Genomic DNA, 144179 nt, shown 5'->3' with positions numbered 1-144179 from the left:
CGCATAGTTGTGAAGAAGCAAGATTGCAACAAGTATCATAGCGGGCCCATGTTACCCAATAGGAAGATGGTGATGTGGCATCTAGTTGGTCAGAGGTGGCGATGCCAGTGAATAAGGATATGACATGTGGTAGTAAAGGATGGAGAAGATGACATCATCAAAAGACACATGGAGAAATCTCACTAACTCACAAGCTGGGGCTATCAGAGATGAGATGTGGCAAGATGTTGCCATGTGACAGGGGCACCTTGATGGATTTGATTGAGGTGGAGCATTGACTGGGCATTGGGGGCCAATCAAAGAGTGCCATGTGGTGTTGATGTAGTGACCCATCTGGAGGTGGTGACTAGATGGTAATGTGGTAGATGACGAGGATTGGAGCAACAAATAGTGTGTTGCCACATGTTAGGCTAGTCAACCAAGTTTGACCCAAAATTGGAAAAAGAGGGAAAATTTTGAAGTGTTTATAATTTTTTATGTTCTTCTCATGAATGGACATGCAAGGTAGTTTTTAAATAAAATGGGTTATACCATAAAGTTGAAACTTTATAACAAGGTGAAATATTTGCAAAATAATAAGGACATGTTTATCTCTTTGGTACACAACTTCAAACTAATGTCTAGGGCACATTTTTTACTCAAAGGTAGGAATATTATATATCATTGGAAAGCTATTGGAGTCTACTTTTCATATTTTCTATCATTTTTTGCATAGGTATCAGTGTGTACTAGATTTATCTGAGGTGCTTTATTTTCAACTGCATTCTTGTATGGGTAGTTCAGATTCAACTTGTGGCCAAATGGGGAAGTAGGTATTTGCCAAACTTGGAAAGGATCCTATTGTTGATGTTATTTTTCCTCCAAGTTAGCTTGGTGAAACTTTTAGCAGAGTTTTTGGTGGTAGATAGATATTTTATCAAGAAGGGTATTCTCATCATTCGTAGAGATATTTTCATAGTTGGTTATGCACAATGATGGGATTTGATGCAATTTTTAGTTGAAGAGAGAAGAGAGGCTTGGCTTTAATAGATGGAAGGATTTCAAGTGGACAAATGGCATCATCAAATCAGATCTAGGAATTCTTCCTCTTCTACTTATTCTCTTATTTTTCCTTTCTCTAAGGTTGGATGTTTTTGGGTCCAAACTATTGAGCAAAGCTCTAGTCATGTTTCTACCATTCTCCTCAATATTTCCTCTTTGTATGAACAACATTAATGGAGTTTTAGTGTATAGTTCTAGTCTATTGTGTGTTTTATGAGTCTTTTCATACATCTTGAACATACTTATTTCAAAGGAATAAATACAAAGAGTAATAAGTTACTTACTTTGATTCTGATTCTTGTCTCCTATCTCCATTGTTTGCAATATTTTGTGCTTTATGGGCAAAGAACATAGATCCAGTTGCATCTCATTTTGTGTTGTATGTCTTGATGTGTTTTTCTTTTGATTCAAAGAATCATGTAAGTGCATGATATATCTTGGTAGAGTTGCATATTTCACAAGAAGGATAGTATGAGTATGAGAATTAGTTTGAACATAGATGTCTCATTTACAAAGTGAATGGATAGATCTTATAACTAATGTATGATGTGATTTATGGAATACCCAATGGATAGGGCACTAATCAATCATAGGATCTACAAGTATATTGTTGTTTTATATGTGGATTTTGTTGATATCAATCAATTAATCAAATTATTTTCCCTTTCATGTTGTAGAGCTAAAAAGGATACCCACTCTTAGCTTGTGAATTTCATAGATAATGTTAGTAGCTATTTCATGTCTTTGTCATTGCATGAGCATAGAAGGTTTTGGGGTTTTCATCTTCTTAATATAGATTCAGATTTACATTTTAGGAACCGGTACCTTATAGATGAATCTAAGGTCTACCCACCTAGGTTTTGCAGAGCCTAAAGTGAAGAAGGAGTTCAACCTTATTGTTGGCCTAGGTTCTAGACAAATTTTGTCCATCATAGGAGATAGTTTCCCTTAGATGCAATTTTTCCTTGGCTATCTAGTAGTTGAAACCCATGTTAAATCAAGAGCTAATAAAGTGTTTGTGAGCTTTTGTACATTAGATATCCTTTCTTCAAGTCTAGTTGCCATTAGACTTTTTTCTTCCTTAACAACAACCTTGTCTTCCTCAGCTTTCTTCTTTTGCTTAGTTACTTCACATAGTGTTATTGATTGAACCTCATGTTCCTTTTTTAGTCCTTTGACTTATTCCTTCAATATTTTGTTCTTATCTAGTACTTCTACAAATGTGTCATTTGAATTTACTATTTCAAACAATCCTTCAGTATCAACTTCTTCATAATGAAGTTGTTTGTCCTAAATAGCCAATTCCTTTCTCCTTTTTAGGGATTTATTCAGTTCTTGTCTTGTTGTCTCAAGTTGTTGTAGTATGAGCTAGATGTCAATCACCTTCTTGTAAATAACTTTGTCCAATTTAAAATCCTTGTGAAACTGGGTGGATACTTTTTCTTGGATCTTTTAATTTTTTTTGTAATGGGTTTTGTGTCCCCTCAAAACCTATTTTTACCTTACTCAAAAATTATTACCTTAATCTAAAACTTTGGCCAATTTAAAAGCCTCCATCTCCAAGATCTAAACTCTAAGTTGTTAAAATTTCTCCAAGAGAACTATGCTCTAATACCAATTATTGGAAGTATAATATTGAGAGGGGGGAGGGTGAATTAGGATTTGTAACATCTTAATTTTATCACAATACTAATGTATTCACCATATTTACCATCTCATATCCAATTTCTTATGCATGCATAACTTATAAAATCAAACTATAATAACATATAGTTCTAATCTATCAATCACATGCATGAAAATTAATCACATGACACAATGATTTTGGTTAAACAAAAACACTTCAAGGTGAAGGTAAAATTGGGGTAGGGATGACACCCACAAATCTTCATTATTGCAGTAATAAAGTAAACCTATTAGGGTTACAATGTTTGACCATATCCAATGATCTACCCTATGAGGGGTCTGATCTGTTAAAATCTTTTGAGACTATGAGATCTCACCCTATTAGAGGATTTCACACTTATAAAAAGAATAAGGACTCTATTAGGAGATTTACAAAGATCTATTAAGACCACTCTATTAAGATATTTACCCTCACTCAATCTGTTAAAACTAATTCAATACCTAATCCTCAATTTTCTCTAATAAGTTATTCTTAGATCTCATCTTTCCAATTTGATCTTTTTGGTCTGATATGGCTTTTCTACCCTTCACTACTTTGACTAGGTTCCTTGCTCTATTATGGAATAACAAAACTTTTTTTCCTTCTCTACAATGTTCACACATTAACACTTGAATTGCATGAATTACTTGTTCTCTCCTTCTCCTTTACTCTATCTCCCAAACTAAAATAGGTCTAGATCATCTCTATTTAAATATTTCATTAAAAAAATTCTAGATGCTTCCTTTTTTTGCCTCTCCATCTAATTTGTTCATCACAGAACATAGGGATCTATGATCCACATCAAATAACATGTAATGTTCTTTGTAACAAACTCTATAAGTATTAAATATCTTGTCTATGTCAGGATGAAACAATTTACCTCAAAGTTTGTATCATTCCTAACTTGAATGTTAATTTTGCGTTCCTTGACACTTATTGTCTCTGACACTTGACATTTACTATAAATGTTGTTGACGCTCAGTCTATACCATGCTCAGCACCTCTGTGTAACTCGATAACAATATACTCAAATCACTCGGTAAACATTAAACTCGGCTTACATTGAAAATACTCAGAGACCAAAGACTTACTTCTCTCCCATAGAGCTCGGTATAAACATGTTTATATACAAGTCTATCTCATGAATCAACCTATTTAGAGTAGGTCAGTCACAATGATCACTGTATGACTCTGCCTAGTATATGACTAAGTGTTTGACACTAATAGACAACAATACTTAGAGATATCAACAATCTTTCCCATTGACATTAGTAGAGAAAACACTTTGTCATGATTACATTGTTACAATGATAATATGAGTAGTCCCCCTAAGCCTATGACTTAGTTCATATCGAACTACAAAACTTTGGCTTATGCTAGATTAAAAAAATAATGAACAATATATACACATGACTTAAGTAATCAGATTGTTTTAGAGTCATACCATGTTTTCCTTCTTCACCTGAACTCTGACTCTTCTGATCATTCCCTTGTTGATCTTTTCTTCTATTCTCCATTAAAAATATGTAATCATTATTACAATTCCCCCTTATTTTTGTCACTTATGTCTATTGTTGGGGTTTAATGGGTGGAATCAAACCATATTTTTTAATAAAAATTTTGTGAACTTCATTGATCATAGCAATTGCATGACCCCAAGTGGTTCTTGCTGATTCCAAAATGTGGTTTTGCAAGTGTGACCTAGCTGCCAAATCAATCAAACTCTCAACCATTGAAAGATTATGATCTTTATTGATAAGATCCTATGTTGATTTTATTTAACTCTACGTATCCTCCAACTGGGGTATTATCATGGACTGGATGGAGATCAACTTTGATCTCATGTTTTTGGATTGCTTCATATCAACTTGAATCTGATTGATGTCTTCCTAAAGATCACAAGTGAATCTTGGCACATCACACAAACTATTGTACAAATTTTGTACTTTCTAAATTAGTTTTGTTGTGTCGTGTACACATTCCTATAATTAAAATTTGTACTTGACAATGATTGTTGATACTTCGTCCACAATCTTATTCTCAAATTTCTTTGTTGACTAATCCATCAATTTTTCATTGGATTCTATATCTCCAGCATTTATTTGTTCAACAATATTTACAAGCTAGGAAATGATTGGGGCTTTCCCATCAAAATTTTGTATATCAAACGCCTCACCAAAAATATCTTTAACATCATGCAATACCTACTTCTGTTGATGTTCTCTTCTTAGCCAAAATCTCTTGCAAAAAAATTGTTTTCTTAAGAGTGAGATTTTCCAAAAGAAATTATGACATCTCAATAACTTCATCTAGACTAATTTCAATATTTGGTGAGCTATCTTTTATTGATTTCCTTGTGCGAGGATTTGTTTTTTCTCGGCACTACTTTGGGAGATGGTGTGGGGTTATCACCAATCAGTCTTGCTTGTACATTAATGCTAGAGACAATAATAGTAGCACTCAACATAGTTTTATTTTCCTCTTTATTCTCCTCAATATGAGGTGCTGAAACATTTAGTCCTTCTTGACCTATGAAATAAATTTCTACACTTGTGTCCATATCATTTTCTTCTACCTCCTACTCCTCCTTGTCCGCATTTAAGGACTTCTCTAGAATTTTAGGGGCATCAGCACAAATTGGTGACATGTTTCCTTATAGACTTGACAAACCTAAACTTATTTCACCACTTTCATCATCTTGAATGGTTATAGTCTCAATATCCTTCTCTTCTTTTTTATGAGACCAAAAATGGTTTTCCAAAGTAACTCATTCTACTAAATTACAACTTTAGTCTTATTCTGCAACATCGTAAAGATTCTCAATTTAGGAACAAATCTATTTCTGTATCTCTCAAAAAATGTATCCTTATGTTCTTGTGATAGATCAAGCATGACCTTGGCTAATGTGTCAATTCTAATGTTTTTCTCTTCTTTTGTTGCATGTTTCCACCTTCTAACAAGTCTATTGTACACATATATAGGTATTATTTTCTCTACTTCATTTGGATCTAACTTTTAATTAGCCATCATATTTATCTTGGCCTCCTCAACATTTGTTCTATCAATATTATCCAATGTGTCACATTCACAAATCTAAAACTGGATAAGCCTGAAGATTTTCTTACATTAGCACATACCTCATCAATAGCTTGTATTCTCCTTGTAGGTGGTCCTTTAAGAAATCTTCTTCTCTTTAGTTTTGATCCACTAGACTTAGTAGTCTCCACTGCTCTTTGTGTTGAAGTTTTCTTGGCACTAGTTGTTGCCCTTGTCCTTGATTTTGTAGGTGGTGGAGGAGAGAGGACTGTTAGTATTGGCTTCTTTGTAGTTCCTTTAACCTTCTTTCTATGTGGTTTGACAACAATTGGGCTTTACCCTTGACTCCTTCTTCCTCTTGTTCATCACTACTATCATTTTCTTCATCTTCTTCTAGACCTTTTGTAATCTATACAAGTTCATTTCTCTTGCCTTGGGTGCATATCTTTGCCTCTAGGTTTTCTTACACATAACAAGTGATCCAAACTTACACACTGAGTTCTTTTCCTTCTTGATGGATATCAAGTTTTCTACTAATTGTAGTATTTGCAACTTGACAAGATCATATTCATGATCTTTCATGACTATCTTCCATGCTTGATCCACTACCATACATGGTACATTGTTCAATCTACTAGATTGATAGAATTTGTGAGCAATAATTCTCACTACAAATTCAATCAATGGATTAGGAATGTTTGTGATGGATAACCCTCATCCATTCCTCTTGGCTCCTCTATTGGCTTCAAATTCTTCTCAACTCAAACTTTACATGGTTTTCTTCTTGTATAGTGTGGAATAATTAGTAACCTTATGAATCATCTTCTTGGTTATTTCAACTGGTCCATTATGTAGCCAAAACTTCATGTCGTGGATCCTTCTCAACACAGCCTTGATCCATTCAATTTTAAGATTATGTCAAAATTCTAGGGCGTAAGCTAACTATTTCCTATCAACAATTTTGAATTCCTCCTTCAAAACTCCTTCATTACATCATTTCTCATAAGCTTCCCAAATCTCATAATCACCTACTTCTCCAATTTTACACATGTAGCAACTTTGCACATTGTGTATCATGATTACCTTGGGTGGTATCAAGGATAACGCACCCATTGAGTCACATTTCATTGTGATTTTAGGAATAGCATGAAATTTAGGTGTAGGACAAGTGCCACTCCTCACCAGTTGAAGATTTCTAACCTCTACTTCTTGACTCTTCCCTGCAAATGATGAAGCTGCATTTTTTCTCTGTCAGACTTCATAAGCTTCTTCTATTTGGATAACTTGGCACCACTTCAATTTTCACTCGATCAATCTTCTTGTCTCATATTTTCTCTTAAATCACCTTAGGATCTCTTTTTTGCTCAAATTTCTCTATGCTCTCAAATTCTATATGCAAGGTATGAAATAATGTCTTCAAATTTTGATATATACTTTATTTTTATTGATTTAGGGTCTCCATTAATGTTGTGTACTCAGGTAGGTGGAAGCCAGCTGTCTCGATTGACATTGTGCTTTTGAACTAGGTTTTAACTATATAGCTCAATCTCTTACATCTAACTCATCCTAAGCACCAGTTTAGCTTCTAAGGTACTCATTCTATATTGCAATTCTCAGTCAATATAGATAATATCATTGATGTTTGACACTAACTATGTACAGATTATTTTGCACTAGTCCTTTAATAAATCTATTCTTATGCATCTTTACTTATGCAAATATGAACTTTAGCACATTTTATGTTAGGAACTAATGTAAGATGTATCTTTAAATATATAGTTCCTTACATACCTTTCTTACTTAGTTTGAGATGATACGATCACCTTGTCCATTGGATTGGGTGATGTAATGCCCCACCAGGGAACCCAGAAGAAAATAACTTAAAGTTTCACTAAGTTTTCCAAACTTTTTTTTTAAAAGATAATAACAAAAAGAGATAATATAGCAAAATCAATGACTCACATGCATACAACCATCATAAACATATTACATCTCTCAAGGGTACCATGATGTTGAATCACATATTTAAATAAGTTTTATTAATATTAAATCTAACGTACAACCAAAACCACATCAAAGAATTATTATAAGTATAGTTCCAATTCAATAGTATATAATTACATAAGAGGCCACTTGGAAAAATCAAAATGTATAATCATCCACTATACAAGTCACAGTGTATGAAAAGCTCAAAGAATATACATCATCAATAAAATACATCATCTCATAAGATCTCTAAAAATCAAATAGAGTACCATAGGATATAACCATACAATGGAAATACAAGATCAAAAAGAAAGAAACAACTACACACGTACATCTAGCAACAACATCCAATTGTCAAATCTCAATGGTATAAGAAAATGCACTACCATCTGACCTTGTAGAACCTAAATGGCCTACTCCCACCATACTAAGGAGATGATCTCATGTTCCAAACATATATCAATCCACAAGTCATATCCAACATCTAAGTCAAGGAAAACCTAATAGCAATCCATCTCAAAGGTACCAAGACACAAGTAAGATCTAAACCCAGAGGTAACAAAGATATGTAGGATATCTACCATGTAAGTGGACAAGTGTCATTACATGAGCTAACTCTAAAATTACCCTAGCAGCCTCTCTGGACTTTGCCCCCCTAGTGTCTCTATGTGGCACCGGTATCCTTTCATACAAACAAGGCATACTAATGAAGCAAGGTTGCAACAAAGCATCCTCTCTCCTCCCATCCTAGATTGTACTAGAACTCAAGGCATGGGTGAGGAAATTCAATGACTCTTATTAATTCATTATACTCTCATTTAACCAAATTCACCAATTCTATATCCAAAAAAATACACATTTCTTTGGCTTAGCTTCCATCTTGGTTCTATTTTTCAAAATCTATATGTGAAAATGCATCACAACCAAAGGTTATGAGAAAAGAATAACTCACTTTTTTATCAATACATACTTCCTTTAGAATACCATGGCTGAAAGGAGTAGAGGGACCTCTATTAATCAAATATGTAGTACTATTGATAGCCTCCACCCATATATTCAAGGCCAGCCTAGTAGGAAACCTCATGCTTCGTGCATGCTCCATTATTGTCTTGTTCAAGCGTTTAGCCACTCCATTTTCTTATGGAGTCCTTGGAATAGTTTTATGTCTATGAATACCATTAGTGAAGCAATAATCTTCAAATTCATTGCTGCAATACTCACCACCATTATCAAATCTGAGACATTTTAATTTTTTATCAGTCTCATTATCAACCAAGCATTTTCATTTCTTAAAATTTAAAAATACATCATATTTCTATCTAAGGAAATAAACCCATACTTTTATGGTTACATCATCAATAAATGTAACATAATAATGAGAGATACCAAGGGAAGATACCTGAGCTAGTCCCTATACATCTATATGCACAAGCTCTAATTTCTCATTTTTCTTTTCATTCCCACTCTTCACAAAACTCACTCTCTTTTATTTTCCATACACACAACTTTCACAAAAATTCATATTGCCATGTTTCAGACCTGGTAAAACTTTCTTTGAATTAAGTAATTTCATACCTTTCTCACTCGTGTTCCCAAGTCTATTATGCCATAACATTGTATCTGGATCTACAACAACTATTTGTTCTCCCTTCTCAACTGCAGTAATTATTCCTAAACAATCATTTTTCTCTGAAATAATTAAAGCAGAAGGAACAATATGACCTGCACAAAGATGTAAGGTGCCTACTTTCATGCCTTCTACTACTACAAGGGAACCTTTGAAACCTTCCAATTTTTGTCATTAAAATTAATTGTGCAACGCTCATCACCTAGTTGCCCTACTGAAATTAAATTCCTATTCAGCCTTGGAACATGTCTTACCACTTAAAGTAGTCAATGATTCCCATTCTGCAACTTAATCTTAGTTTTTCCCTTTCCAACAATCTAACAGGGTTCATTATCCCCCAAATAAAAAATTCCAAAATCCCCTTGGACATAATATAGGAAATAACCTCTATGGGGAGTAGCATGAAATGAAGCCCCAAAATCTAAAACACACGAATCATCAACACTTTCTAAGAAAGAAGTAAAGCACCCTCTTTAGATTTATTACTGACCATATTTGCCTCCTATTTCTCTTTTGGGTTATCTCCTTCATTGTTCTTTTGAGTCCAAAAATCTTTCTTCTTATGTCCCAGTTTCTCACAATAGTAGCAATCTCTTGGTCCTTTGGATTGAGACCTCTTCCCCTTTGATTTTCCTCTTGATTTCCCACGATTTCTAGAATTACTTCCTCTCTCACTCATTCTACCTCTACTTTGTGCATTCAAAGAAATTATTTATGTAGATCCACCTGAGGTTTTTTTATGAGTTTCCTCACTTAGAATAACACCTATCACATCATCAAATTTTAGGGCATTAGATTTTACTCATGGCCATGACCAAGTCATTCCAGCTTTCCAACAAAGAACATAAAATCAAGAGAGCGTCATGAAAATTAATATTTACAGAAGATAATTGAGTAGTAACTATGCTAAACTCATTTAAGTGATCTACAATAGATCCACCTTTTGCCATCTTCATATTAAATAAATGTTTCATGAGAAATACCTTATTTGAAGTAGAGGGCTATTCATACTGGTTCTCTAGGGTTTCCATCAATTCTTTCATTGTCTTCACTTTTGTAATGTTAAATATCACCGATTGTGTGAGACATAATCAAATACATCCAAGTGTCTTTCTATCTAGAATATCTCACTCCTCATATGTCAAATTTCCTTGTTTCTTGGCTTTTTCTTTTAATGGCCACCATAAATCCCTCTAACAAAGATAGTCATCCATTTGCAATTTCCATAAAAAATAGTTCTTCCCTTTAAAATTCTCAACCTTTAGCTTACCCTTGTCTTCCATTAATCCCACTCAACTTTGAGACTCCCACTCAACCGTGAGACCTTCTTACAAAGGATAGCTAAAAATAATAGTGATGACATTCTGGCTCTAATATCACTTGTTAGGATTAACCACAGACACAAATAAAAATTACATGCAAATATAACCAATATCATAAAATAATAAATCGCACATAAGAGAACACAAGACACAAGGATTTAACATGGTTCACCTAGTCCCTGGGCTACATCAACCAACAGCAAGTCCAGTATTATTATTATCCAGTGATTACAATCTACAATCTCTTACAACTCAATACTATTTTAAGAAGCTACAATTTCATCATGCATTGTGAAATCCCTAACCCTAAGACATTTTATGCATTTTTTTTCTACTTACAAGTTTTTGCGCTACCCCTTGACCTCATCTTGGGGGTGCTACCCCCAAACCCCTGTAGAAATAATATGGGGGGAAACCATAGCGAATAAACCTTTGAGTCTAATTAGGCTCCATGTCACAACAACAAATGGCATTAGAGTCTTAGTCCTATGAAGATATAAACTTAAAAACTTGAGGAAAAGATCAAAACTATGAAAAGATAAGCACAGAAGTTTTCTAAAGAAAACTATGTCCTATAGTGTGTAAAAATGAAGCTACATCTTATAACCTTGGTAGATTTATATTGGAAGCATGTAGAGACCAAATATGTCCATCATACAATACCACTTAATGCAAAACAATTAAAGGAGAAATAAATTTTGTTTCTAATATGAATGCCCTTGTCAATACTCTCGCTTATGTTGAATATGTTCATGTAGAAAGTCTTGACACCTCATATGAAATTTTTAAAAATCTCAATATTTCCTATGGTGGAGAAAAACATGTCTTGAAAGAAAAAGCCAATAGCTTGATAGGAAAGTATGATGAATTGAATATGCAAGAGGGAGAGAACATTGAGTAGTATAGTAAGAGGATAAAAGATGTGGTGCTAGGCATACAAGGGGTTAGAGTAAAACTAGAGGAATATGATGTGGTAAGATAGATATTAAGGATGTTGCAGCCACAATATTCCATAAGCATATTAGCTATTCTAAAACTTGGATCATTGGAGATTACTAAGGCTTCTCTTGATGCCCTGATAGGGAATCTAACAACCTTTGAGATGAGAAACTATGAAAATAACCTTTCTAAGGGAGAATCAACATTCAAAGCATCTTCCACACATAATGAACCTATAAAAGGAAGAGAAATGGAGAGCACTTCTAGAGTCTTTAGAGACCTCGAGAGCCTTGTGCCTGAAAAAGATGAATAGGAAGAGATAGAGGCACTACTAGCAAGAAGATTGACTCAAGGTAAAAGTAAGTAAAAATGTAAACTTCATTTAAAATGTTTCAATTATAGTAAGATAGGACATATGGCTTCAAAATTCCCTGATTCTTCTAGGAAAAAGAAGAAAAAGAGGCAAAAAAATAGCAAAGACAAAGGAAAGAAGCATTTCCATCTTGCAGAAGAAGGTGTGATTGATGAAGAGTCAACCTATTCAGATGGTGATGAAGGGATAGACTTCTTTACAATAAAGGAAGAATGGATAGAAAGATCTTTTTTGATAAGCACAAGACACAATGAAAGCTAGATCATTGATAGTGCCTTCTCTCATCATATGATTGTAGACTAGAGAAAATTTCTCAAAATGGAGGAATGTGATGGAGGACCAATCAAATTTGACAATGATTCTCTCTCTGTTGTAAGAGGTAAGGGTTCTATATACCTAAATTATTCTACCAATTATGATGATGCCTATTGGGTGTAAAGACAAAACTATACCTTGTTGAGTGAAGCTCAACTTAGTAACAAAGGTTATAAAGTTGAATTTGATAGAAGGTCTTGCAAGAGAGTAGGCAAGACAAGTAACTTGTTAGAAATAGTTGAGAACCTATTTTACCTTAACTATACTATAAATAGTTGCTTAATAGCCAAATCTAAAAGTATATGGCTTCATGATAAAATAATATGCCATGTAAATTTTGATAACATTGTAAAGGTAGGTAGAAAGAAATGTATGAGAGCCTTTCCTCTAATCACTAAACCTAATAGTGCTATGTACAAATATTATCAACTAGGTAAGGTAGTGAGCTTAAGTTTCTCTAGTAAATAATTTTATTCTAAACACATTTTGGAGATAGTGCACTATGATCTGTGTGGTCCAATGAGGACTATGAGTGTAACTGGTGATAGATCTTTTATGTTATTCATAGATGAATTCTTTAGAATGATATGGGTTGTCTACTTGACATAAAAATATGAGGCATTCCACATATTCAAAGTTTTGAAGGCCAAAGTGGATAGAGAAACAAGAAAATATTTGAAGTGTGTGAGATTAAACAAGGTAGATGAGTTCACCTTGCAATATTTTTTAAGCTACTATGAAGATCATGACATCAAAAGGGATATTTCTTCCCCTAGAATACCTTAGTAAAATGTTGTTATTTAAAGAAGAAATCATATAATTATAGATTTTGGAAAAACTCTCATGATATAGAAGAATGTTGCACAAGTATACTAGAGATAAGTAGTGGGCACATCAATGTATACCCTAAATAGGGTATAGGTAAAGAAAGGTACACGCAAAAATCCATATGAACTATAATTTGGACACTCGCCATTGGTGATTTATTTTAATGTTTTTGGAACTAATTTATACATCAAAAGTGATGAGTACCATGGAAAATTTTAACCTAAGAGTGATGAGGGAATCTTCTTAGGATACTCCACAAAGAGAAAACCTTATTGATGCTTGAACATCAAATCAAAAAAAATAGTGGAGTCTACAAATGTAAAATAAGATGATTTCTCTGAGAAAAATGATGAAGAGAAAACAAAGAACCAAAATAATACAAGAAATTAGTATACACACTGTGTCTTACACCTATAATAGAAGAACCCATAGAAGCTACATATAATAACAAGTACAAGTAGACGTAGTTCGTCCTAAAGAATTAGTGAATGAAGCACCAAGAGAAGAAATAATGTGAGAAAAATATGTAAGGAGATACCACTCAAGTGATCAAATTAATAAATATGTTGGGTTGATGATAAGGATAAAGGAAAAAAAGAGTACCTATCTACTCTCACAAGTTGAGAAAGAGAAGCCTTGAAGGATGAAGACTTAAATGTCATGGAGGAATAAATCGAGAAGTTAGAGAAAAATGAGACTTTGACCTTAATTCCATAACCAAAGAACAAAATTCCATTGTTGAAAATGGGTATATAAAAACAAAATAAATGAGGATGGGGAAGTGCTAAGGAACAAGGCCAAACTTAGTTGCAAGGGATATGCACAAGGAGAAGGAATTGATTATGGAGAAACCTTTACACCAGTAGCTAGAGTAGGAATCAAAATACTTCTAGCATTTTTGACATACAAGAAATTCAATATATATCAAAAGGATGTAATGTCTACTTTCGTGAATGGAGTCCTAGAAGAAGAGGTATGCATAGATCAACCTGTGGGGTTTGTAATACAAGATGGAAAGGACTATTGGACTATTAGGAAATGTATGAATCTAAGATAAGGGGAAAGGAGGGAGTGAATTGGTATCCTCAAAAAAAATTCTCTTAAAACAAAGTTAGTGTTCTCCATGATTCCTCTATCACTAGGTAATCACTAAACATTAAACATATTGCTTGTAAATGAAAGTAACACAACTAGTTCAACATTCATCAACCATAAAATCATAAAGATTAAAACATAATACATAACATATTCATTTGGTCAAACAAAAATTCTTGTTCAGAGGGAAAACTACAGTGAGGATGGTACCCAAAAATCCATCACTACTACAACAAGAAGGTTCCTTGTTAAGGCTATAGTATTTTTTCACTTCTAGTGACTTACTATGTTAGGAGTTTACAATTAGATCTTCTAGGATCTACTTTTCTCAAGGATTTTACAACACTCCTCTAAGTGTGTACTTGATTAAGAGATTTATATAAAAGACCATTAGGTCCACTTTTTTCAAATATTTAGAGCTACCATAGTGATTAGATAGTAGCAGCAAATGATCTTTGTAATATCAACTTACTTTTCTTGATTAGATCCCTCATTTTCTCACTAATATATTACCTTTTGTGATTGATTATGCAATTCCTTCTCAATTTTTTCTGAATATATGATCTCTAACCTCTAATATCCTTGATACTTTACTCTATCCTCTAATCTCCTTTCTTGATTTAATACTTCTCTCAGTGGTAGTAACAACAATAACCTTTAAATTGTTTCTTATAGGTCCTTTTATAGTTTCCTTTTTTCTTTTTGATATGTGACCTAATGAGGGTTTAGGAACATTCCTTAATCCATCATTGATCAAAATCAACGATCTAGAACAATCCATCATTTCATTCCTTTTCCATTATTCATTTTGATTGGTCTTTCCTGCCTTGAAATCATGAAATAAGAAATTCAAATTCTTCAAGAAATCTTTGCAAATCTTGAAATTAATTAGTGTAAACCATTTTTCCACTCGGCATGATCATGTCTCATCAAATTTTGTGCCAATTCAAACTTGTATGTACCCTTTGTGTTACTCAATAAATACTTTGTTCCTTGTGTAATCTTTCAATGTAACCAATGCTCAATTATAACTATGTAGCTTGGTGGAATCTTTACTCAGTCTACTCTTTCTATTTTGGTGAGGTCTTCTACTTAGTATATATAGAATAGCTCGGTGAGTATTGAGCTCGATGTAGACTATACACTTATTCATGTCCTCCTTCATTGCTCAGTCAATATAGTAATTCGGTTACTATGATCTCTTTCACTTAGATTTTTGACACTAATTGGAAATATGATTATATATGGGAATAAAATTCTCCCCCTTTGACATTAGTGGCAAAAATATTATGTAAAAAAATAAATACAACTCCCCCTATACATATACTTCCTCAGAAGAAATTATTTTTCAAAATCTTTTTCGATATTGTTTTGCTTGTATTATATCAACCCCTTATAAATCCATATATAAACATAATACAAAAAAACATATAGAAAAAAATATAATTCCCCTCCTTTTTTGACATGATGTCAAAATAATTGTAAACATGAAAATAATTACCTTGGGTGCAATCCAAAGGATCAAGAAAATACTTGTGATTCTTCTGTAATATTTCCAATGTGTTATCCCAATAGGACTTGATGAGCTGAATGATCTATTTTTCTATCCTTAGCCTTGCTGCGAGATATGTCATGTGATTAGCAATTGATAATCCCATAGCACCTCTATGAGATCCTTTGCCTCTTTAATATGATCTTACATAACCTCAAGATGAGGTAATGGAGATGCTTTAATTTTTTTGATCTCTTCTCTTAAATTACTTTCTTCTTTTAACTGGGAAACATCACATAATTTGTGAAACAATAATAAAACATTCTTCATAATATTCTCCAATTCAAAAAGTAAATTGCAATATAGCAATTTCACTTGCAATTTTATCCAATACTTGTATTTCAATTTTCTTCTTTACTTGATCTATAAGCTTTGGTTGTGTATCTATTTTTGGTGCATTGATCTTGTCCACAACTTGTAGTATTTGATCTTAAATTGGTGTCTTGTCATTCAATACAATATTTAGAACAACATCTAGAAAAAATTTCCTAGGCATCATGTAGCACTTGTTTCTACTTGTGCTCCTTTCTTAATCTAGCTTGCTCCTTTTTTTCTTTCATAGAGCTCAGTATATATTGCCATTCTTTCTTTTTCCAATGTATTTGGATCCCATTTCGGTATAACAATCACTTCATCTAATGTCACTAGGTTAGATTTGATTGCTAGAGCTTATTTCTTCTTTTTCTTCATCTTCTTTCATTTTGAATCAATATGGCTTGTGCTCGGAGAAAATTATAATGTCAATAGAGCTATGGACTCATGATGTGTCTCTTTGGGTTCCTCACTTTGTTTTGCTTCTCATCATTTTTCTCCTTTTTTTGTTCACCTTGTGCAATACTTTATTGCTCATCTTCCTTCATTTTCTTTTCTTGTGAAATTTCACCCTGATGCTTGGTATCAGGTTATGTATAAGTTGAGAGCTAATAAATAGTATATCAGTTAAATTGGGATAATGAGAAATATTCTAGATTATTGATATTTTTAGAATCTAATTAGCCTTTCCCAATAATTCCCTCACTCAAAGGTCTGTGGGTTGGTGCTTCTTCACTTGTAGTAGAATTATCTTCTTTTTTCTTTGTGGAGTCTCCTCTAGTTTGAGCATGTTATTTATCAATATTTATGTTTCCTTGTTCAAAATTTTTATTTTTAGACGTTTCTCCCCCTTGTTCCCTTGCATCCCTTGAGCTTATTGCTTGGTGTCTATATCTTTTTGTTCTTCACTGGTAATCATTGGAATAGTATCATCAAGTTTATGCAATGACCAAATAGATATATCATTCTTATCCTATGGTTTCTCCTTTTTTTCAAATGTAGGATATGGTTTGGTTCTTTTAAAAACTGGTGCATATATTGGTATATGTGAAAATGGTGACTTGGTATATACAGGACCTTCATCCTTCTTCTCAATTCTAGTCATTACATATTCATCTTTCTTCAAGTTTCCATCTGGATCTTTATCTAAGCATCTTCAATTTTTATAGCTCTTCCAATTAATAGAATCTTCCCAGTCTTGTAGTGAAATATTAAAAAATTCTCCGTCTTTGTTATCAAGCTCAATATTTTTCTCAGGCTCGATGTTATCCACTTGGATTACTTCTTCAGGATCCTTGATATTATATACTTCTTTCCAAATCATCTCTGAGTCCTCATTGACTAATTGTAGGTTACCAGTCAAAATATGAATAGCTCTATCTTTATAGTGCTCCAAAAGCTTCACTTATATCCTCAAGACCGAGATTAAGCATAAGAGTAGCTACTGTCCTTCCTTGCATTTCCTTCTTGGTTCTTAGGCCTTACTTCCATTAATTGTTAATTCTTTGATATAGGTCATTAGGAATTTGATTACCAATTTCTAAAGGTGTATGTTTAATTCTAGTCATCATGACATCGCAACATCTTCAAAAAATTTCTTGTCATCTTCACTCATAGACTCATAATTGAAGTATTTGAAAGTAGAAAAAACTCTTCCATTTTTTATGCTCTCAGTTATTTCGTCTATAGTTTCAGGTCTCTTATTTACAAAAACTCTAAATTGTACTCTTTCATCTGATTCAATTCTCTCACTGTCCTCTCCCTCTTCATTATCATCTTTCAGAATTAGTCTTCTTCTCCTTTGAGCGGGCTTCTTAAAAGATTTTCTTGTTGACTCGGGAGCCTCCTTTTTATTTTGATAAGTCTTTACTTGTTATTGATAGGGCTTGGTGATTCTCACTATACCCTTTTTCAATGGTGTTGTCATTTACTATGGAGCTTAGGTTCTTGCTCTTGTATTCTTTGGACTTATTAGTGTTGTCAACAGTCTTTTCTTTCCTTTCTTTGCTTGTGGTTCAAAAACAATGATAGATTTACTTGTAACTCTTCTTTATCGATATCTTCACCCTTGCCTTTGGTGAACATCAGGGGTTGATTAACTTCTCTTACACCAAGTTTACTCTCCAAATAAACAATCATCTTCTTAGTTTTCTTGAATACCTTTTGAGAAATAATATCCAGATCCTGATGTTTTCTTTTGATTATTTATATGTCCTAAATGGGCATTCTTATCAACTAGATTGTTCAATAGAGCTTCAATGGCCCTGGTGGCTTGATGTATATTGATCTCATAATCCATAGGTGCAAGTCATGCAACCCGAGGATTCACTGCTTTCACTAGTGCGTTATCAGTATCAACCAAAAAGCATATATCATCATGATATTTCTCCACTAACTATGAGGGAATCCTAAACCTTTGACCCATCCTTTCCTTAAAGTTACCAAAATGCTTAGTCGTTAGACTATTAAAATTGTATCCTAGTGTCTGAATAAATTCATTGATTTGGTATATGGTGGGAGTGTGTGTTCTCCAATTTTCTTGACCAATGAAGGGAAAATAATATTGCAAATAAAAGAAATGCATACCACTAATGAGATAAATTTTCAAGTATTGAACCTTACAACCTAAGTAGTCTTCATGTTCTATGTGAATTGCCTCAATTGTAGCTCGACAATGTCATACTTACGACACTTCTTCACAATTTATAGCCTAGGTCAAATGTCATGCAAGGCACACTATTGGGTCTGCTGGGTTGAATCTTTTTGTATGCCACCACATAGAATCCAAATTTCAATTCAAATTCTTCAATTGGAGCAACCTTCAATCCTCAATTATCTCGGTAATATTTTGTGTACGCTTCAATATTATTCTTGGAAGTCGTTTAGAATTCTTTGGCTTTCTCTGTTATGGGATACCCAGTAACCATATGAATTACACCTTATGCAATCTGAATAAGTTCATCCAACCACATTTTCATGTCATGAACTTGGCTCAAAATAATGTGAATCTAGTCACCTTTGAGTTACTTTGGGAAATGGAGGGCGTGTGTGAGACCATTGGTCTCCAAGTGTTTATACTCATCTTTTAATTTCTCATCCTCACACAATTCTCCATACACTTTGGAGCTCAAAATTATGAATTCCTCCAATTTTGTGGTGATAGAATGAAAAAATATCATTCACCAACAATACCCTAGGTGGAATAGAAGACAATGCACCCACCTTTTCAGTTTGCATAGCAACTTTTAGGTATAATTTATACTTTGGTTCCTCACATGTCTCATTGTGGATCAATTTCATTGAATTTTCCTTCACATTTCTCTTCATAGTTGCAAAACTTGAAGCTATTTTCCTACGTTAAGGTTTCAGCAAATAAAACACTTCACACTTTACTTGGTTCACACTAGTTTCGTCTTTTCTCTTTGATTCTCAAGAAAATGTGCACTCACATACTTCTAAATTTGTTAGCTCTCACAAATGGCACAAATTCTCTCTATGCTTTTGGAATGCAAGGTAAACAATGAATTACATTATCCCATAAAATATGCAAAATTTTCATTTAAATATGCATTTGGGCATATTAATGCTTCGTACCCCATGTTCTATTATCATTAATGAACTCAATTACCACTTGATTTCTCAGTCATACTCCATTTCCATAACTTACTTGGTTAGAACAGTAGAATTGTCTTACTCTCATGTAACTCACCATTTCTCCTTACAACATTACTTTCCTAGTCAATGCTACAACTTTTAGTTACCGACCATCTTGGTGTGACTTGCCAACTTTGAAAAATTTCCAAACTTCATGAGTTGTCCTTATGCATCATATAATATGCAGATATGGACTTCCTTCCATTTCATTTTAGGAACTAATGTAAGATATATCAATAGTAGTACATTTCTTACCTTCTTTTAAGGCTTAGTTAGAAGTGGAGGTTTCATCTAATCCATTGGATGAGGTATCACCACCAATTACATTCGATGTTTCATTCTCTTCTAACTTCTTCCTCCATATCTTATTCATTTGTTCGTAAATTTCATCCACATTAACTTTTCCTTTTCCTTTTGGATTTTCCTATCTAGGTGCAGACACTTGGTATCTGCAATTCTTGCTTAAATGACTAACCTTGTGGAAATGACAACATGCTATACCAGATTTCCTCTAATTACCAAATCTACCTCCATAGTGGAATCTCATGCAATTTGTAGCAATATGAGCATATTTCTCACATGTAGTGCAAGAATACCATGTATTGTAATCCTAATTGATTGCATTACCTTTCTTTCTCAGTATTCAATTAGACTTCATCTATGATCTACATTCTTGTGACTTGTGAGTTTTAAAATTAAAAAACTAACGCTTTTATTTATATATCACTAAGTTTAGTTAACTCTTGGTAGAATAAAATCTTATTAAATCTTTATAATGCAAGTGTAGTTGCAAGTTAATAGATATTTAATTATTTTTCAGTTGTATTCTAAGTGAGTTATAGTGAAGTTAACTAATATATTGAGTGAAAATATATTTAATTATATTATATATTTAATTATATTTATAATTCAAGTTGAGTTATTTATAACAGAACTACGAGTTCAATAGAAATTAAATATTATTATTGAACTTATATGGAAGTTAAAGTAATACTCTAAGAATGTTATTGATATTAATATTTAATATAAAGATTTATAATATTAACTAAGTTATTTAAAATCTAAGATCATTTAAATTAATAATAGAAAGATAATATGAAATAGTTAAATTTGACAAAATATTAATATTTAATCAAAAGATAAATTTTGAGTTGAATATTAAATTATTCAATAAATTATAGGAAATATCATTATAATATTGATTAATCACAATGATTTAATATATATGAAGAATCTATTTACACTTAAATACTATAGGAATTCATGCATGTTTTTTAACATAAACCTTTATAGCCAAATTGAACTTTAGAATATAAATTAATTTTGTTGCAAAGCTAAACTTGTATTATCATTGTGATTTCTTTGTATGTGGCTTTGTTGTGTTTTCTTTTATGATGTTTTGGGGTTTATGTAGTTGACCAATTAGTATTGAACACTAGAGGCATCTCCCTACTATTCTCCCTAAACAAACCATACAAATTTCTCGTAGGGTGCCCCTACTATTATAAGGGTAAGGGGAAGGGGAAGGGGCCCCTTCTATATTAATAAAGGGCTAGGCGCCATCTACCCCATATGTGATTGTATTTTCTAAGTGGAATGATATAACCATTTTTATGTCTCAATTAGTCCATGTATGGTTTGGACTATAATTGTGAGTAATCCTTCTTATTTCAATCATTATGTCTTTTAACCAAAGGGGTGACGACCATTATTTTGTTAATTTCAATTTATCTGGTCACCTTATGTTATCATTTATGTTGACATATGGTCTTGATGGTTACATTGTGGATTATGTAACTTTATGATTTAATCTATAATTTGAATGGTTATCTTATGTGTGATGTACTCTATGATGGAGATGGATGTTATTGATATTGGTTTATTGTTCTCATGATTATGAGACTTTATGGATTATTACTATGATTATTGGATATCCATTATGGGATGGATGATTCTTTGAGATGTTATATTGATATGGATAATGAATCCTGGTGTGGATGTGATATTCTTTCCTATTCTCCATTATTTTACTTTGGTGACTTTCATGACTGTGGTCTATAAGAATGTTTTGGTATTGTTTGGATTATTTTTAATGGAGTATTAGGGTAGGTTATCTAGGTGTACAATGGGAAGTGGCTTGCAATGGGGGTCAGGGCCCTAAATGGTTGCTAGGGTAACTCATTGCAAGTAACTTAATTAAATGATAATACTATGCATTAAATGAGGGTTTTAAAATGAATCAAACAAATTAAGTGTTCCTCGCTCATTCCTTGAGTGCTAGTACATGCTAGGATGGGAGTGGGAGAAGATGCTTGATTGTGATCTTGCATAGTTAGTTTCCTTGTTTATATGAAAGGATAATTACTTATGCCACATAGAGTCACTAGGGGGGGCAGAGTCTAGAGAGACTACTGGGGTAACCATAGAGTTGACTCATGTGATGGCACTTCCCCGTATGCATCTTAGATTTCCTATTTATATTTATATTTATGATTTTTTTGGGTTTCCTTTGGGGTCATCTTTTCATATGATTAGTACCACTTGTGTTAGAAATATTTTAGGATTCTTACCTAGGATTTGTATTGTAGATTTTGTGGTTTGATTACTTGTGTGTTTATCATACATTATCTCCCCTGCATAGTGGGAGTGGGAGCCTGATTAGGTGACCACATGGTTAGAAGTTAGTGACTTCTTACCATTTGGTTACCCCTCAATTTTGAAGTATTGGATGTTCGTTGATGCAGTTATGCCATTATCATTCTTATTCTTATCTTGGAGACTTTCTAATGAGATGTTGTATCCATGTATTCATGTATTTTATATATTGAGATCTTACAAGATGATGTATTATATTTTGGATGTACTTGTATTTATTACTACATGTGTAGTGGATGTTATTTCGGTGTACTTCATTGTATCAATTGTACTTGTGTGTATTCTTATGAGATTTTGTATCTATTATTCATGTATGATTATGAAAATTGTGCTTAAGATTAAAATTAATTAATAAAACTTTCTTAAATGTGACTCAATGTGAAGGGAGCCTTGAGGAATGGAAACTATAAATTTTTAATTCCTTATGTCTACTTGATGTGTATGTTTATATTTCTTCTGCACTATTATCTTATGTTGTATAAACTTTAAAAAATAAAAAATGTTCAGTAAAACATTGTAACATAGTTAATTTCTCTTGGGTTAGTGAGCGGGGTGTTACAATGTCCATACTTTCCACATAACTGGAAATTAACCCAAGTATTGTAATCCCAATTTATAGCATTGCTTTACTTAGTTGCATTTCCTTGACCTTTGGGTGTCCAACTTTGTTTTGCATTAGGTTTGCAATCTTCTACCTTGTGACCATACTTCTGACATGTGTACTAATAACCTTCAAATCTAGATGCAACTAGTGTCTTTGATCTACACTCATATGCTTGATCTCCATGCCTATTGCAATTGAAATAATAATCATTGATTTAGGCTTAGGATTGGACTTACCCATTTTTCTCTTGCAAACATTTTCTCTATGACCTAGTTTTTCACAATGATAGCATGTAGGCTTCTTGTTCTTTGGTTTTACATTCCTTTTTTCTCCATGCTTTGATGACTCTCCTTGCTCGGTAGATGATGTAAACTCAGTATAGCATAATCTAGTAGTATCATAAGATCTTTTTTGTGCTTTTAACTATTCATCAAGTTTTCTCATTGCCTCTCCAGATCTATTCTTTCTTTTAATGATTTCCTTTTTAGCTCTCAATTTATTTTTTAGATGATTATGCTATGATCTCAGGTCTGAAATATCTTCCACCTTCCTTGCAATTTCATGATTGGGATTTAATAACTGCTTGACCATGTCAAATTGACTATGTCAACCTTTTTACTTTATTGATCCTTTCATCAAGACTTGTAGCCATTTATCTTTTTTCTTCTTCGACCATTGCTTTATCTTCTTTAGCCTTTTTTGTTCAGTAACTACACATAGTCTCACAAATTGTATTTTATGTTCTCTTTTTAGTGCTCTTTCTTCTTCATTCAAGATGTTTTTCTCCAATATATCTATTATTGTTGAATCAATTTTACTAGATCTGCCTTCATCACATATATCTTCAATTCTTTCTTCCCAGTGTTGTGTATCATTTTGTTGAATTCTCATCTCCTTCCTTCTTTTTAAGGATGTCTTTAGTTCCTCATTTGAAGCCTTGGTCAAATGCAAGTTGCAAATCAAGCTTTTGATTCTCAATCACCTTTCTCAGTTTATATGCTTCCATCTCTAAGATATTTGGCTCTCAAATGATTAGACTTTGTTCTTAGAGAACTCGTCTCTGACACCAATTGTTGGAAATTTAATTGGAAAGTGAGATGCTAAGAGGGGGGGTGAATTAGGATCTTTCAAATTTATCACTTCTAAACATAAACCATACTTAACATTGTTCACCACATTATCCTTAACCATGCATCATCATGTAACAACATGCAATATCATATCTAACATCTAAGCACATGAATAACACATATAAACAAGTAATCAACACATGACACAGTAATTTATTTTACTTTATTGGTTAACCTATAATATTTAGTTGCTAGCATTTATTTATTTTAAATATAATCTAATAACCTCATTATATTATGTGAGATAAATGTATCAGCAATAATTTAATGCTAATGGTACCCCAAACTCTTCAATACCATTGATTTCTATTGAGATCAACAATCCAAATGAAAGTTTAGTCATATAAGAATTAGAAATCAAATAGTAACAATTTTACTTCATGGAATATAATGAGGATCACTAGATTATATTTGAAATTAATAATGGAAACTAAATATTGGTTGGAGTTTGGATCTATTCGTGAGAATTTCATGTGGTAAAGTTCATTGAGGTCACAAAATCTAGTTTTCCCTAGCTCACATGGCACTGGAGAACATGTTATGCCAATGTTGATGCATTATAGTTTATAAGGGGTGCTATACTTGATTCATGTTACTAATGAAAATTTAAAAATATATGAGTGATAAAACCCTACTGTAACTAATAATTATGATATATTATTAATTAATTAATTTTGATTTGTACAATTTCAATTATAAAACTTAATAAATTTGAATATAACCATGTATTGAATATTGTGGTGAATCTTTATTTCAAATTTTTAATAAAATATATTATTTAGCAATTTAAATATTTTTTAAAAATTGTAAAAATCTTGTGACTTAGGATGCCTTAAATCTTGAAGTATTATCCAAATTTGGATTCTCATTTTTTTTAAATAGCCAATTAGTGAAATTAGCCACTAAAAAATGATTGGTCATTGAAGGAAGACTACGATGTATATTTTATTCCACTTTATGCTTTTTAATCATTTTTGTCTCTTTAAGTTAGTTTGTTGTTCATTCCTTTTACAAATGTTGTAGAATATAAGGTTCGCCTTAGTTCTATTATTTTATTTTATTTTTAAGGCAAGGTATTGAGCTTCATCATCTCAACAAGGGCTATTGAAGTGGATCTTTCAAAGTTTAAAATATCATTAAAAAAAGTCTCCCCTCTAGGACATCAATCATCTCTATAGCCTTGTAGATTCACCACTCAACCCAAAAATAAATGAAGGTCATCCTACAAGCTCTTGAAAATTTGAGCTATCAACAATATGAGATGTCAAAATTCTTTTGTTTGACTTTAGAAATGTCCAACTCACTCACAATTCTAATGGCATCAATACCAAACAAACATTTATTACTTCATATGGGTTACTTTGGGAAACCTTCTACCACAATTGATAAGCAAAGATGAGAAAAGTTATCTATTCCACAAGGAGTGTGCTAGTAGTATAAGAGGTTTGGTTATATATAAAGAGTGCGCTAATAGTATGAGGTTGATTATATCCAAGGAATGCTTAATAGTATAAGAGGTTGATTATACATAAAGAATAGGCTAGTAGTTTGAGATTGATTGTACATAGGGAGTACGCAACTAGTATAAGGCAATGGTTGTATCTCTAGAGTGTAACGTGCGCAATTGTCTTAGATCCTCCTAAATACCTTTAATCTAGAGAGGATTTTGACTAACCTTTATCTAATAATAATAAAGAGGATTAGGATATCTTATTCTAATAAGAAGGATATATAAGTATATAAATATGGTGTTCTAATAAGGAGGAAGGATATTGAAATATGTATAAATGCAAGCATATCTAAATATGGAAATATGATATTCTAATAGGAAGGATATCTAAGTATGTAAATATATTATTCTAATAATAAGAAGAATATATACATACATACATAAATATGTTGATCTAATATAAAAGAATGTTATGAGAGAGAACAAGATCTATTAAGAGAACATGATCTAATAAGAAAGGATGCTATTCCAAAATAGAAAAGAATACTATTTCATAAGAAAGAATGTTATTCAAATAGAAAGGATATCTTTGTATATATGAAAGGGTTGCAAAAACAGCCAAATATGTATATATATGCATAGAATGCAAGTATATATCTAACACTATGTTTTAATTATCTATTATTATCTATATATGCATATGGAAGTATACATGTCTAACACTATGTTTATATATTATACATATATATACTGTAATGGTAATTGTTTTAATTAAAATCGAAGTACAAAAAAGAAACTGACCCAAAATTATTATTCATCTTCTGAATTTGAATTTGTGTCGTGGGCCTCCTCTAGAGAAGAGGAAGCCTCCAAAAATAGGCGTATGCCGCTTTGAGTGGCGAAGACACGGTATTCTTTAGTAAAAGGCGAAAGAATAGTTCGCTCTGTCTCCACCACGCGGCTCCGTGATCATGCACTGGAACATGAACATTTTTATATATCTCTGTTACAATAGATTTTCATAGACCAATCAATGTGGGACTAAACTATGAAGAAGAAGTGCACACGCAACACAGTCAATCTTCAAACTATCAAGTAGTTCAGAAGAATTTCACGGTATCATTTTGAAGCTCAGGTGGGAAAACATGCCACTGAGAATAAGGCACAACATCTGGTATTTTAGTGAGCCATTGTTAGTTTGTTTACCTGTTGAAGATCTAACATCTCGTGCAAAGGACAATGAACGAAAAGATATATATAGTCAAACATGGGATAGGAAAGATTATTGAGATATCTCAGTAAAAATCTAGCCTTTGTGCAGAGGTGGAAAACAAAAGAAGAATACATGGAGAAACAAGTATACTGCATTTATATGGAGCAGCAAGTGCATTGCCAAAATAACAATTGTGCCTTGCACGCAGTTGAAACAGAGGACAATCAAAGGATTTTATACATTCCACCCACAAGAATGGATAAAAACATACAGAGGGAAAAAAATTATAAAAGCGCCTCTATCGATTTAAAGACAAATATATCTGGAACCTGCCAGTGAAATAGCTAAAAATCCTGGGCATGATAGAAAATTATGCAATTTTGAATAAAAAGCGGGGAACAGAGAGCTGTAGTAGTAGCCCGATTCTTAACTAGATTGGAAAGCAATAGTAAGCATTTGAGACTGCAACTGCATTCTTATTAATAAAATTCACTGCAAAGGCTAAACTTTATGTGCTCTGAAAACAGAGCATAGATCCACAAAGAATAGGTTAAACAAAGAGAAAAGCAAGCATGTGAAGAAGGAAATAAACACTTTATTTGCTCTGAGAGCTAAGAAATTATAGTTTTCTCTACTAACAGATTTCAAACTAAGAACTCGTATTTCCCAATGAAATTGCTAAAAATTATGTGAAGAAGCCCACTACATTAGTTTGGAGAATACAATGTCGACTCACGTGTGAGCTTCAGAAACCTGTACTTGCAGGCACAGAGATTTCAGACTGTAATCGCAAATATTCAGAACCCTAAATTACACCTACTCGTAAAATTCACTGCAAAGGCTACATTTATGTGCTCTGAAAAAAGAGCAAAGGTCCACAAAGAATAAGTTAAACAAAGAGAAAAGCAAGCATGCGACGAAGGAAATCAAAACTTTTGAAATTTCTCCGGCTTGATCGCTGGATTACATTTAGCGATAGATTGTTGAGCATCTTTACGGTAATCAAAGGGGCAATTGTGCTCCACTGCGTAGCGATGGAGGCCGCAGAACAAATCTCCGCAGCGGCAATGAAATCCTGTCAATCCCACACGCTTCTTGCACGAACTGCACCGATTTACCATAACTTTGTTCGCATTATTCCCCTTTTCCCCTTCCTCTTCTGTAACAGCTGAAGAAGTATCCCTTGATATCTCCGACTCGTTCCCTTTCAAAATATCGCCATCTGTGGAAGAAGTGACATCTTCCTCAGCCTTGGCCTTGTTCTTCACGTGAATCTTATAACACGCGGAGCAGAAATTCATTGTTTCAGAAGATCCGAAGAATCCACAATTGTTTGCGCAGAGGATGCCCTCTCTCTGCTTCAATTGGGAATCGATAAAGCTGGCCATTCTTCTGATGTAAATCTTTAGTTACTCCTCACTTCTTGGCAATCAAATTCACAAGCAGATTCACTGAAATTTAAAATTTCATGATTGCTCGATTGTGTATTTAAACCCTAGCTCGCGTATCTCCTTCTGCCCCTGATCGATCCAAGTTTGGAAAAGCAACCAGTTGCACTATTAGATGAAGGCCTATTTTATTTTAATAATTTCTATATTTGTTTTTTAGACCATTTAACATTTATGCTAATTTAACTATTTTGGGCTCTTGTCTATTTTAAATATTTAATATTATTATTTTTTATAGTGAAGACGATCATTTAGAATTTATGCTAATTTAGTTATTTTTATAAGTAGGAGATGCTAATTTAGTTATTTTTAGCTTTATTTTATTTTTAATACATATTCTTCTAAATGGTTCTAATTTAGTCGATAGGCTATGAAATTGAAATTTTGAGGGAAAAGTTGTTAGTTCATTAGAAAAGTTTCATTTCGGTTAATTATTACTTATCTCACTCCACTTTTAAGTCTTCTTTGATAATTATTAGTTATCCTCACTTTCAACTTTTGTTTTTTCTTTTTCTATTTATTTAAAAAATTAATTACTTGTGATCTCCAATTAAATTAGCTCATATTATGATCTCTATTTATTTAACTCTTGATTTTTAAAATTGATTATTTATTAGAGACGTTATTTTTTCAGATTTCTCTTATTCATTTTTCATAATAAATTCTTTTATGGATTTTTTTAAATGATTTTTTTTCATATTTGATAAATTGAATTTAAGTATATAATATTTATTAATCTATTTAAAATATTTTAGTAAATATTATGTTATTTAAATTGAAAATTATTAATAATCTAATTTGTTCACATAAGATTTTATTTTAAATCCAAATTTGCAATAAATTTGGGTTCAAAAAAAGAACTCTGCCATTTAAGTACCTAGGAATATAGCTTGACAAGAGTAATGAATCCAATCCTGGTTGGGAACACATTCTCAAGAATATTGATAATCAAACAAAATCGTGGAAAGGAAAATGGTTGACCAAGGCTGGGAGAACTACAAAAATCAAAGCAGTTTTATTAGCAATTCCCACCTATCAACTCTCTTATTCACAATTACCTAAGAATATAAACCTTAAAATGGAAAAGAAACTATTTTATTTTTTATGGAATGGATTGGAGGAAAAGAAAAAAGCGACCTTAATTAGCTAGAGCAATATTTGCAAACATAAAGAATCTGGGGGCCTAGGAATCAAAAATCTAGAATGGCAGAACGAAGAACTAGGTGCTAAACAAGTATGGAGATTGTATCAAGAAAGGGATAGGAAATGGGTCAGAATCCTATTCAATAAATATCTCAATCCCTCGAATAGTACATCTTTATTCAGAATTGGAGAACCCCCCCAAAGGCTCTGCAGGTTGGAATTTCCTTATTAATTGTTGAAATCTAATATCCAAATACCTCACTTGGGATATAGGGAAAGGCGACAAAGCTTTATTTTGGGAAGATTCATGGACTGGATTCCACCCCCCTCCCCCAAACTGTTCAGACTTAACTCCAGAAGCAATAACTCATCTCAAGGAAATATGGGGGACAAAAGTGGAAGATTATATAGAGGAATCTGACTCTGACTCAGGTAAGACATGGAAATGGAAAACCATTTCCAACTATGGACTAAACCAGATGGATAGAGAGAAACTTGAAAACATTCTAAAAAACTGACCAATTTCAATCAAAAATAGGGAGGACAAACTAATTTGGGTAGCCTCTAAAGATGGGATTTATAAAGTCAAAGAAGGGTACAGATTGATTACAAATTCACAGAGATGGGAAGCTAGCACTCTCCCACTCAATCTATGTTGGGACCCAACAGGACTCCCTAAAGCAAGTATTTTCCTCTAGGCTGCCATGCAAATGAGAATACTAACAGCAGATAGAATTTTTTAAAAAGAGCTTTGAAGGACCTTCAAGATGCATATTATGCAAAGATAATGAAGAAAATGCAGAATATCTCCTATATGGTTGTAAATTTACTCAAGAATGTTGGAGGTGGCTCCAATGCAAACTGAATTGGACTACCCCTCTTGCTGGCAAATGGATAGATCATCTATTGGGCTAGCCTAAAGACACTTCAAATAAAGTATATGGCAAACTATGGAATATTTCCCTAGCAATTCTTATATGGGAGATTTGGAAAAAAAGAAATTGCCACATCTTCCAAAATCAAAGTCTTAACGAGCAAGCTTTCATCGCAAAATTAGAAGTGGATATTACGGAAGTTATGAATAGTGATCTTAGGAAGAGACCTAGAGAAGAAGGAACATTTTCTTATTGGGATGCAAAGATCAAAATATCATGGCCACTACTAATTAATCCTACCCTCTATTATAAAAAGAAAAACAATCTAGCTAGGCAAACTTGCAAATGGGAACCCCCACCTCTTGGATGGAAGAAATTGAATTTTGACAGGGCTTCAAGAGGAAATCCTGGTAAGGCAGGCATAGGATGCATCATAAGGGATGAATCAGGTAACTGGTTAGCAAAAAGATCTAAATCTCTCGAAATGTCAACCAATAATGTAGTAGAACTTGAAGTAGTAGAAGAAGGAATTAAACTATGCATTAGCCTTAATATTAAAAGGATTATGATTGAAGGGGATTCTCGAATCATAATAAGTGCTCTCAAAAAAGGAGAAACCCCAAACTGGATCCTAAACACTAAATTAGAAACAATTATCAAACATCTAAAAAAAATTGAAGAAGTAAAGTTTTCGCATATATACAGAGAAAGCAACAAGGAAGCCGATAAGCTAGCTAATAAAGGAACAAATGGAATAAATTCTTTAACGTATAACCAAAGTTTATAAACTTCTTCATCCTTGGTTTTTATGCATTGCCACTTTATTCCCCTCGTGAGAGTTCATAAAACCTTAATTGGGCCTTCTACCAGATGATGAGGAATATATTTCTCTCGTGTTAAATTATCCTCGTTATTATGATTTTGAGAGGCACTCCTGCACTCACTAGGGTGTCATAGTCATTATTTGGGTGTCTAGATCCTTCTGCCATATTTCTATATATATCACTATTGAACCTTTTTTTCTCATTTCAGTTGAAGCCTGTGGTCTGCAATTTCGGTCCTCCATGGATACTAACATTTGCCTTTTTCATGCTTTTGAAAATTGTACTATGGATTTTTGTGGCCCAATTAAGCAAGAAAGATGGAATAGGCTATTTCGGCCAATTGATGATATGAGTCGAATCGCAGTCAGTTGAGCACTGGGAGAAGGGGTTTTTAACTATGAGTATTCATGGAGGACCAACAGTGATATCATAGGGCTCTAGGTAGGTTGCTTGGCTAGGGCAAGGGTGGAGAAATGGGACATTATAAGGCTGACCTGCAACATTTTTTACCCTTGTTGGTTAATAAGGCTAGAAATTGTGGTAGCCAACATCAATGCTAGGCTTGAGATCCCCCTCCCTGAGGCACATATGGAACTCAAGCTGGACAGTCCAGAGCTTGCAAGAAGCCCGAGGCATCCATGTCTGGTTATTAGGGATAGCATTCAGTTCTTTAAGGAGTGGCCAAAGATGGAAACAAGCATCAACTTCGTGCTTAGATGGAGAGGTATTATTGAAGACCCAAGTAGAGATTGGCTCATGAATTACTTAAGGGCCTTTGATGCATACATTCACCCGGATGCTAATCTCTCCAACTTGGAAAATGTGGAATTCTATTTACCTAATTATGACAAATCAAGCAAAGGAAGGATGGCTTAAGAGTTTCCTCTAGGCTCAAATGCCACAAATCTACATGAGGCTTCGGAGATTATCATGGTTTTTAAGAAAACATTTTGACAAATGTAGTATTTGGGTCATTTTGGTAGTAAATACGACCCAATTATAATAGGTTTTAGTATTTCTAATTAGTATGGGTATTTACATAATGTTGATAGTTGAACTGTCTTGACATACTATTCGACTAGCTGGTTGAAAGGACGCATTTTATAAGTTGTCCTCGTCTCAAACCAAATTCTGCATATAAATGTTTTTGAAATGTATATATTTAAACCAGTATAAATGAAGATAGTATTTTATCTATATTCCAGCCTCTCTATTTGGTTTTCAAATCTCAGTATTTGGATGCGGAATTCATTATTGTCAATTGTCTAGGGTTCCTGTTGTTTGCTTTAGTGGCTCTCTCATTTTTATTTTCCTAACACACGATTTTGGCATTGATTATCATTCAATCCCTTTAAAAAATGATAAAGTGATACAAATTCAGTTTTGCTTTTGCCTATGTTCCTTTTCATGATTACTCACTTTATTGTCACAATGTCCAAGTACCTCGAAATCTTTCAAGTATCTACTATTTAATGGAGTTTGCTCCCTTCAGATTCCACTTAATGATATTATTAATTCACTTTAATTTTTTCACTAACCCCTAACACTCCTTATTGTTTATTATGTGATGTCTTATAAGCAAGTCCTTTGCAGCTATAAATTCATATTGGTTTCTATATATATCTAAAGCTCTTTTGATGTAATAATTTTTGACATGATATAAGATTTAATGAAACTGGGGTATGCCCCTTTTATCGTTGTATAATATAGGACTACGATCCTGAGCAAGACTAGAGGCTTTTTTTTCCCCGTTCTTTCCTACCAGTGCCCGTCAGAACGGTGGAATTCTTGTATTTTTAATTTTTTTATTAATAAAATAAATCAAGGCTATGACCGTTTACCGATCAAAAAATATATATTTTTTTTTTAAATCTTCACTTTTAACTATTATTTTTCTTTTCCTATTAATTAAAAACATAATCACTTGTGATCTGTATTTTTTATTTTTAAAATTGATTTAGGTTATAATTATTAAATTATTTTAATTTACTTTTTATATTAGTTTAATTTTAAAATTTTTTTCCTTTCTATAATTTATTTATTCAAATATAATATTTGTTAAAGACGTCGTTATTTTTTCATATTATTATTTTTATTTCTTTTATTAATTTTTCATAATAGATTTTGTATGGGGTCTTTTGTGCAACTACTAGTTTAGTATTGTTTCTTGATTATAAATAATATGATTAATGAGTATAAATTAATAAAATTAGAGTGGATACGTATAATAAATAAGTGGAAGTTATATAAATTATAAATTGATATGTTTAGTTTTGGAGTTGACAATAGAAGAATTATATTCAAATTATATGAAATAAATAAACTATTGTTACATTATTTTAAAAGATCTTATTTTTTATTTATAAATATCATGGAATTTATTTGTCATGTGAATTTGATTGGTGTTGTGCAATATCAATCTAATAAAATAGATGTTGCAAAATGTGCTTATCTTTATGTTGTAGATAGTATGATGCTTAATGATTGATTAAGAGAACAAAGTTTATGGGCGAATGAGATCATTGAGGTCAAATCCCTTTAGCAATTCCTATTAAGAATGATGTGATCATATTCAAGGTGGCATACATAAACCATGCAAATGGAATTATTTTTTTTAAACCTCTTTTTAAAGATCAAAATGAACTCTAATTATTCTCCAATATAATCACATGTGAACTAATTACATATTGAATTTCTTTAAATAGTATAACCTAGTATCATCTCATACACATATGTATTAAATCATCTCATAATAATTAATACAAGGAATGAAGTGAAATTTTGAATTTGATCATTTAAATTATAAGGTCATAATTGTGTACCTTAGGACTAAATTTTTGTGTTGCAAAATTATGGAAGTGTGAATAAAGATGCACAATAATAATAAGTAGATAAAAAATATGTAGCAAGTAAAGTAAATAAAGTGAAACATGTCTGTACAAAAATTAGAATATTGGTCAAGCCAAGATAAAAGTATGTCACCTATCAATAATATTGTTGTATTAAATTAAATGATATATGTATGCTAATTCCACTATTGTTTTTGCCCCTACTTTAATGTGTATTTGATTGTAACATAGACATAGATTTCAAAGTATATTTACCCTCTCAAATAAAAATTAAATTAAATATATAAAGACTATTAAAAGCATACTAATTTTTTAAAATAATTGATCATTGTTAAATTCTTTTTAATACAAAGATTCCATTAAAAATTACAAAACAAAAAATTGATTGAATGCAAATATTTAATTTCTCCTCCTCAACCTTTGTTGTAGCCTTAAACTTTTTGTTTTGTCTCCAAATATAAAAAATCTCTCAAACTTTGATGTGTGCTCAAGCTTGATTTTTTCCTCAACTCCTTTCTTGGGAGAAGCATATTCCTTTTATCTTTTGACATTTATCTCTTATAGTGGAACTTCAATGTTGATGTATGCCCTATTATTTGGCTTTAGCAAAACACTCTAAATTTTAACTTTCTTAGATACTAGTATGAAATGGTATTAATAAGTGAGCTTTGTTAGAGAAGCATGTATGATTTAGATAAGTCACCTAAGAAAATCAATTTTTAATATGTTTTATTTACTTTTTCTATTTCTACAAATAATTAGGAAGCTCATGTTTAAATGACATATTTTCATTGCTTTCAAGCTTACACCGTCTATTTTGAAAATCAAAAAAAACTTATGATTAGATTTTTGCATCCTCCAAAAGAGATGTTTAGGGGTACAACTCCTTAAAGAGGGATACCATGTGTAGGTGGCTTAGAATTTGCAAGGGAGCTCATGAATATTCTCTACTATGAGTAAACTTGTACCTATAAGATCAAATTACTATTCTCTTTTAAGGGCAATCATTTTCTCTTCTTTTGAAAATTTTTAGCTTATAGTTTATATCATGGTTTATTTTGAATGTGATTTATTTTTTATCGATAAATAGCTGAAGTCTATAATTATATTAAAGAAATCATAAATAATTATAAGATTCTCCATTCTGACAGGCACTGGTAGGAAAGAACGAAGAAAGAAAACCTCCAGTCTAGCCTGGGACCAAAGTCCTTTATTATACAAAAATAAAATGGGCATACCCCAATAAAATTTGATCAAATAAATTTCATAGCTTTCTTCATACAAATATACTTTTAGTAATTTTAGTGTTGATAATTCGCCTCCACTCTGAGGAATGTCGCCTAGTGTTTGCAGTAAGAGTCCTGATAACATAAGAAACACCACCAACTAACCACCATACAATGCTAATTGTTAATCCAGAGTTAGAATATAATAAGATACCATATCTTTATAATCCAAAAGGGGGGAGTAATTATAAAGGAGCCAATGAGCTCCAATATGAAATCCATAATTGAAAATATAAGTGACCGAATCTTAGCAAATAATTGTTCTCCTTAGTTTACTAATTATTAGATGGCTTAAAAGTTTGTGTCTCGATTGATTAATAGATTAAATTGCAAATTAAGGGTGAAGGCACTCTTTTACTGATTATGAGGTGTATTAAAATAATTGTATTGTTGTAAACTTTATTATAATGTTACTTGTATTCCATTTTTATTCTGATATCTTTAAGTATTATTAACAATCTTGTTTGCTCATGCCACGATGTAGCCTTGTAAATCGAATTAAGGTAAAAATATGATGAATTAAGATTAATGATGGAATGCAGACTGTCTGAAGAATTTTTGGCCAGGAGCCAAATCAAGCCTAATCAAAAATGAGTCAAGATAAGCTAAATATGGATTTCTTATTAATATTGTCTAATTTATACAATACAAACTATCTAGCCTTAATTCCCAAAAAACTATCCTAACTGTCTATGTAAAGTGCAACACAACTACATCTATTAATCTTTATACATAATATACGCTGCCAAGGTAAAATGTAGCTTTGTTATATCTAAGACTTTTTACAATATATATGTTGTTAAGGGAAAAAATAACCAAACCAATCCTCAAAAACTATAGACTAACTACAGTTATATCAGCTTTGAAGTTGTATTGACGGAAGAGGGAAAAAGTAAAAACCAAAGCAAAGACATAGGTTTCACTCGCAAACCTGGTTAAGCTGCCTAGTTCCAATTCTTGAAGACCATGTGATAATTTTATTGGCTTCTTGGAGGTTTCTCACCCTTGAACCCAGATGAAATTCGTAAGTGTTCCTGGTCCTGCTTGACCTGTCATAGTTGGGTAGGTAGAATTCAATTCTATCCAGGTCTAAAAAATCCACCTCCAGATGAATGTAGGCATCAAAGGCTTGTAAGTAATTTTTGAGCCAATCCCTCATAGGGTCCTCTATGATAGCTCGCCAATGCAATAAATATTGCACACTTGCCTCCATTCTTGGTCATTCTCTATAAAAGTGGATGTTGTCTCGAATAACCAAACTAGGGCATTTTGGGCTTCTAGCTAGTTCAGGGCTGCCTAACTGGTACTCCATATAGGCCTCTAGAAAAGGAATTTTTAATTTGTCATCAATGTTGAATACTACTTCCTCCAAACCTATTAGCCAACTCAAGTCGAATAGGTTGAGGCTCAATCTGATAATATCCCATTTTGCTACTCTGGCCCTTGCTAGGCAACCTATCCATAACCCTAGTATATTGTTGTTGGTTCGCCATGAGTATTCATAGTTGAAAACCCCTTCCCCCAAGACCCTAATAACAACCACTCTACTCATGTCATCAATGGGTCGAAATAGCTGATTCCATCTTTTCGGTTTTACAGAGCCACAAAAGGCCATTATTCTACTTTCAAAGGCATGATACAGGGAAATGTTAGTTTCCATAATGCAAAAGCTAACCAGAGCCTGTTGCTAGAAAGGAGGGGTAAAAATGAGGAAACCAGATTAAGGGAGGGTTTTAAATAATATCTAGATGGAAGAATCTAGAACTACTCTAGGTTATGCCATTCCTAAGTTCTTCTAATGATGATTTCCCTCTCAAGTCATAATTAAAGTATCACTTTGATATATTTTATTTCTGTAGGCTGATATTATGTGATCATAGAATCATGAGCCAATATATGAACCACTTTGGGTAATCATAAAGCCAATTATCAAGGGGGATAATTTGGAGAGTCTTTGAATAATACATGCACTAGCAATGATTAAAAATAAAGACGTGTTCTCCATCTGTACCTATGTTAGCTAGATAATCTGCTTCATAGTTGTCTTCTCTAAATATATGGGAGAATCTAACTTCTTTTAATTCTTCCAATAATTTTAAAGTTGCTTCGAATTGAGAATTTATAATCCAATTTGGAGTTTTTCCTTTCCTAAGTGTGTTTAGGATTATCTATGAATCTCTTTCAATTATAATTTTCTTAATTCTTAGTTTGATACAAATTTTTAATGCTTCTTCTACTGCTTCTAATTTTTCCATGTTATTTGATGCAACTCCTAGAGGTTTTTCTCTTTTAGCTATCCAGTTCCCCCTTTTCTTCCTTAACTATACATTCTATTCCAGCCTTACCAGGATTGCCTCTAGAGGCCCCATCAAAATTTAATTTCTTCCAACCTTTTGGGGGTGGTTCCCATTTACATTCTTTTCTGGCCATTTTATTATTCTTCTTATATATTTGAGGTGGATTGATTAGAAGTTTCCAATGTTTTTTGATTTCAGCATCCCATTCTGTGAATGAGACTTCTTTTATCATGTTTTTTCTTAAGTTGCTATTTATAACTTACACTATATTATCTTCAATTTTATTGTAGAGTGATAGTGTGTTTAGCTCTTTGTCTTGTAAGATCTATCTATTTCTCTCTTTCCATATGTCCCATACTAGAATTTTTCGGGTGATGTTCTAGAGTTTTCCATATACTTGCTTGCTTGTTTGTTTTGGCCATCCAATTATATGATCTTGTCATTTTTCTGGTAGGGGGGCTAACCAATTAAGCTTTGATTTGAGCCATATCCAGCAGTCCTCAAATTTACATTGATATAGGAGGTGCTCTATAGTTTATGATTCTTCTTTGCATAAGATACTAGCTTTTGGAAGCACTCCTGGGTCCCAACATAGGTTCATTGGGATGTTTAATGTTTCCCATCTCTGAGAGTTAGTTATTTTTTTTTATCCTTCTTTTACTTTATAGTTTATGTGTTTGGATGCTACCTAGATAAGCCTATCCTCCCTATTTTTAACTTTGATCAGCCTATCTTTCAAAATATTTTCTAGGATCTCCTGGTTTGTCTCATACAGGCCACATTCAGCTAAGGATTTCCATTCCTAGGAGGTTTCTACAAGGGTTTTGGTTACTCTGATGTAATCTTTAACCTTGGAGCCCCATTTATTTTTTAAATGACAAATGGCATTGTGATTCAGACCTGATTTTTCAATTGGGGGGTATCCATTCCAGGAGTCTTCCCAAAATAATGCTTTATCTCCTTTCCCAATATCCCAGGTCATATATTTGGTTATGAGGGGATGACACTTCATTAAGAAATTCCAAGCTGTCGAACCTTTGGGGGGATTCCTTGTTCTAAATAATGAAATGCTGTCATTTATATCTAGGTATTTGTTGTATAGAATTCTAGCCCATTTACTATCTCTTTCTTGATACATTCTCCAGACTTGTTTTGCTCCTAAAGCTTCATTCTACCATTCTAGGTTTTTGATTCCTAGAACTCTTGCTTCTCTAGGTCTGCATATTTTCTCCCATTTGATTAGTGTTGCTTTCTTTTCGTCTTCTAAGCCTTTCCAAAAGAAGTCTCTAAACTTATTTTCAATATCTTGATTTATGTTCTTGGGTAGTTGTAAACATGAGAGTTGATAGATGGGTAAAGCTAATAATACTGATTTGATTTTTGTAGCTTTTCCTGCCTTGGTTAGCCATTTTCCTTTCCATGCTTTTGTTTGTTTGTCTGTTCTTTCCAAAATTTGTTCCCAGCCTTGGTTTTTATTGTTTCCTTTTTCTAGATATATTCCTAGATACTTAGAGGGGAATGTACCCTTTTTGAATCCTAGTCTATTGCAGATATAATCCTATCTATCCACTGTTGTATTAAAGAAAAAGATTTCCAATTTTTCTGCATTGATTTTTTGACCAAATGCTTCAGTGTAATTGTTGAGGATATTTTTGAAGTGATCTATTTCTTTCTTTGTACTTACTCTGACTAGAATTGTATCATCAACAAATTGTTAATGAGTGGTATTTTCCACATTTTTGGTGACCTTTACACCTAATATTTTTTTTTGAAGTTGCGCTACTTTGATCACTCTTCCAAAGGATTTAGCCATAATGATAAACAAGAAAGGTGAAATAGGGTCACCTTGTCTGATCCCCCTTGATATACTAAAGAATCCTTCTGGGGTCCCATTGACGAGGATTGAAATTTTGGGGGTGGAGATACATTGAAAGATTATATTTATCCATTGTTTTGAAAATCCAAAAGCTTCAAGATATTTACATAAGAATCTCTAGTCGACTTTATCATAGGCTTTTTGTATATCTAATTTTAGTAACATACATACTTCATTATTTTTTATTGTTGAATAGATTGTTTCTTGAATGATTGAGATACCATCTAGGATAGATCTCCTAGGTATGAAACTTGTTTGTTCTTCTGATATTAACTTAGGCAGAAAATTTTTGAGGCGATTAGCTAAGGTTTTGGAGAATACCTTGTATATAGTGTTACAAAGAGCTATAGGTCTATAGTCTCCTAGTTCTTCACTCTTATTTTTCTTGGGTATAAGAGTCAAAAAAGTGTGATTGATTTTGGTTAGATGTGTTCCTCCATTCCTGGATGCTTTCAATGCTTTCCATAACTCTTCTCCTATTAGCTCCCAACATTGTTGAAAAAATAAAGCTTGAAATCCATCAGGTCCAGGAGATTTGTTTGGATTGATATTAAAGAAAGTCGTTTTGATTTCCTGCAGCTTGAATGGTTTTTTGAGAATTTTTTTATCATCAAGTGTGATAATCTTGGGTATAGTTTTCAACATTTCTTCTTGTTTTAATTTATTAGATGTTTCATAATTATTGAGAATATCTTTAAAGTATTTTACAAAAACATTTGCTATATTGTTTGGATTATCAGTAAGTACTCCTTGCTTGTTTTTTCATTTTTGGTATGTTGTTACAGTCCCTATGGTGTAAGGTGTTGTTGTGAAACTATTTCATGTTATGGTCTCCTTCTGCCAACCATTTTTCTCTATATTTTTGCTTCCAGTACACTTCTTCTTTGGCCAATATTTCTTCTTGTTTTATTAAGTATTCTTTTTCTAGTTGGTAAGTTTCATTATTCATTCCATTTTTAATGACTTCTTTGTTTAGTTTTTTGAGTTTCTCTTCTATATCTAACTTTTCTTTAAATATATTTTTGAAGTTTTTTTTATTCCATTTTAGTATCTTTTCTTTTAAGCTCTTAAGTTTGGATACAAAGCAGAACATTTTAGATCCCTAAAATTGTTCTTCTTGCGACTAGTTTTTTATATTATTCATGAAGTTTTTTTATACATGAACCACATCTTTTCACATTTGAAAGGGTTTCTATTGGGTTTGTTTTGTTCTTTGATTTTAATTTTTATTGGAAAATGGTTTGATCCTGCCATTGGTAGAATTTCAACCTTGATCTCTTTGTTCAGGTTGCTTAATTTTCCTTTAAAGAAAAATATATCCAATCTTTCTACTATATAGCTAAAGTCTTTTCTTCTATTATTCCAAGTGTACACTCCATTAGATGTTGAAATGTCAATGAGAAAGTTCCTATCTGTCCATTCTTTGAAATCTTTTATAGCTCTAGACATTGTTCTAACCCCACCATTAAGGTGCAGGTGAAGATTAAAGTGTAGGTGCAAGTGATAATTCATGAGTAATTCTTATTTAGAGCTTCATACAATTTTGGCAGTGCTTCTCCACTTCACACATTGACCATACGTTTCGAGTTCTGTTCAATTCTACCTCATCATGTTTGCTCTCCAAAATACAAAAGATAGGCTAATTGACATAGTTTGTGTATGATGACTCACTTAGTGCCACTACATCGTGAAAACCTTCTAGATAGTTGAAAATGTCAGCAAGTGTGCAATACACATTTAGACAAAACTACCAATAATTATCATGAAAGGACCTATACCAAAACAAATGGTTAGTTCAATGCTATAAGCATTACAACAAAGTAAAAATATATCTCAAGGTGAGAATGTAAGGGAATGAAGGAGCCTAATGTTGTCTCCAACATGAAATTGTTTATATTGTGTCCATGCCTGATAGTCCAAGCCAAGTGTCCACCCTCTTCCATCGCCCACTATATAAACAGTGGTAGCACTTGTGGGATCACATATCATAACAACTAATTAGAGAGAGACCAAACTTATGAGAGAAACATGACTCTTGGTTGCCATTGAACTCTTCCCTTGACCTTTTGTAAGCAATCAATAAGAATGTTTATTTTTTAGGGTTTGCATTCTCTTACATAGCTAGGCCCCATGCAATGCGCCAAATGAAAGATACGATTGTAAGAATCTCACCTTCCTTTAATAACTCCCAATGAAACTAGCTAGGCAGCCACAAACTGCCACTCCTAATCATTTTAAAAGAATGTAAAAAATATTTTGAATACTTAAGATGTATTTAATTTTAATAATTAAAAATTGACAATATATTTTATCTATATATTTTTACAATTAATGTTGGCTATTTTAAAATTTAATTTAATTTTTTTAAATAAATTGTATTCAACTTTAGTTATTAAAATATGTTTATATGTTTATATTTTAATACATTTTAGGTTATGTCATAGATTATTGAAAGGTAAAAGATGTTTTAGGTTTTGAAGAATGGCAAAAGAAATGAGGGATTATTAATTTATAATATAATTCCAAAATATAGTAAAAATTTAAAAATTTAGGCTTATTTCTCATTATATCAATCTTTGTATTGTATTATTTAGTAATTTTAATAAATATATTGTGTCAAGAAATTAAAATAAACATATATTGAATGAATACATATTAATTAATATAATTCTAAAATAATTAGTAAATGTATATTATTAAAAATTTATAATCTATTAATTTATTAATGTAAAATTACTTTATTTTTAAAAAAAATTGACTCTTGTTGGTATCCATATTTTTAGTTTTTTTAAATCAAAAATCTTGGCAAAGGAAATTGGTTTCTGACCAATCCAAAATTAGAAATTTGATTCTTATAATTGATTTTAAAAATAAATACACAAAAACTTTAGCTTAGAACATTTTAATTTTAGGAACTCAAATTGGTTGAGTAATATTTAACACAAATTGGAATTATCACTATCGACAACTATTGGGCACCTTAACAATCGCACATATAACTAGTCAAAAGATGAAACTGGGTAAGCACTTAAAGATGAAGAAGCTTATTGTAGAAATCTCAAGAAAAAGCACTTTACAAAGGCACTTATCCAAGGGTGAAAGAAAGAGAAGGTGAAGATGAAGGTGTAGGTGCAGGTGATAATTCATGAGTAATTGTTATTTTTCAATACTTCGTGACTCCATAGATGAACCATACATTTTGAATTTCGTTCAATTCCACCTTGTCATATCTGCTCTTCAAAATATGAAAGATAGGTTGATTGACATAGTTTGTGTATGATGACTCACTTACTACCACTACATCATGAAAACCTTCTAGATAGTTGAAAATTGCAGTAGGAGCGCAATACACATTTAGACAAAACTACCAATAATTTTCATGAAAGGACCTATGCCAAAAAAAAAAGTTAGTTCAATGCTATAAGCATTACAACAAAGTAAAAGTATATCTCAAGGTGAAAATGTAAGGGAATGAAGGTACCTAGTGTTGTCTCCAACATGGAATTATTTATATTGTGTCTACGCCTAATAGGCCAAGCCAAGTGTCCACCCTCTTCCGTTTTCCACTATATAAATAGTAGCAGCACTTACAGGGTCACATATCATAACAACTAATATGAGAGAGAGAGAGAGAGAGAGAGAGAGAGAGAGAGAGAGAGAGAGAGAGAGAGAGGGAGAGAGAGAGAGAGAGAGAGAGAGAGAGAGAGAGCGCAAACTTATGAGAGAAACATGACTCTTGGTTACCATTGAACTCTATCCTTGACCTTTTGTAAGTGATCAATAAGAATGTTTATTTTTGAGGATTTGCATTCTCTTATATAGCCAGGCCCCATGCACTGTGCCAAATGAAAGATACAATTATAAGAATCTCAAATTCCTTTAATAACTCCCAATGAAACTAGCTAGACAGCAACAAAATGCCACTCCTAATAGCTCTACATTTTTCATATGCTGGAAGGAGATAATTATAATTAATCCCAGTACAACCTCCACTAGAAATCACTAGTTGTAATTGATTTGACTGTCGAAATAGAAAATCAATCTCCAATATTCATGTGTCTGTTAACTGCAATTGGAACCATTAGTTATAACTAGTTATGACTACTACATGTTGAGTTGAATAGTTTTACCTAGTTTATGTATAGTTAGTATCTCGAGTCTACGATAGAATACATTAGTTCATATTCTCTCTATGAGAAGCATACAAAATTCTTAGCATTTCTTTATGAGAGATTATATCGACATCTAATTTGTGAGGGAATTTAAAAGGAAAATTATTTCTACTTCTACTATAGAAGTTGTGACTACTTTTGTTAAGAAAATATATGTCTCAAACTTAATATATTATTGTAGTTGGGGATTTTTTCATATATTTGTTTTGAAAATGATAAAATTAGTTGTCAAAGGAAAGGGATCACTAGCCCATCTAAGTCTCAGTTTATCTTCCTTGATCATAGTGTTATGATTGTTGAGCAATGTCACACAAGGAAGATGTCAGGATCTGGGAATTGTTCAAACTACATGGAATAGGGGGGTCTAGTAGCCCTTATTTATGTTGCATTATGGGAAATCACAATCAAGATTTTTGGACCTTCATCTAGAACTAGCTTAGTTAAAATTTCTTTGTTTCCACTTCTTTGTGTATTGTTGTTGGATATTGCACAACAATAAATGCCTTGGTAGGTTTTGTATTAGTATTTCCAATGATCACATTCTGAGAAGGTCCCATAAGGGGGTACATTATTTTTTCTATTGCTACCAACTACTCCATCCTCTACAATTTGATCAAAACCTATGACGTTGTTTAGCTCAGAGATCCTCTTCTTCCAGATGATTTATCTTATCATTTCCTAGAGTGTGCAATCATATTTATAATTCTTTTCTACATTTGAATGGATCTTAAATGGAACATCAAGCTTCTTTAAAATATTATTGCAGTCCTCAATAACTTTGAGACAAATGTTGCTCTTTTACATTGAAGCTAAAGATAACTTGCACATATATGTGATGATGGACGAGTCTCCACAGAGCCTTGGTAAGAACCCTAATCCATCTTTTCAAAACATCCTCATTCCTAAAAAACCAAATTAACCAAAGCATATCAGAGGAGTACATAGCCCAAAAAAGGTTTATGTTCTTAGTAAGTCCAGGATAAAACCTACAATATAATGGCAAATAGAAATATCCAATCCTATATCAATTCCAAAAGAATTTCAAACACCTTTAGCAAAGCTACATTAATAAACAATATAAAAATCTAATTGTAGTTGTTTGAATACTGAGGATGTGTATGAGTTATCATCTATTTCGACAAGGGATAGTTTGAGGAGAAAAGTTTTTCATCAAAAGCATCTCAACTTGGGCTTAAGTAGGTTGTGTTACAGGGAAAGGAAACACTTGGTCCAAAACTTGGAGTTGTGACTCACATACCACTTAAAATTAATATGGTTCAATATCAGTGAAGTGTTAAAAGTAGGTTCCACACATACATAGCTTTGTATTAAAAAGAGACAAAGCATCTAGCTAGTTCAACATGGGAAATTTGTTAGTGGATTCATCACATACAAAGGAAAGCTTTTGGGACACACATACATCTTTTAGAATGGAGAAGACCCTCTTTTGGATGGGTAGGGATTGACATTTTGAGGCTAAGGCTTCCACTCGACTATCTTTCCTTTTTTGAGATGGCCACTAAACTTTGTGATACCATATTTGTACTAGTGCATAGAAAATCATCCTTATAGGAGAGATACTATTTTTCCATTTCTCTCTAGATTCACCCAAGAAGGCTTCTCACAATGTATCTTGAATTTCCTATCTGACACACTAGCTCTTGAGATCTAATATCTAATCCATTCCCAAACTTTCTAAATTGGCTTGAAACAAAAGAAACCTCTACTTTGACTGCCCCCTTATTTTAGAGGACATCATGGGTGTGTAATTGTTTCCAAGTATTTTCCAAGTGTGGAACACCTCTAGCGATATTTCTACGAATAAGGATTTTCTAGGGCTCATTGCCTTTAGTGGCTATGGCTGTCCATTTTGTTGCAAGAGAAATACCTTGCCATCTCAATTTCGTAAAACCTAGACCTCCAACATCCATTCTCCTTACATGTCATTTCCACTTAAATTTATGTTTCTTTGTCTTACCCTTCTCATCCAACCATTAAAAGTTCCTAATAATTTTATAAAACATAATTGATATGTGATAAATTAAAAAATTAAGATGAGGAATAATACATAGTATATTTGAAAGTAAAGTTGTAATTTTTTTCTAGTTGGGAGTTTTTCACATATCAATAATAAATAAAATTAGCTGTCAAAAGATGCTTTGTCCACAATATAATAGATATATTCATTTTTAGACATTTTATGTCATATTACATAAAAACTATAAGGGTCAAAAGTATGGTTTAAAACTTTAGATGTGAAAGACTATTTTTTTAATTAATTGTAATTAAAGTAGACTGATACATATAATATTAAGTTTTTCAGATCATCATAAATAATAGAAGTATATCAAATCAAAATCAAAACAAAAAAAGATCTATGGCTTGTTTAGATATACCAAATATAACATGAAGCCATGAATAAAAAGAGTACAAAATCGAAGAATGTTTTTGCTTCTTGAACCATGTTGTGAAGGGGAAGGGGTCATTAGCCCATCTAACTCTCAATCCACCTTCCTTGATCACAGTGTGAGGGTTGTTAAGAAATTTCACCCAAGGAAGACCTTGGAGTCAGCGAATTAGCTTACTAGGATACACGGGGGTTGTTAGGACTTATTTCTTCTACATTCTAGGAAACCACAATCACGTTTGTTGGACCTTCATCTAGAACTAGTCTATTTAAAACTTCTCTAATTCCACTTCTTTGTGTGTTGTTACTGATTGTTGGACAATGTTAAATTCCCTAGTAGGTAGCTTATTGCCCAAGAATAGTAACAATAATTAGCCTTAAGAAACATGGTTGATCATATGAATATCTCCAATTCACCCACAATCAAAGATGTTTTAGGCATGCTTGAGCCTATGAACTCAAGTGGAGTCCATGTTAGGTATTTTTCATCACTCAAACACTACACGTCATGTGTACTAAATCATATATACATAAATAGTCAAAGCACATATGATTGTTAGAAAGTAAAGTCCACCAATACAACTAAGAGTGGGGATGAATCAGTTTTATGCTTAATTAACTTTAAATTAAATTTATTAAATCAAATACATATAACCAATATAGGAAACACAGAAACACTCAATCATCTCTCCTTTTATGATAATAGACTCCCCCAAAGGAATTACATCAACATTCATGCTAACAATATCCCCTTTTGGTATTGATAGCAACATATGATGAAAAACCATAAATGCCAAAATTTCTTTTACTAAAATGATAATGCAATGAAGTTCTGAAATAGTCCCCCATTGATATCAATGCCAAAGGGGGAGATTGTTAGCATGAATGTTGATGATATTCCCTTGGGGGATTCTATTAGCATGGTTAGAGAGATGATTGAGTGCTTATGTGTTGCATCCATCACTTGGTTTGATGTCAACATATATGTTTTCTGGTTATGGAAATCAAAGTTACAAAGCTATTTTTTATCAGGGAGGTCAAAGGTTGTGGAACTCAGTTCTATGGGCTTATATTCATTATGGTAGAAGTAATTAAAAGGTTTGTGTGAGTTATGGAACACTTATCAAAGATTGGTTGAATTACAGTTTGTAGGGGATTGTTTATAAGTAATTGAATTATTTATGTTAAGCAAGATGGAATTTTGTTGAGAGATGACAGTACAGTGGAAGATGTGTTTGTGTTTATATGTTTGAGGTAGTGGATGCTAGCGATGATTTTGTAATGGTTGTTGAAGTTTAATCTTCCATGTGTTCACTGTCAGGTCGACTGATGATTTTGTAATGGTTGTTGATGTTTAACCTTTCATATGTTTATTATCAGGTTGACTATGTATTGGAATTCATTTTCAGATGTATAAGTGTACTATAATGTAAAATGTATTATCTTAACGAGGTCTTATATTATTCATTGTATATTAGGGAAGCCTCAAGGCTGACTTAATTAGTTATTAGGACTTGGTATAAGGAAAGATGTTTTCCTTGGTTGTAAGTGTCATATGTGTAACATGTATGTTCATAATTTTAATTATATGGATGTGAATTTCATGATATCATAGCAAAGGATGTATTGGGAACTTCAAAGGAACTATATTAGAAAATAATTTGTTGAATCAATTAGTTCACCCTTGGATATGATGTTATCTTAGAGAATTATTTTGTGAAGACAATTCTGAAGCAATTGGACAATGAATTCAATTAACTTCTTATCAGCTACTAACAAATTGGAATCTTCTTGCAGAGATTCAAAGTCTCCTAACAGGGATTACATGTATTGATTGTATGTATTGGATCCTAAAAGAGTCTTATCCTTTCACAAGAAAATTCTATACTAGTACATCACCTTGTGGGCATCATTCTCACCAATCAAAGGTTTCCCTAGTTAAGAAGTCCTTTGTTATTGTGCATGGTTGTTATCTTATGGTTGTTCCATTTATTGGTTATATATTTTGGGTTTGATAAATTTAATTTGAAGTTGATTAAGCATACAACCGATTCACTCCTCCCCCACCTCCGCCCCGCTTCAATTGTACTAGTGAACTTTACTTTCTAAAAATGACAACATCAAATAATAATGGTTCATGAAAGGGAATTTTTATTGGTGTAATCATTCTCTGAATGTTATGATACTATCATTTCTCACATAAAACAATCTTCTATCTCAACAAATCAATAATCATTCATTAACAATAGTTTTTACCAATAATCTCCAAATCATATGAGATATCAAAAGAGATAATCAATTTACATTGATTATCATTTAACAATGATAATTATTGACAACAATAACAATTGTAACCTTACACAACACACAAAGTATCATTAATCATCGACAATAACATGAAATCTCATCAACAATCATTAGTTACCATTAACATCATTAATCATCAAATGAAAATATAAATCATTAACTAATATCAATATCATTTTAATTAACATTGGAGAGGAAATGATAAATCCCTAGAATAGGTTACTAGCTATACCTAATCAACCATAATATTTCATTGGCACTAAATCAACACTCATCATAAAATCAATAGCAACACCACAAGGCCATCATACCATCTATGAAAGTAAATCTAAACAAAGTGATTCACATATAAGGTCATCATTGTAGTCACAAGTATAATTTGATATCTACATAAATTTTTTCATCCAAAGAACAATAGCGATGTAACACAATAGTTGGATACAAAACTAACATACTAAAATCATGAAAATGATAAGTGAATAGTCATATAGTGACCAACGACAAGGTCTATCTCAGATTCATAGTAAGCAACATGGTAGCACAACTGCATAAACTATATCATCAAAAAGGCATTATCACAACATGGTGCAATAAGGCCCCTAACATCACCTCCTCATCTAGAGGACCACAATGAAAAAAGAAAACAAGAGGGCACTACATACTTGACACAAGAGGCATCCTAGAATCTAGCACCCAATTGTGAAGATCCAAAAGAAGAAGAAAAAGAAAGGTTGTAGAATTTTCACAGTAGACCCTAATGTTGGCAGTTCTCATTCACCACCACACCTGAACCACAAGCTATCACTAGGGATTATTTGGCACAAGGAATAGGACAAGTTTTCTCTTGCAATGATTGAGAAACACCATTACTAACCACATCAATAAAGCTTCACCATCCACTAGCACTAACAAGCAGTAAAGGTGGTGTTAACACCTACAATACCACTAGTATAATTTAGGGCAAGCAAGGCAAACATATATGCATAGACACATTAGTAGACTCATTTAGAGGAGCATGTACGCAAAGGAGAATAAGCACCACAAGCCAAAGTGGAAGAAGCACCCCACTTGAGACAAAAGATCACCTAACAACATGTGATCTTTCATAGAGTCAAATAATAAATAACTTTTTGAACCAGAGTTATGATTGAGTTGGAGTATGTGCCTTATGAAGGGGTGAAAATAATAAGAGAAAGCTAATATCAAGAAGGAGAAACGTGGTTGGGGTAAAGTATAATATATGAAACTAAAGTAAAATGGAACAACAAAATTTATGAGCCTAAAGCCCTTTCAACTTCATATATAAATCAAGAAATCATCCATAAAATATAGTAAGTCAAAATACGACATTGAAGTATAACCTACTCCTCAAGATTTGATTAATTAATGGACAAATACTATCCAACTGTATCATATATTTATTGACTTGATGCCCGTTTAATACTACTAAATAGGTAGAAGTAAAATATTGAAACACAGCTATTGAATATTTAAAAAATTATAAATTTATTAATCACACAAAAAATTCTAAACTTTAAATCTTTTGATAAAAACTCTTTAATCTCACATTTTATTTGTTCATTAAAGTAGGTTTTAGTTGGATATAGTCAACATGTCATTAATTATATAAATTTGAAATATTGATCCACAAATAATCACACAATCAAAATCATAAAAAAATTAAAATTAAAATTAAAATTATATAAAATAAAATATATTTAAAATGTATTAATATAATCATTTAAAAGAATGTAGAAAAGATTCTAAAAACTTAAGATGTAATTAATTTTAATAATTAAAAATTATCAATATATTTTATCTATATATTTTTTATAATTAATGTTGGCTATATTAAAATATAATTTTAAAAATAAATTAAATTAAATTGTATTCAACTTTAGTTATTAAAATATGTTAATATATTTATATTTTAATACACTTTAGGCTATGTCATACTTTTTTGAAAGGTGAAAGATGTTTTAAATTTTGAAGAATGATAAAAGAAATGAGGGATTTTGAATTTATAGTATAATTCTAAATAATAGTAAAAATTTAAATATTTATATTTATTTTTCATTATATCAATCTTTGTTTTATATTATTTAGTAATTTTAATAAATATATTGTGTCAAAAAATTAAAATATTTATATATTGAATGAATGCATATTAATTTAATATAATTCTGCCAATAGTGGCATGTTGTGATGGTTAAATTGTTGCGTTGTTATCCTTGACATCAAGGTTCAAATCTCATGGGGATGAGGTCCCCCATTTGTGGCCTCATTGGTTCATAGCTCCAGGTCAAAGTGTTTACCCCTTTAAATATATATATATATATATATATATATATATATATAGCTCAAAGCGTTTATATATATATATATATAATTCTAAAATAATTTGTAAATGTATATTATTAAAAAATTATAATCTATTAATTTATCAATGTAGAAATAATTTATTTTAAAAAAACTTTTTATTGTCGGTGGTATAATAATTTTTACTTTTTTAAAATAAAAAATCTTGCTAAAGGAAATCGGTTTCTGACCAATCCAAAATTAGAAATTTGATTCTTATAATTGATTTTTAAAATAAATACACAAAAACTTCAGCTTATAACATTTTAGTCTTAGGAACTCAAAATGGTTGAGTATCATTTCAAACAAACTAGAATTATCATTGTCGACAACTATTGGACACTTTAACAACAACACATATAACTAGTCAAAAGATGAAACTAAGTGAGCACTTAAAGATGAAGAAGCTTATTGTAGAAATCTCAAGCAAAAGCACTTTACAAAGGCACTTATCCAAGGGCGAAAGAAGGAGAAGGTGAAGATGAAGGTGCAAGTGTAGGTGATAATTCATGAGCAATTTTTATTTAGAGCTTGATACCATTTTGCCAATGCTTCCCAACTCCACAGATGAACCATACATTTACAGTCTTGTTCAATTCCACCTTGTCTTGTCCACTCTCCAAAATACAAAAGATAGCTTGATTGACATAGTTTGTGTATGATGATGCACTTACTACCACTGCGTCATGAAAACCTTCTCGATAGTTGAAAACTGTAGCAGCCACACAATACACATTTAGACAAAACTACCAATAATTTTCATGAAAGGATCTATGCCTAACAAACGATTCTAGTTCAATGCTATAAGAATTTGTTGCCCGGTCATAAAGTGTTTCAATTTTTGAACCTGTTAATCCCCTGGCTACGTGTGAAATACATCCCATTTTGATCATTGAAATGACCATTTTATCTCTAATTTTTCATGAGTTTTTGAATCTTCATGTCTCCGCCTCGTCCTTAGCTTCGCCCAGCACTTGAAATTTTTAAAATCCAGCTTCTGAGCTCCAACTTATCGCAGGTTAATGTTGAGACCCAAAATACGTGTTTTCAAGTCTATCATTAACCATTAACCTCTCAAAAGGTTAATGATAACTTTCAAATTGCGCATTTTGGAGTAGGTTAATTAACCACTCCAAAAATGTGTTTTTCTTAACCTCTCAAAAGGTTAATGATAATTTTCAAAACACGCATTTTGGAATAGGTTAATTAACCTCTCCAAAAACACGTATTTCTAAACCTCTATGAGGTAGTTATTAACCTCTTTGTTTAGCTAATTAAAGTTAAACACTGGAAGTAAGATTGTCTAAAAAGCAAATGCTGAGATAGGAGGCATATTGAAGGTTACAGAAGAAACATATTGACAGATTTTGGAAATCTGTTTACCAACACTGCCTACATTGATGAAGGTTAGAAATTGAAAGGTAGCAATATGAAAGTTTTGAAGAAGACCGTTGATGATCCAAACAATTGATATTTATCTTGGACTCTGAAAATAAAAGAGATGTAAAACCAAAATCTAGAGCCAAAGACAATTATGTGAACTATTTTGTGGAATACCCCAATTATAGTTATCTATGGCATGGTATTTTTCAATGAAATACTAAATTTAGTAGTGAAAAACATGGCAACTAAGATCAGAGCCTTGTGTTTAGCCACGGTCAAAGAATGTTGCAGTAGTAATAATGCATAGTTTGGACGCATTTGTGGAGATTTGAAAGTGTTGCCGCGAAGAACACAATGATGAATAATTCCAAAATATCGAGGTAACATGTTATATGTTTGTCAAAATGCCATTTGCAGTCCAGTGAGAGGCAACGGATCAAAGGCTAGATATTCTCCCTTGTTACATAATGGAATGGTCTACCACCAGTATGTTCAGCACTATTATGCTTGATTAAAAGCTAATGTGCATGTTGAGTATAGAAGTGTGCAGGTGACCTGTGGATTTCCTCATCAAATTCCATGATAGACAATGATTGCCTATGGAGTGCATCAGCACAAAGATTCTATGAGTTTTTGTGTGCTCTCGATGATGCAGGTCATGGACTGAACTCAAACTGAAATTCACGTCTAGATGTTGAATAAAATGCCTGTAGAAATATGTGAGGAAAAGAAGTGAGTCTCAAGCAAACTGTTCATTATTTCCTTTCTGCCTGTGCATCAGTGAAGTAAATGAAGTTGAGTCATTAATATTGTGATGTTGATTGTGTCAATACCGTAGGTGAACTGTTAGGTAGAATATATCTATTCTCAGCCCACGGCATGATAATCTCCAATGATGAATGCTATTGGTCGTAATGGAAAGCACGACACCATGATTCAAACTTCACCTCCAGCTCTAACGAACAAACAGACGATACTACAGCCTTTCTAGTAGCTTGGAATGTTGTCTGTTCTTCGAATGGTTCACCAGTTGTATATGTCCCAAAGATGATGTTTCTGATCAATCCAGTTACATTTGATGGGCCATGTCAAAATAGTAAGATTACAATGCAGGTAACTGGAAAGCTTATTACTTCAACGGATAACAGATTGTGGAGTGAAAACAACATAAATTATTAGCTGATTGGCTTAACAATTGAGGGTAATGGAGTTTTGGATGGATGGGGAGTTTCTTAGTGGAGAAAGATGAATGCAAAGAAGACGAATCAGAATGGGCCCGCAACATTGAGATTTACAGGTACCACAAATACCATAATAAGAAAGATCACTTCAATCAACAGCCAACAGTTTCCTCTAAACTTCCATACTTGCAATCATATTTTGGTGGATGGTGTGACTATTGAGGCTCCGGAGGACAGTCCCAATACTGATGGAATTCATATGGGATAGTCTTCCAATGTTATTATTAGAAACATCTTTGTAGGAACAGGCGACGATTGTGTTTCTATTGGATCAGGATCCTTCAATGTTGCCATTGAAGGGGTTACATGTGGGCCAGGGCATGGGATCAGTATTGGAAGTCTTGGTGAAGATAACTCCATTGTTGCTGTAAAGAACATAACAGTAAGTAGTGTCACTTTTCACAACACGGAGAATGGAGTAAGGATCAAAACATGATAGGAAGGGAAGATCATATTGCCAGCATTGTCAAATGCGTTATGGAGATTCAAACGGAAAAATAGTTGTATGATATTTATGTGAAGCTTCAAATTCCCAGACTTGTATACATGACGAGCTCAAGCAACATTTGGATGAGAATTCAAAGAGAAAACTTGAAAATCTCCACATTACTAATAGTTGTCACTTTCCCTCTGATGGAGAATCTTTTACACAAAATCAAAGAGAAGGAGGACCTTCTGAAGACACATTCCAAGCCATACATTTTATTTAAGGTTAGTTTTGTTGAGGTTAATTAACCTCACCCAAATCATGTATTTGGGGGTAGTTACTAACCACGGAAAGGTGGTTATTAACCTATGTGTCTATATAAGGGCTCTTTTGGGGCTTTGTAAAGGGACTTTTTGACTTTAGAAGAAGGGAACACTATGCTAAAATTTTGATTAGGAGATGATATTTGGAAAGTATGTACAAATTTTGTCTTTGTAATCAGAAATTCCTCTTGAGTTCTTGGTGTAAGAAAATAAAGGAACCTGCAATTTGAGTTCTCTTCTTCCAAATCTAAATTGTTAGAAATGTTGATTCTCTTTGTAGTGAGCATTCTCACAGTATGGTGTAGATGTTTATGAATCTATGGATCAGCATTGTGCTAGTAATAGTTTTCAAGCGTAGATCTTGATTGTTGTTATTAGCGGTTTTAATTTAGTAGTTCGGGAAAGCCTTGGAGTCGTGTGGTGCATTCGTCATCATGAGTTTTCTCACCTTTTAGTTTTAGATTCTTTATTCAAAAAGTTCAAAATCATATCATACGAGGGAGCTGCCCCTCTAAACGTAGAGGAAGGCTGCATACCAAGGGCCTCTCCAACTGTTGCGAACAGTTTGCCACACACTCCATTGGGAAAATTCTATTGTGACAAATATGTTTACCAACAGAATTACAACAAGGTAAAAGTATATCTCAAGGTGAAAATGTAAGGGAATGAAGGTACCCACTGTATCTCCAACATGAAATTATTTATCTTGTGTCCACGCCTGATAGTTCAAGTCAAGTGTCCACCCTCTTACGTCGCCCACTGTATAAATAGTGGCAACACTTGTGGGGTCATATATCATAACAACTAATGGGAGAGACCAAACTTATGAGAGAAACATGACTCTTGGTTGCCCTTGAACTCTTCCCTTGACCTTTTGTAAGCGATCAATAAGAATATTTATTTTTGAGGGTGTGCATTCTCTTATATAGGTAGGCCCCATGCAGTGCACCAAATGAAAGATACAATTATAATAATCTCACCTTCCTTTAATAACTCCCAATGAAATTGGCTAGGCAGCCACAATTTGCCACTCTTAATAGCTCTACATGTTTTATATGTTGGAAGGAGATAATTATAATTACTCCCAGTATGACTTCTCCACCAGAAATCACTAGTTGTAATTTATTTGTCTGCCAAAATAGAAAATCAATCTCCAATATTCACACACTTGTTAACTGCAGTTGGAAACAACAGTTAAAGCTAGTTATGATTGCTACATGTCGAGTCAAACAATTTAGCCTAGTTTATGTACAATTAGTATTTTGAGTCTACATTAGATTATCAGTTCATATTCTCTTTGTAGGAAGCATAGAAAATTCTTAGCAGTTCTTTATAAGTGATTAAATCGACATCTAATTTGCAAATGAATTTAAAAGGAAATTTATTGTAGAAGTTGTGATTACTTTGTTAATATGTGTGAGGGAATTTAAAAGGAAATTTATTTCTTCTTCTACCACAAAAAAATTGTGCCAACAGTAGTTTTAATATGTGCTAAACATAACCCCCTTAGATCTTGTAAGTCGTATACACTTTCTCTGTTGAATTGTTATATTCACTATTTTTTGTCTTTGTTGTAGACTTGCGGACACTTGGGGAGCACTTTCAAACTCCTTTTTACCTCGAATAAATATTGTTGCTAGAAAGAACTAAATGCCTACCACTTTGATTGCTAATATGCAGTCAATCGTTGCAAAAAATCTCCAAGAGCAAATGATATTGGGTGGAAACTCTTGGAAGGGAAGTTGCCATGAGAAAGGCTATCCTTCATTAGCACCAATAATTTTCATTGCGGTCGATTATTCAAATAGTAAAGGACATATACATTATATGTTACCGGTGTCTAAACCTATAATAGATTAAATTTTTTTCTCCTTAAGGTGTACTTTGATGTAAGTTCATTCCAACTTCATGAGAGATCTATACAAGTCTCTCAGCTACGGCTGAGTTGAACCAAACTAAAATACTTTGTACAACAATGTGCAGACTACTGCAAATTGAAGATATGGAGCAAGCAATGTTGCAAACTAACATGAATCTTTATGATTCAAAAATCTAATAATCTTTAATATGTACAAGGGAACTTAAAAGGAAATCTGTTTCTTCTTCTACCACAAAACAATTGTGCCAATTGTAGTATTAATATGTTCTAAACATAACCCCCTTAGATCTTGTAATAATATGGCATACACTTTGTTTGTTGAATTGTTATATTCACTATGTTTTGTCTTTGTTGTAGATTTGTCGACATTTAGGGAGCACTTTTGAAAACTCCTTTTTACCCCAAATAAATATTGTTGCTAGAAAGAACTAAATGCCTACCACTTTAATTGCTTAATATGCAGTCAATCGTTGCAAACAATCTCCAAGAGAAAATGATATTGGGTGGAAACTCTTGGAAGGGAAGTTGCCATAAGAAAGGCTATCCTTCATTAGCACCAATAATTTTCATTAAGGTTGATTATTTAAATAGTAAAGGACATATACATTATATGTTACTGGTATCTAAACCTATGATAGATTAAATTATTTTCTCCTTAACGTGTACATTGATGTAAGTTTATTGCAACTTCATGAGAGAGATGTATACAAGTCTCTTAGCTACGGCTGAGTTGAACCAAACTAAAATACTTTGTACAACAATGTGCAGCAAATTGAAGTTATGGAGCAAGCAATGTTGCAAATTAATATGAATCTTTATGATTCAAAAATCTAATAATCTCTAATATATTTGGTCGCTATCATTATTCTTAGAATATTTAAATCAATAAAATGTAAACTGCTTTCATTAACCACCCATCGGTTGATTGTCCCACGTAAAATTGAAGAGGTTGCAAAAAGATATTTTATAGAATTGAATTGGACCCCCAAAAAATAGAAGACTGCAATAAAGATAACTTGTAGAATTGAATACCACATGCATTTTGTTTTGACTTAGTGTCAATGGAAAACATCCATAGAAAGCAACATAAGATACAACACAATCCCAGACCAATCACTGTTGAGATAATGGTGTTGCACACATTGCATAATATTGTTATATTTTATTTTATTTTATTATGTAATGTTGTACCTAGATGGATGTGCAACATGTAAAGATTTTCATGAAATATTCTTGATGAGTTGTGTTGTAACATTGTAATAATATTTCATGTAATTATTTAATATTAGGAAAAATAATTAAATGCCCAATATTAAATGTGGGATCAGTGGGTTAGGTAGCACATGGTTTTAGCACATGGTTTATGTAATACCACTTAGTGGTTTTGTGGGACTTGCTACTATATAAGCAGCCCCAAGGGTAGTTGTTGTGTGACAAAGAGTAAGAGTGAGAAAGGCAAGAGTTGAGCGGGACAAGGCTTGACAAGTTAGCCAAAGGAGCATTTGTGAAGGTTGAAAGCATGGCATGGGATGTGTGGATTCATGCTTGTTCACATAGTTTGCTCGGTTGTGGCTATGGCCATGAAGGCTTCCATGGTTGTATCGCAATGGTATTTTTTGCTAAATAATACATGGTGATGGATGCTTTTGGAGGCTGGGTTTTTCCTCAATGAGGGTTTCCCAAGGTATATCTTGTGTCACAATTTTGTGGGTATGTTGTATATTCTATTGCATGTGGATTTTAATTCCGTATTTATTTTAGATATATTATGGGTTATGTGGAAACGGTTATATTCTTTATTGCCAAGTTTCCTTACAAGTGATATCAGAGCCTGGTTTTGGCTTGGTCATGGGTTCAAATCTCCCCAATGCCTTCCTGACCCGTGTAAGCACTTGGTATGCGCATCGAGGGGGAGATTGTTGGGTGATGCGAGGCGCTCCCCTGCCCACAGGTGGTTAATTATGTGGTGTTCCATGTTCACTAAGAGTTATGGCTTTTGGTGCAACAGCAAATGGGCCCTACAATTGGTATCAGAGCTATGGTTTTATTGTTTGTAACCTTAGATTGAATCCATGGGAATGCATGAGAGGATAAAAGAAAGGGCAAGATATATGAATTATTTATTGCAAATCTGAGGGTTTTGGGTTTGCTGTTATGATGGGATGTTAAAAGATTTGGGCATGTGAAATTTTTTAGATAAAATAATTTTTCGAATGTTTCATTTAAATGAAGGTTTCAGAGGGAGCTTGCATAAATGACCTCTTGGGTAAAAACAGACCTCACCATTGGATCCGGGTCAACATTTCCATAAATTTTGATATATAATATGCCCTAGTTTGGCCATGTTCAGAGGAAATGAAAGATTTTTTTAGTTTCAGCTTGTGATGGCCATCAAATTTAATCTTGTTGGAATTTTCGTCACAAAAAAAAATAAAAATGAAAAATCGCACTGAAAATGGTAAAAAGACTATCTTAGTAAAACGGCCATAACTTTCTCTCATAATATCGAATTTCAGAGTTCTTATAGGCGTTGGAAAGCTAATTCAGAGCACTACAACATGGTATAGGTTTGGTTCTATAATTTTGATATTTTTTAAGGTTTTAAAAGCCCTAAAGTCAGATGTTGTTTATTTTGAGCATAGATTAGGGCATAACTTGGGCATACGGAGTCAGATTTTGGACTTTGAGTAGTCAACAAAAAGCTCTTAGAGAGCTCTACACATTGGTTCAGATTTGGTACACATTTGGCATGATTTATTTGGTGATATATTAATCTGAATAGTTTATAGATATATTTTGACTATGGTAACATTGTGAGTTTATGGCATTGGAGATATAAAATTTGATGTCATTGTATACTCAGTTCATATTTCAGATTGGTCTCATGATGATATGGTTATCAATATTTGGTTTGGATATTTATGACTTATTGGATCTACAAGTTGTGCAATGTTGTAAGTGGTCTATACTTACAAGTTGCATTTATGGCTTGACTTGACTTTGCCCATTGATCTTTCATTATTGATGCATATTCAAATTGGTGGCTTGGATTTGAGTTGTCTATGCCCTAAGTCACATGATTTGTTAATTTTATTTTCATGTAAAAGGGATGAGATATTGTTACCAGGTATAGTCATGGTGGAGGATTGCGGTTGACTAATTTATGCTGACGGGTTGGACACTTTGAGAGACAAATGCTCAGTTCATGGATGTGATCATGGTGTCATAGATTTTGGCATGACATGATTGGATAAACAGGTACATCCTTGATATTCATTACTTTGGATTTTTTATTCAGTTATGGTGGTATATCTTCTTGGTTGAGGATCATGGTTATTTGGTTTCCTTTGAGGAGCTCATGATGTGCACTTTTGAGTTCTTTGATGGTTTGATGCCTTGGTTGATTCTCATGGTTAGAGGATGAATTTTTTATCATGATATCATGGATAGCTTGGATACACGGTTTAGTGGGAGCTTGTGATAGTGATGGGGTGACAGTGCAGCATTCGTTCCTAGTTTGGTTTGGATCTTCATGTAGGAGATGGATTTTATGATGTCATAGGAGACTTGGTACCACAGTTGAGTGGGAGTTCTTGGCATTGATATATTTACTGAGTGTTTGCAGATGTTGGAGGTGTGTCTTAGATCCTGTTGTTGTAGAAGCATCTTTGACATTTGCATGGTGCACTTGTTATCTTCATGGTGTGTGGAGATGGTTCTTCATGGTATGTGGAGATGGTTTTCTTCATATTGTATGGAGATGGTTGCATCTTGAGGACTTATGGGGTTCTTGGTAAAGGTATGGTTTATATTTTTATTTGGCATGTTATCCTTGGTATGAGGATGGTTTCATTATTATGTCATGGTATACTCTTGATACGCATTTAGAGTTGTGACATGTTATAGTATGTTCATGTGGAGTATGTTATCTCTTTTGTTGAGATGGTTTAGATCATGTTGTCATGTTTATGTTCCTGAGGCCATGGTTGGAACTTTGACATTGATCTTGGTTTAGTTTCTTGGTATTGAGTACACTGATCATAAGCTAGATACTTCATGATATTGCTATGTTGCATTTGGAGTTGGCATGGATTGATTGGTTATAGGTGCTCATGGATACTTAGAGACGGTGGTGACGCTGATTTCTCTTGGATTAGAGAAATATTTGTTGGGACGGTTGATGGTTTCAACAAGAAGTCCGAGGGGCAGTAACCTAATATGGACTTGAGAGGAGATTGTTCTTAGATGAGTCTTGATTGGAGACTTGGGTATCTTGATGAGCATTCTCATTCCCCACTCTTGGTCTACTTGGCGGTTTGGTACTTGAGAGGTATAGCCCATTATTTTTTTCAGGTGCATTATATTTATGCTTTTCTTTCATGGATATGGATCTTGAGCTATGGTACATGAGTTAGTTCTGGAGGGTTCATTTGAGAGATGGTTTAGCATTGGTTATCTCCATGTGCATATGTTGTTATGCTGGTTGAGTTTGGGAGATGGTTTTATATTGGGCATATTCCTTGGTTTAGGAATGGTTTTATTGAGTTTGATCTTATTGTGAGAGGCTTACATCCATGATTAGTTATATGGTATGGTCCGGGTGTTGTTGTGGCTTCTTGTTGGGGTTTTATGGAGGAGATCATACTTGCACAGTTTACATCTAGAGGTGTGTGTAGAAGGACATGATACAAGTTATGATTTGCATGGTTTCTCCAGTCTTGGTTATCTTCCTGGATGTTTGGTTTTGCTTACATTGGATTTGAGATTGGTTAGAGATTGTGATCACTAGTTTGTGCTCATGTATGTCATGTAAGAGATGACATGGTTATTACTTTATCTCTTTCCTCTATTGGTTGTGGAGAACTTGGGAGAGTATTGGAGACTTGTTATGAGAGTCGTTCTTGCAGGATATTAGTTTATGTATTGCAAATGTCCTTGATACTATATGGATTCACTTCTTTGAGATGTGTTGAGTGGATTGGTTATAGATTTGACATTATCTTTTGTAGTGGGAGTTTCTTGGTATATATGTGACAGGTATTGCTCTTGAGGCTTGTGATTGCAGGTTATAGATTGGTTATGTCGATGATATGAAATTCACTTGTTATACCTTTGAGGTATGGATAGTTGGATGGGTTTGACACTTGTTGTGGGTGCTATTTCAGCTATGGATATTTTGACAACTATGGATACATATGATTAACTTTGGATCAATTTTTTTTTGTGCTTGGAATTTTTGGCACAGGATTTTATGATCTTCTAATGCAACAGGTTGGGTGGTTTTCTCTTTGCATGGCTTCTATGTATGTCCAGTGGTAGTGGCATAATAGGAGGTGAGATCATTCATGTTCGAGATGTTGGATACTTTGATTTTGTTGTGGGTACCAAGATGGAGCACTTGGTGTATTTTGATCCATGATGGTGGATGTGCTGGGAGGGATTGTTCCCTTGTTCATTTATGTGGCTACGGATTGACCCTATGCAATGTATACAACAAGTGGGAGATTGTTGAGATAATGGGTGTTGCACACATTGCATAATATTGTTATATTTTATTTTATTTTATTATGTAATGTTGTACCTAGATGGACGTGCAACATGTAAAGATTTCCATGAAATATTCTTGATGAGTTGTATTGTAACATTGTGATAATATTTCATGTAATTATTTAATATTAGAGAAAATAATTAAATGCCCAATATTAAATGTGGGGTCAGTGGGTTAGGTAGCACATGGTTTATGTAATACCACTTAGTGATTTTGTGGGACTTGCTACTATATAAGCAGCCACAAGGGTAGTTGTTGTGTGACAAAGAGTAAGAATGAGAAAGGCAAGAGTCAAGCGGAACAAGGTTTGACAGGTTAGCCAAGGGAGCATTTGTGAAGGTTGAAAGCATGGCATGGGATGTGTGGATTCATGCTTATTCACATAGTTTGCTCGATTGTGGCTATGGCCACGAAGGCTTCCATGGTTGTATTGCAATGGCATTTTTTGCTGAATAATACATGGTGATGGATGCTTTTGGAGGCTGGGTTTTTCCCTCAATGAGGGTTTCCCAGGATATATCTTGTGTCACAATTTTTTGGTTATGTTGTCTATTCTATTGCATGTGGATTTTAATTCCGTATTTATGTTAGATCTATTATGGGTTATGTGGAAACGGTTATATTCTTTATTGCCAAGTTTCCTTACAATCACCATGCAGAAGCCATGGGTGCTTATCAAGCTCGGCATTGCCTAATTTCCAAACAAAATGCACTAAAGACAAACAAACAAAAAAAGTCAAAAATATGATTCTTTTTCAGATTCACGAAAACACATTGAAATTTTCTCAAAAATTTTGTTGTTTTCAATCACAAAATATACAAATCATGAATATCAAATGCTGAATTTATTTTTTTTTAAAAATCATTGTGTTTTCAATTTTTTGAAATTTAGTCAATGGTGCAATTTGTAGTGAGGATAGCTGCATCCATCAAGCTCTCCTTTTGACCAAACACCTGAATTGTAAGAATGTGAAGATCAAAGGTGATTCAAGTAATATCTTGAAGTTTTCATAAGGAAAATATAAAGCTTCTTAGTCTATTGAACTCCAAAAAAATCATTGAAAACAATGTTATATTGCACATTCCAATAGAGTGGCAAATAGCTTGGCTAATATAATTTGGGAAGGAGAATTGAACATGGAAATTGATAACATATCTCTACTTAATTATGATAAAGTTAATGGTAAGGTTGGTAGGATTGATCTTAATGATGGTATGGACATGTAATGACATCGAAATCAATGTTTACCATGGGGTTTGTACTAGGATACAGGGAGTCATCATTTCTCATTACTCACCACACATATTGTGAGTTTTTTTAAAATTATTTGGCTTAAAAATTATGCCTCTGCGCAAGCCGTGTGACTAATGGTTACGACTGCTTTGCATTCCTAAGAATGGGAGGGGACTTGAAAAGGGTGGAGCTAACAACATGGGAAGATTGGATGAGCTGTTAAGATTATAGCTACAATCAGATTGATTTAATCTTATGATACAATATATATAACAAGGTGTGTGTGTGTGTGTGTGTGTGTGTGTGTGTGTGTGTGTGTGTGATTTATATTGTTAATAAATATTAACTAATCTGATTAATCATGGATGTCTCTTCATGATACATGTCTCCTACTCTTATATTTAGAAGAGATTGGGATTTGTATTTGAAACATATCAATATCAATTGCAATATAATTATATTTGCAGAAAATTATCCATGTAAATTAACATGGTATTAGAGCTAGACTACAAATGATTAAAATGGAATTGCAAATACACTTCAAGACTTACCATTGTAAATAGATAGTAAGATAGACTACAGATTGAAAGATTGAATCATAGCTTGGTGATCTTGCAAATGGCATCCAAGTTGTTTTTTATCTTAAGAAGAGGGGAATCAAACTGGCCTTATTTGTTGGTTTTCTCACTGTTTTGATGGCCCTGCCAAAAAAACATTCAAGTGCAATATTGGAGCGCTTTCTCCAAAACAATAATGATGATTCTTTTGTAATTCCCGAAATTGATCTTACTTTACGCACTCAAATTCCATAATATCATTTGATGGAATGAGGTCAATTTTGAATGTTGTGAGCTCAATGTTGATGGGTTGATGGTAATGAATGGATCTAGGTAATATCCACACAACTAATTTATGGAGTAATTATTACTTATAATACCATAATGTTTGGGTCTATCTATGATGATAAAGATGTGGAAGAGCTAGGCTTTCAATTCAGAAATAAGGGTAGTCAAAACTTTTCAAACTTTTATTGTCTTTACTACAAATTTCAATTGTGTAGCATCAAAACAACAATTAGATAGTTTTTTTCTTCCCAAGATTGTTATATCACACACTTATACAGAGGTATTGATGAGGAATTTTCTTGCATTGGAGTTTAATGATGGCAGAAACATGTGACAGAGTACATGGAGTTCATGGACTGCTTGATCGACATGCTAGAGGACATTGCTCTGCTTTGAAAAAGTCATGTGATTGACAAGCACAACATGATGATCAATGATGAGTATTTGGCAAAGATGTGGGAGGATATGGTGAAGTTGATGCTTTTCGGCCATCCTTAAACATCACACACTAAGGAGAAAATTAAGCTTGGGAGATATGGGACTACACAGTGAAGACGATGTTTTTCGGCCACCCTTAAACATCACACACTAAGGAGAAAATAAGGTTGGGAAAAATAAGTCAACTTTGACTATTTAACACTTTTAGTCTTAGAATGAAGCTTAGTGTGTGATGTTTAAGTCATTTCATATTGTTCCTAGGGTTTCATGATAGTTGGAATTAGGAAAACCCAAATCAAGAATTATTATAAGATTAAGATAAGAATTGCATGGGCAAAGTTTCATGGGGAACATCTATGGAGACCGTGGAAGGCACTAGCGTTGTTCCTGTGATTCTTGTCGTTGGCCTCACCCCAGCACAGACATATTGCGCTTTTGCTCATTGTTGGAAGAGATCCTAACAATATGTTGACAAGCATGTAGTCTCCCATGTCAAACATTTATGACTCAAATATTTAACATTGCTTCGCATATGAGATCAGATATAAACTATCACAATGGAAAGATATAAGATTGCTTGGCCATAGAGGTGGGATATTCAACCATGATAGATAAGTGATCATTTTCTTTGGATGATCTCCTTCACTCACAATTACAATTGAAGAAGTATTTTTTAGAGAGATCAAGGTATAGTTCTGATTATGTAAAAATAGGTTTTGAAAGGACCTGAAACCTTGTACATCAAATCAAAAGATATAACAATATAAGGCCCAAATACAGTAGTGTGAGTCACCAAACAAAGATAGGGAATAACCAACAAATTCCCACCACAATGGACATCAATCCTAAACAAGGGAGCTTATGATTTAAATTTAGATTTAGAACCTCTCTTGTAGGACCACAAATTCTTATCTAGAGGAGGGATGGAGTACTTAGATTTCTTTCATTTTATTATTGTCCATCCATCCTCTAGCTTAGCCGCATCATTCTATCAATCCCTTGAAGAAACGAAGGAGTCCACATGACAGACTGGAGAAGAAGTATCATCCAACAAAACACTCTCCCTAGGAGAGGCCAATTTGGGCGAATCCAAAATCTAAAACATCATGTACTGTAGGTTCAAAGACAGCAGACTAAAAAGGGTCAGCATTCAAGACAATAGGACCAACAGTCTAGGAAGCAGGAACCTCCTCCAAAATAGGCTGATCCAAAACATCAATAGAATCCCCTAAACCATCAAAAGCAAGAGACCCTTCAGCAACTTGATCCTGAATAGATGAAGATTTAGTAACAGTGTAAAGCTTATCAGAAACACCCGCCCACCAGGAAGGCGTTCGCTTTGATCTTGCCTTATTAGAAGAACATCAAGCCGCCACATGGCCAGTCGTGACATTTCCTGCATTGGAAGGGAAGACCTTCATAATCTAAGATCTAATTCCAGATACCCCGCGAAGAACCCAAGCAAATCTTCTTAGGGAGACCCTTAGAGTCATCCATCTCAACTAAGATGCATGCAAATGTCGAATGAAGAACATCAGAGGTCGTCATATCCACAATCTGAAACTCCCCAAGAGCCTCCCCAACAGAGATCAAGTATAGTTAGATCATATGAATCTAGAAATTATACGAAAACATAGAAATAATAAAATACATATTTCCAAGGAAGGGTGTGGCATTAATTAATGAACCTCCAAAGAAGTGTATAGAGCTTATACTAGGTTGCTTAAGTATGCAACAAACTAAATAATGATCAATATTAGGAGGTAGACTATAGTCACTAATTCATTAAAAATGGCCTTCCTTATGCTTGGAGATAACTTCATCATATAAAGTTTACAATAAAACATTTTCCTCCTAACTATTGCATAAACTATAAGTGCTAAGAAAAGAATCACTAAGGCAAGAGAAGCACCAAGGGGAAACGTTAAGAGTTCAAATTTGTGACATCATGCTCTAGCATTTAGATAGACTAAAAATTAATTAACAAATAAATTTATTTTTTTTAACCCTATAATAATAATAAAGATTTAAAATGTCAAGTCATATGAGACACCCTTTGATGGATTTATGTTTCTCACATTATGTGTCTTATGATCTTTTCCTTTATATCTGAAGTTGATCTTGCAAGAAATGAAAAATGGCACATTAGGCAACTTATGACAATAGCTTAAAAGAATTTGTGATCAAGCCAGATAAAGTGGGCAACTATCTTTGATGATTGAGATTATGAGATTCTTCTACATTAAGAGGGAATATGACACCTCTTTGAAGGCAACATAGGAGCTTAGAAGATACTTAGAGGGAGTCAAAAAATACATGTATGTGACTGTATGATTTTGATGGGCTTGCTCCTATATACATCATGAGGAAATAACGACTTATCACTGAAGGTTGAAAGATTAATATCAAATTGAAAGAGACTCTGAGAGGCATCCTTGGGTGAAGAGAGTCTCAAAGGGAATATCTACAGGACCTAACTTACTAGGATCATTGTTCAACGGGAGAAATTTTAAGATACAATCCTTTGTGGATGGTATCTTCTCTATGAGGAGAAGTTCTAACTGAAATTCTTTGTAATGTGCTCTCCTCTATGAGAGATAAATCTAAGGTGAAAACCCTTGTTCCACCCTCTAGTAGCAGTTATGGTGGGTCCACCCTCTAACTTTGTTCATGGTGGATATATCATGTGAGTTACTCCATGATGTTGTTGTTATTATGTCATAAAAGGTGATGATCTTTCATTGATGTATATATTTAGAGAGGAGTTATTGAAAGGTGACGATCTTATCAATAGCAAAACCTGTTATCACAACAAACTACATTAAGTTGTTGTCCCAAAGTGCCAAAAGCTATGATAACAAATAGAAGGTAACTATTGTAAGGTGACGATCTTATCAATAGTTGACCTATCTCCTAACACCAACATGTGTTGGAGCAAGTGTTATCTTGGTTCTTCGGGCTAGTTTTTGCCGAACACCTTGATAATCAACTTATCATGGTTCTTCGGACCGGATTTTGTCAGACACCTTGATAATCAACTCATCACAATTCTTCAGGTTGCTTTTTGCCGGACACCGTGAATATCAATTTGTTATGGTTCTTCGGGCCGGATTTTGCCAAACACCATAACTTAAATCTATCTTAAACCGCACTTAAGGTGGTGTTCAAATCTTGTATTATAATTGGTTTAATTCTCTCCTTGTTAAAGAGGGAGTGTTGAATTGAAGCAAATTTCATATGTAATATATGCTAATATATATGTGCATGTTGATGGATCTCTGTTGATATCCGTAAATGTCATTCCAGGTATATCACTTTGAGATGATATTATCTCTATATGCTTGAGAGCATATTGTGTTCCATAAAAAATCCTCCCTAGCTAAGAGGCAATGTTAAGATAATAGCTATGGTCAAATTGATTTAAGATTAAGATACAATGTTGATATATATATATATATATATATATATATATATATATATATATATATATATATATATATATATATATATATAAACATAAACTAATAATAATTAATCATAGAGACATGTCTCTTATTCTTATATTTATAAGAGATTGGAATCTACATTTGAAAAATATCAATATCAATGGCAATATAATCACATTTGCAGAAACTGATCCATGTAAATTAACATAAAGAGGAGGGATCACTCCCTACATGTAGAAGTTGTGCGAGAATGAGAAGAAGGTGACATGGAAATTTGTGCCCTAACTCAGAAACTTATTTCTGAAATCTCTGGTCTATGCATGTCTAGTAGGAATTTTTTTGGAAGAAGAGGGTATTGGAGAATGTTAGGAAATATCCTAAAAATTGATGACGAAAAGAAGGCTTTGGTTAAGTTTTTGACTTCCCTTTGACCCTAAACAAATTAAACCCTAGTGGAGTATAGTTCCTAAACTGATTATTGAATGCATATCTATGGATGGTAGGTATTCCAGGGTCCATGATTACCAAATTGTTCTGTTAGATCGCTTTCACCATAAAATTTGGGTCTCCTGCCCTTACTACCTGCTTTCTTCCTTGAATGCTAGCATTGTAAATCATAGGAAGAACCCTAACTCACAGGTTATTCATCAATGTCTCATTTTGTTAATTTATGATTACTGTAAGAAAGGGCTTATGTTTCCCCCACCAAACAAATTCTTTCAGTTGAAGAAGAGGATCTGGAGAGCCATGTGAAATGTGAGAAGGGGTGAGAACTGGTTTTGAAGATATTGAAGGGGGTGCTTTGGGTGATAAGAGTAAATCCTTCACTAGGAATACTGCTGAGTATCCTAGTTACGATATATGAAGGAGATAATGGTATGGATACTGAAGAGAGTGGTGAGGATGCTGCTCCTCTGCCTACAGTCCCAAAGCTGGTCCGTCTACTAGAAACAAGAAAAGTGAAAGATGAGGCTTTGCTGCCTTACTTCGTGGTAAGAGGTTTGAAACAGATGGATGAGCCCAACATGGATGAATCCTCTGTTAAGGGTCTTATTAGTCCCCATAAGCCCAAGGACAGAAAGATGGAAGGCTCTTATGTTCTGGTAACAGGTACTGATACTGAGATGATTAGGCGTCACTCTATTGGTGGTGAGGAGAAGCTTCTGGAGAAGGAAAAGCGGAATAAAGCTCATGAGAACTTTAGCCATCTAGAGAATTAGCGTGGAATGAAGAAAGCCTTCAATGCTCTGCAAGTTGCCAAAGGCAATGTCCTGCATTTTTACAAGATGATTAAGTGGATTTATCATGAGATTGAAGATATCAAAAACAATCAGTGTGTTTTAACCAACAAAATTCAATTTTTGCAAGCATTGGGATTTGGTAAGGACAACACATTCCCTGTAATGCTTAAAAGAGCTTACTAGGGTGATTGATAATGTTGACACCTTGACACAGCAGTACAATAAAAAATTTGGGAAGTGAATGCTAGAATCAACAAAATTGGAAGAGTCTTAAGATTGGAGAACAGACTTTTAACATCATTAAAGCTTCCAACCAGCATCTGAAGATCCTCATTGTTAAACTGGAGGAAATCAAACGGGAGAAGTTATTGCTGACGTTGAGGGAGACAAGACTGTGAGTCGTATAGACAAGACTCTGAGTCGTATAGATATATTCAGCCCTAGGAAAAGGAATCAGGCTAGCACCAGGAAGAAAGCACATAGTCCAAACAAGTATATTGAGATATGAAGAGTGTTGCTGATTATGAATCAGTTGAGGTGGAAGCAGCAGAGCTCCTCAAGAACTTCGTGTAGGGTTTTTTCAAGAACTTCGTGTAGGGTTTTTTGTCTGCTAACTTGTTGGTTGTTGGGTTTGTGCTGGCCCTGCCTCTGTTAATTTCTCTGTAAAGGGTTTCAGGATCCCTTGAAAACCTGTTTTATTCTTAATCAAAAACATAAGTTTTGACATAAATTTCAAATTGACAAGACAACATCAAACTCCAATAGAGACATTGTTAGGGCTCTCCTTGAAGGTTATCATGGCCCATAATTAGAGTCATCGACATAACCATTGAAAAGTTGGACACGGAATTGCTTAAAAGAGGTAGCAATACGTGGGAACTTCTTACAAAAACAAAATTAACATATGCTTAGCAAGACATAAATGCCACGCTAATTTAAAATCTGAAGGAAGTACTTTAATTTATAGTAGATTTCCTTCAAATTATTACATAATGCTTTCAAAGGAATTCCATCAACATGTTTATAGATTTCGCTATAGTGATTCCGAAGCGTTGAGACAAATGATTTTTATTGTTATACATATAATTTGAAATAATTCTATGCCAAAAAACAGCAAAAGAAATTTGTTACAGACAGGATTCTCTTACAAGGTTAAAGAATAATGAATAAAGAATCAATATGGGACCCCCAAGATAGTAGTGATTTTCATAACGAACTATAATCAATAAAAATGCCATTTGTTTCCCAATACAAGAAAATCTTAAACTTTTTATCAGACATCAAATTGAAATTCTACATGACAATTCTGAGTCTGTAAACAAAACTCCATGCAGACATGTAAGATGTATTGTGGCATCTCTCGATTCTCATATTTGTTTATAAAATAATAAATATGCTTGATCGTGGAGTACTTTGTTTAATCCTACAACAGACACAGTAGCATCATCAAATCGTAGCCATCGACCATCAGAATATTTTGCATCAGCTGTATAATGCCCTCTTGAAGGATCCCATCCATGGTGTGTTATAGTTGCAACTAGCTCATATCTCCTGCCCTGTAGAAATTTCTAACAGTTTATTAATACACATGACAAAAATGATCCAAAAATGACAAGGCAGTGTCCAGAAATAGCCAATAAGATATATGAAGTAAAAACACATTTGACAACTTCAAGACTTACTTCTGTTGTTGAAGAGACGAGCAATTCACGCCCTAGAGCAATCTCTGTATTAAATCGCACAGGTTTATGTACCTTGCTGGTGCCTGTACTTCCATAACTAAAGCGCATTAAATGCAATATCAGCACCTTTGAAAGAGTCTGTAATTTTACAGCCTTACTTGCACTCACAATGCCTTCCTGTGCCACAGCCAAACAATTCAGAGTTCTATCCACTTCATTCCATTCAAGTTCAAACTAGGCTACTTTATCATCATTTAGAAGAAAACAGACAACAAAACATCTTTAAATATAAAACTCAACATATGTGCACATTTCATAAGCAAATCAATATATGAACTAAATCAGACAAATAGAGATGTTAGTAGATGATATAAAATATCAGATATCAGCATACCACATGCTTATATACCAAGTTGCATTAAATTGAGACGAGGCTGCTCAAGCAAACATATAGCAACTTGAAGAAAACAAAGATGCAAAAAAGACACAATATGGAAGGAAAATTTTCAAGGCATTCTTTATTTAAAGGGATGTGAAATAAATTCACCAACTCAACAAAATGACATTCACAAAAATTGATGATGAAGTCATCACTGAATTGCTGTTATACTGCTATCATGATTAATTTTTGATATTTATTGCTATTATACTGCTGATGTGCCGTTGTCATCATTGAACAGTTTAAATTGCTGTCATGATTGAATTTGAGTATCTCCCCTCAATCTCTATTTTAATATGTAGTTTTCGTACATTCCATACCTCCACAGGCACACACACACCTATGCCCGTGCACACGCACACACAGCTGTCCCCTCATTGTCTCCAAGATATTTCCCTTGGACTGCAATCCCCAAAATGCATTCTTTTCTAGCCCCGTCTTTGAAATGTCGAGAAGCATATTGTCAGGCTTCTCCTCATATATGTGTGCCCAACAACATGAACTTTGGCAATAACTTGAATTTGCATTTTTGTTTACAGAAATTTCCGACTTTGTATTGTATCTTTTGACTTCAGTTTTTATCATTGAAATATCTTAGACAATCATGCCCCTCTCTATATGATGTCACTGGGAATTTTGATGTCGTGTATATCTTTGATTTGAAAAAGACAATCTCCTACATTTAAATATGCACCTCTCAATAGATTTTGTTAGCAATTTTGCCATTGTCCGCATGTGTGCAATGCATGTTACTCTAAAACTCAAAATCACATGTACAAGTGTGCACTTGTGCAGGTAATTTCAGTTTGAGTAACTCTTTCATGAAGGGCACACCTTAAAGACAAATTGATCTTTTATGTTCGCTTTTTACTAGTGTGCACTTTTGTTCTTGTTTTTCTTCTGCGTATTAAAATATCATTCTTCCACAGTGTGCCTCACTATACAAATTTGTCGTTCTCGGAACTTTTTTAGATGTGCTCCTCTAGACAAATTAGTTTGTCTGGTGAATATAACTTCAGCCCTACACATGCTTTCAGATTTTTTCATTCAAGTGTGTACCTAATCATGGGATAAAATTTCAATTGTTTCAATTTACTACTTCATACTAGTATGTGGCATCATCACACTTGTCAGAGGTGTGTACCTCACATCACAGACACGCTTGCTTTCAATTCCCTTTACTTAAACACAGATTCCAGTAAGTGTCTTCTTTTTTTCCATCATTTTTTCCCTTGTCAAGAGTGTACCTAATAATGCAATCTCAATACCAACTCTGTCGCCCCTCAATAAACACAACTCTGAAAAGATTGAAATTTGCCTTATTCTAAGACTTCACAATTTTCTAATAAGCCCAGTCAAGCCCAATTCAGCATTGCTGCAGTCTATTGGCAATCCCATAAAGTAGGACAGTGAACAAAGAAATTGCAATAATAATCAAAACTAATAACGGAGGAAAAGGCATAATATGATTTGGGGCAAGATAAGAGATTTGTTTGGTGACTAAAAGACAAACAATTAGTTGACAACAAATAAAGAGACGTGACTTTTGAGAGAGGACGCAGCTGGCAAGCAGGACAACTCCCCAAACAAATCAAAGGATATTTAAGGACCTCAAATTGAGGACTCCAATGGCACAAGAGGCATCAATCTAAGAAAGACATCTGATCAGAAATTCAGATAAGCTTGTAAATGCAATATCGTGTCTGTTAAGTGGCATGAAATTAAACATTTGTACATTTGATCTGCTTATGTGGAATTACAAATAAGCACATACTCATTTTGCCTAAATAGAAAATAGCACATCAATCTGCCCAATGCTACCAAAAATAGCAATACTACCAATCTGCTTATTATGGACAATGTTATATTAGGTTTTCTTATATTGTATTGTCATGTGCATTACTAGCTTAAAGTAAACAATCTGCTATATAAAGATTGCAAATAGGATTAATATTTATGTTTACACAAATGCATATGCCTATTTCATAATCAATTACTTATGGTGAGATAGATAGGGAGATGTGATTTACTATCTCGTAGGAATTTGGTCATAGTTGGACATTCCTGCCTCTTGTGGGCTGCAAGGCAATCTGGTTGATCCAAGGGGAGGAATTGGTCACAGTTAACATATCTCTGGTTTGTGGGATACCCAAAATGGAGAACTGGTACACCGTTGGATGTTCCTAATGCTTGTGGGATGTGGGCAAGTTTGTCATAATATGAATATGACGTGCTCTTGGGCTTAGTATTAGAAAATTTATATGTGAATTATTTCTTCAGTCATTGATGACTAACAAAGTTATTTTGGCATATTCTATTATTGGAATTGTTGTTTGTGTAAACAAGTAAAATTCCAACTTGGGGACATTACAGCTGTCTCGCCCCTCAATAAACACATCTCTGAACCTGTCACGCCCTTCAAAATTGCCTTATTCTAAGACTTCACAACTTTCGAATAAGCCCAATCAAGCCCTGGCCAACAGAAAAGGAAGAAGTGTAATTCAGAACCATGGCAGTTTATTGATGTTCCGAGTAAGTAGGTCAGTGATCAAAGAAATTGGTAGGAGAAAGCTTAATAAGCTTAATATGATTTGGTGCAAGAGAAGTGATTTGCTAAGTGACTAAAAGACAAACAATCATTTATGTAGATCTTGATAAGACACCGCTGGGAAGAGAGACAAATCTACAAACAAATCACAAGATTTTTAACGACCATCCATTAAGCATTCCAAGAATACAGGAGACATTGATCTAAAAAGGACATCTGATCTGCATATGTGGAGCTGTGATTAGTGATGTACTCATTCTGCATAAATAGATGATAGCACATTAATCTGCCTACATGCTACTCAAAATAACAATACTATAAATCTGCTTATTACAGATATTGTTATATTAGATCTGCTTATATTTTCATCAATCTTATCAACAACATTTCCTAGCTTTATATAAACAATATGTTATATAATGATTGCAACAGGGTTAATATCTATATTCATAAAAATGCATATGCCTATTTCATAATCATTCAGATATGGGAGAAATAAGGTAGGGAGATGCAGTCTACCAACTTTCCCAAACTAACTATGACCCCAAATAGGGGGGAATTCAGTCATAGTTGGACATTCCTGCCTCTTGTGGGCTAAGAGGTGATTTGGTTGATCATTAGCCATAGTTGGTATTCCTGCCACTTGTGGAACACCCCAAGGAGGGAACTGATCCATTGTTGCATGTTCCTGTCGTTTGTGGGATATGGGCAAGTCTTCTATAATATGAATATGGCATGCTCTTGGACCTGGTTAGGCTGAGTAGTTTACTGGCACCTTCTCGAGGTTGCTACCAAAATGATTTGTTGTGTAGGCATACCACTCATTTTAGGAGACCCATTATGCATTAGATAAATGTATATGTGCATTATTTCTTCAAATCATTGATGACTATTAAAGTTAATTTTGGCATTCTAGTATTGGAGTTGTTGTTTTGTGTAAACAGGTAAAACTCCGACTTGGGGACATTACAGCTGGTACTCCCCTCAATAAACACCTCTGAAACTATTGAATTAGAAAACTGTTTTATTGCAAGACTCGCAATTTTCTAATAAACTCAATCAAGCCCAAGCTGACAGTGAAGGAAGAAGTTCAATTCAGCATCGCAGCAGTATATTGGCGATCCAAGTAAGTAGGTCAGCAATCAAATAAATTGCAGTAATGATTAAAATTAATCAGTGCAAAAGAAGTGATTTATTAAGTGACTAAAAGACAAAAAAAAAAATTTAATAACAAATAAATAAGCATGGCTCTTGCGAGAAGACACTGCTGGGAAGAGGTGGTGCAAAGAACCTAAGCAACTTCATCAATTTCATCAACGAAGAGGAGTGTCCATTAGCCTTTGGCTCAAGCCTTGTTTTGTTTCATTGTGATTAGATCCTCAGAGATCAATCATTTCTAGGATAGAAAACGGTCATTTGTAAGGGTCAATGCATCAAGATGTTTCTATAAATCTTGTTTATATTGGACTCATTGACCCCTAGCTTTAGATTTTCTTGTTTTGTGTGAATAAAGGTCCTATCCTAGGATCTAAATAGGTTCTAGGTCTTAATATAGGTCTAAGATCAAAGTTTCACACACTTTGCACCTCTTTTGCAAAAAACTGCCAAAGTTGCAAAAATGTTGTCAGCAACTTTTAAAAGTTGCATTTTGGGGAAAACAACCTCCAATAACCAAATGGTGGTTATAGCCGTTGGTTAGGGGTTATTTAAATGTAATTCATCTCTCTGAGAGGAGAGAGACTCAATTGTACAGATTCTACTTTGAAATCAATAAAGAAAACCCTATTTTCTGTTTAATTTTGCTGAAATGGCCCTTGGTACGGACGTGTATGGATCCCCTTCCTCTGACATCTGAATCTTACACGGATGCTTAAAGGAATGAATTAACCTTCTATCAGTTTTGGTTTGGGGTGAATTGGTGCAGAAGGGTACAAATTATAAACCATTTTCTGAAACTGGTCTGGTTAACCCTGAATTCTAGGGATTAACACAAAATGGAGCCCAAACTTGACTTTCCACCAGTGGATTTGCATGGCCACTTGGGAAGATCAAGTTAGGACAATGTACTATCAGATTCCAAGAATGCAGAACTGGAGGGGTTGGGTCGATATTTTTACATCTGTGCCCTAGGCTGAATATCCCTATGTATTCAGCATATTAAATGTATAGTTTGAGGAAACAGTCATGTAAGAAGTATTGATTTGGCAAATAAAATGGTGGATTTAGTTGTTATTGGTGTAGGAGCACACACTTGATCCATCATTTCAATTCTGTGAACCCATCATAGTACACTTCCTTAAGAAACCACACCTAATTTGGCCAATTAGGTCTGTGCGTCTTAGGAGAGTTCTAGGGTGCTGGAATAGAGTTGAAACCTGAAAGTTTGAGAACATATAGTATTCCATAAAGGGAATTGGAAACCATAATAAGTTTGCCTAGTCATTTTCACAAATTTTGTGTTATCTGAGAAAAGCTGAATTTCTAGACCTACTAGGAAGCCTAGGCCTGGAATCAGAAATCGTCTGATTGAAAGATTGGAGTTCTAAGACCCAGGGGTCTTGTTGGATTGTAGAAGGATTGGATAAGTACTAGTAGACCTAAGGTTAGATAGTCTCTAGATCAATTTGGTGAAGCCCCACAAATTGAGTCCAAGTCCTAAGGAATTTGCCTTAGAGCCGAGACAAGATTATTGAAGATCTTGATTTAGAAGAGAAGAGAAGAGAAGAAGTGAATGTTGATTCCAAGTCCTCAAGAAAGGTTGAATCTGCAAGCAAGATAGGAGAACCTATCAAGGACATAAGGTTCAAGACCAGGAAGTCTTTACAGGCCCAAGATTCATAAAGAATCAACACCTTTTGCTGCCATGCTCTGCATCAAGTGGTACCAGACCCACTAAGATTCTGATTTGGGAGTTTTTTGAAAGACAAGATGTCTGAAGGTGAATAAGGCGACAGGGAGATCCCTTTAAGGGTGACCAATTATGAATTGGCCAAAATTGTGAAGGAGCAGATGGCTGAGAGCAGAGCAGTCAGAGCAGAGAACAAAGCTATGAGGAGAGAATTGGATAAGTTGAAGGGGCAGGTACGTAGGGGAGACAATGAGGAATCAGAAGAAGAAGATTTGTGAAAGACAAGATGTCTGAAGGTGAAGAAGGGGACAGGGAGATCCCTTTAAGGGTGACCAATATTGAATTGGCCAAAATTGTGAAGGAGCAGATGGCTGAGAGCAGAGCAGTCAGAGCAAGTAACAGGGCTATGAGGAGAGAATTGGATAAGTTGAAGGGGCAGGTACGTAGGGAAGACAATAAAGAATCAAAGAAGTGGAGGAGGACCAGCCTGAACACAGAAATATGCCTGAAGATCAGAGAGCTATGCTTGCAGCCCTAGAGAGGCTAGGAAAGAAAGACAAAGGGGACCTACCTATGTTTCATGGCAAAGTAGAACCAGAGGAGTGCATGGACCAGTGTATTCATTCTGCCTGAATAGATAATAGCACATTGATCTGCCTATATGCTAGCAAAAATAACAATGCTATCAATCTGCTTATTACGGATAATGTTTTATGAGATCTGCTTATATTTTTATCTCTCTAGACATGTGCATTACTAGCTTAATGTAAACAATCTGCTATATAATGATTGCAATAGGATTAATATTTATATTTATATAAACGCATATACCTATTTCATGATCAATCACATGTGGGGAATATAAAATATGGAGATGCAGTTTACTGCCTCCCATGACTACCCCAAGAGAGGTAATTGGGTGATACTTAGACATTCTTGCCTCTTGTGAACCAAGAGGCAATTTGGTTGACCCAAGAGGAACTGGTCATAGTTCACACCTGCAGCTTGTGGGATACCCCAAGGGGGGAACTGGTCCATTGTTTGAAGTTCCTGCCGCTGCTGGGACATGGCCACACTTTCCATAATATGAATATGGCATGCTCTCTGACTTAGTTAGGCTGGATATTTTACTGGCACCGTCTGAATGTTCCTACTAAAACGATTGGTTATGGAGTAGTCATACCACCTATTTTAAGAGACCCATTACACATTAGATGATGTATATGTGGATTATTTCTTCAAAATTTCAAATCATTGATGACTAAGAAAGTTAATATCGGAATTGGTGTTAATGTGCAAATGGCTGAAAGTCTAATTGTGGGGCATTACATTGATCTTCAGACTGTCTACTATATAAAGTGTGCCCCTCAAATCCCACCTTAGCTGATTTCTCTAACAAAAATATCTTTCTTTTGGTGAAGTGTATCATCAATCAGATGTACACTCAAGGAAAGGTGTCAACTTTGAAACATACTACATGCATTACCCTCCACGGTTTTTTGCCTTGGTGAACTTGTCTAAAGGCACCGTTTCTTCAAAGATACAAATAGGAACAACAAAACAGAAAATAGACCAATAGGGCAAAACTTGAAAGTTTGAAACATTACTATTTGAATGGGTGGTAAGACAATATTTTAGATTTTACTCAATACTAAAAAATTACAACTGAGACACGTTTTCCAATGAAACTTTGTAGTTGAATATACTTGCAAGGCAACAAACAAGGTTTTTGTAGATGTACTAATGCTAGTAAATGTTTTCTGACATACTATATATATCCAAAGCAAATCTGTCATTCTGGATAATACTTAAAGAGTATGAGGGGGAAGTGATTGATTATAAATGAATGCTATTCAATATAAATACAATATGTGAAGTTGAACAAAATTGGTACTAAATAATACAACAATGAACAAAGTAACAGCAGAGTGGATGTAAAAATTATTATAGAATCAACATTTTGAAAAATGTGATAAAGAACAGAGAAATCACATAACAATATTATTTTATGTCCTGCAAGATAAAGCTATGTCACATATAGAGAAAACTCCTCATACACTGAAATGAGTGTACATTGCCAAGCATCTCAACATCCTCTCATTTATATCAGAAAACTTCTGTGTACAGAAAACGCAGGCATTGGCCATGATTTATGATTTTGAAAAACTTTAAAAATATACCTTGCCAGTAGAAGCTCTATAACCTTCAACAGATTCTGGAGAAGCAAAGAGGCGAAGGGCATCTTCAAGTGTCCTAACGGCTTCAGGAAAAATGTCCAAATGAAGCAACATAAAAGGTTGAATAGTAGCTGAAGCTTTGTTACCTGTCCAAAAAGAAATATCAAATCTCATATTCAAGAGAATACTTAGAGTTGGTTGAGGCCACACAAGAATAAAAATGCATTATAATTTAAAAAACTGCTAAAGGAATTTACGTTGGATCCAGGATAGCCCATTGGCAAAGCTAATGTCTCTAATGATGCCAAGAGCTTTGGGTAGAGCTGCCTTCAGATGCTATTGGTAGCCATCTCCTGCATGTGATAATACAACAATTGCAAAGAGTCGTATTCTATTTCCAGCGGATAATTTATCGTTAACATCTGTTAATCGATCTCACAGAGCCCTAACATTGGCAGTTGGGTGCTCTGGTTGTAATTTACCAACCTACAGTATAATTTGATGACAAAATTTGAAAGGTAGAACAATCCATGAGGAACATAAAACGGGTTGTATACTACATGAGGTAAGAAAACGCCAGATCTTACAAATAATGGTACCAGATCCCCTAACATATGGATCTTACCCTGAAATATTATCTTACCCTCAACAAGTGTGACTCGGTTACATTCAAAGCCTAATCATTTGTCCTTGCTTGAAATAGATTCAAGGAGAATCCACATGGCAATCACATACTCCGACAACTTACAAATCAATATGCAGTTTCAGTAAGCCCTGCTCCTTAATCCCCTTAATCAATATTTAATACTCCTACTACCCACCAGCTTGACAACAATCCAATAGGGAGTTGGGCCCACAATTATAATATCTACAGTTAGAGCTGTTACGTTTCCTTCTATTCATGTTTGTTCCCCAATTCGCATGGAATGCAAGATGTCGTTACAAATAGAATAGCAATATTCATTTCACGACACCCACGGTAATGGTTCTTCTATTCGACTTTGGCGTTACAAGTTCCTACGAGGGCAAATAGACCAATCCTGTGACCCCAAAGTAACTCACGATGGTCTCCTTCTAAGACTAGAAACTTCCGGGTTACATCTCTATCGTGGTTGTTACAAGATTTCCCTAAGATATTTCCATACTGAAATTGTCTTCTACAAAGATTTTGATTCATAATTGGTCACCAGCTAGTAGCCTATTTTAATTTCTCACTTGTAACACTACTACTGTCAATTCTTATTCTTAAACCCACAGACTAGCTTCTTCTCAACCCAATAGCAAGGATCTATGTAAAAGGACAGTCTCCAATCTTCAAGATCATACAAGAAGGATCTAATGCCCCAGCTACATGGTCTTCTCATATGTGTTGCGCTGCTTGATCATGATGAACTCTTCTGTCAAGGCCTTCTTCTACACCAGTTACAATATGCCCGCAAACTTTAGAAAGCGACTATTTTTAATTTCACCAACCTTTGCAATGCCCAGACGACTCCAATTCCTTGACCTCTACTCAAAATTGCTTTCTTCTCAGAAAAACAGCCCTTAAATCTTTTCCACGATAAATAATGAAGGCCCGATAATGAGAAACATGTTTCACAAATTATTTCTCAGCTATAGTCTGCAACAGTAAAATATTGGTCTGTGAATCTATTGTGAGCCTAACCAAATATGGATAATATCGGGTCCCCCGATAACCATTTATTTTATTATTTTTGGGGCCTCCCATAGTTGATATCCTTCCTTTAGGAAAAAAAAATTTGCGTTGTTGCCTCAGAACAATTATTTATCCCGATAACTATAGAGGAGACTCGCTTTTATTCTGTTTTATTTTTGCTTGTATCCCACTCTTGTTCCATTATTCAAATATTTCCACAAAAAATCATTGTCAAATACAACTGATATTAATTGCAGGATTTTGAAAAATATTTTCACAATGTTGAATGACCCACTAATACCACAGAATATGGGTAGCGTTTAGTGCCTGGGTATAAATAAGTTACCAAACTAAGTTATAAATCTCAAATTAGCATTTCATTGAGAATTTGGCTTTACCCACAATATAATACTTTTCCTTATTATATTTTTGCAGTTGATATTTCACTGAATAACTTTTGATAAATAATTTCATCTCTGAAAATGATAACCCTTTGTAGATATGTTCCACGGGCTAGCAAGATTTGTAAGGCTCTGATACCACTGAATTATCCCAAATGGATATTGACCCGATTCTTTCTCAAAATAATATTTAGAACATAAACATATGAAGTTGCATTATAAACCAATAATATAAAACCATAGATTCTCATAATATACCTTGAAAAATGCTATTGCATTATACATCAGCAATACAATAACCAGCATTCAAAAGTCCAATCTTAAACACAGTTTTACAGTTAGATTGGAATACTAAGAAAAGAACCTATAAGCACATGTGAGACACTTGATATGACGTCTCCATAGACAATGGGTTTGCGTCCACTGTCTACCGGCACGAGGGTTTACGTCCTCCCGCTGGATGAAAGCTGAAGCTTTTCGAATAACTCTAACACGAGAGAAACTAAAATTTGAATCATAAACCAAGCATGCCTGAATGAATGAGTCTCTCTCCTTTTTAATCCCCAAAGTTGTGACTCTTCGACTCCCTTCCAGTCTTTTCGTCTTGTCTCTCCTTTTCACTTTTGGCCCACTTTATAATACTAAATTCACCTTTTATAATTTTAATCCACGCTTTCATAGTCAATTTTAATATTATATGAATGTCTTTAAATTTTCTAATGTCCCAAAAAGGGGACATTACAAATTCGAAGCAAACACATGAATGATACACGAAGCAAACACAATGTAGACACATAATACATGCATTCTTGAATAATGACTTACAGTTCACTAGAATCAAGAAGATGACTTACAAAATTTAATTCTTCGATAGATTCCTGCAACCACAAGTGATCATTAGTACACATGTATATATAATTTTCAAGAAAATGCAAGTTGATATAATTTATTCTTGTTTTCAAAGCACACTGTTATGAATCCATGGTATTTCTTAGGAGTTTTAAAATTGTATTAAAAAGAAAATTGACGTCTCCAAAAGTACCCCCATTTCCTGTTTGAAAAATAGTCATACCGTTACCAGTACCAGTACCGGAGACCTCCAAGTCTCCCCTGTTTCCCCGTAGCCTTGGTTTTGTAAGATACCTGATTGTCTTTAACAAATTTCACTACATATGAAGGATGCCACTACAAGGGAATAGTATATATTATTATATCACTGGTTCAATCTGAATATTTTATATGTTGAAGGACCACCTTCTGATAAAACATTAATAGATTTAAAATAAAGTTAACCGTTCTTATATTTGCAATCAGTGCTCCAGAGCCAAGTATATACCACCTTTTAGTTTGGTGGAATCAGTTTCCACGTATATCTTCAAACAGTTTGTATAGCTAAATCATCATAACCAATACTAGTATCAAATCTGACCCAGAATTTTATTACAACTTACATCAGTGTAGCTGAGTGTTTAGTCAAGCACCTGAATGTCATTTTCAAGCTTTTGACTCTTATCCTCTGATTGATGACAAACACTTCACAAGCTGTTTGCAGATGATAATCATATACTTGTTGCTTCACCAATTACAGAATTTTTCAATCTCTAATGGATGTGTGGAAATCTGTGATGTATAATTGCGATGCATCCTTAGTACAAATGATATTAGCTTCCCTTCTATCGTCTGTATCAAGCTTTTGCCTGAGTTTTTTTTGGTTGGGTAAGACTGTAGTCTGGAGCCTGATGAAATATGCATTCACAGCAATAATCTCCCAGCCAACCAATAGAAATGTGACCTCTTTGAATGCTTTCTAATGTTTAAATAAAACATATGGCCCATGTTACCGGAATATTATAGTGAGCCAACTCTGATAATTTTACTATTGATCTGCGCCACCAATTTAAAATAAATACATCTTAATATCTGCCACTTCATATTCACGGCAATATATTTCCCCACTAACAGCTTGATGGAGACCGCCTGTCTAGTTGAGTCTTGTTTATCATAAAATAAACACCTTCATGTCCATACTACATAATGGTTGGCTGACTCTATCGATGAGTGAAATTTGATTCGATATGGATTTTAATCATTTTCTATCTACCTATCAATGACCAGTGTCGAGTGTAATTTGCAATTCTCTGTAGGATATAGTGTTTCTAATGCCGATTATTGTATCCTGTGGATGTATAATCCGGAACCAAAGAGGTAGTGACAACAACTCTGATAATATGATTCAACGATTCCTTCTGTTATCACTGGCTATGCTTAGACTGCAGCAGAGAGTATTTTTTTACTATGTAGCTGACTGCATATTCTCGTGTATCCCTTTGAAGAATGTTCTCTGACTACTTGATGAACGGTGCCTGAGCGCCTTACACTTCCCAATTTGCACAGTAATGGTTGATTGGAAAAATGTCTTCAATCCATGGCAAACTGATTCCAAAGCTTCTACTGTTTCAATTCCAATATCATCTTAAAAAATGCACTGACCCAAAGATGAAGAAACTCCTCGCATTGTTAAATACTTTGCAACTTATGGCGCAATAAGTACTTTAACGGCTCGATTCAAAACTCCAAGGCTGTAATGCGAGTTTTTTCCAAACCTCTGCGGGTCATATCAATCACTGAAACTATGGGATTTGATAGTTTTACTTCACATAAATCAATCTGCCCTGTTCGTGAAGCTAGCAAGTAATTTCATTTGTGAATTGATATTGGCTTCCAAGCATTGAAATTTCTAGCAAAGTCTGCTTCCCATTAATGACTTCTGTGTATTCTGAATGATGATCTCTCAAAGTTTTTTATTCAATATATATATTTTTCCCTTTCTAAGAGTCATGTCTTTTCATAATATTTATATTATAATGATTATATTATATTGATTATAATTATATTAATAAAAACATATATTATATTATTAATATAAATCATATTTCTTATTAATATATTGATGGGGATATCACAATGATGATTTGGTGTCATCTCTGTTGGGCCTACGTGGAAGTTTATGTGTTTCAAATATAAGGCAACAGTTTCCTTTCGTAGATCTCACTACAAGGATATAAGTATTCTATGATTATGAAGTTTTGTGATATAACTGGAAATAGTGTATGCTTTTTGCATTGATCTCTATGCTACGTTGACCTTATGCGTTATTATTAATCTCTCTCGGTTGCAGAGACAGATCATGAAGCAACGGGATGATGAGAGTATTACAATAATAGATAAGACGTCTATTATTAGTTAATGGTTATCTTGTAAATATCTTTAGCTTTAGTTTGCTTTCGTTTTTTGCTTTCTCTGGAATAGAATGTTTCTATTCTTTACGATCGTTTCCTAAGGAAACATCGTCTCTTCCTTTTGTATAAATTGACCTTTCGGTCTCTGTTATTAATAAGCAAGTATTTACCAATTACCTTGTAATATGGTATCAGAGCTAAATACTTAAATTTTTTCGGAAAAAATTATAATTTCTTCTTGAAATTATTTGTTTAAATTTTTCCAAAATTATTTCAGCTAATTTCTCCAAAACCCACCTAGGGTTTTTCTGCTTGGAGAAATTCCCGAATTACGAGTCTGCAAATCGCGTGGAAATCGTGGCCATTTTTTGAAGACTCACGTTTTTGGGATTCTTGGTGGGTTTTTCGAGAGCTCAACTGGGTTGTCGTCCGTTTTTTCTGGGTGCCTCGATTTTTGTGCCTCGATTTTCGAGCCAGCAGATTTAGAAAACGACAGCAGATTCCTTCTGGATTTTTCGAGCTCTCTTTTGGGTCATTCTCTGATTCTTCTGGGTCTTCCATATTTTTGCCTCGAAGAACGTGCCTTCACAAATTTTCACAGCTTTTCATTGAAAAACGTGCCATGGCATCTCTGACAAATATTCTGCTCGAGCATAATTCCAAATTCAATGGTCGCAATTATGGAACCTGGAAGCAACGCATCATCGCAATCTTCGAATATCAAAACACCGATCAACTTGTTCTAGGTGCTAAGCAGCATCCGACTTCTCCGGGTCCTGATCAAGATACATGGGATCTGAACAATCGAGAGGCAGTAATGCTTCTCAAACTCTCCGTAGCTGATGACCAGCTTTCTCAAATTCCATCCGGCAAGACAGCGGCCGAAATCTGGACACATCTAAAAGGTCTTCATGAGACTTCTGACAAGAGCAGAGCCTTCTTTCTGAAAAACACTCTGTTTTCTATTGTCATGGATGAGCACACCTCGCTCCAGGCACACCTGAATCAGATTCAGGAAATCCGTGATCAGTTACTTGCCATCGGTCGCAAGATGGAGGAAGAGGATATTGTGGTAATCACTCTTCGGAGTTTACCAAATTCCTATGAGCATTTTATCGAGACTCTCAACATCACATCTACTGGTGTTGATCTAAAGTTCACTGATCTCTGCACCCTGCTATTTCAGCAAGATCGGTGGAAACAACAGTTCGGTAGCAGCTCCAATTCCACCTCCACTGAGCAAGCCTTTGCTGCGAAATCCTTTCAGAAGGATAAGGGCAAGTTTCAGCAACCATCTCAGCAGAAGTCTTCTGCTCCAGCATCCGATGGTACCAAAAAGAAGAACATTCAATGCAACTATTGCCACAAGTATGGTCACATGAAGGTTGCATGTCGGAAACGCTTAGCTGCCCAGTCTAAGCAATCAGGTTCACAACCCAAAGCGAACAGTGCAGAGCACACTGAGCAGGTGGAATCTGCCTTTTATGCCTTCATGGCTAAAAGACCCGCAGATCATGTACAGTCATTTGCCTGGTACATTGATTCAGGTGCCTCTCGACATTTCACTCACCGCAGAGACTGGTTTACTGACTACCAGCCTTATTCAGATTCTGTTATCTTTGGTGGTGGAGAAGAGTACACGGTTGTTGGTAAAGGCAACATTCAAATTCAGTCTGTTGGGAGGAAGCTCATATTCCTTGATGTGTACTACATTCCAGGGATGGAACTAAATCTACTCTCGGTCAGTCAGTTGCTGCGACATTCTCCACACTTGGCAGTCACCTTCAGTTCACATCAGTGCACCATCACTGATCGGGCGACTAAGTCTACTATTGCAGTTGGTCTTGAGGATCATGGTCTTTTCAGACTTACTGATTCTGGTGATTCTCAAGACTTAGCTATGGCTGCTCGGCGATCTTCCATCAGCTCACTTTGGCATCAGCGATATGGGCACTTAAATGTGCATTATCTCTCACAACTTGCTCGGGATGAGCTTGTTCTTGGTTTGCCAGAGATTCAAACCCAACACCTTGGAGTTTGTGACGCATGTCAGGCTAGGAAGCAACATCGCACACCTTTCCCCAGTGGCGATTCTTGGCGAGCTTCTCAAGTACTTCAGCTTGTTCATGCTGATATCTGCGGCCCTATGGCCACTCCTTCTGTTCTTGGGTACAAGTATTTTCTGTTGTTTGTAGATGATTTCAGTAGAAAAATGTGGGTGTATTTCCTTAAAAAGAAATCCGATGCATTTATTGTATTTCAGAAGTTTAAACCCTTAGTTGAAAAAGAGTCTGGGAAATCTATTATTACTCTTAGATCAGACAATGGGGGGGGAATTTTGTTCTAATGTTTTCTCCAGCTTCTTGGATACACATGGCATCCAACGCCAGTTCACCACACCCCACACGCCACAACAGAACAGTGTAGTTGAACGTCGGAACAGGACAATCACCGAGATGGCTCATTCCATGCTCGAACATAGACATGTTCCGAAGCGTTTTTGGGCAGAAGTAGTTAACACTGCAGTTTATCTGTTGAACCGATCACCCACAGTGGCGGTCAAAGGTAAAACTCCGAAAGAGGCCTGGTCAGGTCGCAAGCCCAGAATCAGTCACCTAAAGGTTTTTGGCTCTCTTGCTTTTGTTTGGATCCCTGATGCTTCACGCACCAAGTTGGATGCCAAGAGTCAAAAACTGATGCTTGCTGGATATAGCAGTCTTCACAAAGCCTACCGCCTTATTGATGTTGAGACATCTCGTCTCATATACAGCCGCGATGTAGTCTTTGATGAGCAGCGAGGACCATTTATGCCTGTTTCTCCTGTTCCTGATCCAGTAGACCAGCCTATGCAAGTTCATGATTTGGGAGTTCGGCTTCCATTAGGTCCACCTGATGGGAGGGCTCCAGTAGCTCCTACAGCTCCAGTCCTGCCAGTGATACCTGTACAGCCACCTCCGGCTTCTCCTGCAGGATCACCTCGTTTTGAAGATGCTTCACCTGAGTTTGATCCAGATTCTTCTGATCAGGATCCTGCTGATCAAGCATCTCCTAGTACTACTGTTGGTCATTATCCTCTCCGGCCTAAGTGGTGGGCTAAGACACTTGCTGATCTTCATGATGATGAGCTCATTGATGGGAGAACTACTCGGAAAAAGGGCAAAACTACAGATTCTGTTAACTTTGCTCTTATGGCCAACATTCACAGTGTGTTTGAACCTCAAACATATTCCGAGGCTAAAGGAATTCCAGAGTGGGAACAGGCCATGCAATCTGAACACCAGAGCCTGCTGAAGAACAACACTTGGGTCCTTTCTGATCTTCCCCCAAGGAAGAAACCCATTAGCTACAAATGGGTCTACAAAATCAAATACAAATCAGATGGTACTTTGGATAAGTACAAAGCTCGTTTAGTGGCAAAGGGCTTTTCTCAGCGTCAGGGTATTGATTATGAGGAGACCTTTGCTCTTACTGCAAAGATGAGCACCATCAGATTAGTCTTAGCCATGGCAGCACAGTTTGGCTGGAAGGTCCATCAGATGGACGTAAAGAGTGCTTTCCTGAATGGTGATCTCCATGAAGAGGTCTACATGACGCAGCCTCCTGGTTTCAAGGTTGCTGGTAAAGACCATCAGGTTCTCAGATTGGTAAAAGCTCTCTATGGTTTGAAGCAGGCCCCTCGGGCATGGTACATCAAGATTGATACGTACCTCAGTAATCAAGGCTTCAAGAGGAGTTCTTCAGACTCAAATCTGTACATCAAGACTACTAACAGTGACATCATCCTTCTGGTTATCTATGTGGATGATCTGATCATCACTGGCAGTTCTACATCTTTGATTCAGGGAATCAAACAACACTTATGCCAGTCTTTTGATATGACTGACCTTGGGCCCATGCATTCTTGCTTAGGTGTTGAAGTTTGGCAACAGTCTTCTGGTATATTCATCTCTCAGTCCAAATATGCCAGAGCCTTGTTAGACAAATTCCGAATGCAGGATTGCAAACCTGCATCTACACCTATGGAGAAAGGTCTCAAGTTATCAGCCAAGTCTGATTCTCCTTCCGTTGATGATACTACGTATAGGCAACTAGTAGGCAGCCTCATCTACCTATCTGCTACTAGGCCTGATATCAGCTTCGCAGTCAGCTATATTTCACGCTTTATGACAGCTCCTAAGGCTGATCATTGGATGGCAGCAAAGCGTGTGCTTCGTTATGTGAAGGGCACTTCTGATTATGGACTTCTGTATTCTCGGAGTTCTAATCCTAAACTCAGTGGGTTCACAGATTCAGATTGGGCAGGCTCTGTTGATGATAAAAAGTCAACATCTGGATATGTGTTCAGTTTGGGATCCGGTGCAGTCACATGGACCAGCAAGAAGCAGCAGGCAGTTTCTCTCTCTTCTACAGAGGCTGAATATAGAGGGACTGTTAAGGCAGGATGTGAAGCTGTCTGGCTTCGTCGGATGCTTGGGGATATGCAAATGTCACCAGCAGGACCGACTACTCTGTTTGTTCATAACGAAGGTGTTATCAAGTTAGCACGGAATCCAGTCTTCCATGAACGAACCAAGCATGTGGATGTTCATTGTCATTACATACGACAACTGGTTGAAGACGGGACTATAGATCTGCAGTATGTTCCTACCTCAGATCAGACTGCAGACATTCTCACCAAGCCTCTTGGTCCTGATAAGTTTGTCAAATTCAAAGGACAGCTTGGTGTGTTAGATAGATTAACCATTAAGGGAGGGTATTACAATAATAGATAAGACGTCTATTATTAGTTAATGGTTATCTTGTAAATATCTTTAGCTTTAGTTTGCTTTCGTTTTTTGCTTTCTCTAGAATAGAATGTTTCTATTCTTTACGATCGTTTCCTAAGGAAACATCGTCTCTTCCTTTTGTATAAATTGACCTTTCGGTCTTTGTTATTAATAAGCAAGTATTTACCAATTACCTTGTAATAGAGAGATTATTTACACTGTAATGCAGACTGTATGGGGATACTGTTTGCAGTCTTGGACTGAATTGATGATGCATACATTCATTAAAAGAGAAAGATCATATATAGGAAATGATATTCAGAGGAAAACTATTTGGGTTCAAGAGGAGGTTGCATCTAATTATTTGCATGCTTATGTGGTAGTGTAACTACTATAGCTATTCTATTGTGGCAATCAAAGTTGTCCCTGCTGAGAGGGAGTCTCTATAGAGAAAATCTGTCATTCTTATACATGATGTTAGTGAGTTCTTCTCTATGAAGGAGAAGTTCGATGTGAAATCCCTTGTTCACGAGTTCTTCTTTGTGAAGGAGAAGTTCAAGGTGAAATCCCTTGTTACTGAGTTTTTCTCTACAAGAGAAGTTTGAAGTGACATCTCTTGTTCCACCCTCTGCAAGTAGGCATGGTAGAAATTTATTCTTCTCTGGCAAGAGTTTGAGGTTAGAGCCCTTGTTCCACCCTCTACGAATAGGTATGGTGGACAACCCTCTACGAGTAGGCATGGTGAAAGACATGTGTGTGACTCCATGATTTTAGTTTTATGTGCATATGGTGAATTATGTGTTAGGATTACATAGATGGTTGGCACTTGGATATCATGTTTATGTGTTGCATTGATGACAGGTTTGTCATTGATGTCAACATATACATGTTTGTATTCATTACAAACAAAGATTCTATACATTGCAAAGGTTGAATTGATCAGCAAAGATGGGATATAACAAGTAAAGCTATGCGGGGTTTAGAATCATGTTGGGATACTAAATTTGTGTTCGCATATGTTTTAGATGAGCATTGGTTGAGTTACATATCATTTGGAGAAGACTGGTAGCAGGCAAGTGTACACGAAACAGGTTGCACTATTTCAGGTATATCTGATGGGCGAGACAAATTAAGGTAAACAAGCTTAGATCGCGGTTGAAGACATATTCATGAGGCTATGTTTGTGTTAGGACATCTTGAAGATCATTCTGAGAATGTTGTTGAAGCGTAATGTGTGATATGTTCACTAGCAATCGACTTTATGTTTGGAATTATATTAGAAGTTGTAAATTGTAATATAACGTGTGGGAACCCTAATGAAATATCTTAATGAGGTCCTATGTAATTAACTATACATGGGGAAACTCAAAAGGCCGACCTAATTAATTGTTAGGAAAGGGAATAAAGGACAGATGTTTTCCTTGGGTGTAAGTCTCCTAACAAGGACTAATGTACTGATTGTATTGTAATTGGCTCCTAACAAAGTCACATCCTTTCACAAGGAATATTTATATTAGTACATATTATGGGTTTTATCCCCACCACAGTTTTCCCTCTAATCAAGGGTTTCCCTGGTTAACAAATCATTGTGTCATCGTATGTTTTACCTCTTGGCATTGCCCACTCTTTTGGTTATAGAAGTTAGATTTAAGTTTCAATTGGCATGCAACTGATTGGAAAACCATGCTTGAAAATGTAAAAATGCAAGAGGATGAATCAATTAGGTCGTGTTCAAAGGATTACTAAGATTGTTGTAGGCACAATAGGGTGTGAAGGAACTATATCAGAGGATGAGGTATGTTACAAAATTCTAAGATCATTAACACCTGCTTGTGAAACTATGGTGATTGCAATAGAAGAAGTCATTCTAATTATTGCAAATTTTAATAGAGAAACTTTGATTGGAAAGTTGCAAAAATTTGACTTAGATTGGAGCCTAATCTACCTAGATTTGAGACTGCTTTTAACACTAGTGTACGTAAGGATAAAAAAGCACTAACTAGGAGTGCAAGAACTACTGGAGATTATGCTAGAGAATGGGCAGAAATGCAAGAAGAAGAAAGAATGATTGATGAAATTGTTTTCATTGATTGTAAAGAGAGAACCTAAAAGAAAGCTTTTGCATGTTGGCAATGCAAAGAACTTGATCATTTTCCATATCAATGTCCTAAGAGAGAAAGAAAAGTGAAATCAGAAATTCCAAAAGATTGTTTTTATGCTAGTGATGATGAATTTGATTTCAAAGAGATAAACTTCTTAGACAGTGATGATGAAGATTAGATAGGATTTGTTGCTATTAAGAATGAAACTCTTGTTTAAGAAGAAAAAGCACTTGTATCACATGTAGAAAAAAAAAAACTCTCATTGGATTATAGATAGTGGATGTTCACATCACATGACTAGTGACAGAGAAAAGTTTGCTGAATTTAGCAATTATGATAGTGGAGTAGTCAAAGTTGCTAATAATGCTCCGTATCCTATTAAGGGAAAAGGATTTGTTACACTTGATGATAAAACCAACACTGAAGATGTCTATTTCGTTGATGAATTGAAACATAACTTGTTGAGTGTTGACAGCTTGTTGATAAGGGGTATCATTCGCAATTCACTGAGAAAACATGTACAACCAAGGACAAAAATGGTAAACTGATCAAAACATGTACAAGAACCAAAGGTAATCTCTTTCAATTGAATCCTACTGAAATAAGTTGTTTGCTTGCAAGAATTGATGACAGTTGGTTTGGCACAAAAGATTGTATTATATAAACTTTGATAAAATTGTGAAGATAAGTAACAGTAATGCAGTAAGGGATTTACCTAAGATTATGAAACCTTCTAACATAGTATGTCAGGAATGTGTGATGGCTAAACAGAAGAGTTCATTTCTAAGCAAGATATTTGCTACATCAAAAAAGTTGGAGATTGTTAATACAGATTTGTGTGGACCTACAAAGACAAGCATTCTATGGTAAAAGGTACTTCATTCTTTTCATTGATGGTTTTACAAGAATGATGTGGATAGCATTCTAAAAGAAAAATCAGAAGCTTTCGACAAATTTAAGATATTCAAGGCTAAAGTTGAGAATGAATTTGGATTGAGAAACAAATGTCTAAGATCTGATAAAGGAGGAGAATTTACATCAAATCAAATTAGTTTAACATTTTTTGTAAAGCAAATGGAATTAAAAGACAACTTTCAGCTCCTAAAACACCAAGAGAATGGAATAGCAGAGAGAAGGAACAGGTCAATAAGCAAAGCAGCGAGAATGTTGATGCTAGAAGAGAATGTAGCACATATCTATTGTAGAGAAGCAGTTACTACACTATGAATAGAGTTCAGATCAGACAAGAAATTGGTAAGACACCTTATAAACTTTGATTTGGACATACACCTAATATGAAATACTTTAGAATCTTTTTAGAAGCAAATGTTATATCATGAAAAAAGATGAAATGGGGAAATTTGATCCTATAAGTGGTGAAGGTATATTTCTTAGTTATTATTTGAAGAGAAAAGCATATAAATGTTACAATTAGATACTGAGAACAATAGTTATAGTGCAAATATAAAAGATGATAAAAAGTTCGAGATACAAGAAAGAATTCTTGATTATGATTCACACAATGAAGATAGTACAAGTCAGAGACCACATACAAAATAGGACCATGTTTTTTGAGATGGATAATGATATAAAGGTACAGATCAAAGAACCTAAAGAGGAATCTAGATGGGAACCTAGAGAAGAGCAAAGAATGCCTAAGTATGTTGCAAGGAATCGCCCTGAGAAACAGATAATTGGCAGTACAAACATAGCAGTATTAACAGGAAACAAGGTAAGAGAGGAAATAAGTTTGATATGACAGGTTGAACCAAAGATTAAAGATGAAGCATGCAAAGATGAATACTAGATAAAAGCTCAGAGACGAGAACCTGATCAAATAGAGAAGAACAAGACTTGGGAATTAGTCCCTAGGCCTAAAGATAAGAATGTTATTGGCACGAAATGGGTTTTCAAGAACAAGACAAGGTGAAGTAGTGAGAAACATAGCAAGATTGGTATGCAAAAGATACTCACAACAAGAAGGAATTGATCTTGAAGAAACATTTGCCCCTATTGCAATATTGGAATCAATAAGAATGTTCTTAACATATGCATCTAATAAAAACTTCAAGGTATATCCAATGGATGTCAATCGGCATTTTTTAATGGTGATCTTGATGAGTTAGTCTATTTTGAACAACTTGATGGTTTTCCACTCACCAAAGACATGGTTTGCGGATTAAACAAGGCATCATATGGACTGAAACGAGCACCTAGAGCATGGCGTGTGAGGTTAGTCAGACATTTACTAAGTTTGGGATTCAAGAAAGGTGATGAAAAAAATAACATGCAATTAAGGACAACTTCAAATGGTTTAATGATTATCCAGATATTTGTTGATGACATTATTTTTGGACTCAATGATAAGGCTAGTAATAAATTTTCTAAAAAATGAAGAATGAGTTTGAAGTATCTATGATTGGTGAAATGGAATATTTCTTGGGATTGCAAATAACTCAAACCAAGAATAGTATTTTCATATCGCAAACCAAGCATGTCAATGATTTTTTTAACAAAATTTGGACTGGAGAATTAATTTTGGATTGGAACAAAATTAACAAGCAAGAATGAATCTCCTGGTGCTATGGAAACAAGGTGCAGATCATTGATAGGAAGATTGCAATATCTAACTCACAAGGCCAGACATAGCAAATGCAGCTAAAATAGTTACAAGATTTCAAAGAAACCCTAAAGAGACACATTTGGTAGTAGTGAAAAGGATATTCAAATATTTGAAAGGAACGTCAGATTTTGAGTCATGGAATGACAAATCACATGACTTTACTTTATGTGCATACGCTGATGCTAATAGAACAAGTAATGTTGATGATAAGAAGAACACAAGTGGTGGTGCATTCTTTTTAGGAGGAAAATTGGTTTCTTGGCTAAGCACGAAACAAGATTGCATTTCACAATCTACAATAGAAGCAAAGTATGTAGTAGCAAACAATTGTAATCAAATCATATGGATGAAGGAAATGTTGAAGCATATAGGTATTAAGTTTTCAAAACCTATTATTATACACTGTCAAAGAATCCAGTTTCACACTCAAAAACAAAACACGTTACTATAAAGTATCATTTTTTCAGAGAGAAGGTGGCAAAAAGGGAAATCAAGTTTGAAGATGTCAGTACAAAAGAGCAAATAGTAGATATCTTTACTAAACCATTAGCTGAGGATACATTTGAGTACCTTAGAGGTCTACTTGGGATAATGTCCCCACCTGATTTAGAGTAATTGATGCAGAATAGCATCAGTCCAGTACAATCAAAGCACCATTCATACATCTGGTCGGGATGCTTGATGTTACTCCTAAGGAGAAGTGATCACTTTAGGTAGAGTTAATTCAAGAACTCTTGTGAATGTTTTGATTTTGAAGTGTTTGTTGGCACTTTGTGGGATCTTACTAATCCAATGTACTTGCAATAATGAGAGCACTTCAGATTCTACAATTGACATATCGATACCTTTGTCATTGATGTCAATGCGTGAGAGTAACACATGATAAACTAGCAAGAGTAATATCTATGGGGGAGAGTATGTAAGAAGGGAAAGTAACTGATATATCAGAGCATGTATAGGTTTTATATGTTCAAGATATTCAAATAATTGTATTCAAATGAGAGATTGGTGTGAAACTGTATTGAACCATCAATTCAAAAAGAAAGCCAACATACATGGTTTTTTATCATATATTGCCATCAATGCCAAAGGGGAAGATTGTTACGGTTACAGAGATGGTTGGCACTTCGATATGATGTGTATGTGTTGTATTGATGACAAGATTGTCATTTATGTTACGAAATATATATATATATATATGTTTGTGTTCATGATAAAGATAATGTACATCACAAAGGTTGAATTGATCAACAAAGTTGGGATATAACAGGTTAAGCTATGAAAGCTTAGAATCATGATCAAGAATGCATTCAAATACTACATTTCTGTTTGTGTATGTTTTGGATGAGTATTGGTTGAGTTACAGATCATTTGGTGAAGACTGGTAGTAGGTTTGTGTGCACAAAACAGGTTACAGTATTTTGGCTGTATCTGATGAGCAAGATGGAATTGAGGTGAGCGAGCTTAGATCATAGTTGAAGACATGTTCGTAAGGCTATGCCCATGTTAGCACATCTTAAAGATCATTTTGGGAAGATCGCTGAAGTGTAATGTGTGATATGTTCACTGGCAGCCGGCTTTGTGTTGGGAACCTTAACAAAATATCTTAATGAGGTCCTATATAAATAATTGTACATTGGGGAAGCTCAAAAGGCCAACCTAATCAATTGTTAGGACAGGATATAAAGGGAAGATGTTTCCCTTGGGTATAAGCGTGATATATTATTGTGATGTTGTGTTCTATAAGTGATCAATTATATTTTCTGGCTGACAAGTAAAAGCAAAGTGTGTTCTATAAGACATCACTGATATAAATGATTGCTGATATTTTTAGGCACGCATTTGAAAGGTCTTTCTACTGCTTGCCCTAATTTATCTTCAAATAATATATGTAATTATGAGGTTATAACATTTTTATAGGTCAATTAACAGATTACAATAGGATTTTAATAATGCTTGAAATTACAACTTTAGACTACTTTGCTCAAATTCCAAGCTTATTTAACAGCTGAATGTAATAGATGGACATCAATATCTGAAAGACTACATAAGTGTGACAATAATTAATTGATGAAGGGGAACTAACTATAGATCCATTAATTTACACTCGACAAGCATTTTGGTGCGCTAATCAACTGTCATCAATGACCACATTGATAAGCTAACAAGCATGGAAGCTTGTCAACTTTCATACCAGTTTCCAATCAATCAGTTCCTCTTTTCATTTTAATATCTGTTTCTCGTAACTCATATCCTAAATCACATTTCAGTATCTATAGACATATAAAGGCTCCAGGTGACACTCAAACCTACACTAATTTCAGGACATGATTTTTTTCCACAACTAGTAATAAGCACTTTCTCTTCCTCATCTTTAAGGATCTTCTGCACCATTTTCCAAAAAAGCATATCCCCAATAGCCAAAAAAATCTACCCATAAGAGACATGATATTTCTGTAGTCCATATTAGCGATTAAGAATGCTTCTGGATGAAACTGAATGAATGTGTTTTGCATCAATGTTTCAGATCATAATTCACTAACTAATATTAGTCATAAGTCAAAGTCAAACAGTCTAATATATCATTAGCCTTAATTTCCATATTCATAAAATGCAGCAGAAAACAAGATTGATTTTAAACAATAAGAAAAATGTGATTTTACAACAACTATTTAGACATATATTTACCTTTTGATTTTACCACACTTCGCAGCTGCCCTCCAAAGATGTCACTTAGCGCCGAATCCATAAAACTTTGAGTTCTAGTCACTGCACTCCGGTTCTTGGGTCCAACAGTCTCCCAATCATCCTCTCCACTAACTGTAATCATTGAGGAATTGCTACCATCCAACTGTAGAAGTTCACCATGCATCCTATCCATAACAAAAAGAAGAAACTCTTGGGCATCTTCTTGCCTGCAATAACAACAAGATGATTAGCTAAGAGACGATGAGTTTTGGAGATTAGTGTATTGCAATGGATAAGCTGAAGTTGAAACAAGATCCCAGTGAGTCTTAAACAAAATATATTATTAAGATTTTGTGAATAATGATCTCTTATAAGGACAAGGAAACAAGAGAGAGATGATATAACCTTCTCCAAGTAATGGGTAAATAATTAACAAAGGGCATCTTTTGCTCGGACATATCTTATTTAAATATTGTCTTGTGAATAGTAATAAAATGACGATAGGCTTGAAGATTTGATTGCAAATTTTCAATTTAAAACATGGAAGAATTCAAGGTTCAGATTTATTTTGAAGGAAATGAAAAACACGTTCAAGAATTAAGCCGAAGTAAGTATACTAGAAATGGTTGAAAAATTAAAATATACAAATTAGGATTCAAAAATTGATATGAATTGACTATAATGAAGAAATCAAGGTCTGTTTTTTTCTCAAAGGTAATGTAGAAGACAATCTAGATTTAAGCCCTAAAAGGTCATCAATATGGAGAATCAATCTCATTAAAATTCAGAAGATTTACAGGTCTGCAAGAATATAGATTAGATATCTAAAATTGATTTGGATTTAGTCGGTCAATGAAAGATAGATCGAATTACTAGAAACTTCAGAGATTCTACAAGTGCATAATCTGGTAACTATATGAGCTGTAATAATAGGCTCAAACATTTTGTCACAGCTTCAGTCCAAAACATTGAAGAACTCAAGATTCTAATTTCTTGAAGGTACGGAAGAAGACATTAAAAATTGAAGCACTTACTATGATCAATTTGGACAACCAATCTCATCAAAAACAGAAAATTCATAATGCCAGAAGAACCACTGATTAGATATTGAGCAGAAATTTGGATTAAATCCACAAAAAACAGATTATTTGTCATTTGTATCAATCTGGCTATGAAAATAATGATTGGAATCACGCTTTCAGAAACTCATTAAACCAAATCAGTAGTGCCGTCAGTTGAGAGAATCATGAACTAGCATGCTTTAAGATTATATGCAAAAAAAACTTCATATCATGTTCAAAAAAAATTAAAACTGATTAGGACTCTTCTTGCCACCCATAGATCAATGAGGGTATCCAGTGGGTACATAATCCCAATCTAAACAATAAAAACTCATGACTTGTTTGTGAAGGCACTAACAGTAGGCACTGTGGATAAATTACTGAATTCCTTCAGGACTATGAAACAGTTAATATCATTTGATAGCTTGTGCTAGCTTTGGTCAAACTGCAAGTTTCTAGTTCACCTTGGAATTTGGAAATCAGAATGGGAATATTGGGTGGAAGGAAGCACAAGGCTAAGTTCATGATGAAACTGCAAGAAACTAAACAAAGAAAAAGGTTAGAGCCCAAGCCCAAAGTGGTTGCAACTATAGCATGGAAGAAAGATTGAGGTGCTTAGGCAAAGATACCATGGGGAAATGATTTTGAAGAATTCCTCATAGAATCTAGAATATGTTTATCTAGATCTTGTCTATAATGCTTTTTATGGGCTATTTATGTCAGTTGGCAAACAAAGCCACTAAAACTGCAAAACTTTTACACTCCAAGGTTTACAAGTATTTATATTATATACAATATTATCCTCTGGTATAGTAATATATCTTTAAGTTTGAGATGGAAAGATTCCTCTCCTATCCTATAATTGTCAATTGAATCCTGATCTATACAAGATCTAGGGAGAGTGTATCCCAGAAGACCATTTCAATGTGCTAAAGAAATTCAAGACGCATTTCTGGACTAAATGAAAAGGAAAAGGAATATGTCGCCTCCAAACTATTCCAACAGATTTCTGAGGACGAAATTAAGAATTAAATGTCACTGTAGAACAAGTTCAGAGAATATTCTTAAGCAGAAAAAAATCCTAGATTATTTATTCTGACATGGACTTTATACATCAAACTGTCTAATAAATGCATCAGCAGTAAGACTGTGACATGGAAAGCTCCATATTGTCCAAGTTCAATACCGTCTTCACATTCAATACAACTGCCCGGCCCTATAGCTACCAAAAATGCTTTTGGGGAGGAATGCTAAAGATGGGAGAAAACACATTATAAATTTTTTTTAAAAGGTGATGTGCCACATATAGTGTGCAGTTACTCCCAAAAAACACAATATGCACAAAAAACCTAGAATCTACATATTCAATGATAAATTGAATGTGCCAGACAATTGAGTAACCACTTCCTTTTTTATATGCATCACATACAAACCTGAGCCTCTGAAAGGGCCAACAAAAAATATCCAATCCTCCAACATCTGCTTGCAAAAAAGTGTTTGGTAGAAAAAGTCACAGATGCCCAAGATAGTTAAGGTAAAAACTCTTCAATGTTTTTCTTTGCATCAAAATATCATCATCTGTTTCTAAATGAGGATTATTCTTCTTTACAATTTTGTCTGTGCTTTCAGTTTTAACAACTTTTTAGCTTTATAAAGCTTGTGCCTCCAGTTTTAATACTTTAGGCTTAGCTTTCTTACATCAGATAGCATAAAATAAATATTCAATAGTATAATGCATAATAAATAGATTTTCATTTTTGCAAGCCTTTGTGCAAAATTAAATGATTTTGCACTTCGGAAAGCTGAAGGTGGAAGGAACCTGCAAATGGAGAATTAAGCATTAACTTCAAGGTAGTGAAAACTTCAGTAGAAATTTGTCCATATAAAATCTTTCATTTTGTACTACATTTTCGGTTTATATTATATACTGGTAATGTGCCTCGTAATCAAACATTATGGCATAAATGCCTGGACCTCAATCTCAAATCCCACTGCAGATAATCCAATTAGGATTAGTTTGTTTTGTTGACGTAGGATAACAGTACCAGTCATATCATTGACATTCAATGATGGAAGCTGCCACCATTAAATGATAGATAAGAAAAGCAAAGAGCTCACATATTTTGCAACATCACCAATTCTTGTACACACAAAACAGAACAAACTTATTTTCACAATTCCATGAGGGCAATCCATACATTAATAAATCATAACCAATTTCTCCCTTCAACATAAATTCCAGAATACTGTCAATCCTTCCCTACCACTGCAGTGCTTCTAGCCAGTGCATGAGAGGTAACTGCCATCAAGAAATGCATGCTTAACAAACAAACAGACAGAGTTACAATGAGTATCCAAAATAAACATAGCAGTTGCCAAAGCAATCTTTCCCGATAGACTTGCTATTTTATCTAGGGCTTCTTAAGAAGAATGATGTGTAGGGATGAAAAAATCTTCATTTAACAATTTCTGTCAGATATATGCCTTCACATTCCAAGGCAGGTTTCCAAGCACACTTTTAAAACATGTTATTGACGAATCAGCCGACATCAAATAAACATTCGGCTAATGAATGTATTTTTTAATGAGCAATGTAAGTAAATGTATTAAGAAATAAATGATAAACAATTGCTTATTCCAAGGGTATCAAAGAAAAAAAGCCTCAAGTTTATGTAGACTTTAATTTAATAATTCACCAAAATGCAATCCTTATCTGATACAGAGCAAATACATACCTGGGTCTTCCCAGAGAACTAAGTGGTTGGTCAGGACTAAAAATCCTAAGTACAGGATCAAACATTGTTGGATAGAAAGGCTTCCCAGCTTCAAGCCATCCAATCTCCTGTTCATTTTTTTCAAGGACTGAATCAGCAGGTTTCTCCTCCTGAATCTCGTCCAGAAATTGAACAAATGCCCTAAGTGTTGGATAGCCAACCTGTTTGAGAAACTAAAGCTTTTAGGGTGAAACCAATCATGTTTGTTGAAAAACATTTAAAAACTTCAAAAATAGTAACGATGCAGTTTCTCCACAATATCAATATTATAGAAAATACTATCATATGCTTACTGGGTTTTATGAACAATAGAAAATCCTCATCCCTACTAAGCATGACTGAGCAACAAACATGTAATAGACCAGCACTGACCTCTGGGATATCACGAAATCTGAGGGTTTGTAGAAGTTGGAAAAAAGGTGCACATGAAAGAAGTGCTTGCAGCGTTGCATTGAGAAAGCACAAATTTCCTGCATTTTTAAGACCTCTTGGTTGCCACCTCTTCATCGTCAATCCCGTCTCACTTGAGGAAATGCTGCCAACATTTTCAAACAAGCCAGTTCTTGTTTTTCCTTGAGAAGGCTTTGGCATAGCTGACACTACCCCAGATTTTTTCCTACTTTTGTCACTTCCATGAGAATATGCAACATGCCCATTTCCTTCTTTTCCTGCAAATCGTGCTGCCCATGACATAGGAATGTTTTCTCTCATCAAGGTTGGATCCTCTATAGATTCCTCAACAGAACCATTGCTCTCTAAGCTTAAAGAGTCAAGTTGTTGAATTATGTCACTTCCCATTAATTTAGAGCTTGATTCAACTAGGAATTCTTGTAAACTTTTAGTTCTATCAGTTAGTTTGTCGACTCCATTTTCAACTATTGTGCTTTCACCACTGGATGATAATTTCACCGAATGTATATTACCGCCATTTGCTTCAGTAACTGCATACATGATTGAAAAAATTCAAATGAATAAGATTACTTTCACATAGCTATGATGTTGCTTCTAATAATGGAAAATTCAATCCAGCATACCTTTTGCATCACAACTCCCAATAACAGCCTGCTTCCTTGTGGACTGCTCACCAGTTCTCTCCCTATTAGAAACAAAATGTTCCTGGTCATTGGGAATATGAGACTTGACATTTGATCTTAAATGATCACTCACTGTCACTCCCCCATTACATGCCTGCTTAGATGATATTTCAGGGTTCTTCTGCAAACATTCAACTTGACTTTCGAAAGAACCAAACAGCAAATCATTCTGCTTGAATAATTTTGCATCCTCTTCTACAGCGTCCCTCTGGAAGAAAGACGCTTCATCCTCACTAAAAGATCCAAATACGAAAACCTGGTTAACAAGAGATGACAGCAATTAGCCTCCACAGTAAAACTACACTTTTCAAAAAATGTTAGAGCTCGTAATATCACAATTTCTTCATTATCAGAAGTTCAAAATATCATTATTCTTCTTAATCACAACTTCATAATATTATAATTTATTCAAGATTGTTACACCTTACAGGATTATTAAAATAAGTAATGCAATCACTATTCATTATAAGGTAAAACATTGCAAGCCTATTTGTTTTCACAACCCTAAAAACTTACTGTGTTATCATGTTTTGCAAGTATTATTTTTGTGGCAGAGTGGATACACAGGCAAAACGATGGTTAAAACACACCTTTTCCGATGTCACTTTTTGATTTAATACATTATGAAAATAAATTCGGCAAAAAAAAATATGTTTTTTAATAACCTTAAATTTTTAGTACTCTCTGAGCTGTGGAGTTTTTGCCAAGTCAAAAGTTTTGGGCTTGCCATGTACTTTTCAAATCTGTCTTCTAACTATGGATAAGACACTATTTCATAGCAGATTTACAAGCTGGAAGATCATTAGTCTACAATGAACACTTTCAATTAACCACTTCCACTTTAGCCTATGCATAATGTTTATCATTTGCCATTTATAACATTATAGCATGTTACTATCTCATCAACAATCTCATTCAGTCAACCTGACATTCTCAATGAATAAATTGAAGTGACAGTCTTTACTCCAAATAATGACTATTTTGGATTAAAATATTGAGCTCTTTTTTTTTGGACTGTGCCACAGTGCTCTCTGACTTGCTTTGTTTGCAAAAACTCTTACGAGGAATTGCTAGAGCATACAACAACACAGTATTTGAGCAAAGGAGGTCTGCTTTGTTTCATCTGCACAATGCCATAAAGTACCTTTAATGCTACAAATGTTAAAAAGTTGAAGTTTATCAAACATGTGCTAGGCCTTGAAATTTCTGAAGACACTACTAGTATGAAATGCATCAGGGTTCACCCTGGCCATAAAACTAAGGGGCTCCCTTTGTGATCTCATTGAAGTCATTTATCATTGTACATTTGCATCCTATGATAAAATATTAAAATAGCATTATTCTCTTGTCCTTTCACATAAGTTCATAAAACTTGGGTGATCACAATCTTCAGCCAAATCTTGCATGGTATAGTATACCAACTCTTACACCCCTGACACTCTCTTTACAGTAAGAAGGACCCAAATTCAACAACAAACAAAATCACTCCAGATTGCATTATACACCTTCCATGGCTCTTTTTAATTTCTTCTTACACAGGGAATGTTATCCAAAAATATTATTACCATTTACACGGTTGATTCTGCTACACTAGCAAAGCCTCACAACATCTTGAAATCTCCTAGCAAATGTTCCCAAACTGATCTCATAGATCCCTCACACTTCACAATTTATAGAATGTGACAATTTGGTGCATTATGGATGAAGTGTCAAAGAATGAACTATCGTTGCTTATTTGAAAAAATCAAACCTTTCACACGCACTTCTCTTGTGGAAGCACACAAGTATGCATTATTTATAACCAGATTTCACAATTTCACAGGCACAAAATATGTGCTCTTATACCATATTAAAAAAATTTGGGCCAAATTTATAGAAGCCTGCAAAAGATTACACACCAAATAATATGTGCTTCTATTACACTCTCTATTTAATAAGACCATTACATATTTTTAGGATTAATTAACAATCCTTTATTATTATTTACAGAGAACAACTCATCTAAATGTGCGTTGTTTCAAAAACTCAAACTACTCATACTAACAAACTACTGAGATTATTTTCTCACCAATAATAGTTTAGTGATATTTTGCTACAACTCACTTCAGATTATTGACTCGGCACAATATTATTGTAACCCAGGTGAACAACAATTCCTAACACCATAAGGTTCTTGCTTTTTAAAGGACAAAACTCCATGCAAGGAAAACATCCCACATAAAACAGAAGAAGAGAGACCATGCATCACTGCCTCAATGATGTGTCTCCTGCACTAGTGGTAGACGCTCAATAGCTAAAGGAGTTCCAATCTAGCCGAACAGCATCCCTCCCCTTAGAAAGAAATAAAAACAAGATTGTACACAGGATGTCTTCAAATTCCTTAAAGGAAGATGACTGAAGAAGAATGATGGGTGATGTCTTTAAATTTGGTCAAGCATCTCCATGTCAATACTGAAAGTTGTTAGAATCAAATCGGGCGTTCTAGGTCACACTTATGAAGATGACAACCCACAATCTAGTAGAGATAATTGTAGAACATACATACGCAGAAGGATAAATTGAAATTAAGAAATCTCAATTTGACACCCTTCATTACATTTTATATTTTATATTTTATATTTTATTTTTATTATTGATTATTGAATCCTATTTCAAAAGGGGCCATCACATAATAAATGATCTTGTTAATGGCTCTAGAATCAATGCACATGCACCATTCTCCACCAGTTTTCAATACAAGCACTAGTAGTACCATGCATGAATTTAGACTCTATAATCAATCTCCTACAACTCAAACCAACGTGAATGTTCATCTCTTCATTTTCCCTTATTGTTATCCTACATGCAATTTTAATAGGAAATCTTGCTCATAATATCAAATCCATGTGATGACTACTATCTCTCTAGGGTAGTAATCCTTCAAGAATCTCACCAAATACAACATTTTCAAATTCACTTGGTAGACCTTTTACTTCCTCATACATATTATTGATTGATATATCTTTTGTAAGCATGGCCATGAGCACATAACACGTCTCCTTTGACTTCAGCGCATTCAAGAAAACTTTTCCTATACTCAACATTACCTTATCATCACACACAGTTTCTTCTACTCACTCCTTCAAGAGATTCAATATATATGTTTATGCCATTCTTGGCAAATGTGTAAGTATTGCTCTTCCATACTATATTGCCACCATGTCAAATTGACAAGATCTCTCAAAGGAACATGACAGGATATCAGACCAAACTTCAACTTTATAGAGTACATGTTTAATCCAACCAAACGGTGCTCTCTTACCACTAGTTGATGGCCTTTTTTGCATATCAACCTACAACGCAAGATTGCCTACACTACCAAGTACCCCTAATAACAATCACTTTACAAACCTTACCTCTAGATTTGTATAGTGTCCAAAAAAGACTCTTCCATAGTATTGTTCATTAGTCTCAATTGATGTTTCCACAATGTTATGTTCATCAAAAGAGATCTCTCCATATGTCATATCTTCAATCCTTTGATGCTGCAATTGATTTCTATGTTAATTAGCCCAACGAGTGTTTGCTTCTTTTCTACAGCATCCTCCACTTGTGACCAACTTGGCCACATTTGAAACAAGTTTCTTGGAATCCTCTTGCTTTGCAACCATACCCACCTTCATGTAGATGGAATACTTCTTCCCCAACCATAACTTTGGGTTTTGATGTTCTCATTCTCCTCCTTGATCACTTCTTCCAACCATAGACTTGTAAATTCATCTTCCTTAGGTCTTGTTCTATTGTATTCTAGACAACAATTTTCTGCCTTCAAGGCATATTGATATGTTTTTTCTATGAATCTAAGATTAGACATGTTCATTTCGTCTTCAATATTGAACTACAACCAATTGTCAAATCATGCCACCTTTTTTTGATCAACTTCCATATGTCCCAACCTAAAAATGGTTTTTCTAAAACTCCTTAATATAATTTGTCCAACTAACTACCCTCCTCTCAAATCTAAAGCTTCTTAATTGATTTAGCTAGTGATGACTAGGAACAGACCTTCACCAACATTTTTGGAAAACTGCTCCTGGCAAGTGATATCCTTCTCACACATAGTCCTTTCCAACTAAAATCCTTTGGAATGTGCGGATGACGCTTCAATTTGGTCTGTACCACCTTAACACTTAGAGGATCATAGATATTATCATACAAGTACTCCTCAATCTTTATCAAAAATCAATCAACTCCTCTACACTCAAAGCTCCTATAAATTTTGCTAGATCAATCTTGCTCCCTTTTTAATCTAAAAGCCTCTCTTCCCTTGCACTGCTCTTAGCATCTTCATCCAAATGCCCTACCCTAGTGGCAGCTTTGGCATTGTGTGTTGTGTGTGTTTGTTTCTAATAAGGCAAAATCGATCCAACATTCTAAATGCATTTTTTACGATAATAATAGTGAATTAAAGATGATGTGTATCAGTTATTAGATTTTAATAATTCATAATCATTTGTGTATAAAGTGCATCCAAAATGTTGGACAATACACCTGCAATAGAAATACTTTCAACTTCGGAAGACTGATATGATAGATAAATGCAAGAAGTTTCGATGTTAATATTGGGTAAGAGATATAATAATAAATCCAAATGATGCCGCAAACAGAATGAATACTCGAGTGTTCCGATTATGAATATTATTTAGAACACAATATCAGATTTCAATATCTAATAAAAATTTGTCTTTGAACGAAGACTTCACAAATTTGGAGCAATGGTGAAAATCAGAATGAAATTTCCAAAGACAGACTAGGGTGGCTGTGAACCACCAAAATTGTGATTGCAGACTAGGGAGAATCTTCTACCTCCGAACAACTTTTTAGCTTCTAGAAATACAAAAGAGTCAAATATATTCCATGATGATTTCCAATGCCCAGCCAAAAGGACATCCAAAATGCTAGACAATAGTGCTTGAAAAAAGCCATTGCCAAAAGAAGAGCTTAACGAGTTGGCACGTTGACCACAAACTTACTATCAATATTTTCTTCTAAGGAACTAGCTACCTACCAAGTCCCTAGCTTTACATAGATATAGATGGCATTTTACAAAACTCATAAGGAAGAGCTTCAAAAACTGGCACATTGAGCACAATGTCGCAGCTCTTTATGTTGAGCAATTACATAATCCCAATGAAGCAAGATAACATCCATGTTTAGAATGTATTATTGAAATATCCCTAACCGGATATTTACTCATTTTCAGTGTAACCCGGGTGTACGCACCTGGGTTAAAAACCCGAAGCACCCGATGCCTGTACGCACCCAATGCGGGTGCATCACGCACCCGAGTAACCACACTGGCCGAAAATGTGTTACTGCACCTCGGCCGCACTGGTCAAGCACGCGGGTGGTTCGCGGGTGCTCAGGTGCTTGTGGGGTGCGGCCAGCTAAATGGCTCAAAAAGTTTTTTAAAATATTTTTTTCTTTTCTTTTTTAAGTTGTTTTTTAGACATGCTTCGAGAGCGCTCGGGATGATTCCATTGTCATTATTTACATTTTGTCATTTTGTTGATTGTACTCACTTTGACATGGCTACGATACATTATTTCATTTCATTGGTTCATGCTACTCGGCTCATTGTCATCATGAGCATCATTATGATATTCATATTTGAACAATGAATTTTGAATCTTGCATCTTGAACTAAGTTAATTTGTTAAATGGTCATTGGTAATGGTTATGAAGTTTCAAATTTCAAGTTTAAACTTATGGTTTGTGAACCACATTTCAATTTTCTCTATTCAACTATATTTGGTATGGTATATAATATATTGAAGTATCATTTTATAATTAGCATTTTCAGTCATATATATTATATATATAGTATGCAAGATATACCTTGTTGTCATAACCAGCGAATATGATAAGATAGAAATGTATTAGTGAACTATGCATAACCCAGTAGATGGTGACAACACGACCTAAATAGATGATGTAATAAACTAGCCACTCAAGAACTGAGTGTAACAACCTGGGCGCAACAAATACGATATTGGCATCTTCAATCTGTAGAACCTCCGAGTACATAGGTACTATGAATAAGAATGAAGCTGAAAAAGCATTCCCTATGATCAAAACATAACTCTCCTCAATACGACACCAAAAACTATCCAAAGGCTGATGTATATAATCCAACCAACTCCTGTATGGTGTGAAATCAAGAACCCTATGTGGACTGATCCAATGATGCACAACCGAAGTCAAATCACCACTCCCATCATGTGACCAGGTTTCGCTGTTAAGAACTATAGTTTAATCCGAATCTCTTAAGTCAAGATCATCCTCTTCCTAGAATCCAAGAGGAATTCTCTCCTCTACCTTAAAAAGTGGGTTATTGGAAATCCAAACAGCATTTATGTCATATCCCCATTTTAAGATAGAATTTTAATAACAATTAGATAATACAATGTTATTAAATAAATAATATAGTTATATTAAAACTAATACTTAAATATAAAACAAGAAAATAATTATTATTTAATCTATATTATTAATAAAATAATATTTAGTGTGATATTTTAAATAATTAAAAATAATAAAATTTCAATGAGTAAAGAAAGAAATAAATTAAATACAAGAGACAATATTGTAGAAAGTATGTTAACTTTCTAAATAGAACTTAATAATAAATAAAATAAACACAAATAAATAAGTAAATAAATAATATAGCAGAGAATAATATAAATTAACTAAATCTAATGAAAAGTTAACAAATGTTTAACAAATAGACATGACTTTTTAAAAATTAAATATAAAAGGGAGGAGGGTTTATTTTAGAGAGTAGAAAAAAAGAAGAGAAGAGGGGAGTTCAAAAAGGAAAAAAAATGGAAGAGGAAAGTAATATGAAGAAAATAAGTGGCTTTCTGAAAAAGTATCAATGGTATTGAAAAGATGTGAACCTTCGAAAGGGTCATAATTATGAACAGTGGTGACTCTTCAAAAAATATTTTGATTATAAAATATTGGGACTTTTCCAAAGGATTTTAGTTATGAAGTGTTGCGACTTTTCGAAAGGATTATAACTATGAAATGTTGTGTCTTTTCAAAGGATTCGTATTATGAAAGGTTGTGACTCTTGGAAAAGAAGAAATGAAAAAACATATATTTTTCCTTTCCTTATAATAAGAAAATGAAGAATTTTGGAAAGTAAATATAGAATTGAGATAATCTAGAAGGAATAATTCATTGAAAGGTCGATTAAGGATAGAGCCACATGGACCAAGAAAAGACGAAGGTAAGAAAGGTATATTTATGGATTATATTTAATTAATTATGTTTATGACTTTATTTATTAATGAATCTATTGAAGATAAATGTAGTACATGTGTTAAGATAGTCTCATAGGTCTTTGAAGGATAATGGCTAACTAATCGAGGATCATCCTAAGGAACCCAGAGGGTCTTCTCAAAGGATTATGAAGCCCGACTTGAAAGATAGTTTTAGGGAAGACGGCCAAATAATCGAAGGTCGTTCCTCATGAACATGGGGGATCCTCTCAAAGGCTTAGGAAGCCAGATTAAGGGATCCTCAAAGATGTGCAGAAATAGTAACATTCCTAGATATCAATCATTAGAATTGAATTTAATAGATTATGTTGCTAATAATTTCTACAGGTAAATTTGTCTATAATAATACATTAATCTATTAGAAGAATTATAAGACTTGAAGCATGGGGGTAGCAAGGTATTAACACCTTAAACCGACCACCATGGCCAAAAATTCTCCATGTTGCCAGAATATTCTAATGTTGTCAAACATATGCATATGTTGCTGGCCTTGGATAGAGGATGCCCATCCAAGAAGAATCTTAAGGGGTGCGCTCCTAGGATGACGGTGAAGTAGCTATGAGCTATGAAGCGCAATCTGGAGACGTCCTTAAGATTGGGATTAACTTAGAGGGTAGAATAATATAGTTAGTTTTATTATTGTGATTCTCACGTTTATTTTTGCAGGTATTACTTGTCCCAAACTAACCATAATAATGGGGACATTACAATCTACCTCAAACAGAGGGTTGTCTATAATATGAATGTGTTCTAAAGTTTTGGAACTTGATCGCTTGGGGCAACTATCCAAAGCATGCGTCTACTGAATGCTATCAAGTTCATCAATTACCTCTACGAAAAATTCCTGCCTCTCTTTATCCTCTTGTTCCTAAGAGTGATTCCTGATCCTAATTTGATTTTCTGCTTCTTGAAGGGAAATCCGAGCATCATTTAATGCCTCCTGGTTTTCCTTAAGCTCTCTATTGAGCTCCTTAATCTCATTCCTTTCTTTATTCAGCTGATAAACATGTGTTTCAGCAACTTTAAGAATGTTATCCCTATTGGAAAGCAAATACAAATAATCCGATTTCATAGTTTTAAGAGTTGTTTTGATTACTTGCAAATCAGAGACAAGCCAATCTGTTTCCACTCCCTTTTGAACCTTTCTGTAGAGATCTTCCACCATCTTGTGAGTGTTGTCATAATGTACCAATGATGTCACAACAATGTCAATAATACCCTTCAACTGATTCTTTAAGGTATGCATTTCATTGTTGTCTTGTTCAAGCAGTTCATCATCTTGCAGTGACATCTTAGATTGTTCCTCTAAATTCACGTCATGGGTATAGGAAATATATGCTTCATCACACAAGGACCCTGACCTACTATTACCTCAAGTGCAACCAACATCATCAACCTGCTTGTCAAAGCTAATCTCCAACTCACCAATGTAGAAACTTGTGCCCTGTGTAATCTCTTTTGCATGATCAGTACCCAAAGATTGTAACTCAGTGGGGGTTGACTGCTCTTCTTCTTCAAGACCCTCTATTAGATGGTTCTGGTCTACTAGAATTTCTTCATACACATTCTTGCACTGATCTTTTGCAAGGAGATCCTGAACTACTTCCAAATACTTTCTTTTTGCTATATCCGTCTTATTTTGCTGCTCTAGATGAAGCTCCAAATAATCGTCGAATGGTAAGTTATCTTGAACTCGATTAGGAAGTTTTTTATATTCTCTGTAAATGTTGAGAATTTCTACTCTTATATCAAAATTTCCACTTCTATAGACCAGTCTGTCATTAGAATGTTGTGGATGTCCATGTTTATCATAAATCTTCCTCTCATATTCTTTGGTTTTCCTTACTTTTCCCTTGGCATAGTTATCCTTCCTATCTCCTATACCTCAATCAGCTGATCTCAGATCCTATTGATGAGATAGGTTAAGTTTTGAGTAACCAAAATTTGCTACTGGGTAGTTGGGGCCTGACGAGTCAATTTCCATTGGGTCTTATAAGGTAGGAAGTTTTATCCATTTTGCAATGTTTGTTGTAACATTACTAGCTTGCTTTTTCAGTTCCTTTATAACACTTTCACACTCATTTGCTTTTGATTTCAGTGCCTCCACCAATTCGATTTCCAAAGCAAGAACCCTATCTATCATATCACCTGACTTTGTTTCTTTAAATCTTGAATGTTGAGACTGTAGCTACTTATTAACCTCCTTTAACTTCTCAATTTCTTTTTGAAGTTGTTCCTGAGCACCAAGTATCTAATCTTATCGCATAGATCTTTTCTATTGCCTTAAACCCCTTCGCAAGAGTCACAAGCCCACTCTCTACAACCCGCAGCTTCTCATGGAGTTCAGCCATTTCCTTTGTACCCTACAAAGGTGATGTGTGTCCTGTTTTACCATTGGACATTCTAAGAACTTTCTGCTCAGCCTTAGTTAATACATCTGTTCTCAGTTTTAGCTCCTCCTCCAATGATTTTACTTCTTCTGATTGTGCAACTCAAGTTATCATGCAGAAATTTCTTGTGCTTCCCTTAACTAGTTTTCGTCCTACTCACGAATATTTGCACGCCCACTAACTGACTAAAATCTTGTAGATTATGTCCACTATCTCATTAATTTTGGTCTATCATCCATGTGGAATTCCAAGACAACATTTATTCCTCAAAGTCGTGTTTGTGATACATCTGCGAGGGGCAACTCAAAAGCCCATCTTGAACAAACCACAAATGTAAGCATGTGTCTTGTATAATTCTGACGTAGATATTCCAGTTTCAATCTATATAACCTGATATATTTTCTCCTATGATCCGCATTTCAAAAATGGCTCCAAGAAATATGTCCCCCTAATTACTCCCAATCTAAGAAATAACAACTCCAGAAACAACTATATGGTCAGCAATTTTACGTCCTTTAGAGTCTTCAAGTTTCTTCATGATAACTTCAAACTCCCTTTCCAATCTTTTGTTTAACACGTATGTGTACACTTACGCCTAAGTTGTTTCACAATGATTCACATGGATGAGAACGACACTTATAATTGTCCCCAATAATGTCGTTTCAAATTAACGTTACAAATTACATGTTGTTTGCAGTTGAATGTTCAAAAATAGGCAGCCCTCACAACTTCACAACAAACACTCTCTACTGGCTTTTAGAAACGACAACTTCCTCTCTATAGTTTCTAAAAGAAAATTTATCTCTCTGCAACCACTTGGATTTACGGCATCATAGACATGATTATCTTCAGAAATCGAATGTTTATGAGTAATGCCTATGTGCCTCTATGTAATAGTTTCTTTCCTTTACTAGCAATCAATTCTGTAACTCCTATAGTAGTCCTGAGAGAAGAGGGAAACTTAGTTCAATTTTAAAGCGCGATTTCTTCCTGGGCTTCGTCAAAACGAGTTGATCTTCATTTCGAGTAGAAGGACTAGCAAGAATAGGAAATCGTCCAATAAACTCTAGTATCAAACGAGATAACCAACAAGTCATCCAGCTCAACCATACTATAGTGATATAAGAGAAATTGCTTTTCTAGAATACATTCACAGAGACGTTCTGCATGTTGTAGACAGACCAATGCATGAGGAGTCATCTTATATATTCTCACGGCACCATTTCTCCAAAGTCATCCCCTTTAAGTACGCTCATTCTTGATTACTCGAGCAAGCTCTACCTTTAAAAACAGTTGTGCATCTTTTGCATCCACTCTTCACCACAACCATAACGACTTCTCAGCAGGCTTGTGATACAAACGATAAACTTCTGCTCCAAATCCAACATGCGATAGCCAATCTTCAGGGGCAAGTTCAATGTTTCAGCGCAATTCAACCCATAGTTGAAACCCACATGAAAAGACTAGGTTCTTGTAAGCATAAGTCACCACTGACGTTCTTCCCCCACGTGAGCACCAACTGGAGTCCAGTCGGGTGTTGGCCCTCTAGCCCTTCACAACTATCATGAATGCAAAACTTCAGACATTGGAAGAAATTGAATACTACCTCTACACCAAGTGTCATACCCCCAAACTGCCCTGCCTGTTAACATCCCAATTTGCTCCTTAGTTAGCTTGTCTTAATATTCATACACCTTCAAAACAACTGTTCGTCTCTTTTGATCACTGCACTTCGTCTTTGTTTGTTGTGCCTTCAAAAAAATTTAGATCCCAACACAAACTATCTTGGAAATGATTCCTTTGTTCAGAAAAATGAGCTACTATCCTATAATAACCAAGAGTATATGTAGAAGTATATAAACTTCACAATATTTGAGTCTCTGCAAGTAATGATAACCTCATCAAACTCATCTTCTTTTAGAATTCTGGAAAGAATATAATTGTTTCAATGTAACCCTCCAGGCTGGCTGAAATAACTAGGCTCTGTTATAGTTTCACAAGCTGGCACAAAGACCAGCTCTAATACCACTGAAATATCCCTAACTGGATATTTACTCATTTTCCCCTTTTTTTCCGAATAGCATTCAGAACATAGAATTGTGAAGTTGCATTATAAAACCAGTGATATAAAACCTAGGAAATATTCCCCAGATATTTACCTGGTTATTTCCTCAAAACTGAACTTAAAACCTTAGGCATATGTATTACGAACAGCAATAGAAACCAGTAGATTCTCCAATAAATATAAACCTATTCTTTTCAGAATAATATTCAAGATTTCAAGCATATAGAAATGCATTACAGACGCACAATGACAAAACCAGAAAACTATCATAAAACTCCTTAACATTATTGCATTATCCAACAGCAATACAATAACCAACACTAACAAATCCAATCTTAAATACAGATTAACAGTCAGATTGAAATACTAGAATAAGAACCTATAAGCGCATGTGAAACACCTGAACTTATGTCTCCCCAGACAATGGCTTTGCGTCCCCTTTTTATCGACACGAGGGGCTACGTCCTCATACTAGATGAAAGCTGAAGTTTTCTGATTAACTCTCACAAGAGAAAAAACTGAAACTGAATCAATAAATCAAGCATGCCCAAGAATGAGCCTCTTTCCCTTTTAATACCCAAACTAAGACTCTTCGACTTCCCTCTGGCTTTCGTCCTATTCCCTTGTGACTCTTCAACTTCCCTCTAGCTTTTCGTCTTATTCCTCCTTGACCTTTTGCCCTCTTTATAACATTAAATTGACATTTTTATAACTTGAGTCTACACTCTCCTAGTCAATTTTAACATTGTATATAATAAGACTTCAATATTTCTAATGTCCCAAAAAGGGGACATTACAATTAAATTACATATCTTAATCCAACCACAATGCCACCTCTTATGCTAAGTGGTTAGACAATTTAAATGAAGCAAGATTCTATTCCATGTACATAAGTGCATTACATTAAATATCTTAATCCCAACCACAACATGCCAACTCATTATGCTAAGTGATTAGACAATCCCAATGAAGTGAGAGGACATGCCCATTACAAAATGTATTGCCTTAATCATCTTCCTTAATCCTATATTAACTAAGCCTTCTCATTGGTTGATTACATGGTACATTCTTGCCGCTCCATACCATGTTCCCCTACTTGGCCTACACTGAGTTCCAACTCACCAACATGTATGTCAATTCAAATGATGACACAAATCCAATTGGGTCCAATGTTATAGAACATTTGAGTAAAAGAGGTTCAAGGCTCAAGAGGAACATCCCAAAAAATCTGAGTCTAACAGCTATCCATAGCATAAAGAATGAACTTTGGCACTTAGTTTGATGACACGCAACTTTTAGGTAATGTAAGTAATCCTAGGCAATACTAGGAGGGTTCCAATTTCTCTTACCCAATTGTGTTGTAATGTAGCAACAAAGCCTCAACCAATAGCTTTGCGTTACCATAAGGATTTAATCATTCTAGCAAACAAACATAAACAGAGCCTCAAAGGTTAATTCTTACCACAACATCAAAAACATAAAAAACATAAACAAGCAATGAAAACAAATAAACTGCTTTTGGACTATGCAAGGTTGCTCGATCCCCTATATCCTTACGCATTGAAATTTTCTCTTGTTAAAATTCTCCTTGAGTAAATGCAAGTTTGCCACCATCAGATTTGTGTTGAGATTAACTGCATTTTTTTACATAGTGAAAGAATTTATTAACTTTGTTCCCTCCAAGAGGTTGAATCTGGGGAGTATGCATTTTCAACTGTGAAATATACTATAAAATATGTGGAGATATCATTGTTCATACAAATATTCAATAGTTTTGTATCCGCCTTCTGCCACTACCCTGGTCAAAGATGCATTGCCTTTTTTCTTCTTTTATATAACCAATTATAGGCAAAGATCTCTTCATGCTGATCAACAACATACAGGAATGATAGCTTCCTTAGTTCAATATATCACATATGTGAAGGCATTAAGAAGGCATTAAATGCCCTTGGGATACTATTGATTCACATAAACATGGAGACACATCAATGAGAAATTGTTCATCCTTGCAACCTACCATGACTAAAAACTTCTCAACAACCCAGCTCTCATTCTGGTGGTTGTTTCTCTATCTTAGCTCAACATTGGAGGCCACCACCCTATTTCACAACATAGATCTTGCAGGCAGACTCGCATGCTACCTTTTTCTCTATCATTAGAAGTTCTTCAAATTTAAGTTTCAGGAGAGGTTATATGTGGTATCAACAACCTCCTTGAACTTCAACCCACTAACTTTCCCTAATGAGCATTTTCAAACAGACTTGCCAAGACTTGCGTGTCCTGCAGGTCAAACCCAGACAGCCAGTAGACACTCAAAAATATAGATCTTGCAGCCAGAATCCCACTACTAGTTTTTTCTCCATAATTAGAGGTTCTTCAAATTAAAGTTTTAGGAGAGATCCAATGGAAACAATACAGAATACAGATGTGTCAAGATTTGGATATCAGATTTTGCCAAAGAAACCAAACATTGGAGATTAGATCAGTGAATCTGTTTCATCCTTCTTATAGCTGTTCTACAGCACATGTCCGTGTGTTTTTTTAAAGGTTTGAAGCTTGGTTAAAGCCATAAAATTATGAAAGATACTAATAGCATCTGCAATGAATACTAATAGCATGTGCAATGAAGGTGCCTGTGGCTTTGAAGAACTTATTTCGCACTGCACATCAACCCCACAAACCCCTTGCTTTGGTTTGGAAAAGCAAAAAAGTTAACGATATTCTAGACTTCACAGATAGAAAAGCAGCACTTTTTTCCATTATTTGACTTGAAATTAAAAAATGGTGTTTCTTCCTCTACTTTTATGAATATTTAGTTAGCAAAGTCAATCTCAATCCCAAGTAATGCCACCATGGATGCAGTAACCTTGAGGACTTATCTGAGATGTAAGCACAAGACCCACTAGTGAGTTAGTGATGCTGAGACAAGTGATATAAGCTCCTCTATACCATAGTTCGTGAGTACATGTTTGCTCTAGAGCCCATGAAAATCATGAGAGGTGAAAGGAGTGTTGAATTTTAACATTATAATCCTTTCACCTCTCTTGAGAGATGTCTACTAAGATCAAAGCACTTGTAGCAACCTAGAACAGACTGTATAAATAAGATGAGCATCAGGAAAATGAAAACAGGGTATAAATCTTATATTGTGGCAACCATGAAATAACAAATAGAAAAATTAATTTTCTGGCAAAACTCTGGGCAAATTGATAGACTCTGAATCAAAATTGAGCCTTTTTATCAACACAAAGGAGATGTACAGACACTCAGTGTTGATGTTATAGCTGCAGGCATTATCTTTTTCTCATGTGTGTGTGTATATATATATATATATATATATATATATATAAAATTGAATATGACTCAACACATAACATCTTCTTTGTAATGTCAAGGCAATGAAGGGTCAAGACAATTTTATATATTCTTCTGGGAGGAATCCAGAGGACAGATTGATACCTTTTGTTTTCTGAAAGATCCATGCGAAGGAATTTATGTTGTCTAAATATTGATAGGTGCTATGATCATCACTTCAGTTTACCCTGGTGTTTAGGAAAATTGTAAAGCAGACTTCTGCTCTTTCACTATATACATGATAATATACTTGTGGCTGGGTTTTTCTCCCTCGATTTGGAGGATTTTTCCAGGATAATTCATTGTGTCTTATTGTGCAGTATTTTATTTTGCTGTTTATCTTCATTTCTGTATTGAAATGTTAAACGTGAATAGCCTTGCTGGAGGAAAGGGTGATGAAGGAATTTATGTTGTCTAAATATTGATAGGTGCTACGATCATCACTTCAGTTTACCCTAGTGTTTAGGCAAATTGTAAAGCAGACTTCTGCTCTTTCATTATATACATGATAATATATTTTTGGCTGGGTTTTTCTCCCTCGAGTTGGAGGATTTTTGCAGGATAATTCATTGTCTTATTGTGCATTATTTTATTTTGCTGTTTATGTTGTCCGTATTGAAATATTAACACTCAAATAGCCTTGCTGGAGGAAAGGGTGATGAGAGCAACATGAAGGAATAAGTCCAGAACCATCTCTTCTCAAATATCTACTGTTAAACTATTAATAAGTCAATTTCAGAGAGGCCTTGTATGGCAATAAGGAAGTGATTGCCTGATTTGAATACATTACTCCTTCAATATGTCCTGTACAATCAAATAAGTTTCATATTTCACCTATATCAAAGCTTAAAATTGTTTATCTGATCAAGCTATGATTAAAGAACTTAAAGTTAAAATAGGTTTGGACAAAGGATAAATCAATATTAATGTTGATAGAAACTCTGTTGGCATGATCATATAATTTTAAAATGGCTCATTGCAACTAGCATTTGCATCCCTCACTTTTATGTAAGGAGATTCAACCAATGCCTATATCCATTGTTATCCATGGTCCTCTGTGAGTTAAAGATTCTGCATTGCAATCATTGAGGATTGAGTATTTAGACATGTCTGCGATGTGGTCAAGAAATGTGTCTGTTTTAAGTTATGAAATGGCCAGAACTACAGAGGCTCCATACAATTACAGTAAGCCAGATTTAAAAATTCTCGAGTCCAACATATTTTTTATTTCAGTTAATTAATAATATATCTTCAGGGTTTTGAACATGTAGCTTCTATTTTAAAAGGAAAACAAACATAAAAAATTGGCATATAAAATAGGATAACCGACAGATGTGCCTTCCTAGTTGGCAATTTGTTTATTTGGGTTCAATAATGGACAACTCAAATTGGAAAAAGATATCATCCTTAGGTAAACAAACTAAAAAACATTTTTAACATTGAAAAAAGTTATTTTTAATGGAAAACTAAAACTATATCCAACTAACTCAAGTCATCTTCAGGGGGTGGTAGTACATCTGTAGAGAACAAAATAACAAGAGAAATGTGAAATTGTAATGCTACATTAGAACATATACAAAGTAACAAGGCTGAAACTTTAGCTCACATATTGAGGTACATCTGATTCAAAATTGAGAATCTGGCCATTGAAAATCAATCCATATATAAACCAAGCTCTTACATCGAGCAGGTAAACTCTATAATCCAAGAATTGAACAGCTGCAAGACATCCACAGATTTCACGAGATACTGATGCACTGTAAACCAGATATTAGTTAGTTTTTGTAGATTTCCCAATCAAATTAAAACAATCTGTGAATCCCAAACTTTGGAATATTCTGTCCTTCCCTACATACGTGAATATTTCTGAACTAAGGATCAGCATTAATGTCATGTGCTCTTAAATCAATAGTTAAGTGCATAGTTATGAGACTCACAGACTCGAGAAAACTTGAGTTTAGAGCTCAATTGGCTCAAATGTAAAGTAAACTCAATTCAATCAAGGCTTACAAAGAACCGAATCTTTTAAACTAGAAACTGCCCCGCCGTCTCTCGGTGTGATATCAAAATATCTTCTTCCGAGTTCCCATGAGAAAAGAACACAATTTCCAGCATGGAGGACTGCATTTTCTCCAAATTATCGGTCACTCTATAAAAAACTTTGATTGCGTTATGGGTGATTGAAATTATGAAATTTATTACGAAAGTTGTTTTCCAATTACGCCCAAGATAATTTTGCAGGGTCTGAAACTCAATAGCGTTATGTAAGGCATTCTAAATTTTTAGGTTTTTTGTTTCTATGAATTTCCAACTTAAAAGCCAATCCAATTTCAATGACTAAAATTCCTAGCCTACATAAGAAGAAGCACAATTTTAAAAAACTTTTTAAGGGATAAACATATTATCTCTATCCTGCATCAAAAGCAGACTTGTCCCCACTACAAATTCAAATTAATTTCGCACCATGAGCCAAATAACGCTCAGATATCAAAACAAAGGCTGGTTACGAAATACACACGAATCTTAATTAACAAGCAAGTGGGCTTTGCAGCGATCGAAACAAAAGCAATGAAAAGAATCAAATACAATTGAACCACAGCATTTGAAAATATTCACGTAAAAATCAACAGTGAAAGTAAAATCGAAATTAGGGAGGAGAGAAAACCCTAGCTGACCTGCGAAGCGTCCATCATTCTTGAGCGGTCAGAGCTTGAAGGGTGCTGAGTATAATCCTCCTATTAAAACTATATGTACTATTATATTGCAGCGATTGAGTGTGGAGGATCCGGAGCCGAACCTCGGCAAGAGGGGCAGATAGCAACGAACACAAGGAAGACATGAAATAAGATCGATGAGATGGACATATACTTATGGCCTTCTCAGGGCCCGCCTCGCAAACAATTCTACTCTTCCTTGCTTCTCTCTATATACACTCTCCTTTCTGACGTACTGGTTCTTCTAACTGAGGCTAAAAGATGAGATTGCTAGGCTTTGTTGTGCTGTAGTTGCATCGAATTCAAGCCCTTTCTGCGCGCCCTCTTCAGTGCAAGGCATGAATGGCAAACAAAAAAACGCAGAATCCTCTGCCTTTTTCCTTGGGGGGGCGATAATCGGCATATAATGTTTTCCGACGGCTCCATGTGACCAAGGATCCTTTTGCGGTTAGCCGCGCGGTCCCTGTGTGCGGTCTGTGAGTAATTATAGGCTCGCCTTTAGGGTTTCTATGCCTTTTATTTATCACAAACGCATGTCTTTGGCGGGCTAGGCCGTACAAATTGGCTATGTTTTTTTTTTGTGATTCAGGTTTTAGTTAGTTTTGTCCTAGTGATTATTTATTTATGTATCTTATTATAGCTATCAATTCCCCACTAAAGGATATGTTTATGAGGTCTTAAAAGTTGAATTGTTGTGTATTGAAAGGATGTGTTTATAGGGATTTAAAAGTTGAATTGTTGTGTATTTCAAGTAAATGAAGTTTTATAAATATGTTAAGGTTTGATTGTTGGCAAGAAATGATTAAATGAAAGTTAATCAATTTGAATTAATGTATCAATTATAAAGAAATGTTATCTTTTAATTTTTTTTTTAAATGGTTAAGTGGGAGTTCATCAATTTGAGTTAATTTAGGTGTCAAGCATTACAATTTGATGAACAATCACAATGTTCAAGTCATTTGATCATAGTTTAAGTGGCAAGAGTTTTGCATTGTAAAGTTCCATGATTGATTGTCTAAGAATTGTTGAATTCTTAATGAATGTTAAGAACTTGTAAGTATGTGTATCTATATATGAGGAGATGTGTGGACCAATTAGTAGTTGTCGGATCAATACAAGTGTCAACAAATATAGATATAATAGTTTTATTATAATATTAAACTATTTATGATTAGTGTGAATGTCATCTTCTTGATCTCTTAGACACTCATATGCACAATCTTTTTGTGCCCTTACCTAGCTCAAAATAGTAGACATGTAAGGAATGGAAACATAAAATAAATGGATAACTCGTGTGGATTTGATTTTATATATTTATTTTAGTTCTTATGAACACCGAGAAAAGTTTGTGTGACCACTTTTAAAAATGAGAATGTGAATAGCATTTTTCTTTAATAAAATTGCTTTTCTCAGTTCTTTCTTCGTTGAGTGTAATTTTGTTTTAGTCTAAAATGGATTTGATTTAATGATGCCCATTTTGAAATTTGTTATATTGTCTATACAAATTAGGAGTGTCAACTTATGACGCTAATGAACAAAAACTAAGCATAATCTTAATTTTTTATTGTGGTTTCTTAGTACTTTTTCATTTTTTTAGTTTAGAATTTTCTTATTGGATTCCAATGTACATGTTATGCACTTTTTATTCTTGTTAAGAATATAAATTTTTGAGGATGGTATATGTGCATTACCTTTGGATTTGTATGTTTTGGAGAAGATTCATAGACCCGTGTTTGTCAAAAAAAAATGAAAATCATAGTGATTTTGTTAGTCTTGTGTGAATAGCGTCATTATGAATAGTAGTGAGAATGTGGAGAGCACATGACATTGTGTGGCTAGTCATGCTTGATTTCTAGTTTGATTATCCACTTGCTTTTGTTATTTATTTTAAGAATTCTTAGAATTAATTAATAGATTCTAAGAAATCTTAGCCTATGCAACGCTCGTAAATTCTACACCTTTAATTGGGGTGTCCAATTCCAAACTTGCTGCAATAAATGTCTTTCATTTGTAGTGTCCACTCATAGTTTGATTTTCAATTCTTATTGTCAAACTCTTTTAGGCCACTTTTGATGTGTGCATTGGTTATTTTAGTGATACTTGAGGATATTGATGTATTATATTACATCGTGATTTGATTTATATATTGTGATCCATTAGATAGTTGTGTGATATCATGTGTTTATAGTTAAATAATTATGGTTGTTTTCACATTGATTATTTGCATATGATAATGTTAGTTATGTTATGACTTTACTTACCCCATACTTGCATGTGTATGATTGGTGTGTTTATTGTGGTTGAGGAACAGAGTCATAAGTAACTTGCTTAGAGAGATCTACATGATGTACTGATCCTCGCCATTGTTATTCTTTTATGCATGCTTATAGGTATCAAACATTGACATCCTTGAGTTATTAGGATGAGTGTGCTCTATCACAATATCTCAATGTAAGAAAGGGGAGATTTTATACAAATCCAATTCCCAAACTAAGCCATTATTTATCTTTGACTTATTTGCAAATATTTGATTGACTACATATCTAAATTCGTTAAGGTGTCATGAATTTGTGAACCCTTTCTTTGAGTATGATAGTTATTTTGAGTTTATCGATATTTGGATCTGGTTATGATCATGTGTTCTAATGTTGTGATGTTCGATGGTTAAGTGACTTATAGGTTTGATTATGTGATCAATTAATAAATCCTATTAAATATTGAAATATTAAATATGAGGGTATTTGATTAACAAGAATTAGTTAAATATATTTGTTAATAAAAATTACTTAATTAAAAAATCTAATTATAGAAATATAGGATTTAATTACTAAATCCAAAATTAAAATTAAAGGCATAATTATTAGCATTTAATTATCAATTTCATAATTATTAATATGCTAAAAATATTAGTTGTTAATAGAAATTAATATGAATTTAAATTTGCACATTCAATTTAGTATAGTTAAAATATAAATTTAAGTTAAAAGTGGAGTTATTTGAAAAATAACATTGAGAAAAAAATGGCTCTACTCTCGGCGAAACTTGTGACTCAATGACTATATCATTTCCTGGCTCAAGGGTGGAAAGGAAAAAAAATAGGAAAACAAAATAAGTAGATCAAATTCTTATCCATTGTGAAAATGATTTCACTTTCTTGGCAAGCAAAGAGCCTGGAGATTGTACATAGGATAGAAATCCTTGTCAAGGTTTCCCCAAGTAGTAGAAAGGCTTGATATCTATGGCTCCATGGAAAAAATAGAAAAGGGAGGAGTCATCAAACCCTAGCTCCAAACAAGAAAATAGTAATAGAAGCAGAAAAAATATTGATGAGGAATGGTGTAGGCATGAAGGTCAAAGGAAAAAGAAAACACTAATGGGTAATAACAAGAAAATATGGACTATTTTCATATGTGGAAACTACCTAAATTCATGTTGGTAGTTAACATGATCCCATTAGGGCATGGCACCATTTCTAATCCTAAGACTCATTCAGTCAGGTGATAACCCCATCAACCGCAATTTTAACCAAGGCCTTCACAATAGGGTTTAGGGTGGCCAAGGATTAATTTTGGTCTAAAGCTTCCATTGAAACCATTGGATTCATTGGTCTCTTTGGTTCATAGAGAAATTCCTTCTCATATTGTAGATGAAATGCATATGTTAATCTTTAATAATGTCTATATAGAAGGCCTTTGGGAATACTAGAAGATCAATGGTCTTTTTGCAAAATGGTGTGGCCCAAGGAACTATGTGGATCGTATTGAGCAATGGTTGAAGGATTCTTTTGGAAGCTAGGTAAGTATTTTTATTCTTAAAAGGGACTTCATATTTATTACCTAAAAAACTTAAGGTATAATTTATTGAACGAAAACCCTACTTTCTTTGAGGGATGTCATTTAAGATTCTTTGAATGGTCTCCAAATTTTGATCCCAAGAATTTATGTAATATGAAAGTTCTTAAGTGGGTTATGATTCCCAATCTTCCTACATAAATTCTTCATAGTTATATTTTAATGAGGATTTGGGACTTATTAGTTGGCTTTAAAGGTCTTGAAGTGAACTTTATTCCTTTTGCAAATGTTAAAATTTTAATTGATTTAGAACTTGGAGTAGAAAAAATCAAGCCAAATAGACTTATAACTACTAAATCCATTTATAATCTACAGCCTAGATTGCATCGAGGAGCTATCAATTGTAGGATCACTTGAACTCTCCTAATCCTATAAACACAAGCAGGAGATCAGGCTCCCCAAAATCTAATAAAGCCCAGTTAGATCAAATTAACTTGGAAAATAATATAGCAATTCAATTTAATCAAAATGGAGGTGGTTTAATAATATCAAACAAATTTTTTGATGTAGACGCCTAAGTCTAATTACACAAATTCATAATCTAATTTAATTATGTCATGTCCCCATTTTTTGTGACAGTTCGATTTAACTAATTTAATTAATCTGGTTGTCCAAAATAATGCATATTTTATAAGGACGACTAATTAATTATTTTAATTAAATAAATAAGTGATATTAAGTTAATTATTTATAAAGTTATCAAATAAATAAATATTAAAAGATAACTTTATATTTAATTAATTTAATAAAGTGACTTGGATCATAAAATATTTAATAAAGTCACTTAAGAGATAAGATCGAAAATGTTCTAGAAGTCTCTGGAGAAGATGGAGAGAAAAAGAATAAATAGGCACCCCGGGGGCTTCATTCGAATGAGAAGCAGTTGTTTATTTCTCTCTTGTTATCAGATTGTGATTCAATCACATGTGCATTGTGGAACCTAAGGTTTTCGCAATTGTCACAGTTGGCCATTGAGAATGATAACTCTCAATAGGTACGCAATTTTGAGGGTGTGAAATATCATCTGAATTATTGCAGATTGGAGGTGACATTCAGTCATTTCATCAGGACGATTATCTGTGGCTTAAGGCCAATTTTTGTGATTCTTGCATCTCTATCCTTTGAAGGATTCAATTTCGGATAATCAGGTCAAGGGCAGAATTGAGAAGAGTAAAGGACATCTTCCGCATTTTATATAAAAGCTCGCAATAAGAATAGGATGGGAATAGGAGAGCGATACATCCAATGGTGAAGCACTCCTGAACATTTATTGAAATACAGTATTCCTGAAATTGGGCCGGCTAGAATGGGAGATCATTCTAAGACTTGCGAATTGAGCAGTGGGCAGCGTTTTCATATAACCGTTGGGCAATTGGGATTCGAGGGTTCTGAGCATCGCTAACAGGTGTCTTCATTAACCTTCCTGTCACTTCCTAAAGACCAGTAAATATCGCATGAAATGAGGGAGGTTGCGGGTGTATTGAAGGTGAATAACTTTCGTTGTGGTAGTTTGAAGGAGTGAAGGGTTTTGTATACGAGTTCCCAACCATCACTATTGCACTCAATATAATGATCGATCCATTAAAATCATTAAAGACGCAAAAATCTGGGAAACCAAGGATTACGAATTAATGAAATAGCGGGCCTGATTTAATCATCAAACTGGAGGATAAGGAGCAGATTTAAGATCGATGCCAAGAAAATGTGGATGTAACCAGCCCGAGTCCCATCGGAAGGCGTCCATAATTGTTATCACTGGCGTAGGTAACAGACAGAGGCACGCACGAAAAGATATCCCATGGGCGCAACGTCTTGGTTTGGATAGATCAAATCACACACAGTCTGAGCGCTGGTAAGAAGGACACGGGAATAAATAAATCACACCCAGATTTGAGGGTTCTATTTTGCAATACGACTATGAAGAGCAGGAGTATATCCATTCAATAGCGTTACCATCATACGGACCCTCAGACTTGTGCGACTCCAACTTCTGCTCCAGCACTGGGGAACCCGTCAATTAAATTACCACTATCTGAGCATCCATTGCGAGTTTCACATAATAATAGCGATATCTAAATTGCATAGGATAACTTCCTGAGTCGATGGAGCAAATCTGACTTCAAAATTGTTAGGGAGAGGATTGCTGAATGTGCTTCAGTTCTAGCTCGTGTTACAGTTCTTGGTGTTCCCTCCCTTGGAGACAAGATAATGAAAGCAACTTGGGTAATCTATTGGACAGTGGAAACAACTATCTGATCAGTTCAACTGCTGCATATGAGTTAATTCCGCACGGGTTAAAACGAAGACAGCAGCCTGTGAACGGCAACCCAACCTGACAACTTTATATATGAACTCGGGAACTTGATAATTACTCCGATTTTTGGTCCTTCTATTTGAAGATCAAATTGTTCATGATAATTGACAGCAGAACAAGGTTCTAAAGATTCGAGCAAACTCTTGGCGATTCATATCTATTCAGGTTCGAAACATTTTCTTATATATTTCTGCTATTGTCTCATATTTTCAATAAATGGAGAAGATATTATAGCCTGCCTATTCTATGTGTTTTGCCGTGGTTATTTTTCCTTCAAGAACAGAATAGCACAGATTCAAATATTTAGTAAAAGTGTGATTTAATTAGCAAGGGTTACTTTAGAAGGTCTTTTCAGTGGTATCAGAGCTTGTCAACCAAGTGTTTGACGAAATGTCTAACCCTTGAAGTTTTAGTATTTTGGTGTTTAAGAAGCAATAATCCTGTTGGGGTTATTTCAAATTATCTTCCAGGGAATTATCAATTACATATTTACCATTTAATTCATTCATGTCATTCCACTAGTTAAGTAATTTAATTAAGTATCTATAGACGACTTAATTATCTAATGGCAACCCATAGTCCAATAATTAAATAAATCCCCATTCTTATATTAAATTAAATGAACGTGTATGCTTGTTTAAATTAGTCCTCAAATACCCCTTTTGATTAAATAATTATGTTTCAACAATTAGAGCTCATGGCCCCTAACTTTAATCGAAATGAAACCTTTGACCCTTGGTCTAACTCATCCCAATTATTTCATGCATACTAACCTTTCTTAATTAATAAATAAATTTTAACTAACTAATTAACCCTCCACTCATTCTCTCTACACTCATTGGCATTGTAATGCCTCGCCCAAAGATCCTTGGAACACAAGGATAAAACATGCACTGAATATTTTTTTCTTAAGATAAGTTACTTAACAACAACATTAAGTAACCAAGTGTAAGAATGAAACATCGAAACAAGGTAATAAGAATAGGGAACATGGCTAAATGCACATGTTCACCTACACTAGCAGAAGTCTCACAAACACTTCTAAATATCCCCAAACACTAAACCATAACTTACAACTTAGAATTCAAGATCATACAATTCACGAGAATACACAAAGAGGTGTTCTTTTAAGCCCAAGGTAAAATTTCCTAGCATGGTTAGACATACAAGTACATTTCCACTAACCATATCATAATCAAGAATTATAAGCAGAGACCCTCAAGTGGTCATGCACAAGACAAGGGCTCAATGTTGCAACTACTCATCTACTAAACACCACGCGGAAAGAAAAATGTCGAATCCTAAAATTTGGCTACGTATGAAATCGTGAAGCCCTAAAATTTTCCATATTCTTAATCTTAACTCCTAAAGGGTTGGAACCTATCTCAAATGAATCTTTGCATTTATTAAAATATATCTTAAGTATAGGAAAGTTCAAATATGCCAATTTATACTTAAATGATATATTATTTTATACCCAGTAGCAAATCTATTTTGAACTAGGAAGGTGTGGAACCCAATAGGGTGTCCAAAACAAACATCCAAACTTTCCTCGGCCAAGCCAAAATGCCCATTACTTTTTGTGTGAGAAAACTCTGCCTTATGGTCTTGCACAAGACTTTGCATTACTATGTGCAAGAGAGTGAATGTGCACGTGAGGAAGTACACACTTGCGAGAGACAATGCATGCTTGCATGAGAGAATACATCCTCATGAGAGACAACACATGCTTGCATGAGAGAATACATCCTTGTGTGAGACTTTACTTAGTTGTGTGTGAGATTACACTTCCCAGGTGATAGTTAATAATATCAACTGGTCCCCAGCAGTGGTATAGGTAGCTACACCTCCCAACCATGTGGTACCCATAGGTCCACACCCAACATGCTCATGGAGATAATGACCCAACCACAATCACAAAAAATAATCACCCATGGCTAACACATACGCCAACCAAGAACATGATAACAACATATATATGATCATGAAGACATTACAGTACATCAGGTCACTAGTTAGAAGCTCCGTAGGATAACTAAATAGGGACTCTAGTGGAGTGTCAATAATTGCCATCAAGTACTGCAAGTACCTCAAGCCTTCGATCGACTCCCTCAAGAGGCCAAACTTGGAATGTATCTTCGATCAACTCCCGCAGGAGGCCAGATACTGTGCCTTCGATCAACTCCCTCAAGAGGCCAAACACACACACCTTCGATCAACTCCCTTGGAAGGATAGGTGTTCCATAATCTTATCTTTTATTAAGATTATTTTTCCATTAATTCATTCAATTATCACTTATTAGAAACTTTTTCATGGTTACCTTATCAGAGATGTTACTTGAGGTAATGAGAGAAGCCACTCCACATGTCTACCCTAAATATCCATGCTCATCACATGATGAGTGCCCATAGGCAATAAAAATTCCCAACCCAACCCCACAAATGAACAATCCCTCAACCAGCCTAAATCCAGGAGTTCAAGTCTTGCAAGAACCTATCAAATGCACATGCACGTGCTCATGTGTGGGCACCACCAACTATACGAAATAATAAATAGAACAAATGCAAGGGTTGGATATGAGAAATGAAATAGTGAAACAAGTACAATCTTGAACTCAACTGGCCCATGTTAGGGAGTACAAATTTGACATAAATCCCAAAGAGGCAACAAAACACCGAACATCATGAACTCACTCAACTGGCCTAAATCTAGAAGTATGGATTCTTCACAAATCCCAATGATGTGAAGAGAAACCATGGTTAGATTGGAAACCTCATAGATTATCTAAATCCATGACTAGCATCAGCGCCAAGAAACACCCAAGGAAATTGGCACACTAATCGAGGAAAAGTCAAAAATGACCAAAATTCAATGAAATTAAAACCCTTTTTACAATCGAGTATAAAAAACCTTAGATATCAAATAAAATTTAGGTTCAGAGTCTATATGCAAAATTGACTAGCATAACAGTCTAAAACCCCCAAACCTACTCCAAAAGGCAAACAAATGCTAGTACCTGCCCAACCGGGTAGAGCCAACATACATGAACGAAGGCAAACACTAGTTCTCTGCCTCCTAGCAAACTAGTAACAAAACAGACTTAGAAACAGAGATGAGGCATAAAAATAGAAGAGCCCTACCTAACAACCAAAAGGGAAAAAATGGGAATGCTCGCAATAAAATAATCACTCTGTTGAAATTGTCAAAAGTCTCGGCGAACCAAGCTCTCCCCAAGCCGAATCCAATGAGATCAATCCCACGCTCATAACTCCTACAACGAGTAAAACAACAATACCTCCTTAAGAGGATTTTGGGATTTTTCTCTCAAACTCAAATCTAAAAGTGAGAAGTGAGAGAGAACTCACTTTTTGGGCTATATTCACTTCAAAAGTGAAATATTAAAATAGGAAAAATAATTGGCCTACTTAATTAAATCCCTTTTTAACCTAGACAAAATTGGGCAATTCCAATTAAATGGAATCCAACTATGAAAAGGCTTATGGTGATTAAAATAATTAAATCAAATATCAAATCATTAAAATCCCTCTAAGCTATTAAAATATAATTTAATTAGATCTCTTCCACGATAGATGCAGAATCCTAAATGCACAACCACACTCACGATCTAATCACATAATGCATTATGAATCTGGATTTACCAATTATCAAAGGATTAAAATAACAATAAAAGATACACCACCCATATAGGGACAATATTTGCTCAACATGAAAGGTCTGACCACTAACTCCATGTGTCATTGCCAGGGATATAAGTCATGCATAATAAACACACACAACCAAGTGTAAATGCACAATCTATAATAGTCGAAGCAATAATTATATGAAATTGCAAAATTAAAGCATCTAATTAATTTCATTAAAATAATCTATTTAAATCGTTCATTTGCACAATAGTAAAATATTACTACAAGAATGATGCAAATATTCATCGCACAATCGCATCATAATAAACCCAACACTATCCCTTGATAATCTTCAACCATAAGCTCAACAATCAGGTATAAGCATAAACAACCAATTAAAGAAATAATGTAATCAAATCACCCCAAACATTAAGATTGCTCACGGGTCCTAACCATGATCACAGAAGAAGCAAGATCGTCTAGGTAGCATCCATCAGGATGATTTACAAGAATCAAATGGGAGAGGCACTACATGCATCCTCCATAAAATCCCACTTGCCTACTAATTTATCTCAATCCAAGTCTAATCATCCCTTAAACATTTACACAACCTTAATCCAAGGATTAAGAAATCCTAACCCAACACCAAAGTCAAACTGTTACACACCTTTATCCCCTCCAAGGAATTTTTTCATTTCTTTTTTCTACTCTCCAAAATCCTTTTAACTTCCCAAAATTGTCACATTCCTCAATGTTTGAATTTTGTCGATTTGAGATAAGATGTGCCTTTATAGAATATCTTTCCAAGGCCTAATCCCTTCTTAGGCTCTCTACTTATGATACTTTTCACAAGGCTATAAATTTGAGAAAGCATAATCCACATGCTTCCCTTCAAATGCATCTTAGTCACTTCTTGTCTTTGCATCTTGACCATCCATTTGACCTTCTCTTTTCCTATAAATTGACAACTCTTTTCCTTCATTTTCATCCATATTTTATGCATTGTTGTTATGTCATTTTGCCTCCAAAATGCATAGCATAGAAACCTTATAATGAAAAAATTTCTACACATTTTGAAGATTTGAGCAAAGACCTTGAGTAGACATCCAACCTATTGGACTATTCAAAGATCTATAAGGCCCCTTTGGTGTTCATCATCTAGTTTCTAGCCTCTTTTATGTTTTATTTCATTTAATCTTAAATGTTGTTTTGAGCTTGTTTTTTGAATGTTTAGATTGCTTTATGTTCCTAACACATACTTTCATTGCACACACCTACCACTCATTTAAATGCTTTAAAGGACAAATCCAAATAAAATATGGCTCCCAAATTGGAAGAAGGAGAAATATGATAGAAAAGGAGGGGTATAATCTTAATACCCCAATATTCATGAAAATTGATCTCCTATTGATAAGAAGGAGCCAACTTGTACTATTAATAAATATGAGGGAATAAATCCATATATTAGGCCTCACTCGAATGTTGTTTGCACTAAAGGTTTTTATTACCTACTAGGAATTTGTAAATTGACAACTCTCCTCGATAAGTAGATAGACAATTAGGTGGTATCCTGAAATGGACATGGAAGTAGAGATAGAGGAACCTTATCTTTTGATCTTAAACTGATAATTATCCAACTATTTTTTCAAACTCCAACTAAAGATCTCACAAACACCTTATTAAGAAATTAGTAGATGCACATACAAAAGAAATTATCCTTAGATAGACTTTTGGCATTTGGGAGGGATAATTAACCAAAGGACAATTTGATGAAATAATTAATTAACATGGTTAGCCAAAATAATATAATGAAGATTTATCAAATTAAGGGTGATATGGATAGCCTGGATTGGGCTAAAATAGAGAGGAATAGAGTCATTATTTGAATTAAGAAACAAAGTTGGTGAGATTAAAGGTCAAGCCAAGCTAACCAATATCTTCTATGTAGGGAATGGGGAGGTCCTTCTCAAGGAGCCATGAGGATTTTCACATGGAATATTAGGGGCCTTAATGCACCTAACAAATAGCACTTAAATAAGCATTTTATAAGTAACTCCAAACCAGACTTATTTCTTTTTCAAGAGATTACACTAGACCTGAATGTAGTAACTATATTTAAGAGGAAACTAGGACTTAGGGAAATTATTAGTAGCTTGACATTGGGGGAATCTAGTGATTTATCTATAATTTGGGATCTAGGGGTCATCTCCCTTCATCAAGACATCATAGATCATTTAGGATCCGAGGGTCATCTCCCTTCATGAAGACAAGATAGAAAACAACTGGATAAGCTACTAGGTTACTAATATAAGGAGTGGTTTAATGTTTTTTTTATAAATCTTAATGGTCATATTCAAAGCATTGTTAAAAGAATATTTTTGATTGAAACTAGCCAATATCTACAAACCCAACCAATTGAGTATCATTGGGGGGCGGAGGTAGATTTAAATGCAATCTTGATTAACTCAAAGAAATGGAGTGGTTGTCAAAAGACTTCCCAAGCCATCATTGACTTTACTAATTGGGCTAATAAATCATCACTAATGAAAATAGAAACTAAGGATAAGGCTTTTGCTTGGAATAATAGAATAAAATGCCCTAGTTATATAGCAAAAAATTTAGATAGATTCTTCCTTCATAGAAGAATGATTGATTTTAATTCCATCTTGGAAACTAAAACATTACCAGTTTTAGGCTCAAATCATTACTTGGTCTTGTTACAAATCTTAGAAGATAAGGGCCCAAAAATATACCCTTCAAAATTTGAGCAAATATCACTCAAAGATCACTCTCTATTAGACATGATAGAGGAATGATGGAATGGGGTTGAGGTCTAAAGCTCCAAACTATATTGAGTAGTCAATAAACATAAGATATTTAAACTTAAATTACTTCAATGGAACAAAGAACATTTTGGTAACACGTTTGAATCTAAAGAACTAGAAAATCAATTGGAATAAATTAATTTAGAAGTATTTAAGTTAGGCATGAATGAAAATGTGTATTTAATAAAGCAATTAATGTCAAAATACAAATAAATTCTACCTAGAGAGGAGGTGTTCTAGAGAGAAAAGTCCAAGGAAATATGGTTGAAGGAAGGAGATAGAAACACAAATCTCTTCCATAATAGTACTAAAAGTAGAATCTATGTTAACAAGATAACTAAATTTAAGAATAAGGGAGGTATAACATTAGAGGATCCCATAGTTATTGCCCTTGAAGTGGTATGTTTCTTTGAGAATATTAAGAAAAAATGGAAAGGATGAAGGATTACTAAGTAAGACAAAATTCAAGAAAACATACAAAGAAAAATTAATCCTAATCAAAATAGAACCCTAATGGAAAAAAATTCTAAAGAAGAATTTGAAGTAGGATTAGAAAAAAATAAGCCCAAATAAATCACCTAGGCCAAATGGGTTTGTTGAGCAATCATTTTGCATGATGTTTAACGACATAAATCCTTTCAAATCTTTCTCTTGAAAAGTTGATCAATGACCAACTCCAAGGTTTAGGATGACTATTTTTCAATCTGTTGGGTAACTCAATTGAAGATAATTGTGTATGTTCACAAGGAGACCTTTGCTAGTACCTTCCAATCTACACACCTTTTGCTGAAATGTAACCACAAAGGAAGATATCATTTTTGTATTTTATGTTTTATGATGAATGCATCTTATCAATCTAGCTATATGAATTCCTATTTGAACCAAGTGTTTGAAAAGCAAATAACAAAGATAGAGTAACAAGAGATTAAAGGAAAATACTAAAAGAGAAATTCTTAACAGACATAAGCCAAAGTAACAACACGTTTGTGAATTAAATTATTAAAAGGCTAGTAGGAAACCAATAAAATTAGGAGCAACACTTCCTCAACTCCATTGATGCAATTGTCGATGGGAACTTCAATAAAAATTGAAAGATGTTCCACATTTCATCAAATTGTGAGGCCACAGAAAGTGCACTCACACGAGACAAAACACTATGTAATAACAATAGTGATCCTTTCTCCAATTCGTCACAACAATCAAATTCATTAACATAAGGAAAACACCAGAATTAAAAGATCACACAATTATCACAACAGAATAAAACTATTAGCTCCATTATCATTCTTGAACATGCATTTACAAAAATAACACAGTCTGACAAGATTTACTACACTCAAAATGCGAGCACCAATAGCATATCTTATTGCATCAAAATATCGACCTAGAGTACATGTTACATCCATGTATTTAAATGAGATCCTCTCCTCTTGTGTTAGGAGTGAGAGTTCTTCTAATGCAAATTCATGCTAAAAAGCTAATAAAATAAAGCTAATTACATATGAATTGACTCTCTAAATGGTGCTATGAAGGTCTCCACCCTTGCTTATATCAATTAATGGGTGCATGAGCCTTAACGTGACTTAAAACAATAAAATTAGAAGAAGATATGAAGAGAGAAGCCATGAGATGATCTAAAAGTCATTGGGACTTCCAAAAATGCAAGATTTGCCTTCTTTAGATGTTTCTGGGAATTAAATTGTCATCAAAACATGTTTTTGATGCATTGAATGCTAAAAAATAGTAATTGGCAGTTGATTGTCAATGCACTACTTCTTCAAAATTGTTAGCACACCTCTGGAAAAGTGCACCTTTAAAAATCGCACCTTAAGAAATCACACCTTCAAAAAGTGCAAGGTGCTCAATTCACCCAAAAATCAAAGTTCTCAGTTTTGAAAATGGTTTTTGGGTTTTTCTCTGATGGGGTTTGGGAGCACTCTAATGTACTTATTTTGATCTCTATGATGATTTAGGCTCATTTTCATACCTATGCACTTTTCTCTTCAAAACTAGTAAAATTGTGCACTTGCGCACTTTAGCATCTTTTGGACCTTGGGCATCTTCAAGACTTTAGAATTGTGCACCTTCACATATGTGCACCTTCTGGAGTCCTCTAACTTATGCATATTCAAAATTACAATGTGCACCTTGTGAAAAAAACACCTTGTGAAAAGTGCACCTTTGAGAAAAGTGCATCTTGTGAAAAACACACCTTCAAATAATGCACCTTTAAGAAAAGTGCACCTTGTGAAAAGCAAACCTTCAAAAAGTGCAAGGTGTGCTCAATTCACCTAAAAATCAAAGTTCTTAGTTTTGAAAATAGTTTCTAGGTTTTTCTTGAATGAGGTCCAGGATTACTCATGTACTTATTTTGTTTTTTTGATGATTTAGACCCATTTGCGCACCTATGCACTTTGTTCTTCAAAACTTGTAAAATTGCCCACCTGTGCACCTTAGCATCTTTGGAACCTTAGGAATCTTCAAGACTTTATAATTGTGCACCTTTTCACCTTTTCACATGCACACCTGTACACCTTTTGGAGTCCTTCAACTTATGCATATTCAAATTTGTAGTGTGCACCTTGTACACAATATGCCCTTGTGCACCTTTTTGAGATAATTCGTTCACCTAATCATCAAATTGTTCACTTGTGCACCTTGTGAAAAATGCACCTTCAAAAAAAATGCACCTTGAGAAAAGTGCACCTTCAAAAAGTGTACCTTGCAAAAAGTGCACCTTCAAAAAGTGCATCTCAGAAAAGCACACCTTCAAAAAGCGCATCTCGAAAAAGCACACCTTCAAAAAGTGCAAGGTGCTTAATTCACCTAAAAATCAATGTTCTCAATTTTGAAAAATAGTTTCTAAGTTTTGCTCAAATGAGGTCTAAGACCACTCTTTCATACTTATTTTGCTCTTTTTGATGATTTAGACCCTCTTTATTGCCCAATATTGTCATAGACTTGAACTCCTTCTACTTCTTCTATCTGAAATCCCTAGGTGCCTATTTTGAAAATGCACATGCAATACCATGGTAGTTTTTTGTGCTATGAATGATAAGGATGCCATGATGACCTATACAAAATATAAACATTAGTATATTGGTGGTAGGGGTTAAAAATGACGCTAATTGACCAAACTCCTAAACCCAAACTATAAAATTTCTACTCCCTGAGGCACCTTAGAAGATACCCTATTCTGACAAATGATCTTTTGTGAGCCAAAAAATGGGGTCCCATTTCCAAAGTAAAAAATGAGGCATGTGTTGTGGAACCACAACAAATATCCCTGACAAAAGGAAGTAATGACAAAGTTATTTCTTTATCAAAAAGCAATTTTCAAACTTGTATCAAGTTTGCAACTTGATTCCAGATGTCACTAGTGGCTTTTGAGAACTTCAAACAAGAAACTAAAACTTTTCAATTTTCATGCTTAGTGTGTGTTCATTGTCTTAATTCCCTTGACACTCCTAAGTGCCAACCACCACGAGTGTGCAACAACATAGAAACAATCTTTCACTGACTGGTGAGAGTTTGAGAAATCCCCATCAACAAATTTCCAATCACTATATGACCAGATGTGAGAAATCATTCAAAGGGCTCTTAATGAGTCATCAATTACTTGTCTTTTGTATTTCTAGTGATCCATTTGTCAACCTCATCGAGATCATACATTTCCACTTGATTCTTCCTTGAAACTTTTGTTTGTTTGAATGAAGTGAACCAATGATTATATTGTGCTAGCTCCCATTAATCACCTTATTTTAGTTCATACCAAGTTCTTGTATCCTATTTGATGACACCATTTTTTTAATAAAAAAAATTCTCTTGGCAACGATTAAACTAAGTGGTCAAGATATTGGTGTTCCTTTCTTATGGACCTTTTCCAATCTGATTACTCGTGCATTCTTCTTTTAGTGAACTTTGGGAAACTCACATGCCAACAAGAGATTTTGATAAGCCCATAGGGAAATCCTTTGTTCAAACTAGAGGGTTTTGGACTATCCCTTAGCCATTGTTGACCTAGGTTGAAAATAACCTAGATGACCAATTCTTTAAATTTGTAAAGTTTTGAGAGTAGTCATTCTAGAATTTGATTTTAAAGTCAAAAGTCCTCTATACTCATGAGAAACATATGTATTTACTTCATACAAGAAACAAAGTTATCCAAATGCTTTGATGAAGAAACATCTCTTCCCAAAATTGAGACCATTTGGGATGGACCACATGTTGGGAACAACCTTGACAAAACACACTAACTCCCCAAATCAAAGACTAAAAAAGAAAAAGAAGCAAAATGATGCAAAAACCCAAACAAAATAGACTCGACATAAAGAAAACTAACACCTAACTTTTAAAAACAAAAAATAGTAACAATCACTTATATATAGAAAAACTTGAATAATAAGAACATGGGGTGGTTGTTAGTAGATTTCTCATTATGTACAGTACTAATAAACCACCCCATATAGTTCTAAAAAAATGTTGACTTGTCATTGTACTCAGAAAAATAAAATTTGGGCAATCATGGTTCAAATTTTGGGTACAAATCACACAAAATTAGAAGTTTTGGTAACTTTCCATGGTCACGATTAATCCACAAACAAGTTTTCTTACCTTTAGTATCATATTCAAATTGGAAATCATCAAACTGAGAGGGATAATGGAAAGATATCACTTGATCTAGTGAGTCTACCACCATAGGGGTACAGTCACACATTGTAATTTCTCCTTGATGGTCTTATCTCATGGTACACAACTCCACACACACATGGAAACACTAGCGTCGATGATGTAATACAGATATCAGAACAAGACCCAAAAGATAGGAAAATATTTTTATGGTTTTTATTATCATCATCATTAGCCTTAAACCATGAATTATCACCTTTAGGTTCCTTGGGACAAGAAAACTCAATCATAAGCCTTCATTTTGAATTATAGTATTTATTAATATCACTAATCAAGGTGTTTTCTCCCTCATATCTCAAGGAAGCATGTTCACAATCATAATTACTCTCCATTGTGATCTCTCAAGCTAACAAGAAATCAAGACAAATTACTTTTGAATGGAATGCAAATGGATGGATTCTACATGACTCAGTTATTGCATGGTCGGATATATGTGTAGAATACCCACAAAATGGCATCTCCTTATTCAAGCTTAAGACTAAATTAAGCACTCCATCGATCCTATTTGATGACATATCTTGTTCTGAGAGAGGTACCTCATCATTATCCAATGAGAGATCAATATCATAGTAGGAAGCATTTATATCTTCTTCTTGATGACTTCCTTACTCAAAAGTTTCAGCAACCTTTGGATCTTCTAGATTTCCATCATTTTTTGCAACTTTGAGAATTTTTGCAACTCTGTAGATATTTGGAACCTCAAAATTTTTTGCCTTCTCAAAATTTCCTAGGATATCCACACTTATTGGAACATCAAAACTTGAAACAATTTTAGTGCTTCTGACAATTTCAACAGCCTGATCTATTTGCACTAACACATTGAATGCTACATCTTGGCAACTAGCATATTCCAACTCTGAATGAATCCTTAGATGGAGGCAACAATAGTTAGGAAGAAAAAGGATGTTTGGATTTTGATCTTCTCCAACATACTTCAAATTTCTTGTTATGTTATTCATAAAATCTTTAAAAACCTCGTCCTTTATATGTAATTCCTTCTAAACTATTAGGGTAATGTTGGTTGGAGCCACATAATGCATTGGAGTGTTATAGACCTACATGTCTGGAGGAGTAGGATGTAACCATAGAGAGACATCATCCATTAGAGATTTTTCTCTACTTTTCAACTTTGTGTGATCATATTATTGTTGCAATAAACATGTATCCCAAAGTGTCCATGCTCTTTCTCTTCATTGAATGGGAACACAAACTCCACTTGACCATCTTCATTAATTTGTCCTTCTATAGATTTATCATATGATTCAAACACCATTGCACTGAATTGCAAAGGTTGTTCTTCTATGATTTGAGCAAGCTGATCTAAAACATCATTGTACCCATATCTGTTTTCACTTAGACTCATACCTATAATACCATTATTCTCATTGTTGTTGTTATTGTAGGGGCCATAATTTTTGCCCTGATTTTGAGAATAATATTTTTGGGCAGAAACTTATCTTGGATGATTGCCTTAGTTTATTGAGGAATTCAAATTTATTTTGATGAGCTCATTGGATAAAAGAGACATTCTCTTCTTCGTGGCCTCAAACTCACTAGCCATATTGTTCTCAAGTTTAGGAAGTGGAGAAATCTTTTGATCAAAGAATATGATCTTTTGAGGCTCATACCCTGAATATCTAATTATCGGCATTAGAGCAATAGTAACATGTGTCAGTAAAGGTATTGGATTCAATAGGTGCCTTTAATTGGGCATAATAGATGCTCCTATTAGAAATGGTGGTATGGTTACTGTATTATTCAAAGTGAAGGAAGACACAAAATTCCCTCTACCATGGGGATCTACTTGCTTTGTGAACGTAACAACATCTTTGAAGACCTTTTCAATGGTATCCATGTAAATAGAAGTTAATGAATCCATTATTCCCAAAATAGATCTAGATGGAAGCCTCTTGTGTTACAGTGTAGGGAAACTCCATTCTTTGATACGTCCTATAGAAGTGATGATTAAATAGTGAAATAGTCTCATGGGGATCCCTCTTAATTGAGATGAACTGATGATGTAGGATAGCTAGATCAATATAGACCTTGAATTGTGCTAGAAACTTGCTCTCACAATATGTGACTATGCAAGTAAAATGTTTAGTCACACCACTAAAGCTTTTAGTCACATGACTAAAATTGATCACATTCCACTATTTAATTTCAATTTATAAGTATAGGTGACTATTTTGGTCACAAGGTAAAATCATGAGATCAACCAAATAGATATGACTAAATAAACCACCAAATAAATGACTAAATAAGTGATTGCATAATTAGTCACCTAAACACAAGTGACTAATTAAACTACTAATAATTGACTAAATAAGTGACTAGATAACTAATCATTAATAATTAGTCATTTGTACTTTCTCTAAGGTATATTTATTAATGCAACCTCCTAGTCCATCTGTATAACATGCCCATTTCATCTACTTTTCATGATCAATTAAGGAGACAATTATGTTTATACCTAGCAAAGGATACCATCTAACCTATAAAATTTGTGAGGCATTTTGCACCTTAAAATATTGTTTGAGTAAAACTCTGTTAGACTCCACTAAACATAAAACATGGTCCAAAATGTTTTTCTTCACCAAGTACCTAGATTATTTGCTAAGTATTTAAGAGAACCACAAAGTTGTAGTAGAGAAGTATCCTATGTTTATAATGGTCGACATTGGATTTCTAGTTGTTCTCTCTACGACCATCAGCATTGATTTAGTTTTCTTTGAAACGTGAGACCTATTTGGTCAGCATCCTCCCGATGAACAAGCTAAAATGGGAGCTGCATAATCAAAAATTGGATTTGCTGAAAATACTTAAAACATATTCAAGAAAATCATATTGATTCTATAAAGCCAAATTAAATAAAATATATATCAGATTATTCAATCTGAATATGTATTTCTTTTATGTTTGCTCTGCCCAGCTCAAAACTATTCAATCTGTACACATCCTTCTTTATTTGTCATTCATTCAATATATCTATTCTTTTATTTTAGAAGACGTGACTTTTCAATTTGAAGAGATGCTTCTCTACAAAATTGAATCACACTTCTTCAAATTAATTTAATATTATTCAAACAATAACTCAATTAATATTATTTTAATTGTTGCATATTCATATCTTTAAAATTATAATTATTTTAATCTTCATAATATCTATGCAAACTCTTTTGGATTGTGTATGAACACAACCATATCCTCTCATAGCGATAAGAACAAAAAATTTGTTTGACTTTTTTTTTCAAAGCACATTTGTCTTCATCAGAAGCCTTGAAACCTTGGTGTTATTCTTGCGATAACTCAACTGTTGATATTCCTTATGATATATTTCTGCACTGTTTTCAATTTTTCCAGGTTCCCTTATGCTTTCATTAGCATCATCATATCTTTTCCAATTGTTATGGATTGTACTGATATTGTCTACAGGTATATTCATAGCAACTTCGTATCTTAGAATCGAATCATTAGATTGTCTTTTCTCTGCCTATATAGCTTCTTCATCCAGAAATTTATGTGTTTTCACAACTTATAATTATTGTACACTATTTTCTTGTTTTCCCTTGATATCACTAACTCAGATAGATTAATCACCACATTGCTTTGTTTGAATATGTTATGGTCATGTACCACTTCAGGCATGTAGTTTTTTTGACCTTTCCATCTCGAATCCTTACTATCTTTGTTAAGTTATTCATTGAAATCCCTTTGAATGTATGCATTAAAAATTCCATCTCTACATGCTTATAAAACATATTTCCTTTTTTTCCAATGATGAATGATGCAATGGAGGCTCAAATATTACAGTCCAATGTATTATTTCCACTTGTTTGATGAAGATATCCATGTGTTGGACTAAGCTTGAGAGTTTTATATGGATGTTCCTTGAGTCACTTTGAAACTGGACTTAAGATATTTCTACTAATCATTTTCCCATAATTGCACACTCAAACTCATTTTATTAACTTAAGAGGAAACATTTAATTGTTTGCTTCTATATTGATACTTTTATCTAGAAGATAAACGATGTTTGACACCATTTGCAACTCTTTGCTCAAATGAATGCACATTAATACACATTTACCTATAATGTAATGAATCACATTAATATTCAAATTAATGCACTTTTTAAATGTTGTTTTACATCAGATTTTTATCTATTATCTATTTGAAATGGAAGCTTGGGAAACATGGTTCATGTAATGCTCAAATCTGAGCACAAAACCTTGAGTAAGTCATTTGTTTCTCAAAGGATGATAGATTTCTTTTATGATATAGTGGCTTCCTACATAAATCAAAAAATGGATCTAGCAAGTTTCTCACTACTATTAGTGTGTAGTGAGGGGTGCGATGGGCCACACAAAATCTTCTAGTTCATTATTATTTTTATGACCATTGATAAAAGAAGAGTGAAAAGAAAGATTTTTGTTTCTTAAGTTCCTTTCGTGTTTTTAGTATTTATTGTTTTGTCCTTTCTAGGAACTTTAATAAGCTACAAGATGGGTGAAAGAAGTTACCTTATTCAATTTGTGCTAGGTTGCTTGGCATTGAAAATAGAGTAAAAACATTTTTTGTTCAAATTTTATGCTCTTTTAAAAGTTGTCACTTGTTATGAAATGTGATAGGTGTTCAGATCTTAGGATTACATTGTGTTACTTTATTATTTCAAGCATGCAATGTTGGTTAATGATAATGTTAGTTTTATTTCACTTTTCTATCATGTTTGGTAAATTTAAAGCTTTGAATGGAAGTCATATCTTCATTTACTAAATATTTGAAATGTTAAATGCAGTTTTTTTGGAAAAATAGAAGTGACAAAAACCAATTGCTAGTCTATCAACATTTGTTGAAATATATATTGTTAGTTTAAGATATAAAGACCCAACTAAGATTGATCCACATCTTCTTGATGTTAAGCATCTTTTCCAAAAGTTATTGAGCTGCCAAAGATAAACTTATTATCTCTTGATGAAGAATTATTAATTTTTCAATGATCCCCTTTCTTCAGTAAGTGTTCTTTCTCTAGATACCATTATGAGAATGACAATTAAAATTTTGTCACCTTGGTTTGAGGATCTCCAATACTAACGTTGTTCCAATTTCCAATAATATCTTATAATGTTTTATTTATCTAGTTAGTGGTGGATGTTCTCAAGGAAATTAAACAAAAACAAAAGTGTGAAGGGTAAATATTACATTTCTTCTAAGTTTGCACTGTAAGTTTCTTGTCTTTGGTAGGTAAAAATGTGATATACTATATTTTATTTGTAGGACTTGATATTATTTCTATATTATTGGATTTTGTATTTTTTTCTGAGATATTTAGAGTCAACACAACCACCTACAACCCCATCATAATTTTTGAACAGTTGCATCAAAGTTCACAAATTCTCAGATTATTGTGGTTATCCCTGCCTTCATTGTGATTGCAGATATGAAGGAATTTCAACAACATGAAAGACTAGCCTTGCTTTAGATTTTGTGTGGTTGAACAAACTTGTGGAAGTTCTTGCCTCCATTACTTCCATTTCATTTAAGGATTTAGCATGCTCATCCATCAAGGAATATTCATTAACAAATGATTAGCCAGTGGTTCATTTATTTAGACAACTCTATTTTGATTGTTTTCTTCGAATGTGAGGAAATTTGTTATGTTCTTTGATTGAAAAACATAAATATTTTGGTGGAGAGTTTTCATTTTCTTTGCTTAATTATTTTGCAGATAAAAAATTTATGTGACAATTTGCAAGTTTGAGGGAAACAAGACTTTATGCATATATTGTAGTATGTTTCTCTTTTCATGGTTCTTACTAAAATTTTAACCTCATATTTTGTTTTACAAGTGTGCATTTTATAGATGTTAATGCATATATAATAGAAGTAAAGGAAATTTTTCTCTTTTAACTATGCCATCAATTATGAATAACATTGGATAAAATTTTGTAGTTCAAAAATTAAGGAACATATGCAATATTGTGTAGATCATCCAAAAGAGATCAACAAGCATGCAAAAGTGAAGGCCGAGGTTTCTGAAGTGAAGGGTTTTATGATGGACAATATTGAGAAGGTAAGCCTACTTTGGTTGAATGCAATATGGTATAAATATGATTTTAAAGTCTATTTCTCAATATGTCAGGAAATTGTTGCTAGCGTTAGTTGTGATATTTTATTTTGTAGTTATGTGGTTTTGCTTTTGTTATACTGATACAATGTTTTCAAAGCACACAAACTATGTGCTGGAAGCACAAATATTATAGAAGAATCATAATCAAAAGAACACCATGGAAGTCACCAATAAAAAACTAGAACTAAATTACTAATCCAGGCATGGGAATTTGGGTATATGCCTGTAGGGTAATTTTTTTTGGGAGTTTGAGCACATCTGAGCATCAAACTTGTAATATATATATATATATATATATACATATATACATATATGTATATATACATATATACATATATACATATATGTATATATGTATATATACATATATACATATATGTATATATGTATATATACATATATACATATATGTATATATGTATATATACATATATACATATATGTATATATGTATATATAGATATATACATATATGTATATATATGTATATATACATATATGTATATATAGATATATGTATATATGTATATACATATATACATATATATATACATATATATATACATATATACATATATACATATATGTAAAGTCTAGGTATTTCTTTTTTTATTCTCCTTGTGCTCTCTTTCATCTCGATGACAGATCACGAAGTGTTATTTGAAATGCTTATGTAAAAAAATTCACACAATGGCATCCAGAAATAATAGTCAGATATTTCATGGATTGTTGAGATTTGTTAGCATTAAGAGCACATATGTTTGAATAACTATGTGAGAGATATATAATATAAATAAATTTAGATACCATAAAAATATATCCCATGTAGAATACAACAATCTTTAGCAAGGGGCTAAGGAAAACTTTTGAATGCAAAATTTTATATAGATTTTATATTACAGACCAAGAGTTATAGTTTTGACAAGGTCTATTTAGGAAGAAATGTTCCAAAGACCTAAAAGGGAGTTAATGTAATTATACAAGCATTTTATGAAATAGTGTAAGATGGCTGAGGAGGTTTTTTATGATCAAGCAATGTGATTTGTATAGGCAAGTTCTTATATTGCACCATTTGAATGTTTTCATCTATAGTATGTGACTGTAAATCTTCAATATGATAAGAGAATGAGGTGTTTGAATAACAAAAGGTTAATGTGTTTGTGTTAAAGGAACAAGGAATTTTCAATAGAATATGGATTCATCATTGGTAGGTCTAACTAGGTCTAAAGCATGAACTTTAGAGAAAAATGAACAATGTTATAATCAAGTGTTGATTAAGACTAGTTGTGAGTCATGATTAGATGTTTAAACAATTTTTGACAATGGTGATGTTTTATTAATATGTTGATTGATGTTTCTAACTATATGATGTAGAACTTAAGGAGAAATATATATCATGTAGATAGAGGAAATTTAGCTATTTCTAAGTACAATAATCAATTATACTTCCATCTGAGAAAAAATCAAGATAAATGTAGACTAAATATATATAGAAACTTGGTATAAATTACTAAAGAAATTATTGTGATTAAATTAAAAGATAAGAACCAAGATAATGTAGAAAGCTACACATTGTATGGTCATTCTTTAAAGGATGCTAACCCAATGGAAGAGCACCTGTTTTACAAGAAAATGGATGGTGGTTTGATTCCATCGCGCCCTATTATGACCAAATACACTATTAAATATGCTACTAAATATTTGATTGAATATACTACTAGATATGCTACTAAATATACTACTAAACATGTGACTAAATATACTAAATATGTGACCAAATATACAATTAAATATGCTACTAAAAATATTACTTAATATGTGACTAAATCAGCTATCAAATATACAATTAAATATGTGATTAAATATACTACTAAATATGTGACTAGCCACATAATTGAATATACTACTAAATCAACTACTAATTATACCACTAAATCAATGATCAAAATTAGTGATCAAATAAATGGCTAAAATTTCTTACTAGTAAATTTAGTAGTGTTATAAATGACTAGATATCAACTACTATTAGTCACGTGACTAATTTTAGTCACATATATACAAATTTTAGTGGTTTTTTTAGTCACCTATTTTTGTTTTTGTACTAGTGTCAGAAGAGTTCCAATTTCTTCTTGA

The 144179-nt window shown here is 34.0% G+C and overlaps 2 protein-coding genes, 1 non-coding gene and 1 pseudogene across 3 annotated transcripts; 1 reads left to right on the top strand and 3 right to left on the bottom strand.

Moving 5' to 3' along the window:
* Positions 1-26430: 26430 nt before the first annotated feature.
* On the bottom strand, positions 26431-26548 carry LOC149542612 (U5 spliceosomal RNA). The gene has a single exon (XR_016355809.1). It is a non-coding gene; the product is annotated as a U5 spliceosomal RNA (small nuclear RNA).
* Positions 26549-27373: 825 nt separating this feature from the next.
* LOC149542611 (zinc finger A20 and AN1 domain-containing stress-associated protein 8-like) lies at positions 27374-28361 on the bottom strand. The gene has a single exon (XM_089796215.1). It carries the CDS (start codon positions 28184-28186, stop codon positions 27725-27727), a length of 462 nt encoding a protein of 153 aa, XP_089652341.1. The 5' UTR covers positions 28187-28361; the 3' UTR covers positions 27374-27724.
* A 3315-nt stretch (positions 28362-31676) lies between these two features.
* Positions 31677-53700, top strand: LOC149542610 (polygalacturonase pseudogene; annotated as a pseudogene).
* Positions 53701-69848: 16148 nt separating this feature from the next.
* UBP24 (ubiquitin-specific protease 24) lies at positions 69849-118967 on the bottom strand. The gene is made up of 8 exons (XM_089797500.1): positions 118554-118967; positions 100685-101000; positions 100023-100591; positions 99612-99811; positions 95816-96042; positions 78343-78485; positions 70328-70504; positions 69849-70201 (listed from the first exon to the last, which is right to left on the bottom strand). The coding sequence occupies exons 1-8, from the start codon at positions 118569-118571 to the stop codon at positions 70013-70015; spliced, it is 1839 nt and encodes a 612-aa protein (XP_089653626.1). The 5' UTR covers positions 118572-118967; the 3' UTR covers positions 69849-70012.
* Positions 118968-144179: the final 25212 nt, after the last annotated feature.

Source organism: Cupressus sempervirens, chromosome 8, assembly GCF_028749045.1.
Source record: "Cupressus sempervirens isolate cs-2001-9-10 chromosome 8, ASM2874904v1, whole genome shotgun sequence".
In the NCBI taxonomy this organism is placed as follows: domain Eukaryota; kingdom Viridiplantae; phylum Streptophyta; class Pinopsida; order Cupressales; family Cupressaceae; genus Cupressus; species Cupressus sempervirens.
This window is presented reverse-complemented; position numbering and strand designations above follow the sequence as displayed.

What these genes read in the sequence shown, in the direction of transcription:
- UBP24 (XM_089797500.1), bottom strand. An exon ending in GATTTCGTGATATCCCAGAG is followed by an intron (nt 99,812 to 100,022) that starts GTCAGTGCTGGT and finishes TTTCTCAAACAG; the next exon opens with GTTGGCTATCCAACACTTAG. An exon ending in AGTTCTCTGGGAAGACCCAG is followed by an intron (nt 96,043 to 99,611) that starts GTATGTATTTGC and finishes TTGTTATTGCAG; the next exon opens with GCAAGAAGATGCCCAAGAGT.
- LOC149542611 (XM_089796215.1), bottom strand. Translation starts at nt 28,186, where the DNA reads ATGGCCAGCTTTATCGATTCCCAATTGAAGCAGAGAGAGGGCATCCTC.